Source organism: Mustelus asterias, chromosome 25 (assembly GCF_964213995.1).
Source record: "Mustelus asterias chromosome 25, sMusAst1.hap1.1, whole genome shotgun sequence".
NCBI classification, from domain to species: Eukaryota; Metazoa; Chordata; class Chondrichthyes; order Carcharhiniformes; family Triakidae; genus Mustelus; species Mustelus asterias.
Genome location: NC_135825.1, coordinates 13012826 through 13123289, shown reverse-complemented (window position 1 = coordinate 13123289; position 110464 = coordinate 13012826). Strand labels below are relative to the sequence as shown.

General features: G+C 43.8%; 1 protein-coding gene across 3 annotated transcripts; it reads left to right on the top strand.

Annotated features, from left to right (window-relative positions):
• The first annotated feature begins 4644 nt into the window (after positions 1 to 4644).
• On the top strand, positions 4645 to 108622 carry ahcyl1 (adenosylhomocysteinase-like 1). Of its 3 annotated transcripts, none has more exons than XM_078242140.1 (17): positions 4645 to 5032; positions 67909 to 68020; positions 71434 to 71577; positions 75223 to 75323; positions 78585 to 78687; positions 85085 to 85179; positions 88601 to 88707; positions 93968 to 94084; positions 95673 to 95736; positions 97470 to 97558; positions 100657 to 100727; positions 101709 to 101803; positions 102510 to 102608; positions 104334 to 104402; positions 105673 to 105751; positions 106323 to 106443; positions 108161 to 108622. In XM_078242140.1, exons 1-17 carry the CDS (start codon positions 4793 to 4795, stop codon positions 108165 to 108167), a joined length of 1713 nt encoding a protein of 570 aa, XP_078098266.1. In that variant the 5' UTR covers positions 4645 to 4792; the 3' UTR covers positions 108168 to 108622. The 3 variants fall into 3 exon arrangements, with proteins under 3 accessions (XP_078098266.1, XP_078098267.1, XP_078098268.1); XM_078242142.1 differs by lacking the exon at positions 4645 to 5032 and adding an exon at positions 51791 to 51957; XM_078242141.1 differs by lacking the exon at positions 108161 to 108622 and having other exon boundaries at positions 4677 to 5032; positions 106323 to 106447.
• The last annotated feature ends 1842 nt before the right edge of the window (positions 108623 to 110464 follow it).

The window sequence follows — 110464 nt, the reverse complement described above, 5'->3', positions numbered from 1 at the left end:
ACAGATCCGATATAATCCTCAACTCCACTTCCCTGCCCTTATCCCCATAACCCTTGATGCCCTGACTGATTAAAAACCTGTCTATCTCAGCCTTGAACATACTTAATGATATAGCCTTTTGCAGTAAAGAATTCCACAGATTCGTTATCCCTCCAAAACAAATCCTCATCTCTATCTTGAATGGGTTACTTCCATATTCTGGGATTATGCCCTCTGGCCCTAGACTCTCCCGCAAGGAGAAACAACATCTCAGCATCTACCCTCTCAAGTCTTCTGTCAATGTCTCAACAAGGTCAACTCTTGTTCTTCTAAACTCCAATGAGTACAGGCCCAACATACTCCATCTTTCTTCATAAGAAAATCCCTCCATTCCTGGGATCAACCTACTGATCCTTCTCTGGACTGCCTCCAATACCAGTATATCTTTCCTTAGATAAGGGAACCAAAACTGTTCACAGTATTCCAGGTGTGGTCTAACTCATGTCTGGTACAGTTTTAGCTAGACTTCCCTATTTTTATAATCCATTCCCCCTTTGAAATTAAGGCCAACATCTCTTTTGCCTTTCCAATTACCTGCTGAATTTGCAGGCTTCGTGTTTTGTGCATGAAGACCCCCCAAATCCCTCTGTGCTGCAGCTTTCTGCAGTCTTTCTCCATTTAAATAACATTCAGCTTCTTTATTCTTCCTACCAAAGTGCATTACTTCACATTTTCCTGCATTATATTCCATCTGTCAAGTGTTTGCTCACTCATCTAACAGATCCATCTCCCTCTCTAGCCTCTTTGGCTGGAGTTTTACTGCCCCGCCCACCATGAGAATTGGAGTGAGTGAGGGGTGGACCAGGGAAAGGTCCATTGACCTCGGGCGGGATTTTAGTTTTGGGACGAGCGAGGCCGTACAATTCTGCCCTTTGTGTCATCCTCACCACTTACCTTCCCACCTGTTTTCATGTCATCTCCAAACTTGGCAATCGTACCATCGCTTCCTTCGTCCAAGTCACTAATATATATTGTAAATGATTGTCATAGAATCATAGAATCCCTACAGTGCAGAAGGAGGCCATTCGGCCCATCGAGTCTGCACCGACCACAATCCCACCCAGGACCTACCCCCACATATTTTACCTGCTAATCCCTCTAACCTACGCATCTCAGGACTCTAAGGGGCAATTTTTAACCTGGCCAATCAACCTAACCCGCACATCTTTGGACTGTGGGAGGAAACCAGAGCTCCCGGAGGAAACCCACGCAGACACGAGGAGAATGTGCAAACTCCACACAGACAGTGACCCAAGCCGGGAATCGAACCCGGGACCCTGGAGCTGTGAAGCAGCAGTGCTAACCACTGTGCTACCGTGCCGCCCTCTGTGCTACCGTGCCGATTGTGGTCTTACATTTACATTCATCACTTCTAGATTCAGTTACTGCTGACTTTTATAAGCTGTGCCCTTCACAAATAGCAGCTTGTTTAAAACTGCACCATCCACATTCCTACTCTCAAAAGTTCCACTTCCCAGTAGACCATGACCTGAATCTATCCTTTGACACAATGATGTAAAAATCCTGCTGCTAACATAAAACCTTCCATTGTCTGGACCTCCCATCTCTACTTCTGCAGCTTCCTTCAGCCACGGGTTACAACAGCCTCCTGTCTTCTGACTCAGAACTCTCTTGTACCTCCCCCAACTGGAGTCCAACACCTGAGCTGATCCCAGTCCCTCAGGGGCCTTCTCAAAATGTGCCTCTGATCTCCTTTTGCCTTCTTCCAGTTTTGGATTGGTGAGGTGTCCATCTGTCGCAATGCTCTGGGGAGGTTTTGTTGACTATGTAAGCCCAAAACTGTCCTTATCAGAGCTCTCTAGTTTCCAAGCTAGAAGATCATGAGTCCAAGTCTTACTCTGGGATTTAAGTACAAATGTCCTGTGCGGTGCTGATTCCTGAAGCAACTGCTCTCCATGGACCTCAGTTGATCTGATTTATTATTGTCACATGTACTGGGGTACAGTGAAAAGTATTATTTCTTGCGCACTATACAGACAAAGCATACCGTTCATAGGGGAGAAGGAAAGGAGAGATGCAGAACATAGTGTTGCAGTCAAAGCAAGGGTGAAGAGAAAGATCAGCTTAATATGAGGTAGGTCCATTCAAAAGTCTGATGGCACCAGAGAAGAAGCTGTTCTTGAGTTGGTTGGTACATGAACTCAGACTCCTGTATCTTTTTCCCGACGGAAGCAGGTGGAAGAGAGTCTGTCCGGGTTGCATGGGATCCTTGATTATGCTGGCTGCTTTTCCGAGGCAGTGGGAAGTGCAGACAGAGTCAATTGGTGGGAACCTAGTTTGTGTGCTGGACTGGGCTACATTCACAACCCTTTGCAGTTTCTTGTGGTTTTGGTCATAGCAGGATCCATACCAAGCTGTGATACATCTGGAAAGGACTTTCTATGGTGCATCTGTAAAAATTGATGAGAGTCATAGTGGATATGCCAAATGTCCTTATCCTCCTGAGAAGATAAAAGTGTTGGTGGGCTTTCTTAACTATAACGTCAGTATGGAGGGATCAGGACAGGTTGTTGGTGATCTGGACACCTAGAAACTTGAAGCTGGCAGGATACCAGCGCAAAGGCTTTAGGGATCTCCCCAAAGTGCCCCTGAAGAGATCAGGCACCCCTCCCTACTAATAGATGGAAGACCGTGGCTTGTAACTGACTATAGATCATAGATCTATAATATAGACTATAATAGAGAAGTGTTGCACACAGAAAGACTTTGTCAGGAACGTTGCGGAGGCAATGTCATGGTGCACGCAAACCTCTGAATAACACACCTAACCAACCCGTAAAGCACCTCTGCATGTGGCCGGATCTGCAGATCACACATTGGATTTATCAGCCATCTCTGCACTCATCCAAGCAGAGCGGAAGCAAATCACCCCGGATCCTGAATGACTGCCTAAGAAGAGATAAAGGCTGAACTTTCCACAATACAACCCTTCAAGAGTATTTCATTGACTGTGAAGCAGGTTGGGAAAGCTTGTGTGGTGTTTGAGCTATATAAATGCAACTCCTACCATTGGGCTAAAAGTTAACCAAGAAGTAAGTGTGAGGTGATGCACTTTTGAAGAAGAAACAGGATGAGGGAGTATTTAATGAGTGGCAGGACACTGGGAAGCTCAGAGGAACAGAGGGATCTTGGGGTAATTATTCACAGATTCCTGAAGGTGGCAGAGCATCAGAATAGGATAGTTAAGAAGACATATGGAACACTTTTTTAAATCAGTCATGGTGTAGAGTATAAGTAAGAAGTTTCACAACACCAGGTAGAGTATAAGAGCAGGAAGGTAATGTTGGAGTTGTACAGAAAGTTGGTTCGGTCACAGCTGGAGTACTGTGTGCAGTTCTGGTCACCTCACTATAGGAAGGATGTGATAGCACTGGAGGGGGTACAGAGGAAGTTCACCAGGATATTGCCTGGGTTGGAACCTTTGAGCTATAAGGAGAGACAGGATAGACTTGGATTGTTTTCTTTAGAACAGGCTGAGGAGGTCCTGATTGACGTGTATAAGATTATGAGGGATATGGACAGGGTGAGTAGGGAGCAGCTGTTCCTCTTTGTTGAGGTGTCAATCATGAGGGGGCATTGTTTTAGAGTAAGGGGCAGGAGATTAAGAGGGGATTTGAGCAAACCCTTTTTCACTCAGGGGGTGTTGGGAATGTGGAATACATTGCCTGGGAAGGTAGTGATTCAAAGTTTATTTATTGGTGTCACAAGAAGGCTTACATTCACATTGCAATGAAGTTACTGTGAAAATCCCTAAGTCGCCACACTCCGGTGCCTGTTCGAGTACTCTGAGGGAGAATTTAGCATGGCCAACACACCTAACCAGCAAGTCTTTCGGACCGTGGGAGGGAACCGGAGCACTCGGAGGAAACCCAGGCAGACACTGGGAGAACGTGCAAACCCCACACAGACAGTGACCCAATCCGGGAATTGAACCCGGGACCCTGGCACTGTGAGGCTGGAAAACCTTACAGCTTTTAAAATATATTTGCACGAGTACTTGAAATATCAAGGGCGGCACGGTGGCACAGTGGTTAGCACTGCTGTCTCACAGTGCCAGGGACCTGGGTTCAATTTGGCCTCGGGTCACTGTCTGTGTGGAGTTTGCACATTCTCCCCGTGTCTGCGTGGGTTTGCTCCGGGTGCTCCGGTTTCCTCCCACAGCCCAAAGATGAGCGGGATTGGCCACGCTAAATTGATCCTGGTGTTAGGGGATGAGCAGGGTAAACGTGTGGGGTGACAGGATAAGAGCTTGGGTGGGATTGTGGCCAGTACAGACTTGATGGGCCGAATGGTCTCCTTCTGCACTGTAGGGATTCTGCGATTATATGAGCATAATATTCAAAGGGACAAGCGCAGGAAAATGGGATTAGGGCGCCTTTAATCATGGATTATGTTGGTGCAGACTTGATGGGCTGAAGGGCCTTTTCTGTGACTGAGAGAAATGGTCAACTTCTCCATATGACGTCACACGCAGATCACTGGTTAGGTTCTTGACGTCGAGGGGCGGGCCTACGCATGGGGGAAAGTGGACGGGGCACGCACCGGGGAAGGGGCGGGGCTACGCACGCGGGGGGGAAGGGGGCGAGGCACGCACGAGAGAAGGGGGCGGGGCCATTCCTCCAACGTCGACACTCCAGGCTCCGCCGTCGCCGCTGCGCCATCCCAGCACCTCCAGTCAAACGGTTGGCGGTCGATAGCGGAAGGTCGGCGAGCGCACTTGACAGGAAAGACGATGGCCGAGCTGCTGAAGAAAGGAGCCGCCGAGCCGGTGGAGACCAAGGACGTGCGAGAGGCGCTGAAAGCCAAGGAGGTGAAGGAGAACGCCAACGCCGAGAGGGCGCAGAGCAGCGAGAAGACCAGGGCTGACATGGAGAAATACGCGATGAACAAGACTGCGGCGCCCAAGGAGCCCTCCTTGGTCGTCTTCAACAACGACGGCGGCGCTGTCGCGTCGCACAAACCGGTGAAGAAGGTGAGGCGGCGGGCCGGGGGGGAAACAGGAGCATCGGCTCCACCGGGGCAGGCGGAGGCGTTGCATTGTGGGAGTTGTAGTCTCTGTGGCGGGCTGGCGGCTTGCTGGATCGAGCGGGAGAACTACAACCCCCAGGATGCCCTGCGCGATGGCGCATGCGCAGCCGTCTCTGCGTCCTTTACTCTTTCTATTCCCCCCTCAGGTCTGTGGGAGATAATTAACCCCCCCCCCCCCCCCCCCAAATAATCAATCATTGCTGAATGAGCTGACATTACACAAACCCCTCACCACATCCCTCCAGAAGTTTGGATTTTTTGAGGGATCCACATTCCATGGTAGACTTGACCAGCATTTTAAAAATTGTTTTATTCCTGTGTCCTCTGTGCGGGACTGAACCTTGTTAGTTCAATCACTGCCAATAGCACTGGACTTTCAATCCCTTTGCCTCTTTCACTGGTGGACCTTTGCATTTTCCATGCAGCACTGGCAAAATTCTTGCCAGACACGGCCCTCGAGGGTGTTTGCGTGTTAAAACTTTGAAGGACAGGTTTATTGTTGTCTATTTTGGCACAGGACAAACTAGTAGTTTTTTTTTCTAATGCCTGCTATTTGCGAGGTGATGGAGCTATTAACATTGCTGTCATGCATTGCAGAAAAGGTCCTTTGGGCCATCGAGTCTGCACCGACAATATCTACCACTAAAGTTGTGCTTTTCCTATTTCCCTGCACTTATCCCCTTTGCTTCATTATCATATTTCAAATGCACGTCCAAATATTTTTAAAAAGTTGATGTGTTTGATTTTAGACCAAGGTTCCACTTATTTCATTCCACATAAGTTTTTGTAAACTATCCTGAACAAAATTCATTTGTGTAGAGGTGGCACAGTGGTTAGCATTGCTGTCTCACAGCGCCAGGGACCCAGGTTTGATTCCCAGCTTGGGTCAATGTCTGTGTGGAGTTTGCACATTCTCCCCGTGTCTGCATGGGTTTCCTCTGGGTACTCCGGTTTCCCCTCACACTCCAAAGATGTGCGGGCCATGCTAAAGTTTTAGTGTCAGGGCCACTAGCTAGGGTAAATACGTGGGGTTATGGAGGTAGGGCCTGGGTGGGATTGTGGTCAGTGCAGACTCGATGGGCCGAACGGCCTCCTTCTGCACTGTAGGATTCTATTATTCTAACACAAACTAAATGTGCACAGGCCCATTTTTGTTTAATATTTTAGTCTAAGCTATTGCAAAGAAAGTGACCAGTGAGTTGTTAAAATTTATCAATGAGTTCTCTAGTCTATTGCGACCAAAGAAGGAACATGTAGATTTAAAATGCAGGTTTAAAATATTATTGGTATGACATGAATGCAAGTAAGCATAATCATGATCTGGGTCCCAGATGTTTGTCACTGTTGCAATGGGGTATTGAAAATTGGCATGATATCTGGCGATTTTCTTCAATCTTCTGGACTTGAATCAAACCTCAAAGCGTTTTTAATCATAATTGTGTGATAGCTGTTCACCCTTGCCCTAGCTTTGTCACTGAGCAAAGTTTTCAGCTACCAGTTGACTGATGAAATGACAGTGTCTCAGTCCTTTCCAAAGAGAGCTGGAGAACTTTGTTCGTTTCAGCTGAAAATTGAGTTCCTGAAACTTGCCAAGCTCTTCCATTTCACTTCATTATTACCAGTTCCTGTCACTAATTTTAATTTATTTTGTATTCTACCATGCTCACTTCAATTTTGATGATATCATGCATCTTGTACCTTGGTCTTTTGCTTGGCTTTATTCACAAGAAAGTGGCATTGTTGAATATAACTGAGAGAAATGGGGCAGCACGGTAGCACAGTGGTTAGCACCGCTGCCTCACAGCGCCAGGGACCCGGGTTCAATTCCTGGCTTGGGTCACTGTCTGTGTGGAGTTTGCACATTCTCCCCATGTCTGCGTGGGCTTCCTCCAGGTGAGTCGGTTTCCGCCCACATTCTGAAAGACATGCTGGTTAGGTGCATTGACCCGAACAGGCACTGGACTGTGACGACGAGGGGAATTTCACAGTAATGTTATACTTGTGACTAATAAATAAACTTTACATTGTTTTGGGACATTTTCTTTTGCCAGTTGAATTTGCCACATGCCTGTCCATCTGCACCAATGTGACAGAAATATATCTGTTTTGCTCGATAATTATTTTAGCTGATTTAGCCATCATCACGCCTGGTGGTATTCAGTCTTTGAAGTTCAATTCAGTGATCATGGAAAGAAAATACTTACGATTATTAACTATGAAGCAGTTTGGGAGTGTAGTCATTGTTACATTTTTTTTTTGTTCAATCATGGGATGTGGGTGTCGTTGGCTAGACCAACTTTTATTGCTCACTTCCCCCTGATTACCCTTGAGAAGATACTGATGAGTTTCTGGTGCCTTCTTGTTTCTGGTGAATATACTCCCTGGGAACTAACTATTTGGTGGAGTTGCAGGATTTTGACTCTGTTATGATGAAGAAACCTCAATATGTTCGGGCTGTTCCCCCTCCTTTTTGGGGAGCTGCCCCTTTTACTTTGTCCTGACTTAATCTGAGTTTGTTTATTTGGTTTGACCTAAAAAGAGGGCAAGTCAAGAAAGTGAGGGACTTGGCGGGACCTTGCAGGTGATGTATTCCCATGTGTCAGCTTTCCTTAATTTCCTGCATGTTGACGTCTAGGGTTTTGGATGTACAGTCACAGCATTGACAAGTTCCTGCATTGCATCTTGTAGATGGTACATGCTGCAGCCTTGGTTATCCAGTGGTAGAGGAGTGAATGTTTAAGGTTGTGGGTGGGATGCCAGTTTTTAAAAAAATGGTCCTGGGTTGTGGTGAGCTGCTTGTGTTGTGGAGCTGCACTCTACCAGGCAGAGTTTTTCATGTCGCCTTTGCCTTGTAAATGGGGAATAGGCTTTGGGGAGTCAGAAGGTGCGTTACTCCCTGCAGAATATCAAGCTGCTGACTGGCCCTTGCACCCACTGTATTTATGTGGTTGATCCAGTTAAGTACCTGGTCAGTGATGATCCACAGGATGCTGATGCCCGGGGATTCAGTGATTGTGGTGCTGTTGAATGTCAAGGCAACATGGTTAGATTTCCTCTTGTTGTAAATGGTCATTGCCTGGTCTTCCAAATGTTCCTGATGAGCTCAAGCCTGAATGTTCTCCAGGTCTTGCTGTTTGAGGGCATAGATAGTATAGTATCTGATGAATTGCAAATGGAACTGTTGCTGCTGTCAGCAAGCATCACCACTTCTGACCTTTACGATGGAGGGAAAGTCACTGAATCAGCTGAAGGTGGTTGGGTTTCTGACATTACCCTGAGGAACTCCTGAAGGACTGATTGACCTCTGACAGTAGCCATCTTCCTTTGTGCGAGGGATGAATTCAGCCATTTGGAGAGCTTTCCCCTGATTCTCAATGACTTCTGTTTTACGGGGGCTTTTTGATGTCGCATTCATTCGAATGCTGGTGTCAAGGACAGTCACTCTCATCTCACCTCTAAAATTTAGTGCTTTTGTCCATGTTTGAATCAAGACTTTCACAGACTTGGCAGAAATGGTCCTGGCAAAACTCCAGATTGGCATCGATGAGCTGATTATTGGTAAGTGCCGGTTGATAGCACTGTCGATTACCCCTTCCATTACTTTGCTGATTGGGGCAGAATTGGTCCGATTAGAATGTCCTTTCTGTGGTCAGGACATACCTGGGCAATTTTACATGTTGTCAGGTAGATGGCAGCGTTGTAGCTTACTGGAACACCTTGGCTTGGGGCGCAGCTCGTTCAGGAGCAGAAGTCTTCAGCACTACAACTAGGATATTGTTGGGGATCCATAGATATTGCTGTATTTAGTATGCTGTTCGGTTTCTTGGTATCATGTATAGTGAATTGACTTAGATCGGCTTTTGTGATGATCAGAACTCGAGGAGGCTATGCTTAAATGTCTGTTTTATATATAGCATATTTCATGACCACCCAATGTCTGTAAAACACTGAGACAATGAGGTACTTTTGAAGGGTTGTCACTGCTGTAATATAGGAAGCACAGCAAGCTACCTCACACAGCAATGTGATAACCAGGTAATCTGGTTTTGTTAAGTTGATTCAGGGGTAAATATTAGCCAGGATACTGGCGATATCTCTGCTGCTCTCTTTAAAATAAAATGGGATGTTTGATATCCATCTGCGAGAGCAGATCAAGCTTTTTCTAACACCTTGTCTGAAAGACGGCAACACCACGGGCAGGGCAACACTTCTTTCTTATTACAATAGTGCGTCGGCCTTAGTTTTTGTTCTTGGGTCCTGGAATGAGACTTGAACCCATTACCTTCTGACTCAAGAGGCAACAATGTTAAACACTGAGCCACGGATGGTGCACGAGTGGATCGCCACTTGGCGCTTTTGGCTAAAGCTGGTTGCAAAAGCTTTAGACTCACCTTTTGCATATACGTGCTGGACTCTGAGGATAAGGAGGTTTGTGGAACTGCCACCTGTTAATTGGTTTACCTCGAGTCACAACTGGATGTGACAGGACTGCAGAGTTTGCTTTGATCCGTTGGCTGTGGGATTGCTTGACTCTGTCCAGAGCGTGCTATTTCTGCTGTTCAGCATGCACCTAGTTCTCTATGGTAGTTGCAGCAGATTGGCATCTCTTTTTCAGATATGCCTAGTGTTTTTTCCCATGGCCAATCAACTTAGCCCGCACATCTTTGGACTGTGGGAGGAAACCGGAGCACCCGGAGGAAACCCACGCAGACACAAGGAGAAACTCCACACAGGCAGTGACCCGAGCCGGGAATCGAACCCAGGTCCCTGGAGCTGTGAAGCAGCAGGGCTAACCACTGTGCTACCGTGCCGTCCCATTTAGAACAGTGATATTGCCACACAACACAATGGAGGGTGCCCTCAGGACTGTGGAGTCAATGGGACATGAGTTGTTCCTACCAATACTGTCATGTACAGATGTATCCATGACATAGATTGGTAAGGACAGGATCAGCTAGATTTTTTTCTTGTATTGGTTCTGTCGGCTCTGTCTGGTGGTGCAGCGGATCCAGCCTGTCAGCTCTGTCTGGTGGTGCAGCGGATCCAGCCTGTCGGCTCTGCCTGGTGGGGGTGGAGCTGCGGCTCCAGCCTGTCGGCGGCTCTGTCTGGCGTTGCTGTGGCTCCAGCCTGTCGGCGGCTCTGTCTGGTGGTGCTGCGGCTCCAGCCTGTCGGCGGCTCTGTCTGGTGGTGCTGCGGCTCCAGCCTGTCGGCGGCTCTGTCTGGTGCTACGGCTCCAGCCTGTCGGTGGCTCTGTCTGGTGGTGCTGCGGCTCCAGCCTGTCGGCTCTGTCTGGTGGTGCTGCGGCTCCAGCCTGTCGGCTCTGTCTGGTGGTGCTGCGGCTCCAGCCTGTCGGCTCTGTCTGGTGGTGCTGCGGCTCCAGCCTGTCGGCTCTGTCTGGTGGTGCTGCGGCTCCAGCCTGTCGGCTCTGTCTGGTGGTGCTGCGGCTCCAGCCTGTCGGCTCTGTCTGGTGGTGCTGCGGCTCCAGCCTGTCGGCTCTGTCTGGTGGTGCTGCGGCTCCAGCCTGTCGGCTCTGTCTGGTGGTGCTGCGGCTCCAGCCTGTCGGCTCTGTCTGGTGGTGCTGCGGCTCCAGCCTGTCGGCTCTGTCTGGTGGTGCTGCGGCTCCAGCCTGTCGGCTCTGTCTGGTGGGGCTGCGGCTCCAGCCTGTCGGCTCTGTCTGGTGGGGCTGCGGCTCCAGCCTGTCGGCTCTGTCTGGTGGGGCTGCGGCTCCAGCCTGTCGGCTCTGTCTGGTGGGGCTGCGGCTCCAGCCTGTCAGCTCTGTCTGGTGGGGATGGAGCTGCGGCTCCAGCCTGTTGGCGGCTCTGTCTGGTGGGGCTGCGGCTCCAGCCTGTCGGCGGCTCTGTCTGGTGGTGCTGCGGCTCCAGCCTGTCGGCGGCTCTGTCTGGCGGGGCTGCGGCTCCAGCCTGTCTGCGGCTCTGTCTGGCGGGGCTGCGGCTCCAGCCTGTCGGCGGCTGTGTCTGGCGGGGCTGCGGCTCCAGCCTGTCGGCGGCTCTGTCTGGCGGGGCTGCGGCTCCAGCCTGTCGGCGGCTCTGTCTGGCGGGGCTGCGGCTCCAGCCTGTCGGCGGCTCTGTCTGGCGGGGCTGCGGCTCCAGCCTGTCGGCGGCTCTGTCTTACAGGACTCTGTCAGTAGTGGTGCTGCTGCTCTCCTGGTGAAGGATAGTGAAGCACCCTACTCCGAGTCAACTGTGTTCTTGCAGCCTGTCCTCATTTCTTCTCCCAGGTAGTGTTAAATATGGAGGAGTATTGATTCCTCAGCTGAGGGTGGATGATGGGTGGTAGTCAGCAGGAGGTTTCCTAGCTGATTGTAAGACTTCCAGGCAAGCAGAGTCAATTTTGAGGACCAAGCTCTCCTGATCAATGTGATGGCACTCGTGCCTCCACCTTTTAGTGGATCTGCCTTGCCAGAGGGACGGGCATACTCGGGGATAGTGTCAGGGTAATCAAGGACGTTGTCTGAAAGGTATCATAAACCATTAACAAGATGAGGAAAAAACTTTTTGAAGCATTGTGGTTAGGATCTAGAATGCACTGTCTGTGTGGTGGAGGCAAGTTCAACTGTTGCTTTCAAAGAATCATTGAATGATTATGTGAGGAGGAAGGTTACAGGGAAGTGACAAGGGAGGCCTGTCTTGAGTTTCTCTTGTAGAGAGCTGGTATGGTAATGACGGGCTGAATGGCCTCTCTCCATGCTGTGACCATTCTGTGGATGTTTCTATAAGATGAATCTTTTGAGGGTTTTCCTTTTCCAGTGTATACATTCTCTCTGCAGCCTCCTCTTTAATTTGGGTGTCCAGTCCCTGCCATCAGTTTGGTTGATCCTTGCTACACTCTTTCAAATGCCTGGCTGGTTTCTCACTTTTTTTATATTTTTATTTGTTGTTGAATCATTTTAAACTTTGAAAGGATGGGTGAGGGGATGGAAGGAGGATAAATCTTTATTACGCAGACTTTGTCAGTGGTGACGGCAACTGGTCGCAGCCGGGCAGGTTTGCTGATGTTTCATTCTCAGCAAGGAGCAACACTCGCAGGGAATAACGATTGAAGATACGACTATCAAGATTTGATTCTCAGCCCCTGAGATCAGTAAACTTACTCTAACATTCTGTGTGTTGGCCCCACCAGCACCTGTTGAAAATCCAAGTGAAGAAAAAGTCTCCTTTATTTTAGGATTTTCAATTCCAGTTTTAGCACATTGTACAATAATATTTTTTTGGAAGAAATTTTATTTTTCTCTTGATTATTTGCAGAGAAATTTAATTGTTAGAATCTGAGTTTTGTGTTGACATACTTGTGTTTGTGTAGTCGGAAATGTGGTAAGTTAACTAACATCTGCGGCATCCAGAATGATGGCTCGATTAGTCATCCTATCGTGTTCTGTTGGGGCTGGGGGTTTGAGGGAAGTGTTAAAGACTGAAACGTCTTTGTCTTGGCTTGCAGACAGAAAAAAATCATTTTAATATAAAAATAAGTCATTCCTTTGTAGAATGAGTGCCACAGCTGGAGAGGTGTATAATTGCCTACACTGCATTATCTTTTAGGTGTAGTCTTTTTCAGTCTTCAGAGTGAATGGGATTCATTACTTTTTAAATCCGTTTTGCACTTAATGTTATACCTAGTTCATAATTAACATTTATAAGAACATAAGAACATAAGAACATAAGAAATAGGAGCAGGAGTAGGCCATCTAGCCCCTCGAGCCTGCCCCGCCATTCAATAAGATCATGGCTGATCTGACGTGGATCAGTACCACTTACCCGCCTGATCCCCATAACCCTTAATTCCCTTACCGATCAGGAATCCATCCATCCGCGCTTTAAACATATTCAGCGAGGTAGCCTCCACCACCTCAGTGGGCAGAGAATTCCAGAGATTCACCACCCTCTGGGAGAAGAAGTTCCTCCTCAACTCTGTCTTAAACCGACCCCCCTTTATTTTGAGGCTGTGTCCTCTAGTTTTAACTTCCTTACTAAGTGGAAAGAATCTCTCCGCCTCCACCCTATCCAGCCCCCGCATTATCTTATAAGTCTCCATAAGATCCCCCCTCATCCTTCTAAACTCCAACGAGTACAAACCCAATCTCCTCAGCCTCTCCTCATAATCCAAACCCCTCATCTCCGGTATCAACCTGGTGAACCTTCTCTGCACTCCCTCCAATGCCAATATATCCTTCCTCATATAAGGGGACCAATACTGCACACAGTATTCCAGCTGCGGCCTCACCAATGCCCTGTACAGGTGCATCAAGACATCCCTGCTTTTATATTCTATCCCCTTCGCAATATAGGCCAACATCCCATTTGCCTTCTTGATCACCTGTTGTACCTGCAGACTGGGCTTTTGCGTCTCATGCACAAGGACCCCCAGGTCCCTTTGCACGGTAGCATGTTTTAATTTGTTTCCATTGAGATAGTAATCCCATTTGTTATTATTTCCTCCAAAGTGTATAACCTCGCATTTCTCAACGTTATACTCCATTTGCCATATCCTCGCCCACTCACTCAGCCTGTCCAAATCTCTCTGCAGATCTTCTCCGTCCTCCACACGATTCACTTTTCCACTTATCTTTGTGTCGTCTGCAAACTTCGTTACCCTACACTCCGTCCCCTCCTCCAGATCATCTATATAAATGGTAAATAGTTGCGGCCCGAGTACCGATCCCTGCGGCACGCCACTAGTTACCTTCCTCCAACCGGAAAAACACCCATTTATTCCGACTCTTTGCTTCCTGTCGGATAGCCAGTCCCCAATCCACTTTAACACACTACCCCCAACTCCGTGTGCCCTAATCTTCTTCAGTAGCCTTTTATGGGGCACCTTATCAAACGCCTTTTGGAAATCCAAAAACACCGCATCCACCGGTTCTCCTCCATCAACCGCCCTAGTCACATCTTCATAAAAATCCAACATGTTCGTCAAGCACGACTTTCCCCTCATGAATCCATGCTGCGTCTGATTGATCGAACCATTTCTATCCAGATGCCCTGCTATCTCCTCTTTAATAATGGATTCCAGCATTTTCCCTACTACAGACGTTAAGCTGACCGGCCTATAGTTACCCGCCTTTTGTCTCCTTCCTTTTTTAAACAGCGGCGTAACATTAGCCGTTTTCCAATCAACCGGCACTACCCCAGAATGCAACGAGTTTTGATAAATAATCACTAACGCATCCACTATTACCTCTGACATTTCTTTCAATACCCTGGGATGCATTCCATCCGGACCCGGGGACTTATCCACCTTCAGTCCCATTAGTCTACCCAGCACTGCCTCTCTGGTAACATTAATTGTATTAAGTATTTCTCCTGCTGCCAACCCTCTATCGTTAATATTTGGCAAACTATTTGTGTCCTCCACCGTGAAGACCGACACAAAAAACTTATTTAAAGACTCAGCCATATCCTCATTTCCCACTATTAACTCCCCCCTCTCGTCCTCCAAGGGTCCAACATTCACTCTAGCCACTCTATTCCTTTTTATATATTTATAAAAACTTTTACTATCATTTTTTATATTAATTGCTAGCCTAGCTTCATAGTCTATCCTTCCTTTCTTTATCGCTTTCTTAGTCTCTCTTTGTTGTTTCTTAAATTTTTCCCAATCACTTGTTTCTCCACTATTTTTGGCCACTCTGTACGCAGCTGTTTTTATTTTAATACTCTCCTTTATTTCCTTCGTTATCCACGGCTGGTTCTCCCTTTTCTTACAATCCTTGTTTTTTGCTGGAATATATTTTTGCTGAGAACTGAAAAGGATCTCCTTAAAAATCCTCCACTGTTCCTCAGCTATCCTACCTGCCAGCCTGCTCTCCCAGTCTACCTTAGCCAATTCATCCCTCATCCTATCATATTTCCCTCTGTTCAAACAGAGGACACTGGTTTGGGACCAAACTTTCTCCTCTTCCATCTGAATCAGAAATTCGACCATATTGTGGTCACTAGACCCAAGAGGGTCCTTCACAATAAGATCCTTAATTCTACCTACCTCGTTACACAATACCAGATCCAAAATAGCTCGTTCCCTCGTCGGTTCCGTAACATGCTGTTCAAGGAAACTATCCCGACAGCATTCTAAGAACTCTTCCTCCATTCCACCCTTACCGACTTGAGTCTGCCAGTCAATGTGCATGTTGAAGTCCCCCATGATTATTGCCGTTCCGTTTTTACACGCATCCCTTATCTGCTTGTTTATAGCCCTCCCTACCTCAACATTATTATTTGGGGGCCTATATACCACACCTACTAGTGTCTTTCTCCCTCTACTATTCCTCATCTCTACCCATAATGATTCCACGTTTTGTTCCTCAGAGCCTATGTCATCCCTCAGTACTACCCTGATATTATCTCTTATTAATAGCGCGACCCCACCACCTTTTCCTTCCTGTCTATTCTTCCTAAACGCCTGATACCCCTGGATATTCATCTCCCAGTCCTGGTCACCTTTCAGCCACGTTTCTGTAATGGCCACTAGATCGTACCCACTCGTGCTGATTTGCACCATCAACTCATTTACCTTGTTCCGAATGCTTCGTGCATTCAGGCAAAGTGTCCTTATTCCAGCTTTTATCTGGACCCGCTTTGATGAGTCGCGAACACCCTCTCCCTCTACTCCCTTATCTAAATTACCGCCTTCATTCACTTGCACCCTCTCCTCTACCATTAATTTTGTAATTCCCCTTACCCCTGCATCCTCCACCCCATCAATTAGTTCCTTGATCCTAGTCAACTCTTCTAGCTCCCCTCCCCCCAACCTATCTAGTTTAAATTCTCCCCAGTAACCTTAGCCAACCTACCGGCCAGGATATTGGTCCGCGTGTGATTCAAGTTCCACCCGTTTTTTGTATACAGATCACCCCTGCCCCTAAAGAGGTCCCAATGGTCCAGGAACCTGAATCCCTGCCCCCTGCACCAGTCCCTCAGCCACACATTCATCTTCCACCTCACTCCATTCCTGCCCTCACCTTCCCGTGGCACAGGCAGTAATCCTGAGATTACTACCTTTGCTTTCCTCTTTCTCAGCTGTCTCCCTAATTCCCTGTACTCCCTTTTCATGACCCCTTCTCCCTTCCTACCCACATCAGCGGTACCAATATGTACCGCTACCTCAGGCTCCTCTCCCTCCCACCTCAGGATTTCCGGGACGCGACTAGTGACATCCTGGATCCCGGCCCCAGGGAGGCAGACCACCATGCGAGAATCCCGCCTACCTCCACAGAAACGCCTGTCTGTCCCCTTCACCATCGAGTCCCCGATTAATACCGCCTTCCTCCTCTTTTCCTTAGCCCTCTGAGTTACAGGGCTGGACTCCACTGCGGAGACACGGCCACTGCTGCTTCCCCCAGGCGGGCTGTCCCCCCCAGCAGTACTCAAGCAGGAGTACTTGTTGTGCAGGGGCAAATCCACTGGGGTGCTCTCAACCACCCTAGCCTTACCCTTCCTGGCCATCACCCACTTGGCCTCCTCCCGTTGCCCTGGTGTGACCACCTGATGATAGCTCTTGTCTATCACCTCCTCATTCTCCCTCATCAGCCTAAGATCCTCGAGCTGCAGTTCCAGCTCCCTAACACGGTCCCTCAGGAACCGCAGCTCGACACACCCCTCACAGATGTGGATGTCCGGGAGGCCAGATGCCTCCAGGACCTCCCACATCCTACACTGGGAACAACACACTGGTTTCACACTCATACTGGACACTTTATGTCAAGTAAGACAGTGAAAAGTTAATAAGAGTGTAAGGAAACAAAAACTCACCCCTGCTCGTCCAAGCCCTGTGAGCCAAAGCCCTGACAGCTCACTCAACTTCCCACTCACTCTGCTGCCCGCTGTATACTTTGGTGCGCTTTTAAACCCTCCAAAAACTTCCCCAGGCCTCTCCTGGCCCGACTTCCGGTTTTGAAAAAAAACCTCCGATTTTAAACCCAAAATTAACTGAAAAAATAAATAATTAATTAAAGTCAGAAACCCCACTCTCTTACCCTTAGCCTGCTCCTGCGAACAAATCCCTGATATTAACAACTGATATTAAACCCAAACAACTGAGATTAAACCCAGAACAACTGATATTAAACCCAAACAACTGAGATTAAACCCAAACAACTGAGATTAAACCCAAACAACTGAGATTAAACCCAGAACAACTGATATTAAACCCAAACAACTGAGATTAAACCCAAAACAACTGAGATTAAACCTAAACAACTGAGATTAAACCTAAACAACTGAGATTAAACCCAGAACAACTGAGATTAAACCCAGAACAACTGAGATTAAACCCAAACAACTGAGATTAAACCCAAACAACTGAGATTAAACCCAAACAACTGAGATTAAACCCAAACAACTGAGTTTAAATCCAAACAACTGAGTTTAAATCCAAACAACTGAGATTAAATCCAAACAACTGATATTAAACCCAAACCACTGAGATTAAACCCAAATAACGGAGAGTAAACCCAAATAACGGAGAGTAAACCCAAACAACTGTGATTAAATCCAAACAACTGAGATTAAACCCACAACAACTGGGTTTAAACCCAAACAACTGAGATTAAATCCAAACAACTGAGATTAAACCCACAACAACTGGGATTAAACCCAAACAACTGAGATTCAATCCAAACAACTGAGATTAAACCCACAACAACTGAGATTAAATCCAAACAACTGAGATTAAATCCAAACAACTGATATTAAATTAATTAATAATGTTGTTTGTTTACAACTGATATTTTATCTTCCATAAAACTTGAGATTTGGGATATTAAAGTCTTGGGTGATCCAAACCAGAAAGGAGAACAGGCGTTGGAAGATTTCTGGTGGGACACCGAATTGGGGTTGGAACAAAGTTTTGTACCTGAGGTTTGGGTGGCAGTGCATTTTAATTCAATTAAATATTAATGCTCTTGTGCTTGTACCAGGACATAATACATATTTTCCCATGAGAAAATTGACCAAGGGATGAAAAAGTCAAGCTGTTCAGCTAACTAGTGTCTGATCCCTGTGGATTTACTTTGTCTGGAAAGATTAAGAAACTTCTTGTGAATAAATGAACCGTAAAGGTTACATTTGCTCATTTGTCTCATCCCTTGGATTTCTATCTACGGTGCCAAGTTGAGGTCAAGGTGTTTCTGTCCGGTTAACATTTTAATAACAGGGTGGCACAGTGGTTAACACTGCTGCCTCACAGCGCCAGAGACCCAGGTTCGATTCCCGACTTGGGTCACTGTCTGTGTGGAGTCTACACATTCTCCCTGTCCTGCGTGGGTTTCCTCCCGGGTGCGCCGGTTTCCTTCCACAGTCCAAAAGGCGTGCTGGCTAGGTGCATTGGTCATGTTAAATTCTGCATCAGTGTACCTGAACAGGTGCCCAGAGTGTGGCGACTAGGGGATTTTCAAAGAAACTTCACTGCAGTGTTAATGTAAGCCTACTTGTGACACTAATAAATATATTTTGAAAAACTTTTTAAAAACCTTTAATATGTAACTGCAAATCTGCTATTTGTTACTCGCATTTAAATGAGGAGTATGTGTTTTCTTTAAAATAGGAATAAAATTAATCTTCAGTGAAGACTAAAAGCTGACAGCAACTCTAGATGTGACTTAGCTTTTCCTTTGTTGTAATATTCACTGTGATTGTGCTGTATTTGATTCTGACAGTAACTTCCATTTACACCCCACACCGGTGCTTCGCATGGGCATTATTAATTAAAGTTTGACATGAGCTACATAAGGAGGCATTGGGTCAGATAACCAAAGCTTAGTTCATGAGGTTGGTGTTAAGGTCTTAGAGGAGAGGCAGAGGGATGAATAGGTTTGTGGAGGGAATTCCAAGGCTGAGGGCAGGGGTTCCCAAACTGTGCGGACCACCCCTGAAGGGGAAGCTGTCGCAGTGGTTACATTTTGAATCAAGAGCCTTCCCCTGTCGAGAGGGACTGCCTAGTCTGAAAGCTCTGGCTGAACATATCTGGACCCACAGGATTGATGCCACCAAACAGTTCAGGGTGGACAGCTGCCTTCAAAGCAACCACTGTTTGGGTGAGCCTGGGATGTTTGTGTGCTGACTTGGCAGAGGCAGGCAAGTGTGACTGTGTGTGTGGAGGGGGGGAAGAAACAGCACGGGTGAGCGGGGAAGTGGTGGCTTCAAACTTTACTGTGTCTATGCTCCTGCCTGCCTGTTGCACAGGACAGTGGCTCTGGCTTCTTGATGTGGAGATGCCGGCGTTGGACTGGGGTAAGATGTCTCAACACCAGGTTAAAGGACTTTAACCTGGTGTTGTGAGACTTCTGGCTTCTTGCACAGGACAGTGGCTCTGGCTTCATAGGCGCTTGTAATTAGATTATGAGGAGGGCAGGAGAGATGGGCATGTGGTGTGTTTGTGAGGGATCTTGGGAAGAGGGACTACTGAGTGAGTGACAGTGGGAAGGAGGAGGTGCGTGAAGTGAGGCTAGTTTGTATGAGGTAAGGTCGGAAAGATGGGTGGGCATGTGATTCAGGGTGGTGAGTTGGCGAGGAGGAGGGAGTGTTTTATGCAGGTGTGCATCTGATGAGGGAGCAGGGTTGATTGATGGTGGGGGCTAAGAGGGACTTCACTGAGTCTTTAGTTATCGGGCAATATGGAGAGCTTGACCAAAACCCACATGAGTGCATGAAATAAAAGCATTTAAACAAAGTACTTTGATGAACGTCTGTATGATGCATTGATTTATAATTTACAAACTTCAATACTTGGAACGCCACAATGCTGCTTTGTTCTTGTTTTTGTTGGTGTCTGGGGTCACGCTAATTTTCAAGTTAAAATGGGGTCACGTTCAAAAATAGTTTGGGAAGCACCTGCCCTAAGCACTGGAATTCCTCCCCTTAGTCCCTTTTAACACACTCTTTAAAACCCAGCTCTTTGTCTAAGGTTTTGGTTGTTTCCTTACGTGTCAGATTTTGTTTGCGAGCATTCCTGTCAGGCACCTTGGGATGCTTGACTACATTAAAGGCACTGGATAAGGACACATTGTTTTTGGGCAACTGAAAGCAAAGTTGTGAATGGTGATTAAAATGGGGAGGATTTGGAAGAGGTCAAAGTGTAGGAGCACAGAGATTTCAGGGAGGGGGTGGTTGTAGCGCTGTAGGAGGTTGCACAGTTGAGGAGGAGTGAGGCCATGGGGGGATTTAAAATTGAGGCGTTGCTGGGCCATGAGCCAGTGGAGGTTGTTGAGTACAGGAATGATGGGCGCATGAGGTTTAGATGCACTCATGTTTCTGGAGGGTGGAATATTCTTGCTGGTGAAAAACACAACTGCATCCCTTTTGTGATAATGGTGGTTGCAGGGACAATCTATACTCCTGTTTCATTTTGCTTTCCTTGGTTGGTTAGTGTTGCTGCTGTGCGCATTGTGTTTTTGCTATCACAGTGGTCTGCTCTGCACCTCTAACAGTAAACTGCACAAACAGAACCAACATCAGCTGGTGACCTACAGAATTATGTTGAAGTTGTGGTGCTCATAGTTGTACTCTTTGTGGAATTTCCTGAAACTTCACTGGAGATATTTTCTTGGTTAAGCTTTTAGTAGTAATGTCAAAAATATAAATCATCTGAAATGAATGTCATTATGTGTCAAGGATGAATTGTGAATTAACATTCATTGTGAAAGAATGATCAAAACTAAGTGGGTCAAAAATACATAGCATTGCATCTGGAAGGAAGTAGTTAGAAATCTCTAATCTTATCTTTATGTGCAAGTGGCTCTATAAAGAGCTCAAAGTTTAATCTGTGACATTGAGTTCTGAATAGTTAGATTACACCTTGCAATCACTCTCAGCTAATGCATTTTCCTCTGTTATCTTGTATAGTGTCATAACGCAGCATGGATTCTAATTAGAAGTTAGAATCCTGCAATGCAGAAGGAGGCCATTTGGCCCATTGAGTCTGCACCGATCACAATCCCACCCAGGCCCTATTCCCATAACCCCATACATTTGCCCTAGCTAGTCCCCCTTGCGCTAAGGGGCAATTTAGTATGGCCAATGCACCTAACCAGCACGTCTTTGGACCGTGGGAGGAAACCAGAGCACTCGGAGGAAACCCACGCAGACATGGGGAGAATGTGCAAACTCCACACAGACAAGCTGGGAATCGAACCCTGGTCCCTGGTGCTGTGAGGCAGCAGTGCTTGCCACTGTGCCACCGTATTGTATTAAAGATTGTATTAAAGTTTTCAGCCTTTTCATCTTCTGGGGGTGCATTACTACTTGCATGGGTTGAAAATTGTCTTTCTTTGCTGGCTTTAGGAGCTCGAATGTGAAATAAATCTGTTGAATAGAAACAGAGAATGCTGGAAGCACTCAGCTAGTCAGGGAAGGGTCTGTGGAGAGAGAAACACAGTTAAATGTTTCGGGTCCTTTCATCAGAACCTTTCATCAGAAGCGGGATAAGATAGAAATGTGCAATTGGCTTTAATCAGATAAGAAGGGAAAGTGGGTGGGGAGGGGAGTGGTGAGAAGCACAAAAGGGAAGATCTTTAATAGGATGGACAGGCGGAGTGATTAACCAAATCTGCGTTTGGTTCCCCAATGTGGTGGACATCGTTTTACGAACACTGGACAGAGTATACTAAATTGAAGGGCATATAAGTACTTTGTTGCTTCGCCCAGAAAGAGTTTTTGGGGCTCTGTTATTTCCAGTATAATCCTGCCACCAAATACATGGCTATGAAACTATTGTCATGAAAGCTCATCTGGTTCACTAATGTCCTTTAGGGAGGGAAATCTGCCATCTTTACCTGGTTTGGCCCGCATGTGACTCCAGACCACAGCAATGTGGTTGACTCTTAAATGGCCTAACAAGCCACTCAGTTCCAGGGCAACAAAGAATGGACTATAAATGCATGCCTAATTAAAAATGGCCGAAATCCCACAAAATAATTTTTTTTAAATGAAAGAAATTCTATGCTGGGCATTTCTGAAATTTTAATTTTAATTTTGAGTCTCCAGTGTCTGTGGTGTTTTGCTCGTGTATTAATTTGAGGTGTCTCAGTACAATTTTCCTTAGGCTTGAGGTCGCAGCAGTAATTTATCATTGCTTTAAAGGAGCCTTAAGGGACTTCTCCAGACATGGAAATCTCACAGTGGTGAATGAAGCAAAGGGCGCTCTTTGAGGTTGCGATAACAAGCATTGTTTCACTCTGCTGACTGTCTGGACTTTGATATAGAGAGTGCTGAATCTATATATACACACAATTGAATCAAGGTCTGCTTTTTAATGCAAACATCTCTCTTCCTTTGTTTTAAGTGAGTTTAGAATTCACTGTTGCAAATGAATGAGGCGGTTTAGAGATGTTGAATAATAAATCTAAGCACCATGACCATGCAGGTGGAAAACAGTGATACGAGATATGCTGACAGACAAGAATTATCAAGGAGAGATGAAAAAAATACAAGATAAAATCCAGTGAGGTTAATGCAACAGGAATCTCTGGCTCCCAAGGGCAATTAAGCAGAACCTCAGGAGATTAAACCTAGCCTTTATTACATTGTAAAAGATAAACCTTTTATAGACTCAAGGTAGATTTGACCAGAGTTAGATTGTCGACTGTTTGAGCCCAGTGACCTGATACATTCCACCTGATTTTAAAAAATATACATTTGTTCTTGAATGTCGCTGGCAAGGCCAGCATTTATTCATAGAAATCATAGAAACTCTACAGTGCAGAAGGAGGCCATTCGGCCCATTGAGACTGCACCGACGACAATCCCACAACCCCACACATTTACCCCACTAATCCCTCTAACATATACATCCCAGGACACCAAGGGGCAATTTAGCATGGCCAATCAACTTAACCCGCACATTTTTGGACTCTGGGAGAAAGCCGGAGCATCCGGAGGAAACCCAAGCAGACACGGAGAGGATGTGCAAACAGTGACCCAAGCCGGGAATCGAACCCAGGTCCTTGGAGCTGTGGGGCAGCGGTGCTAACCATTGTGCCACCATGCCGGCCATCACAACTGTCCATCTCTAATTGCCCTTGAAGGTGGTGGAGAGATATTTCTTGGACGGTTGCAGTCCACGTGGTGTAGCGATATCGTTGAGAGGCAGGGGCAAGTTGGAGGAACTCCACGTAGCTCTGCTTATGGGCTGGTTAATGCGGCCATTCACTGGCCCGGCCGAGATTGTAACTCAAACTGCCTGTTTCCCTTTGCGGGACTCTGTGTGCACCTTGGTGGCCCTGGAAATGAGCATGCGGTGCCCATTGATGGGTTTGAGACCTTCCACAACTGGTGGACACCTCAGGGACTAGATATACACAAAAGTTATTTCACTAAAGTTTTATTTTCATGATTTCTGTTTAGTTGTCTCCATTTAAACAGGGCACTACAGTTTGTTTGAGACATGGAACAGTCTGTTTCAGTGTAATTTCATGTGCAGTTTTCATTATATATACCAAAAATTATAATTGGTGAACAGAAAGCTGAAGATACAATTATAGCTGAAAAGCAGGCAGCGCCCTAATCCCCGTAATGTGTTATAGAGGGACCTCAATCAAACAACAGTATTAATAATTTTGATAGAGGAAACCGTGTGTGCTGTGCTGCACCAGGTGACTGGCGGCACGCAATGTTTCTCTTTCCTTCTTTGTACTTGGCATCTGCTTAGCTTTCTGCCTTTTGTAGCAGGGATAATTTCAATAACACATCTTTGTGCAACCATAGGCACAGAGACATTCAAAGTGTAAATCTTCAGGAGAATTTATGCTGAATAAGACAGACCCTTAGTTACAACAGCAAGGGCACACCGACTGAATTAGAATCACCATATAATTAAATGTTAGGATGTGTGGAAATTGCAGCCGCAGGCACTGCTTGCTGTATAAGGTGATAATCCTCTTGCCTAGATTACAAATTGAAAACATTTTAATTTGGATAGGAAAATGTTATTGCTAATAAACTTGAACGGCAGTATATGAAAAGCTCAACTGGTCGGGGATTTGTACCTTCTTAACATGGTCTGAAGCCCCTTGCCAATACTTGATTTGAGTAACTTGGCAGCAATGCAATGTATTTTATTCTTTTATTCAACTGCTTCACATGATTGTAAAATGTGTAGCACAACTGACTCGATAAACCATTTTGACTAACCTGTTTCTATGACATTGTAGAGGAAGAAATATTTTTACACAGGGTAAGCTGTGTTAGAGGCATAAGTTTGTTTTCTTATTCCTGAGTTATGCAGGGGACTGTCTTCTGAAGGGATTATGTTTTACTATTTATTTCTGGGCGGGATAAATTAGTTTTTAAATGTAACAAATGGATCTGAGCATTGACCTTTTGTCATTTCTGGTTCTATGCCATTATGGGCTTGGTGTACCACACAATGTTAAAATGCTGAGAATGTGAAATAATTTTGGAAAGGTGACATTTATAGTTAGGCCTGTTATTAGATTTGTACTATTGCAGCATATCTATAAGGTTAGTATTCATGCAAAGCCATTAGCATTTGCACCAATGTGAGTGTAAATGGGGTTGAAGGTTCAGATAAGTAGATTGAGTAAAGCAGTACAAGTCTCCAGGGAGTTCTGCTTTGCTTCATTCTGGTGTCAGATCAGGCTCCAACTCCGGATTCAAACAAACTATGCTGTAACTGCAATACTGGTACACAGCAAAGCCGTTGCAGTGTGAATGCAGTTTGAGAGAGCTTACAACATAGTGTTGTACTCCGGTGATGTGAGGTAAATCATGCTGTGGAAATTATCAAGGTATTTCCCTCCTGTTCAAAGCAGGGAAAATCCTGATGCGCATTTGCCTGAATTGTGTACTTCCCATGGCTGAGGAAATCCTCTGAGACACAGCGTGGCGTTAGACCTTCCAGAGGAACTTCTAACATGGTCTTTATTGCCAGACACATTCAAGAAAAATGTCGAGTGCAACACCATTGCATTCCTCAACCTGATCAGAGTATTTGACTCAGTAAATTGCGAGGCCGTGTGGATTGTGCTCCAGGTATTTATTTGCATGTCCAAAAAACCTCCTCTTGATGATTTGGCTGCAACTGTCTTGAGTGGGAGATCTGAAACAGACCCTTTCAAAATCTGGGCAGGTGTCAAGCAAGGCTTTAATAGCCCTCGCACTGTTAACATGCTATCTAATGGTGGCTATTCATCAAAGATCAACTGTCCTCTGGTCTAAGCACTAAATACTACCTAGATGGAATAAATACTCTTCAACCTCAGTAACCTTTGTGTTGAAACTGAATTAACCACTCTGTCATACATGATCTCCAGATTTGTACACCACTCTTGATTTCTTTCTTTCTACATCCAAGAGACTGGGTTGTCCTTGAATGTTGCCAAAACAGAACCCATATATCAGTCAAATGTTCCACCTCCCATGTATGTTGAAGGAGAGACTCTGGAATATGTTGAGCACTTCATGTGAGCACACAATATACTGGTATGGATTGTGAATTGGGTATCAGATAGAAAACCGAGAGAAGGAGTGAATGTGTCTTTCTCAGGATGGCAGGCTGTTATTAATGGGGTGCCGCAAGGATTGGTGATGGGGCCAGCCCTGTTCATAATTCACTAAAATAGTTTGAATGTGGGGACAAAATGTAATAATTCCAAATTTGCTGATGACACCAAACTAGGTGGGAATGTTAAGTTGTGAGGAGACTTCAAAGGGATTTGGTCAGGCTGAGTAGAAAGAACATGGCAGTTGGAATATCAAGGGATATGCCATTGGGGAAAAATGATGTGGGGATAGATGATCAGCCAGGATTTGCTTGAATGGTGAAGCAGGCTCAATAGACCAAATGGTCTAATACATTCCTATGTCTCTGTGTTCTACGTCTTAGCAACCATTGCTCTAAAAAGGTCTCCGTTGACAAAGATCAGGTTGACACAGTGGTGCAGTGGTTAGCACTGCTGCCTCTCAGCACCAGGGACCCGGGTTCAATTCCTAGCTTGGGTCACTGTCTGTGTGGAGTCTGCATGTTCTCCCCGTGTCTGTCTGGGTTTCCTCTGGGTGCTCCGATTTCCTCCCACAGTTGAAAGACTTGCTGGTTAGGTGGATTAACTATGCTAAATTCTCCCTCCGTGTACCTGAGCAGGCGCCGGAGTGTGGCGACTGGGAGATTTTCACAGTAACTTCATTACAGTATTAACGTAAGCTTTACTTGTGACACTAATTAATTGAAAAGAAAATTCAAAACCACATCAACTGCGCCTTCTACAAAGGCAACATAAACTCTGTTGTTGTATTTATAGAACATAGAAAAACTACAGCATAAACAGGCCCTTCGGCCCACAAGTTGCGCCGGTCGTGTCCCTAGCTACCTAGGCTTATAAATAGACTTGCCTATAACCCTCAATCCTATTAAGTCCCATGTACTCATCCAGAAGTCTCTTAAAAGACCCTTTCGAGTTTGCCTCCACCACCACTGACGGCAGCCGATTCCACTCACCCACCATCCTCTGAGTGAAAAACTTATCCCTGACATCTCCTCTGTACCTACTCCCCAGCACCTCTCATGTCCTCTCGTAGCAACCATTTCAGCCCTGGGAAAAAGCCTCTGAGAATCCACCCGATCTATACCTCTCAACATCTTGTAAAAAAGTGAGACTTGGACTGTGTTTCAGTGATGCTCGTCCCACCAGCAATGCCATTGTCCGGATTCAATGGGAGACCCTTTGAACAAATGCTAGTGTCCTTATTGAAGCCGGCTCTGCCAGCATTCGGGCAAAACTGCTGCAAAATCAAACACAATAGACTTGACACACTATCTGGATGACTGAAAAGCATCTCTCCCGCCAGATCCTATTTTCTCAACTCTCAAATGGTCCCCATTCTGGAGAGGACACAGAAATCACTTTAAGAACACTGAAACTCTCCTTGATGTCCAGTAGCATTGACGCTAATAACTGGGAGGAATTGGCTACTAAAGTTCAAAATGGCAAAAACTTCTCCATTGAGCTACTTGAAATCCAGAAGACTCAATGAGTGACAGGAAATGAAACAAATCCTGTACTCCAGAACCCACTTCTTCTTGGGACATCCTGCCTCATGTGCCCAAAGATCAGTGAGTCAAGAATCAGTCTATTCAGTTACGTGGAGACTCATAGCAGAAACCGATGGCACTGAGTGGACTACTCGAATCAAAAGGCAGCCAATGATTCCCCCCCCCGAATCATTTTATTTGGGTGCAGAGGCCGCGATTTAATCCCACTGCTGCCAGCCATGAAGAAATTGGAAGAAAATAAAAAGACTTGAACGAGAAAGCGTTGATGTACGGTTCAACTTTTTAAATTAGAGGTTGGAAGATTACGTTGATCACTCACTCACTCAGAAATCGAAAGGGTTGCTAAGTACAATTAGAAAGAAAGCCAAGCACAGGCATTGGAAAAGAAAACCTGAGAGCCTTGTCCTGGCAACAAGTGAAGGAGAAATTGAGGGTTAAAACAGAAGAGAATGAAGAAAACAAATGGATGGGCGGATAATGTTGAGAGGTGGACTGAGGGAGGCTTGAAGGGAGGCAAGTGCCACTTGGGCTATAGTGAAAACAAATGTCAATCTCATTGTACCACACACATTATATTAATATGTAAAGCAGCGTATTCACACAAGAGTGCTGCAGTGCAGGCATCCTCGTTATAATTAGACCAGTGTAAAACATCTTTTCATATACAGCCTACTGCAATGACTGCATCATTGATACGTAGGTGTGGAGGGGGAAAATTGCTTTGGTTGCTATGTGGAGGAATATAATAAGTGCAACAACGTGAATTATCTCTGATGTTGTATTTTGTATGCCCATTAAAGAAAAAAATAAATTTGTGCTTTTAATAAGAATACTGCCTGAAACGTTTAATATTGCTGCACGTAGTGGCCAGAAGAATTCTTCCCCTGTGGTTAGTTTTGAAAGAGATGTGCATTTTTATGCAGTGAAGTGCTTTATGGTCACAGTGACCTAGTCATAGCGGAAATATTCACCGAAGCTTGCATGTTATTAAATTTGGCACAACACCCTTAACAATTGCAGTGAAAGCTACATGGAAGTGCTCATGAGCTTGTGGTGCAGACTGCACAATTAGTGGTGACTCTGTATTTACCTTTCTTTGCAATACACTGAGATCGCCATTTGATCAGTGGCTGAACTCATGCACTCGCACCTTGAGTGCTTTATAATATACCCAGTGAAAGCAATAATGTTTATTACGTGAGTTAAAGAAGCAGATTCTTGAATTCTGTTTGCTGCAAGCTCGCTTCAAGTTATTTTTTTTTGTGAATGTGAGATCGTCAAGGTGAGTGATGCACTGGGAAATGTAACATTTCTCATGTTCGGAACCAGGTGATTGCATTGAGTACTCTTGAACCAATCCTGGAATAGATACAGGGTGAAGATCTTCTGTCCCACCATCTTTCTGAGCCCTGGGCTTTGAAGGACATTCTTTACTGCATCCTTGTGAAGTTTCTCTCCTCTCATCTGTTATCCTGTGGTGAGGTGCCAAATTAGGGGTAGTTTTATGCTGCAGGCCTTCTAGGAACTGCATTGCCAACCTTATCTCTTGCACTTTATTTTTTTTAAAACTGCTAAAACGGCACGGTGCTTAGCACTGCTGCCTCACAGTGCCAAGGACTCGGGCTTAACTCCGTCCTCTGGTGACTGTGTAGAGTTTGGACGTTCTCCCCGTGTCTGTGAGAGTTTCCTCCGAGTGCTCCAGTGTCCTCCCACAGTCCAGAGATGTGCAGGTTAGGTTGATTTGGCCATGCTAAATTGACCATAGTGTCAGGGGATTAGCAGGGTAAATATGTGGGGTTATGGGATAGGGCCTGGGTGGGATTGTGGTCGGTGTAGACGCAATGGGCCAAATGGCCTCCTTCTGCACTGTAGGGGTTCAATGGATTCTATGATTACTGAGACTAGTATCTCACTTGGCTATGGAGTTGGATCAAATGTTTTTGAGTATCTGCATGTTCGTGAACACAAACTTCAGTTTGGGCTTCTTTCATGTTGAGTAACCTCATCCAAGTGGCCATTTCATTTAATACTAATGCTTTTAAAAACTTTCCTTTGGAGTAATTTAAGTTCAAATGCAGATGTTAAGAAGAAAATTTGATGACGAAGAAAACCAAGAGATGCTTAATTATGAGTGTTTTTCCACTATGCTATTGAGACCATTTAGCCGATATTTTTGTCCAACAAATGCTGACCCCGAAATCTTGTTGCCGTTCATGCCGGTGGCAACTTATGGTCCCAACGATGGTGCACCCCCACCGTAGATTTCCAGGCGGCGAGGGATGCATTAACTGGCAAACATCGCTGACAGTGGTGTGACCATAAGATCCTGCGGGTGGCATGCCGCGGGGAGGGAGAAAAACTCTGCCCTTGGAATTTATTTCGTGCTTCCATCATTTCTGAATGTAATGTGTGTGCAGGAGAATTCTATATAAACAATCTGGCAGGTAGGTTTTCTGGAGTTCTCCAGAATGGTGCTACTGATTTATATTCTGTCGCATGCGTATTTTGTGGCAGGATGAATTTTTCAATTACTGGAGAGCAATGAATCAACAGCAGAGTCATTGAAAGTCCCATCTGTGAGTAATATCCAAGGTTAAACTGGATTTTGATGTTTTGAGCAGGCACATGGGAGCTTCCAGCCAAAATGTGTCTGTGAGCACTGACCAATTTTGCATCAGAACTCTTCTAGTGGAACACTTGGTGATCTGCAAGTTTATGTGAACAGTTTCCCTCTGCTGCCCCTCCTTTTCTTTCCCTAGAAGGCCTGCAGCATAAAACTACCCCTAATTTGGCCCCTCTAGAAACTGCATGTTTCTAGAGTGTGTGCTGCACTTTTTTTTAAATCACACCCAAGTGGATGCTTTTCATGTGGAAACTTAGATATTGAGTATCACTGGACTGTATGACTGTCATGGCATCACAGTGCTTGCCTTCAATGGGACATTGAGCGGAGACTGAATCAGTGACTTACTCCCTTACTAACCAGGAGGTGTTAGGCCCACTATAGTGTTTCCATTGCTTTTCCAGTGGATGGCAGGTGGCTTGAATGGAGGATAAAATGGCCTGCTTCCATGTTGTAATTTCTGCATGAGTATATTTATAAGTAGGTTTTATGAGGGTAGTAGTAGAATTTGAATAATAAAGCACTTCCATTTCACCTTTGAACTCCTGACATCTACTGCCTCAATGCATATAATCTTTAATGTAATTATAAATATTAGGATTCATAATTTTTTTAGACTGTCCTTTACTGTAAAACATTTTCAAGTTCAAAAATCTGACCAGACTGAAATCAGTTCCAAGTTTTTCTGGGAATAGCAACATGAACAATATTCTCCTCATGTCTGCGTGGGATTCCTCCGGGTGCACCAGTTTCCTCCCACAGTCCAAAGATGTGTGGTTAAGGTTGATTGGCCATGCTAAATTGGCCCTTACTGTCAGGGAGACTAGCAGGGTGAGTACGTGGGCCCTACGGGGATAGGGATGGATAGGATTGTGATCGGTGCAGACTCGATGGGTCGAATGGCCTCTTCTTCACTGTAGGGATTCTATGAACAGGGCCCTGTGTGTGAGATAAAGGACAAGTGATTGGTGAGACAGAGAAAATGTTTCTTTTTCCTTTCTTCTGCTTGGCATCTACACAGTTTTCTGCCTTTTGCAGCAGGGATAATTTCGACAGCAAACTATACATATGAAAATACAAATCTGCTGAATGAGACAGACCCTTCTACTTAAAATGGGGCTTATCAACTGAATTAAAGTCACCGTGTAATTAAATGTTAGATTGTGTGAAAATTGCAGCTGTAGGCGTCACTCCTGATACAAGGTGATTATCTGCTTGCCTAAATTACAGATTGCAGACTTTCCGATTTGACCAGAAAATTGTTGTTGCTAATAAACTTTGGACTGCAGCATATGAAAAGCTCAACTGGTAGGAGAGTATATCTCCTTAAAATGGTCTGATGCTCCTTGCCAACATTTGATTTGAGTAACTTAGCAGCAGAGCTATGCAATGTGTTTTATTAAACTGCTTCCCATGATGTGCAGTACAACTGGCCTAATAAACCATTTTGATTTGACTATGCTTTTTGTTTCCTCTTTTAACATTTCAAATCATTGTTTCTCATTGGGTTTGTTCCTAGACCTTTTTCTTCCAGTTGAAGGACACTACTACCGGTTCACAGGAACAGCTCTTAATTGTCCTGTTAATGGCGCTGTTGCAGTAAAGCAAACCAGCCACCAAGGTCGAAGAAGGTCTTGAAATGATTGACAGTTGTATTGTTTATGTGGGCACTGTTATCAGCATTAGGCAACGCCCTTTTAAGCAATTTCCAAATGGTGTTTAGTCCAAGGTTAGAAAAATATACAATAACATTGTGATGTGACATTCCAATCTAAACCTGTTAATCTCTGATTTGTTTGTACTTAATGGAACGACTGTGATTAAAATCCAAGGTAAATGTTTGGTAACTTTGTTTACATACGGACATACAAATCAGAGGCAGAAATGGGCCCCTCGGCCCCTGGAGCCTGCACTGCCATTCAATAAGATCATGGCTGATCTGATTGTAACCTCAACCACAAAACCTGCCTCTCCTCAATAACCTGTCACCTCCTTGTTAATCAAGACTCTATCTAGCTCTGCCTTGAAAATATTCAATATTCAAAGACTGTCTACTCAAAAAGGCAGTGGAAGTTCGAGACCCGCGACCCTCGGAGAAAAAAAATTCTCCTCCTCCTCTACCTTAAATGAGTGACCTCTTATTTTTAAAAAGTGACCCTTAGTTCTAGATTCTCTGACAAGAGGAAACATCCTCTTCACATCCACCCTGTCAGTAGCCCCCCAGGATCTTAAAGGTTTGATCAAGTTGCCCCTTCCTTTCGCATTCCAACCATTATCTTGTTATTGAGTTTGTGTCTATATATGCCCTGTTTGTGAACTGAACTCTTCACTCACCTGATGAAGGGGCAACGCTCCGAAAGCTCATGCTACCAAATAAATCTGTTGGACTTTTAACCTGGCGTCGTGAGACTACTTACTGTGCCCACCCCAGTTCAATGCCGGCAAGTCCACATCACTTCTAAACTCTGGTAGATACAAAACTCTAGTAGACACGAGCATCTTCAACCTTTCTTCTTAAGTATTAGTCTGGTAAACCCCCTCTGAATTGCTAATGCATTTACAGCTTTCCTGAAATAAGGAGACCAAGTACCGTACACAATACTCCAGATGTAGTCTCATCAATGCCCTGTACAACTGAAGCATAACTTCCCTTCTGTAAACTATTACCCTCATAAATGATATCATTTGATTAGCTTTTTTAATTACTTGCTATGCATGTATATTAGGCATTTATGAATCATGCTCTAGGACACTCCGATCCCTTTGTACCTCAGAGCTTAGCAATCTCTCACCATTTAGATAATTAGCTTTTTTATTCTTCCTGCCAAAATGGACAATTTCACATTTGCCCGCATTATATTCCCATTTGCCAGAGTTTTGCCCTTTCACTTGACCGATCTATGTCCCTTTGTAGCCTCCTTACGACCTCTTTACTTTCCTGTCTTTATGTTGTCAGCAAGTTTAGCAACCATACCATAAGATATCGAAGCAGAGTTAGGCTAACCGGCTCGTCGAATTTGTTCCACCATTCAGTCATGGCTGATAAGTTTCTCAACCTCATTCTCCTGCTTTTTCCCCGTTGCCCTTGATCCCTTTACCAATCAACAACCTATCTTTCTGACCATTAGTCAGTTCATCCAAGTCATTTATATAAACTGTAAAATGTTGAGGACCCTTGTGGCACACCACTCATCACATCCTGCCAACCAGAAAAATACCTATTTATGCCAGTTTTGTTTGCATTTTCTTTCCTCCTTCCCTCCCATTGTGTTTGGGTGATTTTATTTTCTGATGGAAGTGAGGGTATTAGTGAGGAACGGAATGATTTTCTGTTCTTTGCACCTAATGCAGAGCACATAGTGGTGTACAATAACTAGTTAGGGTTATGAGTCCCTTCTGTTATCCCAACAGTGTTGTCAACCCATAATGTCTCAAGTTGTCCCGACTGCACCAATGTGTGTTTTTCTCCTCTTCCCTTGGCCTATCTTTTACAGCATGTGAATGAAGCAGTCAGGTTATGGCAATCTTTACAGTAACATCAACTTGTGTTTATGTAATGACTTTAACACAAAACAATGTCCCATTGGAGTGTCAGAAAGCAATATCTATCAGAGCCACGTAAGATATTGGAGCAAATGACCAAACGCTTGGTCAAAGAGAGAGTTTTTAAGGAGTGTCTTAAAGGAAGAGAGAGAGAGCGCCAGAGAGATGTGGGGAGCAAATTCCAGAGCTTAGGCTTGGTGGCTGAAGGTAAGATCATCAGTTGTGGAGTGATTAAAATTGGGACGCTTAAGAGGACAGAATTAGAAAATGTACTCTTTATTTTCATTTTGGAGTGCCTGGGCTTACTCACCTGGTGCCTTGAAGTTACTTTGTGTAGTTGCACATGTCGTCACGTAAACAGGCCAACCTGTGTGCGGCCAGTACAGGGTTGCTGCCTGGCCATTCAGGTTAGAAGGAACATTGTTTGTGGGGCTGAAGGAGATTGAAGAGAAAGGGAGAGACGAGGCCGTGGAAGGTTTTGAAAGACACGTGAGAATTTCAATGTCAAATTGGAAACGTGTGAATGCGCAGTACATCTGGCTGAAATGTTTGCCACGTTGGTGCTTGTGGTTTAAATGCTGTGTAAAAATCCCAGAGCCTGCAAATGAAAATTGACTCTGTCAATATTGCTGTGACTCTCCTCCATTGGTCAGTCAGCATAATCCAAAATGCACGTTGGAGCCAGTTTGCATTTCCACCTGTTGCTGTAAATTTGAATTCTTTAGATGACGGTGAATATTTAGAACGTGCAACCAGTTTTAACTGGAAGTAAGCAATTGGATATTTCACTTCCTCAGTAACAAGTGTTGGCGATTACATGGTGCGTCATGTATTGCATGTGTGCTTGCACTTGTGATCTGAGTTTTGAGGAAGCTGTGGCACTCAGTTTATCTGGAATAGCCGCAATGCTATTATTTATTGTGTACTACTGCCCAATAATTCAGTGCAATAACAGCATGATTATTTCTGAATTCTCTGCACTTGCACAGTGGATGGATTTGTGTCTCGGAGTGATACCCTAGAGGTGGAAGGGTGTTATGTGAGCAAACTGAACCATCTAGTTGTACCCCTCTCTCCTTTGGCCCTGCACAGGGCAGCTTAGTCTTGTCCTTTTAGCTATCTTTCACATTATTTTCTTTGTGGGATATGGACATCATTGGCATGGCCATCATTTATTGCTCATCCTTAATTACCTTTTGAGAAGGTGATGGTGAGCCACCTTCTTGAACTGCTCCAGCTCATGTAGTGTAGATGCACCCACAATGCTGTTTGGGAGGGAGTTGCAAAATTCTGACCAACGACACTGAGGGATGTTGATGTATTTCAAAACCAGGATGGTGTGTATATTAGAGGTGGTGATGTTCTTGTGAGCCTGCTGTCCTTGTTCCTAGGTTATAGAGGCTGTGGATTTGGAAGGAACCTTGGTGAGTTGCTGTAGTGCATGTACACTGCTGTCACACCGTGTGTTCCGTGGTAGAGGGAGTGAATTTTTAAGGTGATGGATGGGGTGCCGATCAAGGGGGCTGCTTTATCCTGTATGGTGGTGAGGTTTTGAGTGTCCTTGGAGCTGCACTCATCCAGGCAAGTGGGGAATATTCACCACACACCTGACTTGTGCCTTATAGGCAAGCTTTGGGTAGTTGGGAATCACCACAGAATTTCAAGCCTCTGACCTGCTCTTGCTGTAAGAGTTTTAACAACACCAGGTTAAAGTCCAACAGGTTTATTTGGTAGCAAATGCCATTAGGTTTATTTGGTAGCGAATGCCATTGGCTTTCGGAGCGCTGCTCCTTCGTCAGATGGAGTAGATATCTGCTGTCAAACAGGGCATACAGAGACACAAAATCAAGTTACAGAATACTGATTAGAATGCGAATCTCTACAGCCAACCAGGTCTTAAAGATGCAGACAATGTGAGTGGAGGGAGCGACACACGACAGCGCAGAGTCGCTGAGCAGAAACTGATAGCCAAGTTCTGCACACATGAGGACGGCCTAAACTGGGATCTTGGGTTTATGTCACACTATCAGTAACCCCCACAGCTTGCCTCCTGGACTTGCAGAATCTCACTGGCTGTCCTGTCTGGAGACAATACACATCTCTTTAACCTGTGCTTAATGCTCCCTCCACTCACATTGTCTGTATCTTTAAGACCTGGTTGGTTGTAGAGATTCGCATTCTAATCAGTATTCTGTAACTTGATTTTGTGTCTCTGTATGCCCTGTTTGACAGCAGATATCCACTCCATCTGACGAAGGAGCAGTGCTCCGAAAGCTAATGGCATTTGCTACCAAATAAACCTGTTGGACTTTAACCTGGTGTTGTTAAAACTCTTACTGTGTTTACCCCAGTCCAATGCTGGCATCTCCACATCATGACTGCTCTTGCTGGCTAGAGTGTTTAAAATGCTGGAAAAACTCAGCAGGTCTAGCAACATCTGTGGACAGAGAACAAGGGAATTAACATTTCAAGTTTTTTTTTCATTCATGGGACATGGGCGTCACTGGCTGGCCAGCATTTATTGCCCATCCTTAGTTGCCCGAGGGCAGTTGAGAGTCAACCACACCCTTGGGGTTACCATTGACCAGAAATTCAACTGGACTCACCACATTAACACAGTGGCTACAAGAGCAGGTCAGAGGCTAGGAATACTGCGGCGAGTAACTCACCACCTGACTCCCCAAAGTCTATCCGCCATCATAAGGCACAAGTCAGGAGTGTGATGGAATACCCCGCACTTGCCTGGATGGGTGCAGCTCCAACAACCCTCAAGCTTGACATCATCCAGGACAAAGCAGCCCACTTGATTGGCACCTCATCCACAAACATCTACTCCCTCCATCACCGACGCTCAGTAGCAGCAGTGTGTACTATCTACAAGATGCACTGCAGCAATTCACCAAAGATCCTTCGACAGCACCCTCCAAACTCACGACCACTTCCATCTAGAAGGACAAGGGCAGCAGATACATGGGAACGCCACCACCTACCTGCAAGTTCCTTTCCAAGCCACTCACCATCCTGACTTGGAAGTGTATCACCATTCCTTCGCAGTCGCTGGGACAAAATTCTGGAATTCCCTCCCTAGCAGCATTGTGGGTCAACCCACAGCACGTGGACTGCAGAGATTCAAGAAGGCAGCTCACCATCACCTTCTCAAGGGCAACTAGGGATGGGCAATAAATGCTGGCCAACCAGTGACGCCCATGTCCCACGAATGAATTAAAAAAAACATTGCTGTGGATCTGGAGTCACGTGTAGGCCAGACCAGGTAAGGACGGCAGATTTCCTTCCCTAAAGGGCATTCTTAATTCCAGATACCTTTTATTGAATTCAAATTCCACCATCTGCCGTGGCGGGATTCAAACCCGGGTCCCCAGAACATTAGCAGAATTTCTGGATTAATACTCTAGCGATAATACCACTAGGCCATCGCCTCCCCAAAGTTCAATGTTGCTCTTCAGACCATATTGGACTCAACATTTACTGTTTCTCTTTCCACAGCTGCTATGGAAGCAGCTGTGGAAAGAGAGCTGCTCTCTTGCTCTCTGAGGCCTGCTGAGTCTCCAGCAATTCATGTTTCTATTTCAAATATCCAGCATTATTTTGCTTTTATTGCAGTGATTTAAATGATGGACAGGCTTTTGTGTGTGTGCGCGCGTGTGCGCGTGTGTGTGTGTACACTACAGAATTTCCAGTCCCTGACCTGCTTGCGAAGCCACAGTATGTAAATGGCTGGTTTAGTTCCTGTTTAGTGGTGACCCGTAGTAATGCTGTGCCTAGAAGTCTAGTGGAGTTCACATTCTATGCGCTTGTAACCCTTCAGGCGTTTCAGAGAAGTCTCCGTCATGTCGCTTGACTGTCGTGTGTCACTCAGATGCTGTTTCCTCTTTGCTCCGGTCTCACTTTGTTAGTTTAAAACTGCTGAGTTCTTCCCCTGCACCCGGCCATCTGCTTCCTCCCAAATTGAACCCCTTGGTCTTCATTGGCACTGTCCAAGGCACAGGACTTGACTGAAACGTCGGGATGTTCCAGGCAAAGTTGTCTGAAAATAGAGTTGTGCCTTGCACCCAAGGAGTAATGAGAGAGAATTTCTGCAGCAGGTAGGTGGTCAGAGTCTGGCGTCTGTTTCGAAGACTCCATAATATAATCTAAAGTGCGAGAGGGTGTAAGAGCGTACAGAGACAGCAAGATATAGAATATAATGGAAAAGGGCACATTTACTGAAAGATGGAGAAAATCCAGGAAAAACTGAGTTTTTGAGCCATTTAATGATACACTGAAGGCTAAAAGAGTTGGAGTAAAAAATGTTTGAACTCCACAGTTAGAGAAACAAGCTTTGTTTTTATTTGGATTGTGACTGATGCAGAAACTAACTAATCCTTGGCAGTAAAAACAGGTTGAGAATTGCTTCTGTGCAGCATTCTGAAAGAACACGTTTCTGAGGTTGCACGTAGTAACCAGAGGAATTCTTATGCACTCTCGTGCCTCTGCTTCAAGTGATTCATTGTGGCTGCTGGTCAGTGCGAAGCAAGTATGGTAGGCTGTGCAATGTGGTGTATTTGCCGATATGTCTGAAGGGCAAATACTGAACTAGGGTTTGAATGGCTTTGCTCATTAGAATTATAATGCAGAAGTCCAAGGACTTGCACTGGTGAGGGCTACTGGCAGCATTACGGATAACCTCCTCCCATTTTACCAGATCCAGAAACATAATCTTAGGGCCAAGTTAATGAGATTTGTGTTGTTGCATTTACATTATAGAACAACTTGAAACTTAAATTGTAGGGTAGATTCCAGTGCCCTGGAACAATAGACAAACTGTGCGTGTACAGCTTGAAAGTCCTGTTGGAACACTGCTGCATTCCAGAGGTATGTCTTTACACAGTTCAGTGCCTCTGAAGTCAGCTGCGTCTCACCGATTTCCTTCCAGCATTGCCAGAGCAGCAATCCTACAGGAAATGCAGCGTGAATCTCCTTGCTTGGCATCTTCAGACGTGATGACTTCAATGGGTGACTCAGGGCTGATGATTAACCTTTATGTGAACACTTCCAAATAGCTGATGAGTTTGTACTGGCGACCTTGTAAATTTGCATGTTTATTCCAATTAATTGTTTCAGTTAGTTACCTTAGAAGTTGCACCAACATGTGATGCACTTCAATAACACTTGGCTTTATTAGAGTTGAATCACGGATGGCCAGTTCACAAGCTGTTGGCTCGCAGTTTTACACAATTCATATGTAGCCATTGTCCATTTGCTCAACCACTTTTGCATCTCCACCTTTGTTACCATTTGCCCTCGGAAAGCGTTCCATCTTCTATTCTGTTTGTTCCCTGCATATACAACAACTTTCATTTGTATAGGACTTTTAAGCAATAAAACCTCTTAAAATACTTTACCAGAATATTATCAAATAAAATTTAACATCTACCACATGAGCTATTAGGAAAGATGATCAAATGCTTTTTGAAACAGTTAGGTTTTAAAGCAGGTCTTAAACCTCTCTGCTTCTCTCCTCCTTTAAGGAGTGAATTTCAGAGTCCAGGGTCCAAACACTTGAAAACACAGATGCTGAAGGTGGACCATTTTAATAATAGGTGCCTCACAAAAAGGCTGAACTTGAGGAACACAGAACACAGAAGTCAGACGAATGTTGGGGGGGATCTCGGAGACTTATAAAATTCTAACAGGACTAGACAGGGTAAATGCAGGGACGATGTTCCTGATGATGGGGGGAGTCCAGAACCAGAGGTAACTGTCTGAGGATTCAGGGTAGACCATTTGGGACCGAGATGAGACATTTCTTCACCCAAAAAGCGGTGAGCCTGTAGAATTCATTACCCCACTAAGTTGTTGATGCCAAAACATTGAATGTATTCAAGAGGCGGCTGGATATAGCACTTGGGGCGAATGGGATCAAAGGTTATGGGGAGAAAGCAGGATTAGGCTATTGAGTTGGATGATCAGCCATGATTGTGATGAATGCCGGAGCAGGCCTCCTCCTATCTTCTATATTTCTACGTAAAGTTGATCAGGCTGGAGGAAGTTGCAGAGATGGAGAGGGCCAAATCTATGGAGTCATTTGGAATTGAGAATGAGAATTTTAGCATCAAGGGGTTGCTGAACCAGGGGCCAATGTATGTTAGTGAAAACCAAGGTGGTGGTGGTGGTGGTTAATATATTGACTCACTCGCATCAAAGCTGCACGGACCTCAAGGATATCTAGTGCATTACAAGTTATGTCAACTGTCACCAGATGGAGTTTCATGCAGAGCTTTATTCTCCTTTGCTAATCTGCTTACTTGCTTCAGTGTATTTTCTCCGCCACCATTTTGGTATACCTTTAGCAGTCTAACCTCAAACTTTGGAATTCCCTCCTTAAACCTCTCCACTGCGCTCTCCCTCCTTTTGATACACTTTATTCACCAAGGTTTTTCTCTCCTAATATCGCCACCTTTCAATCAGCATCAGTTTTTAAATAAATATACATCTCTGAAGTATTTTGAGATGTTTTCCTATATTAAAGGCCTTGTAAGTTGTTAATCTATGGTTGAGGAATAAACATTGGGAAAACTGTCTGGTGCTGGGAAGAGCTGAGAGATCTTGTACGCATCTGGACGGGCAGATGATGCTTCAGTTTAGCACTTACTCCAAAAGATGGCACATCTAACAATACAGCACTACCTCAGTTCCGCACTAAAGCATCAGTCAAGCTCATACTGAGTTCTGGAATGAGTTTGAACCATAGCTTCACAATTGAGCAAAGAATTATGTTGATCTTGCTTTTCATCCTAGCAGACTTTCAATCATTCACACAATGACTGAGATTTGCGTGAGAAATTGTGATAACTGACTGCAGTTTATTCAACCAGGATGGGAAAACAGCAGGGTTACACCTGATTCTGTGCTTATCTTGATGTTCGCGGAATCCTGCTTTCCTGTAGAGGTTAACTCAAAAGTTGCAGTAGTGCTGGTGGTGCCCTCATTGTGGAGTTACGATGTTGTGCAGCGCTAGGCCGGAACAAAATAAATTCTTGCATTGTTTTGAGAATAGTTACACAAAGGTCAGTCATTAATGCGGGCCCAGCTTTTGTTGACTGCTACTCTGTAATGTCTGTGATGAACTGAGAGATATTTGAATTAATCACTTGCAACCAGCAAGTATTCCACTTCTGTGATGGTTCTGAACTGCAGGTTTTCCACTTTAGAAAATAGTTTGAGTTCCTGGTACTGTGTGTTTTTTTTTTTGAACTTGTGATTCTTCAGGACAAAAAGTACGATGATATCTCTGATCTCTTGTTTAGTGTCATCTTTTGATTTGATTTATTATTGTCATATGTATTGGTATACAGTGAAAAGTATTGTTTCTTGTGCACCATACAGGCAAAGCATACCGTACTTAGAGAAGGAAAGGAGAGTGCTGAATGTAGTGTTACAGTCATAGCTAGGGTTTAAAGTTTGTTTATTAGTGTCACAAGTAGGCTTACATTAACACTGCAATGAAGTTACTGTGAAAATCCCCTAATCGCCACGCTCTGGCGCCTGTTCAGTACACTGAGGGAAAATTTAGCATGGACAATGCACCTAACCAGCACGTCTTTCAGACTGTAGGAGGAAACCGGAGCACCGGGAGGAAACCTACGCAGACATGGGGAGACAGTGACCCAAGCCGGGAATCAAACCCGGCTCCTTGGCATTGTGAGGCAGCAGTGCTAACCACTGTGCCATCCTGACACCCAGGGAAAGATCAACTTAATACGAAGTAGGTCTGTTCAAAAGTCTGATGGCAGCAAGGAGGAAGCTGTTCTTGAGTCAGTTGGTACGTGTCCTCAGATTTTTGGATCTTTTTCCCAGTGGAAGAGAGTATGTTCAGGGTGCATGGGGTCCTTGATTATGCTGGCTGCTTTTCCGAGGCAGCAGGAAGTGTAGATCGAGTCAATGGATGGGAGGTTGGTTTGAGTGATGAACTGGATTTCGTTCACAACCCTTTGTAGTTTTTTGTGGTCTTGGACAGACCGGGAGCCATACCAAGCTGTGATACAACTAGAAAGAATGCTTTCTATGGTGCACGTGTAAAGGTTGGTGAGAGTCGTAGCTGACATGTCAAATTTCCTTCGTCATCTGAGAAAGTAGTGATGTTGCTGGCTTTCTTAACTATAGTGTCGGCATGGACGGACCAGGACAGGTTGTTAGTGATCTGGACACCTAAAAACCTGAAGCTTTCGACTGCTTCCACTTTGTACCTGTTGATGTAGACAGGGACATGTTGTCCACTACACTTCCTGAAGTTAATGACTATCTCCTTCATTTTGTTGACATTGAGGGAGAGATTATTGTTGGTTCACCAGATTCTCTATCTCTTTCCTGTACTCTGTCTCATCATTGTTTGTGATCCAACCCACTACGATGGTGCCATCAGCAAACTTGAAAATCGAATTGGAGGGGAATTTGGCCCCACAGTCATGGGTGTGTAAGGAGTATAATAAGGGGCTGAGGATGCAGCTTTATGTTGGTGTTGAGGATGATCGTGGAGAAGGTGTTGTCACCTATGTGTACTGATTGCGGCCTATTGGTTAGGAAGTTTAGGATCCAGTCACAGAGGGAGGAGCCGAGCCCCAGGCCACAGAGTTTGGAGATGTGTTTTGTAGGAACAATGGTGTTGAAGGCTGAGCTGTAATCAATAAATAAGTGTCATTGTTATCTAGGTGTTTCAGGGTTGAGTGTAGGGCCAGGGAGATGGTGTCTGGTGTGGACCTATTGCGGCGATAGGTGAACTGTAGTGGATCAAGGCAAACTGGGAGGCCGGAATTGATTTGTGCCATGACTAACCTTTCGAAGCACTTCATAATGGATGTCAGAGCTACCGGATGATAGTCATTAAGGCACGCTGCCTGGCTTTTCTTTGGTACCAGGTTGGTGGTCATCTTCTTGAAGCAGATAGGGACCTCAGATTGTCGTAAAGAGAGGTTGAAGATGTCTGCAAGTACCCCCACCAGCTGGTCCGCGCAGGATCTGAGTGCTCGTCTGGGTACCCCATCTGGGCCAGTCGCTTTCCGTGGGTTGACTTTTGAGAAGCCTGCTCTGATGTCTGCGGTGGTGACCTTGGATACAGGCTCGTCCATGCTCTCGCTGACCTCTTGCTCAAAACGAGCATAGAATGCGTTGAGCTCATTGGGGAGGGGTGCATTGGTGCCTCCTTGTAGCCTGTGATGTCTTGCAGACCTTGCTTCCAACATGTTAAAGCCAGGCTGATGCTTCACACGTATTGGGCGTGGGAGGAAGTCATAAAGGCAATTTCATGTTCCATTCTATAAATAGTGTTTTACTCCTGCATTCCCCATCAATCCTGCTTATAGATTTCTTGGCAACGGTAGCAGCAGTCCATCTTTATAGCTGTACAGTATTTGTAGATTGTAGCACAATGGTACATTTCATATCTAGTACAAAAGCAAATGAAGCAGGTCTGTTCCAAAGTCTTGATGTGCTTTCTGGGACACGGTTCATTTTAATCATGCTGCATAACCTTGTTCATTCCTTCTTGTGTGTGCTTCTTGTGCATTTAGTGCTGAGAGCCATTAAGGACACACGGTATTTACTATCAAGGTTGTATTACAGTTTTGTAACCTGCCTTTTTTTAAAATAAAAAGGCACGCACTCGAAAGCACATTTTTAAAGTTTTGGGCAGGGATTGAAGTTGAAACAATTGTTTGTTAAGAGACTGAACATTGATTTGTAATAGTGCAACCTTTCATTAAGTGCCAGTGCTAGGGATAATGTTACAGTTCCTTTCCTGATTTGTATATTTGAATTACTGACGCTTGGTCGCAAAGCCACGATCTTCAAAAACATGTTTGTGCTCATTGACAATGAGTCGCCAATCAATAATCTTTAACTCGCTGTATAACCCATTGAAAACAGTGCATGTTTAAGAGATTTCAGATTGATCTCATCGGAGTACAGTAGTGAGTCAACAATGCACATGACGGGGGTGGGGGCATTATTGGTGCTTATGATGTTGAAATAGTTACTGAGAAAATAGTCACTTTTCTTGCTTTCTGAAACAATAGTGGGTCCCACATTGCAGTCTTGTCTTGACCATACAGGCTTGCATCATACTTTAAACTGAGATGGATTTGGATTGGTGGAGGCTTGTGTGGAGCATAGATCAGTTCAGCCAAATGACATCTTTCTATGCTACAAAGTTTTATGTAGGTGCAGATGTGTCCCACATGTGATGTTCACCCATCTCCTAGGATTGGGACTGACACCTTTTTCAGTGAAGTTTCTCGTCTTAATTTTGAATTAACAGCAGAATAACCTGCGTGCGTTTGTCCACATGTAGGCAGGCCTGGATAATCTGAGAAAATGGACTGATAACTGGCAGATGTTGTTTAACCTTGAAGGATAATAAGCAGCAATATACACAGGACAGGACCCAGGGGGCAGATTTAAATGTACTGGTGAGATAGATTGCTGAACCAGTCAGTTAAATGTGCAGCACTGGTAAAAAAAACTAATAGGACAGTGGGTTTGTACATCAAGAATAGAGCTTAAATCTCAAGACTTGTTTAAGTATGTGCAGAATGTGAGGATGGATGTACTTAAAGAATGATTTTCAATTTTTTGATCAGCCCATTATGGATAAAAATGTCCAGTTATTGGAGCGATGGGGTTGATGTCGGTTAAGCTTGGGTTTAAACACCTCTGTAATGGGAGTGAAACACCTCTGTAATGGGAGTGAAACACCTCTGTAATGGGAGGGGCGGCACGGTAGCACAGTGGTTAGCACTGCTGCTTCACAGCTCCAGGGACCTGGGTTCGATTCCCGGCTCGGGTCACTGTCTGTGTGGAGTTTGCACATTCTCCTCGTGTCTGCGTGGGTTTTCTCCAGGCGCTCCGGTTTCCTCCCACAGTCCAAAGATGTGCGATTAGGTTGATTGGCCATGCTAAAATTGCCCCTTAGTGTCCTGAGATGCGTAGGTTAGAGGGATTAATGGGTAAAATATGTAGTGATATGGGGTAGGGCCTGGGTGAGATTTTAGTCGGTGCAGACGCGATGGGCCGAATGGCCTCTTTCTGCACTGTAGGGTTCTATGATTCTATGAATGCAGCAGCTTGCACTGGAGAAGACTGAAGATGACTTTATTAAAATTTTCACGGTTCTAAATGTTATGGGCAAGATAGCTATGCTTAATTTAGTTACGTTCTACGACAGGTGGGTTTTCATATTTTCAGGGTTTTTATACCAAGTGTTTTCTCTGCGGCCATTCCTATGAGAAAAACTTGCGCCTCCTACAATCCAGATTGTACCTTTTTTCTGTCCAATGTCTGTGTGGCGAGACTTGGGGATCCTGAAATACATGCTCCTTGCAGCAGCTACTGGAGTGCACCCGGTGTTTCCATCTGATTCTTTCTCCAAAATCACTGAAATTGCACTTACTCGTCAGCCTCGGTATAAACCAACATAAAGGCTGGAAATGCTCAGTCGATCTTGTAGCATCTTTGGAGAGGGAATGCTTTTTTTCTCTACAGATACCAGAGCTGTTGAATATTTTGGGCGGCACAGTGGTTAGCACTGCTGCCTCACCGCTCCAGGGACCCGGGTTCAATTCCAGCCTTGGGTGACTGTCAGTGTGGAGTTTGCATGTTCTCCCCATGTCTGCGTGGGTTTCCTCCAGGTGGCCCGGTTTCCTTCCACAGTCCAAAGATGGGCAGGTTAGGTGGATTAGCCATGATAAATTGCCCCTTAGTGTCCAAAGATGAGTAGACTAGATGGATTAGCTATGATACATGTGTAGAGTTACAGGGATTGGGTGAGGGAGAGGGCCTGGGTAAGATACTCTTGATGTGGAGATGGGGTAAATATAGTAAGAGTTTTAACAACACCAGGTTAAAGTGTGGAGATGCCGGCGTTGGACTGGGTATGGCAGGTGACTGCCCCCTCCACTCACATTGTCTGTATCTTTAAGACCTGGTTGGCTGTAGAGATTTGCATTCTAATCAGTATTCTGTAACTTGATTTTGTGTCTCTGTGCCCTGTTTGAGAGCACATTTCCACTCCATCTGACGAAGGAGCAGCGCTCCGAAAGCTAATGGCATTTGCTACCAAATATACGTGTTGGACTTTAACCTGGTGTTGTTAAACCTCTTACTAACATACTCTTGTCAGAGTCAGTGCAGACTCGATGGGTTGAATGGCCTCTTCTGCACTGTAGGGATTCTATATTATCCAGCATTTCTGTCGTCTTGTCAGATTTCCAACATCTGCGGTATTTTGCATTAGTATTAGTATGAACCAACAGATGGGTTTATTTAAATAAAACGGGTAATTGAAAAATGAATCATACACCTCATTATCCTCTCGGATTATATGAAATAATAAGTCCGCCACCCACTCACACTCTCTAAATATAGATTTCTGAACACCAGCTCGCTTCTCCTGCTCTGAAACAAGCTGCAGGGTCAGATTGACCTTGCACCCCTGCTGGACTGTCATAAATTCCGACAACTGGGAAGTTACAAATTGAGAATTCAATGGGCTTCCCAGAAATACAATCCACATCTCTTTAAATAATGCTGAGACAAAAAGCTGTAGACTTCCTACAATTATTTTTAGATCAAAAACTATTTACCAAAGGTTACTTTCTCTTGCATTAACCCGGTAGCCGATCTTTGATGCAAGCATGATTTTTACCTTTCATTTGATCTTTGTGATAACTGAAACAAGTTGGCTGCTCCATCCTGTCATTGAAGCAGGCACCATTCAACATTATTGCACTCGGCCAGGATTAACGTGTGAAAACACTGTTTGGTCCACAGTAAAAGCCACGGCATTGCATATTATTTGAATGTCACCTGCCGTACATAGTCTGCATTTGCTGTGTCTTGCAAAGAGCATCTCCCACCATAGTGTGACTAATCCTGTGTATAATGTTTCTGGTGATTGATTTGAGTCCATAATCCAACGCAGGCCAAAAAAATATTGCCTTTCTGTCACACGGGTACAAGCTCCAAGTGTAGGAAAGGGAGAGTGGAGAAAGATTAAAAAATATAGATAGGGGGCCGCACGGTGGTTAGCACTGCTGCCTCACAGGGACCCGGGTTCGTTTCCCGGCTTGGGTCACTGTCTATGTGGGGGTTTGCACATTCTCCCTGTATCTGTGCGGGTTTCTTACGGTTGCGCCGGTTTCCTGCCACAGTCCGAAAGAGGTGCTGGTTAGGTACATTGGCCATGTTAAATTCTCCCTCGGCGTACTTGAACAGATGCCGAAGTCTGGCGTCGAGGGGATTTTCACAGTAACTTCATTGCAGTGTTAATGTAAGCCTACTTGTGACTAATAAATAAACTTAACTCAAAGCCAGAGTCCAGGGCACAAACTTGGGTACCAGGTGGCAATCAAATTTGGAGAAGCTGTAAGAGTGTGGGGCATGGTGCCCTTTTCAGACAACGCAGAAGCTTGCACTACTGCACCAGACTGTGTGCTGTACCAGACTGGAGTTGCCAGTTGTCGATTTTCCTGTCCTCAAATGGTCTTTTAGTCTTTGTGGCGTTAACAGCACTCACTTGGACATTTATTTTAAAAGCAGTGGAAGTGAGGCGATTGCTGTCAAGACTTGTTGCATTATGGAAACATTATTTTCTTTACATACGGAATTAGTAACAAAAAAGTTTTTCACGTTTGCTTTCTCTCTCTCTGCGATAAAAGTGCAGACTCACGCTCTGATTCAGGTCTTGCCCCTGTTAACATGTAAGATGTTGAGCCATTGCTGGGTGGAGGAAATGTTTCTCAATAGCAGCGAGGTCTCACAATGATAGGACTGTAAAGTTAAGATGCCACTACAGATTCTGGGAAACTCGAGGATCTAATTATTTTTTCTGCAGTGTTGGTCCCTATCATTAAACAATTACATTGTCCCTTTTTCGTGACCTTGCCCTTTACCAGAATCTTCAGTTTGAATTACAAAAATAATTGATCAGATTTCCACAATTTCACAAATGGTCTTCAGGCCCTGACTTCTATTTATTTTCCCCTCTTGCTGCAGCAAATGGAAGTCAAGTGAGGAAAGTGTGCACACCCATGCATTACCTACCATATGTAGTTGCAATGTCCATGGCTTTACAAGCTGATGTAAATATCTGAAGGGAAGGAATTCTAAGGGGGATTTTTTAAACCTCTATTGTTTCTACGTGATGCACGTTTTTTGCACTTCAAAAAAAGTACTTTTTTTTTGCAGTGAGTAAATCAGGGTTGGCATCTTCTGTCTTGCCAGGATGAGGAGGAATAGATCTCACACTACCATCTCAATATTTCCTCTATTGCACATGTAAATATCCTGTTTGGTATCAATGCTTGTTCTGTGGCTTCCAGGATGACCGATCACAGAAGCCAAGTAAATCTCAGCTTGAAAAATGAATACAGTAAGATTTGAGAAGTGTCTGCTAAATGCAGGGTGGCGTAGAAGTCTGGATCATACAAAGCATGTTAATTTATATGGTGGTAGGAGTGGCAGCAAAGTAGTGACAGACTTGGGTGAGTGTTGCTGGTAATCCCATTCTGTGCCATTTTATACTGACCTCTTGCATGTTCCCCTGTTGGCTTATGCTGCAAAATTAAGTCATGATGTGGAGATGCCGGCGTTGGACTGGGGTAAACACAGTAAGAAGTTTAACAACACCAGGTTAAAGTCCAACAGGTTTATTTGGTAGCAAAAGCCACACAAGCTTTCGGAGCTCCAAGCCCCTTCTTCAGGTGAGTGGGAATTCTGTTCACAAACAGAGCATGTAAAAACACAAACTCAATTTACATGAATAATGGTTGGAATGCGAATACTTACAACTAATCAAGTCTTTAAGAAACAAAACAACGTGAGTGGAGAGAGCATCAAGACAGGCTAAAAAGATGTGTATTGTCTCCAGACAAGACAGCCAGTGAAACTCTGTGGGGGTTACAAATAGTGTGACGTGAACCCAATATCCCGGTTGAGGCCGTCCTCGTGTGTGCGGAACTTGGCTATCAGTTTCTGCTCAGCGACTCTGCGCCGTCGTGTGTCGCGAAGGCCGCCTTGGAGAACGCTTACCCGAATATCAGAGGCCGAATGCCCGTGACCGCTGAAGTGCTCCCCAACAGGAAGAGAACAGTCTTGCCTGGTGATTGTCGAGCGGTGTTCATTCATCCGTTGTCGCAGCGTCTGCATAGTTTCCCCAATGTACCATGCCTCGGGACATCCTTTCTTGCAGCGTATCAGGTAGACAACGTTGGCCGAATTGCAAGAGTATGTACCGTGTACCTGGTGGATGGTGTTCTCACGTGAGATGATGGCATCTGTGTCGATGATCCGGCACGTCTTGCAGAGGTTGCTGTGGCAGGGTTGTGTGGTGTTATGGTCACTGTTCTCCTGAAGGCTGGGTAGTTTGCTGCGGACAATGGTCTGTTTGAGGTTGTGTGGTTGTTTGAAGGCAAGAAGTGGGGGTGTGGGGATGGCCTTGGCGAGATGTTCGTCTTCATCAATGACATGTTGAAGGCTCCGGAGGAGATGCCGTAGCTTCTCCACTCCGGGGAAGTACTGGACGACGAAGGGTACTCTGTCCACTGTGTCCCGTGTTTGTCTTCCGAGGAGGTCGGTGCGGTTTTTCGCTGTGGCGCGTTGGAACTGTTGATCAATGAGTCGAGTGCCATATCCTCTTCTTATGAGGGCATCTTTCAGCATCTGGAGGTGTCTGTTGCGATCCTCCTCATCCGAGCAGATCCTGTGTATACGGAGGGCTTGTCCGTAGGGGATGGCTTCTTTAACGTGTTTAGGGTGGAAGCTGGAGAAGTGGAGCATCGTGAGGTTATCCGTGGGCTTGCGGTACAGTGAGGACCTCTGATATTCTCTGATATTCGGGTAAGCGTTCTCCAAGGCGGCCTTCGCGACACACGACGGCGCAGAGTCGCTGAGCAGAAACTGATAGCCAAGTTCCGCACACACGAGGACGGCCTCAGCCGGGATATTGGGTTCATGTCACACTATTTGTAACCCCCACAGAGTTTCACTGGCTGTCTTGTCTGGAGACAATGCACATCTTTTTAGCCTGTCTTGATGCTCTCTCCACTCACGTTGTTTTGTTTCTTAAAGACTTGATTAGTTGTAAGTATTCGCATTCCAACCATTATTCATGTAAATTGAGTTTGTGTCTTTATATGCTCTGTTTGTGAACAGAATTCCCACTCACCTGAAGAAGGGGCTTGGAGCTCCGAAAGCTTGTGTGGCTTTTGCTACCAAATAAACCTGTTGGACTTTAACCTTGTTAAACTTCTTACAAAATTAAGTGCCAGCGACCTGGGTTCAATTCCCGGCTTGGATCACTGTCTGTGCATAGTCTGCATGTTCTCCCCGTGTCTGTGTGGATTTCCTCTGGGTGCTCTGATTTCCTCCCACAATGCTGGTTAGGTGCATTGGCCGTGCTAAATTCTCCCTCGGTGTACCCGAACAGGCGCCGGAGTGTGGCGACGAGGGGATTGTCACAGTAACTTCATTGCAGTGTTAATGTAAGTCTACTTGTGACACACTTAAATGTAATGTATTCCTAGTGATTGCTTGCAAGTTGACTGCCTTGTGTATGTTTACATTCTGTAAACTTTCAATGTTGGGACTCGGTTCAATGCAGGTTTTTTATTTCTGTGCTCTGATATGCTGCTCACTCACTCTCATAAATCTTTGCTTTTTGTATAAGCTGAAATATTCAGTGCCACTTGTATTTTCTAAGGAGCCGTATCCTGCGTTGGTGAGAAGAGGATTGTTGGGGGGGTGGAGTCGTGACTGAGTAGTGACGTCAACTCTGTATAAAAGATCTTCTTTGTTCTTCGGTAAAGCTAAACATTAATACACTTCCTGGGAACTACAAGCCTATTTAAAAGTCAGCTTAAAGTGGTTAACTGTTTTTGATGGTCACTGAGCCTCCAGGGTTCAGCCACTCTGTGTAGGCACTACCAATCAATTCATTTCCTGTGATTGCATTCCTGGAAGATTTTTTACTCCATTCTTAAAGTTACAAGGCCAATGCTCACGGTAGACCGGGCAAACCCAAATCCATCTCCTTGCTTGCTCCAAAAAACAAAGTCTAAATCCAATTCATGGTCTCCTCAATAGAGACAAACAAGATCCAAGCTGACAAGATGAGACATTGCACCCCATCTTGGGTGCAATCTGACGCTTGATGTTGGCCAAAAGGCCAAGAGGCGATAAATTCCTGGAGGAATGGGACGGTGGAACTATCATGATTTGCTGGAATTGGCTTGTGGGGTTCCTTTAGTGGCTGAAAGGATTCAGCCCCTTGTCACGTTCAGTGAAATTTGGTACGGTATTTTGGTAGATTCATGGTTAACAAGTAATTCACTTTTCCAAACTGTAATTATTTCAGTGACGGTCTTCAAGGCTGATTTAAGAACTCTCTCATGGTGTTGGATAAAATTTGTTTTCTGAAAGTAGGAACTCTTCTTCTCTCCTCTCTCTCTCTCTCTCTCTCTCTTTCTCCCCAAGGGAATTCTCGAGTGTTCTCTGAGGGAGTAAATCAGCTGGCTGTCTTAGCAGTTCACTGTTACTGTTATTCTGCACTGCTGTATCAAATTGGAAAGGGATCACCGCCATGCATGACCGTAAATGCAAACTGCAAAAGTTGGCAGAAAAGAATGCTTTTGAAGTCAGCCGGAAGATTTGATTATTAATTGTATTGCACGTACTTCAATCCACCCCTGGGGACGAGTATGTTAAAAGTGAGCCGCAGCAGTGTCGAGTCTGAGCTGGGTAGATTGCTCCTTAAATAAAGGTGACCTTCAAAGTTTTTTTTTGGCCGGCTCAAATTTTTAAAACTGGCTCCATTTGACCTTTTTCTGTTTGCTCTGAACGCTTGTGAGTGGAACTGAGCGCCCGAATTTGCCGTTCAGGGCAGGCTTCCATAGTCTGATTAAGTACTGCATTGTGGCTTGAGGAGGATGACCACAGTTAAGATGGGGGAAAGAGCAGCAGTCATGCTGGAGACCCTATGGTGCTCGTGCTACGTTTTGACACAAATGATGCACTTGTGCTGCATGCGTTATTTAAAGATGATGTAACATATGCTTCACTTCAAAGTGAACTGGGACTTTTTCATTGTTACTACCAGGTTTTTAGGACATTGATGCCCTTTGATAGATACAGGAGTGCGATGCTGCCGCTGAAGTTGTGTGGATGTTTTTGCCTGTGACTAATATGCAACACAAACCATCAGCATCCAAAGAAATGTCCCTTTTTCCCTCCCCTCATGTATTTTTGTTTCGGAAGCTTGGGTGATCCTTAATAAAGGCAGCTGATAATTGCTTAATCGATACATTAAGATGAGAACCGTTGCTTTATAATGGATCATAAAATGGATATCAAAGGCTTAAGAATTTTGAATGTCAGTAGCTTTCAAGAAATTTCGCAATCAGTTAGGATGAAGGCTGTTGTGTGAACGCCTTTTTGGAAGGTTATGGGAAATCAGATCAGGTGACTAAGTATGTTTTAACAGTGAAGTTTACTCAAAGCTGTGGGTGGGGGTGAAACCAATTCTATCCATAGGAAATGAGTTGGCTGTGAAGCGCAAAATTATATTATTAAAAAAAAAGCTTTGAGGGCTTTTTCTCCAGGATACACAAGGAAGGAGAATGTCCCAGAAGAACATTAAGGTACAGTTCTAATTTTCTTTCAGATTTTTACTTGGCACTAAATGTTTAAGGCATCAGGGAGGTTCTTGAGCGAAGTCTTGTCACTTAATTTATGAGCTAACTGCATTCTCTTGACTTGAAAACCCACCAGAGAGGTTCACTTTACATCTGTTGCAGTTTAAAAAAAAAAATATATGCAGCTGCTGAGATCCAGGATGAAAAGATCCCGGTTCATGTCGAAGGGAAGCATATGTTACAGCATCTTTAAATGGTTTTAGATTGACATATTCAGCTTCATCATGCATGTTTTCAGATTAAAGGTTCAAACTGATTTGCTGCCTTAGATAGTGAAATCACTTGTCGCGTCGCATTGAGTTATCCAGATTAGGAAGGTCCCATGTTCAGTCTGTGGTGCAAGAGCTGAACTTGGCTTGACTGGCAGTAGTGGTGCTATTTGGCTGCGTTGACCTGGGGAGGGCAAAATCAGCCAAGCCTCTGCCATCTTGAAACTTGTGATAAATGCTGGGTAAAGACAGGGCAGGGTACAGTTGTCCCTATCATTGCCTCAACATGAAGTCTTGGGTGAGGTACTGTGGGAGGGCAGTTCTTGGGACTCTGATGTCCATAGATGAGGGGAGGAAAGATAGAACAGAAAAATGTGTTGTTCTTGTCATTTCTTTCATTTGGCTGTCCTCTCCTGATCAACTAAACGCAGATTAAGTGTATGGGTTTTAGGACTGGAGAAGCCTACAAACGTAGGCATCAGCAAAGCTTTAAAGTTTATTTTATTAGTGTCACAAGTAAGGATTACATTAACACTGCAATGAAGTTACTGTGAAATTCCCCTAGTCACCACACTCCGGTGCCTGTTCGGGTCAATGCACCCAACCAGCATGTTTTTCAGAATGTGGGAGGAAACTGGAGCACCCGAAGGAAACCCACGCAGACACGGGGGGGAAGGAACGTGCAAACTCCACACAGACAGTGACCCAAGCTGGGAATCGAACCCGGGTCCCTGGCCTTGTGAGGCAGCAGTGCTAACCACTGTGACACCGTGCTGCCCCAGCCCTGGCGGAGGAAAACAAGGATGAGAATTTGAAAATGGGGCTGGTGCTTAATTGTGACTCAAATGTTAGCAACTGCAGGTGTGATGAGTTGAGATACAAGCTGCAGAGTTTTGTTTAAGCTTGCGTTGGTGCTGGATGGGAGACTGGGCTAGGAGGTCATTGACTAGTAAAGTGTTGAGGTAACAAATGCATGGATGTGAGTTTCAGCAGCAGATGAGCTGAAGCAGTGGCAAAGCCTGGTGATTATGGGGTTAGATGTAGGCAGTCTTTGTGATGAAGTCGATATATGGTTAGAAGCTCATCTTTGGTCAAATATAATGCAAGTTGACTAGTTGAGCCTCTCACTATTGTCAGGAATTGGGGGTGGGGGGTGGTGGAGTCAGTTGCTAGGGGGCTGTAGGTTCAGTGTCACCTAATCGCTGATTGCAAATATTTGAGGTGTGAATAGTAGGATGTTCCTAACCATGAGAAACCCATGTTAATCTTTCATTCCCAAAACAAATGGATAAAATCGTTCTGACTCCTGTTACCAACTTACAATGTACAATGTCAGGACCAAATACTAATTTCTCTATTCAGTTGGAAATTCAATGTGGATAGATGATCTGGTCTCTTGATGGTGGATGAAGGCAGGATCTAGAGAATTTGATTTGATTTATTATTGTCACATGTATTAACATACAGTGAAAAGTATTGTTTCTTGCGCGCTATACAGGCAAAACATCTGTTCATAAAGAAGGAAACGAGAGTGTGCAGAATGTACTGTTACAGTTATAGCTAGAGTGTAGAGAAAGATCAACTTAATGCAAGGTAGGTCCATTCAAAAGTCTGACAGCAGCAGGGAAGAAGCTGTTCTTGAGTCAGTTGGTACGTGCCCTCAGACTTTAGTATCTTTTTCCCGAAGGAAGAAGGTGGAAGAGAGAATGTCCGAGTTGCATGGGGTCCTTAATTATGCTGGCTGCTTTGCTAAGGCAGCGGGAAGTGTAGGCCGAGTCAGTGGGTGGGAGGCTGGTTTGCGTGATGGATTGGGCTACATTCACGATCTTTTGTAGTTCCTTGCGGTCTTGGGCAGAGCAGGAGCCCATACCAAGCTGTGATTCAACCAGAAAGAATGCTTTCTATGGTGCATCTGTAAAAGTTGGTGAGAATCGTAGCTGACATGCCAAATTTCCTTAATCTTCTGAGAAAGTAGAGGCATTGGTGGGCTTTCTTAACTATAGTGTCAGCATGGGAGTACCAGGACAGGTTGTTGAAGCTCTCGACTCTTTCTACTTTGTCCCCATTGATGTAGACAGGGACATGTTCTCCTTTGTTCCCTGAAGTTGATGACAATCTCCTTCATGGAAGGTGGAGGACTAGTTAGACCTCAGCTGGAATATTGTGTATGGTTCTGGGTGCCACGCTATTGGAAGGATGTGAATACATTGGAGAGAGTGTAAAAGAGGTTTACAAGAATGGTTCCAAGAATGAGAAACTTCAGAAATGAGGATAGATTAGAGAGGTTGGGACTGTTCTCCTTGGAGAGATTTGATAGAGAAGTTCAAAATCATGAAAGGGCAGGGCAGAATAAATGGGGAGAAACTGTTCCCACTCCTAAAAGGATCGAGAATGAGAGGGCACAGATTTAAAGTGATTTGCAAAAGAAGAAAATGTGAACAGAAAAAATCTTTTTCATACAGTGAGTGGTTAGAGTCTGAAATGCAGTGCCTGGAAGTGGAGGCAGGTTCAATCAAGGCCTTCGAGAGGGCATTAGATGATTACTTTCATAGGTATTCAGGAGGGCATTAGATTGTTTCTATTCCAATAATCATCTATTCAAATAATGTGCAGGGGTGTGGAGAAAAGGCAGGAGAATGACACTGAGTCATGTTGCTCATTTGGAGAGTTGGTGCAGACACGATGGGCCAAATGGCCTCCTGTGGTGCCCTAACAATTCTGGAATTCTATGGAGCTACTGTAAATACGTTTATACTAAATGAGTAAAATAGTGACCAGTAGGAAAGTAACTTGACCAACCTGCTTCTTAGCACTGCTAAACCTGGTACGTGTATGCTGTTTCCTGCACATGAACACAGGATGGGTGGACTCAGAGTAGCCATGAGTCATGCTTTTGAGATTATAGCATTGGTTGCTTATATTATTATTTCAGTTTTCATACACTTTTAACAAAAAATATTGCAAGGAAGTATACACTGAGCAGTTTCTGGATCCTTTTCCTGGGAAAGATATCCCAAAATAAGAAACGATATCTGGGTTGGGCCAAAGTCTCACCCACCATCAAAGGTGAACAAGATTTTTTCAAAATTGTAATTTAGGATCCAGTAATGCACAACAGTGATTTTATGTTATGTGCTTTGTTGAAAACCCTCTCCCCAAGCAGAGTTCTGGGAAAGGAAATATCATGTTTGCACAATTTTTATGACTGATCTTGAGCGATGTGCAACCCTCGATGGTTACATAGGTACCTCGTATCATTCTTTCAAAAACAGTTGCTGAAAACCCTTGGGCTTTTTGTTTCCCATGTCATTGATGTTGGGGGAGTTGTAGCAGCAGCTTTAGGGAGTATCCAGACAGGATATGAGGAAATGTACTGCAGGTTTGTTGTGCGTGTAGAGTCATCTTGTTTGGCCGAGTTCCAGTGTGATATCTGTAGGGACGTGCTATTCGAAATGACCACGTTGAGATCAGAATAGTGCAACACAGGAGAGGGGAAGGCAAGGCAAAATCCCGTCTTCCCTCTCTTTTCCCCAATCCATGCAATATTTTTTCCAGTTGCCCTATGTTCAGTGACGTAAAAGTGCCAGTGTCATTATTTAAACAGGTGTGAATGTGTGCACATTTGATATACTGAGATAGTATGTGTGTGGCCTTTGAAAGTTCTGCGGCTTTTCTTTATTTGTTCTTAAGATGTAGGTATCACTGGCAAGGCCAGCATTTGGTATCCATTACTAATTGCTCCTGAGAAGGCAGTGGTGAACCAGCTTCTTGAACTGTTGCAGCCACAAGGTATAAGGGGTACTCCCATAGTACTGTTAGAAAGGGAGTTCCAGATTATTGATCCAGCGATAGTGGAGGAACAGCAATATAATTCCAAGTCAGGATGGTGAGTGACTTTAAAATTTAAGGTTTATTTATTATTGTCACAAGTAGGCTTTCATTAACACTGCAATGAAGTTACTGTGAAAATCTCCTCGTCTCCACACTCCAGTGCCTGATTGGGTACACTGAGGGAGAATTTAGCATGGCCAATGCACCAAACCACCAAGTTTTTGGGACTGTGGGAGGAAACTCTCTCAGACGTGGGGAGAACGTGCAGACTCCGCACAGACAGTGACCCAAGCTGGGAATCGAACTCGGGGGCCCCCGGTACTGAGGCAGCAGTGCTAACCACTGTGCTGCCAGAAGGGGTGACTTTAACTTGCAGGTGGTGGTGTTTCCATGAATTTGCTGTCCTCATTCTTCTAGATAGTAGAGTTTGCGGGTTTGGAAGGTGCTGTCGAAGAAGCTTTGGTGAGTTGCTGCAGTGCATCTTCTAGATGGTACAACAGGAGAACATGTTCTTTGTGACTTGCAAGTCCCTATGTGAAGCCTGCTAAATGCAAACTGTGCTGAGCCATACTGAGAGCTCATCAAGAGAAATGATATTTCAACAACATTCATCATAAAACTGCAATAAGTTGAATAATGAATGATAATTGGAATGTTTTGAATGATAAAGGGTGGAATATTGCGGTCCTGTGACGGGTTGGATATATACGTTCCATTTTAATCCAGTGTTGTGTGAATTCTGTGATGTTAGTTCGACAAAATCAGTCTGATGTTGTTGCTGTTCCTGCTGTTTGTCACTATTCCTACCAGAAGAATCTACTGTCGTGGTATGTCACACTCATCTGTCATGTTTCATCCGTGCACATCCCCTGTAGCTGGTTTGCAACCTCTCTGTGACATTGATCATCTAACCGCACCTAGCTGTACCATTCTTTCTCATGCCCTCCACTTTGCTCTCTCGAAGAGACCTCTGCAGCTTTTCAGCTGTGATCAAATGGCTGAATGCTGCTTTTTGTTTCTGGATGTGACTATTTAGATTTTTTGTTCTTGCAATTTCAAGTGGGTCTTCATTATTCTTATGGTCGATATATGACATTTTTAGCATATGTTTACAGCATCAATATGCTGCAAGCTTTTAAATTTTCTAAACCCAGTTTTGAAATACACTTTTGTATAATTTCCACACAAACTCCTGCATTGTGCTAGGTGGCAGGAAAAATAGAGTAACTCCCAAGTTGTTTGAGAACTGTATTCTTGTTTAGTGCCTTCTTTTCTGTTTAAGAAATCTACTCATCACCTATCTCGGAAGGTAGCTGAAAAGGGATGGGTCAGTACAGTAATTTCTTCTCCTTTTCACAAAGATATTTTTTTTAAAAACTCCCTTTTGTGGGTGCACTAATACCTTCAGCTGGATGTTTCCACTTTTGGTGCTAGAAGTGCTGACCTGGGTTCTAACAGTCCACAATGCAGTGAATTTAATGCATCATAGTTATGTTGTAGGACGCATTCTTAGTGGGTACACTAAGATAATTTATCCAGAAGGAATGTTAATTGAATTATTATCTAAATGGAAAGAAATTACAACATGCTGCTGTGCAGAGGGACCTGGGGGTCTTTGTGCATGAGACGCAAAAACCCAGTCTGCAGGTGCAACAGGTGATCAAGAAGGCAAATGGGATGTTGGCCTATATCGCAAGGAGGATAGAATATAAAAGCAGAGATGTCTTGCTGCATCTGTACAGGGCATTGGTGAGGCCGCAGCTGGAATACTGTGTGCAGTATTGGTCCCCTTATATGAGGAAGGATATATTGGCATTGGAGGGAGTGCAGAGAAGGTTCACCAGGTTGATACCGGAGATGAGGGGTTTGGATTATGAGGAGAGGCTGAGGAGATTGGGTTTGTACTCGTTGGAGTTTAGAAGGATGAGGGGGGATCTTATGGAGACTTATAAGATAATGCGGGGGCTGGATAGGGTGGAGGCGGAGAGATTCTTTCCACTTAGTAAGGAAGTTAAAACTAGAGGACACAGCCTCAAAATAAAGGGGGGTCGGTTTAAGACAGAGTTGAGGAGGAACTTCTTCTCCCAGAGGGTGGTGAATCTCTGGAATTCTCTGCCCACTGAGGTGGTGGAGGCTACCTCGCTGAATATGTTTAAAGCGCGGATGGATGGATTCCTGATCGGTAAGGGAATTAAGGGTTATGGGGATCAGGCGGGTAAGTGGTACTGATCCACGTCAGATCAGCCATGATCTTATTGAATGGCGGGGCAGGCTCGAGGGGCTAGATGGCCTACTCCTGCTCCTATTTCTTATGTTCTTATGTTCTTATGAAAGGAAACTAGAACTAGAGGGCACAGCCTCAAAATAAAGGGAGGTCAGTTTAGGACAGAGTTGAGGAGGAACTTCTTCTCTCAGAGGGTGGTGAATCTGTGGAATTCTCTGCCCACTGAAGTGCTGGAGGCTACCTCGTTGAATATGTTTAAATCATGGATAGATGGATTCCTGATCGGGAAGGGAATTAGGGGTTATAGGGATCAGGCGGGTAAGTGGAACTGATCCACTTCAGATCAGCCATGATCTTATTGAATGGCGGGGCAGGCTCGAGGGGCTAGATGGCCTCCTCCTCCTATTTCTTATGTTCTTATGAGTTCTGAAAAACTATTTAATTACTTTTTATCAAACATATTGAACAATTTCTGATTGAAAACATTTAAATACTTACTGATATTTCTGTCAACAACAGTCAAAAAATATCAATTCAATGCTGTAATTCCCCAGTAATTAAAAAAAAAAAAATCCCTACAGTGCAATAGGAGGCCCATCGAGCCTGCACCGACCACAATCCCACCCAGGCTCTATCCCCATAACCCCATACATTTACCCTAGCTAGCCCCCCTGACACTAAGGGGCAATTTAGCATGGCCAATCCACCTAACCCGCACATCTTTGGAGTCTCTTGAATCTTTGGAATCTCTTGAAATATCTTTTGGTTTGATTCCTTTACTGTCCCATTTCCACTTACTTGATGGAAGGGAATAAGACTTCAAATCTGTAAATATTTAAACAAGACATGTTTTAAAATCTGAATTTAAGCTAAGGAGGCAGTGATGTGAAGGAGCAGTACACGGATGTATGAACTTCTTGGGTGAGTTAACCAAATCAGGAAAGTGATAGATTTAAAGTAAGGGGCAGGAAATTTAGAGGGGATCTGAGCAAAAAATCTTTAGGTGCTTGATAACTGGCACGGGTAGCATGGGCTGAAGGGCCTCTCTTCATGCTCTAAAATTCTATGGCCAGAATTCTCCAGTCTCGTGCGCCCTGTTACTGTTGCTAGTGAGAACAGCGCATTTGACGCTCAGCCAAATCTCTGTTCACAGCAACAGCACCGGATAATTCCAGCCATGGGCGAGGTTGGAGAATTCTGGCCCCCTGACTCTTTGACATAGGCTTCCACCCGACAAACTTTTGAGGTGGAGCTGTCCTCTTAAAAATGATTATCGAGCAACTAGTGACACTGTAAATTTTGTGTCAGCTTGACATGGATTTTGCGTCGTCTTGCTCTTGATTGACACAAGGGCATTATAATAGCAAAACTTGCTTTTTAATTTAAAACGTACGCAGGTGGTCTGCCAGACTGTTTATACGGTTTAAAGATTAAAACACAACTGATTCTCCTTTTGGATTTCTTCTAAGATTTGAAAATGTTGGGACACTGTTGAGTAGTGTTGTACACCTGCTGGGTTCCACTCTCTCCCCGAGAATCGTCTTTTGAACAGTGAAATATAACTTGATACAAGAACAGAGGATGCTGGAAAAATAGAGAACAGAGTTAACGTTTCAGAATGACAAAAAGCCACATGAATCGTTAATCTGTTTTCTCTCTCTCCAGATGTTGCAGAGTTTTTCCAGCAAGCTCTGTTATTTCAGACTCCAGCATCCGCAGTATTTTACTCATTTAACTATAACTTGATGTTGGTTGAGACAACTTTGGTAGCAGGTACTCCCTTGTCAAACCAGTAGGAGAGCTTTATCTTTCATTGTGTAAGCTTATGCCACTTCATGTTTGCTTGTGACAGTAGTTGTGAAGCATACAGATGCACATGGGCATTCCTTTGAGTAGCCGTCTATATCTGTGTATGTGGGGCAGTATAGTTTTAACACAAAGCAAATTTCTCTTAGCAGATCAGTCATAAAACTTAAGGTTGTGAAAAGGTAGATAGAACTGTTTGCACAATAATTCCCAGTTTGCCTGACCAGCACTTAAACCATTGCTTAGAAAGCTCAATCTTCATAGAAATCATAGAAACCCTACAGTGCAGAAAGAGGCCATTCGGCCCATCGAGTCTGCACTGACCACAATCCCACCCAGGCCCTACCCCCATATCCCGACATATTTACCCACTAATCCCTCTAACCTACGCATCTCAGGACACTAAGGGGCAATTTTAGCATGGCCAATCAACCTAACCCGCACATCTTTGGACTGTGGGAGGAAACCGGAGCACCCGGAGGAAACCTACGCAGACATGAGGAGAATGTGAAAACTCCACACAGACAGTGACCTAAGCCGGGAATCGAACCCAGGTCCCTGGAGCTGTGAAGCAGCAGTGCTAACCACTGTGCTACCGTGCCGCCCCGTCTTGTGTTGACAGTTGGTCAGGAGGGTAAATGAACAGTGTTACTTTCCAATATGTTTTATGCACTCTAATCCAGCCTGTCTAACCCTCACCTTTGTGTTTTCCCCTTGTTTGCTTATCTTATTTCGAGTACCACCTGGGCCAGTTCCAGTTGTGACTGGTTGAAAGCTCTATAGAGCTTTAAAAGAAGCCTGTTGTCTGGGGAAAGTGCTCTCTCATTCTTGTGTAAGCGTTATGTAGCGACATAAACCATGTTCCTGCTAAAATAGCAAAAAGGGGAATTTTGGGCAAGGTTAAAACGGTGGGAAAAGATTTATGAAGGAGGCTGGTTAGAGGTCAGAATTGGGTCTGAAGTCTCCAAAATTCAGCCTCTGAGTTCGTAATCTGTGAATTCTACATGTCAAATCCACTCTAGCTTCAAGTGCACTTGTGGCATGTGCTGACAAGTATAATTGCTGTGAAGATTTATGGTTGGATGTGGCCTGGTAATGGCAGGGTGGAGAATGTTTGTGAACATGCCAGTTAAGAAGTAAGCATATGACTGTACTCTACTAAAATATAAAGTATAATTATTTTTATTCATGGGATATAGGTGTCACTGGCTGGGCCAGCATTTATTGCCCTTGAACTGAGTGGCTTGCGGGGCCGTTTCAGAGACCAGTTAAGAGTCAACCACATCGCTGTGGATCTGGAATCAGACCAGTTAAGGATGGCAGAATTTTTTCAATGAAGGGCATTAGTGAACTAAGAAGGGTTTTTACAACAATCAGCAATGGTTTCATGGTCATTATCAGACCTATAATTCCACGTTTTCTTTGATTCAAATTTCACTATCTGCCGAACCCAGGTCGCTGGATTACTAGTCCAGTGACCATGCCACCATCTCCCTGTGAGCTGTTTCATTATGTAAAAGGGACTGTACAAATGGAAGTTAGGAACAAGAGTAGGGCATTGAACCTGTTGAGCCTGCTATAGAATCATAGAAACCCGACAGTGCAGAAAGAGGCCATTTGGCCCATCGGGTCTGCACCGACCACAATCCCACCCAGGCCCTACCCCCATATTCCTACATATTTACCTGCTAATCCCTCTAACCTACGCATCTCAGGACTCCAAGGGGCAATTTAGCATGGCCAATCAACCTAACCTTTCACAATATACATCAATGATTTGGATGTGGGGACCAAATGTAATATGTCCAAGTTCACGGATGATGCAAAGCTAGAATGCTCTGCCATTTAATACGATCATGGCTTATTGGACACTTCAATGACTTTTACGCACATTATCCTCATTACCCTTTACATTATTGTTAATCAGAAATATATCAGTCGTTGCTTTAAGCATACTCAATGACTGAACTTCCACAGCCCTCTGTGGTAGAGAATGTCTAAAGATTCACAACCCTCTGTGTAAAGACATTTCTCCTCATCACAGTCCTAAGTGGCATCCCTTTTAGTTTGAAATTGTACCTCCTGGTTCTAGACTCCCCAACTAAGGGAAACATCTTACCTGCATTGACCATGTCTATTCCTTTAAGTATTAACTCTAGAGAATACAGGTCCGGCTTGCCCAATCTGACTTCATAAAACAGTCCCACCATCCCTGGGACAAATCTGGTAAAATTTCATTGCACTTCCTCTTTGGCAATAATATCCTTTCTGAGGTATGTTGACCAAAACTGCACATAGTACTCCAGGTGCAGTGTAACCAAGTTCCTATACAATTGACGCAATACCTCACCACTACTCTCAAATCCTCTTGCGATAGAGGCTAACATTCCATTAGCCTTCCTAATAGCTTGCTGCACCTGCATGCTGACCTTATGGACAAGGACACCCAAGTCCCTTTGTACATCTGCACCTTCTAATCTCTTACCGTTTAGGAAATACTCTGCACATCTGTTCCTTCTACCGAAATGGATTACCTCACGTTTTTCCACATTATATTTCATCTGCCATGTTCTTGCCCAACCACTAAGTCTGTCTGTCCAAATCCTCCTGTAACTGCTTTGCATCTTCCTCACAACACACATTCCCGCCTAGCTTTGTATTATCCGTGAACTTGGACATATTACATTTGGTCCCCACATCCAAATCGTTGATGTATATTGTGAACAGATGGGGGCCCAAGTACTGATCTTACAATACCCCACTAGTCACAGTCTGTCAACACAAGAATGACCCATTTATTCTTACTCTGTTTTCAGCAGTTCGCCAATCCTCAATCCATGATAGTATGTTGCCTCCTATCCCCTGTCCTTTTATTTTGCTAATTAATCTCCTGTGGAGGACTTTATCAAAAACCTTATGAAAATTCAAATATACTATGTTTATCAACTCTCCTTTATCAATTTTGTTAGTGACATCTTCAAAAAAACTTTCACCAAGTTCATCAAACATGACTTCCCATTCATAATTATATGCTGAACTATGTCCAATCAGATCATGATTGTCCAAGTGTCTATTTATCATGTCCATTACAATAGATTCCAGCATGTTTCCCTACCACTGATATACGGCTAACAGATCTGTAGTTCCATATTTTCTCTCTCCCTCCCTTCTTAAATAGTGAGGTGACAGTTGCTACCTTCCAATCTTCAGGAACCATTCCAGAGTCTATAGAATTTTGGAAGTAGTTATTTAAATGTGATGGGTCTACCCTGTGTATGAGCTTCTTGCAGGGTCGCATGTTGACTCTTGTCACTTGCAAGGCCGAAAATGAATAAAGCAGCATCACAATGAACATAACTAGATTCAAATCTAAACAATGCAGCTCCAATCTTCATGCATGCTTGGATTTGCACAGTGTGTTGCGTTAGCTGTGCACATTTAATCTTGACTATACATTGTAAACATAAAGAAGTGTCATCTTCGGGGAAGACATAAATACACTTCGTGGAAAATTACTACAACAGCTGTTTTTTTAAAAGTTTAAATTCGTCACCATTTCCCTGTTGTCAAAAAAACAGTAATTTTCTGATTTGTGTAACCTCTAGGTTCAGGGTTAATGCAAGTTGTCCAGGCCTGCAGCTGGCAATTATGCTGGTTTGTATTTCACAATTTTAGAATAACAAAATTGTTAAGTGCAGAAGGAGGCCATTCGGCCCATTGTGTCCACACTTCTCTCCAAATGAGCATCATGACTTGGTGCCATTCCCCTGTGCCCCAGTGCATTATTACTATTCAAGTAATCATCTAATTCCCTCTCGAATGCCTTGATTGAACCTGCCTCCATCACACTTCCAGGCAGTGCATTTCAGACTCCAACCACTCACCGTATGAAAAAGATTCTTTTCTGATCGCATTTTCTTCTTTTGCAAATCGCTTTAAATCCGTGCCCTCTCATCCTTGATCCTTTTGAGTGGGAACGGTTTCTCCCTATTTACTCTGCCTGGCCCCTTGGTGGTTTTGAACTTCTCTATCACATCTCCTCTTAGCCGCCTTTTCTCCATGGAGAATATAAAATATGAAGTGAGTTGTTTTTAAAGAAATTCAATCTTGTTAACATTGAAAATTATGTTTTGTACCTTGTCTGAGAAACTTTCCTTCATGGGAACGCAGAATTCAAGTGTTGAACTGACCATTATTTATTTCAATTTAAGTTGATTTGAAATCTTTTTAGCTGCTGTAACAGCCTTATGTAAATGGGTGGCTGTTAAGCTTCTTGAGAAGTTCGGTAATATTTTTAGCAGCCATTCAGTTATTAGGATTTTGCTAAATTCCGGCGTTAATTTAGATCAGATAATGGACATAGTGACCATTTTAATCCAGTGTTTGTGCATTTAATAGCTGATCTCCACAGTGGTCATAACCCTTTCCTGACCTCTGACATTATATATAATTTTTGTTCTATCTACTTTCCTCCTGCCCAGTAATATACCTCTTAACTACGTCTCGTCATTTCATAATATTGTGCCTACAGTGGTTTTGGATGTGTAATTGATGGGTATATAATAAGTAATGCAGCAATGTAGGTACACTGGAATTTCATTTCTTGTGACAAGAGATTGCTTGTCTTGATAAGGGCATTTGTACTACTAACTCCAGCATGTTTAGCAGCATACTGATACACAAACTAGATCCATGAGTCCACTACCCTAATGTGGAACTCAGTACAACTTTAGGAGGTCATGGGTGCCATTTTTTCCAGAACCCAAAGTAAAATGTTGGCACCACAAGGCTATTCTTCAATTCACAAGGATGCAAGGTCAGTGGAGCCTCCTGTATTTGTTATAAGGAAGGCATCCCACATCCTCCTGCTGATTGATGATGGAAAATGTTAATCAAAGATCTCCAACTTGTTCTTGTACATGTGTGCTGGTAGTGTTCTGGTCTTGGGAACGTACACACACAACAAAGTCAACATTTTGTAGATTGCTGCATCGGGAAAAGGAGAAAATGACAAATATCAAAAGAAATGTGCAATTTGTTGTCTCTCCAAAGGCTTGCTGTGCAAAATAAGTGGTACATCATAGCAGATAATAGTACAATGGTGGAGATTCCATTGTGATCATATTTTGAAGTTTCTTTGTCTTCATGATATGAATCTGGATCCACTGGGTGGGTGAAAGCTCAGGGTACATAACAAAATATTGGTAACCAAGGCAATATGACTCATTCGATGGGTGAGTAATTGATTCCAGGCCAGTTGTATGCACCCCCGTGTTTAGCATGCTCCTTGTGCATTAGTGTGCATGTGTACCGATCTTTTCTAATGCATTTCTTCTCTCAGCTTCAGCGTCTTATAGTGGAGCCATTTGCAGTCTTGGGTTTTGCCAAGTACAGATCTAGAATCAGAAGCTTGCTTGAATGATGCAGGGTATGAGTGCATATGATTCTGCTGCCTGTGGGACAACATTAATGACTGTCTGGCACCAATGTTTAAATTCTCATGATATCTGATTGAATTTTTTAAATATTCCTGAGAGTGGCAAGAAGGTCAATGCATTAGGGTCCACTGGACGCTATGATGGAGAGTGTTAGTGTCCCGAGTGGTGAGTTTCTGACCTGTACTTTGTGGGAAGGTGCCTAATTAAAGTCAGATGCTCTCCCATACAGAGGAGAAAATCGAGGAGATGGTTTTCTGATCCGTGCTCCAGTAGCAACTATTGTTGGTATTGGGAACGGGTGAGTTGGGTTGAGATGTGAGCTGGAGACAGGTCTCCTAATTGAAGTTTTCAAGGCTGAGATAATAGCCTTCAGCTTTGTGAGGGTGTCAAGATAAGGAGCAACGATGTGCTAAATGGATTTCCGTACATATCAGCAATAGTCTAATTAAATGGTGATCAGGTTCAAGGTGTTGAATGGCATATTCATGTTCCCAAGTTTCCTCCTGGCCTCAGGTTGTCCAAAGAGGAAACATTAAAGAAAATAATGCAGCTTGGACAAACGGTGACTAGGTTTAGTACCGTTTTAAAAGAAATATACAATATATTGTCCTGCTTTTAAGTTATCCATTATTGGGGAAAAATAATCACGGGGTGCTTTTATTGGTAACACAGCAAGTGACGTTTCCTTCAGGATCGAAATCTAATCTGTAGATGACTCAGCAGTGCTTTAGACTAGAGAACTTTTGATTTGATTGTATGCATCTTAAGAACTTGAGGCAGCGAGGTGGTACAGTGGTTAGCACTGCTGCCTCAGCGCCAGGGACCTGGGTTCAATTCCGGCCTCGGGTGACTATGTGGAGTTTGCCCCCCCACCATGTCTGCACGGGTTTCCTCCCACAGTCCAAAGATGTGTGGGTTGGCCATGCTAAATTGTCCCTTAGTGTCCCAAGGTTAAGGGGATTAGAAGGATAAATATCTGAGGTTACGGGGATAGGGTCTGGGTGAGATTGTCAGTGCAGGCTCGATGGGCTGAATGGCCGCCTCCTGCACTGTAGGGATTCTATGGAACTTCCTTAACATGCAAGGAGATTTGTGTGTTATACATGCGCTACGGTTGTTGAGCACTTGTCCTATGGCTCAATATCCAATGCAAACAGGCAAGAAAGATATTGAGCTGTAAACAGAAAACACCAGTGGGTGCTTTGGAGACAAGAGTGATTTAAATGCGTCATAAATAATACCCTGATACAACATGGCAGATAAGAACTGACATGTCCGATTACTACTGTTTTTTGTGTTTACTATTAGTTTTACACTTATGATATGAACATTTGATTTGAACATACTCTACATTTGAACAGTTGATTTGAATATACTCTAGTAATCTGCTGCTTGAACCTTGCATTTCGGTAAGATGTATGAATAAATATGCATACACACATTTTAAATGGGACATATTGTGTTAATTAAGCATTTATTAAATTGTAATTTTGACTGGCCAGCACATTGAGGTAAATTATTAAAGTTATTCCGTGAATTCCTGACGGATGTAAGCCTCACATCTTTTTGATGTTGCCCCGTGTTGAAGGAATGTTTTCTTTGATCGATTGCCATCAGGATTTTAAGTACCCTGGAACCCACTCGATTGCAATTGTTCGAGGTGTCCTTGGTGGTTAAGCTGCTAATTCCTATATGCAGCAAGTAACAAAATCAGTCTGGTCTGGGGCATAGCTTTAGCTTACTTAAATTTTGTACAACAACCTGCAGCATAACAGGATAGCACCTTTTTTTTCAAAAGGAAAATCTCTTAAATAACTATTATATAATGACCACTGAACCCAGTCAGGTTGACAAATGAAAACTTCATGTTGAAAGGTGATATACCCTCGAGAGTGAGATTTTTGCAAATCGCACACTTGCATACAATGGGAATTACAATAAATAGAATTATAATTTTTTGGGGGAAAAAACTGCATAGGGGGGTATAAAAAACAAGAATTAAACAATGGCTGTATTAAAACGGGAATGGCAAGCAAGTTGTCATGAGTGGGTATGACTGCATAATCCTTCGGTATCTTTTAGTAGTGCAGTAGGAGCTCTACATTCACAGTTGTAGGTTTGTTAGAAATTGGCATAGTGATGAAACAATTAGAAAAAGTTCCAGAGTGGATCTAATTCTGCTTGGTGTTTCATTTCCCAGCTGTATGGCACTTGTGCCCTTTTTGTTTTTTTTATTCGGGAGAGTGGCAAACTGGTGTTCAGTCTTGCCATGCAGGCTCATCAGGTTGCAACCTGAGGAAGGGTGGGTTATCTCCTTGCCCCATACACACTACTACACTCACCTACTTTGGTATATCTGTGTTAATCAAATTCTTTTCTGTTTTTGCAGCAAATCCAGTTTGCAGATGAGAAGCAGGAGTTTAGCAGATTTCCTACCAAGACTGGTCGAAGGTCTCTATCTCGCTCCATTTCGCAGTCTTCCACAGACAGCTACAGCTCAGGTAGTAACTCGAACCATACCTTTTGTTATCATTCTTGAATAACTTGATTTATTTTTTTCTTCCCCATATTCCTTCCTTCCTTCCTCTTTTTTCCCCCTCCCTCTCCTCCCACCATACTTGCCTAATAAATGTTGTTCTAGGTTACACTCTTCAGGACTTTGATTTGATTTATTATTGTCACATTTATTAGTATACAGTGAAAAGTATTGTTTCTTGCACGGTATACAGGCAAAGCATACTGTACATAGAGAAAGAAAGGACAGAATGCAGAATATAGTGTTACAGTCATAGCTAGGGTGTAGAGAAAAATCTACTTAATGCGTGGTAGGTCCATTCAAAAGTCTGGCAGCAGGGAAGAAGCTGTTCTTGAGTCGCTTGGTACGTGTCCTCAGACTTTTGTATCGTTTTCCCGATGGAAGAAGTGGAAGAGAGTATGTCAGGGGTGCATGGAGTCCTTAATTATGCTGGCTGCTTTTCCGAGGCAGCGGGAAGTGTAAACGGAGTCAGTGAGTGGGAGGCTGGTTTGTGTGGTGGACTGGGCTTCATTCACGACCCTTTGTAGTTTCTTGTGGTTTTGGACAGAGCAGAAGCCGTACCAAGCTGTGATACAACCAGAAAGAATGCTTTCTATGGTGCATTTGTAAAAGTTGATGAGAGTTGTAGCAGATATGCCAAATTTCCTTAGTCTTCTGAGAAAGTAGAGATATTGGTGGGCTCTCTTAACTATGGAGGGACCAGGACATGTTGGTGATCTGGACAGCTAAAAACCTGAAGCTCTCGACCCTTTCTACTTCATTTCCATTGATGTAGACGGGCATGTCCCCCACTATGCTTCCTGAAGTCAGTGACTATCCTTCATTTTGTTGATGTTGAGGGAGAGATTACTGTCATCTCACCAGTTCACCAGATTCTTTTTCTCATTCCTGTACTCTATCTCATCATTGTTTGAGATCCGCCGCACTATGGTGGTGTCATCAGCAAACTTGAAAATCGAGTTGAAGGGGAATTTGGCCATACAGTCATAGGAGCATAGCGGGGGGCTGAGGACACAGCCTTGTAGGGCACTGGTATTGAGGATGATCATTGAGGAGGTGTTGTTGCCTATCCTTACTGATTGCAGTTTGTGTGTTAGGAAGTTCAGGATCCAGTCACACAGGGAGGAGCTGAGCCCCAGGCCACGGAGTTTGAAGATGAGTTTTGTAGGATTAGTGGTGTTGAAGGCTGAGCTGTAGTCGATAAATAGGAATCTGACATATCTAGGTGTTCCAGGGTTGAGTGTAGGGCCAGGGAGATAGCATCTGGTAAATTCTTTGGACAGAGTTACTTTTGTGTGTGTAGTCTATGGTTACATTATTTCAAAAGTCCACTTCATATGTTCACTTGCCTGAGCTTTTAAAAACCTAACTCGCGGCTTGCCATTTTAAAAGAAAATGTTCAGTTTTAGTGGAAGTAATGCTTGTATATGTAATTTTGAAAATCTCTAACACAAAAAAGGAAAAGGCCTTGAGGCTTGGGACTTAAAATATGGTCAGAAAAACCTTACTGATGTTCAGCACTCTTGAGTATTAGACCAGGGGCTGAAATGGAGCGATGAGACCATCCTGAGACAATATTGTGTCCTGCCATCATGTGTTGCATTGGACCTGTTGGATTGAGCATGAAATTCCAGTTCCTCATTTCAAGTTTAGCTCACCCCATGCCAACTGGCTCAAGGCTGTCGTTTAGTGCCCCGATGTAGCATGATTCATACCCTGCTGAATTCAGTACTTTAAAGTAACTGTATTAGTGTCACTTTGCAGCTTGCCAGTCTCTTTTCAGTGAAAGTGCCTTCTGTTGTGGTGGTCCTCCACTGCGGAGGCATTCTGCTGACTGTAAAGACTTAATATTTATTGAACAGGGCAACATCACAATTACTACACTGCAAAATCAGCTAATTACTTGTTTGTTTTGAATCATTTTATTGTGAAAGGCGATAAATGTAAGTTATCAGTGTATACCATTCCATATATATTAAAGTACCCAATATATGCACTGAAATAGTTATATTTTTTCTCCCTTTGCTCTCACTCACCACCTACTAAACTAGGTGAAATAAAAGTATTTTGATCTTGTTTTTATCTTGTCATTTCTACTTTTCCTTTTTCTCACCCTTTTCTGTTTTCTCTCTTCTCATCCTTGTTTTCTCTCACTTTAGCTGGATAGCACAACTCGAGATCTAATGTGTCCTTTATAAATTGTCATGTTATTGCCATACTATGTGAATGCTGCTTATATTCTGTATCTGCCAATAGCCTTGAATAAACACACACACACACACACACACACACACACACACACACACACCGCCACAAGCACCATATTCGAGAAGCTCCACATCATCCTGGCAAAGCAGCTCTTGTGATTGGTACACCATCCACAAACTTCCACTCGCTCCACCACCGATGTATAAGGTGTACTGCAGAAACTTACCGAGGCTCCTTAGACAGCACCTTCCAAACTCATGATCACTATCGTCTTGAAGGACAAGGGCAACAGACACACGGGAACACCACCACCTGCAAGCTGCACTCCAATTCACCCACTGTCCTGAATTGGAAATATACCTTTATTCCTTCACTGTCACTGGATCAGAATCCTGGAACTCCCTCCCTAACGGCACTGTAGGTGTATCTCCACCACAGGGACTGAGCAGTTCAAAAAGGCGGCTCACCACCATCTTCTCGAGGGCAATTAGGGATGGGCAACAAATGCTGGCCTAGTCAGTAATGCACGCACGCTATGCTTGCTTCCTACTTTCCTTGTTGAGTTATCTTTACAGCTCCCTGATGGCATGGTGAAAATTGACATCCCTCTTGGGAAATACTAGGTTTGTACTTCCCTGCTGTTGTCCAACTCGGCCTTATGGGCTGAGCTACTTGCCAGCAGGAATTTCTTTCCGAGCAATTTTCTCATGAGAAAAATGAGAGACTTGTGAAAATACTTTGAGTTCACACATCCTCCTCATTTGTGTTGCTGTGTCTATTGCACTCGTCCAGCAGGGAGGATAGGACGCCACAGTATTTAATGAATAGGTGTAATCATTTGTTTTGGGAGTTGAATATAAATAACTCCTTTCTGCATCCTTCCCCACCCCCACAAAATGCCAGGGGTTTAAACTAACTGAATTCTTTGTACAGCTTGGGCGAGTCAGAACATTAGTAAAGGCTCAGTTGCGAGCACAGTTTTCCACAATGAGTAAATTCTCTAATATACAATACTTATGAGATGTTGCACTGCAATATATGGTGTATGTTAATTGGTAATGGTGTCTCTATTTCCTGTTTATATTGCGTTTTGTATTTACATTTACATTTGTATTTGTTGCATGAGTCTCACTGATGTTATCATTTGTGCAATGTCTTTCTCCTTTTTAGCTGCATCCTATACAGACAGCTCTGATGATGAGACCTCCCCAAGAGACAAGCAGCAAACCAACTCGAAGAACAGTAGTGACTTCTGTGTAAAAAATATCAAGCAGGCAGAGTTTGGACGCAGGGAGATTGAAATTGCTGAGCAAGGTACATTAGGGCAGAGATTATATTGTGTGCAGCATTAGTTTATCCTTTCAGAAATCTTAATTTGGAATGTAAAACGTAAACCAATTATATAGGTTTCGTGAAGTCCTTTGGTAGTAAGTGGTTGAATATGTTTCAGTGAAATATGAAAGCGGTATACAGGTTCAGAAGACGTGTATTATTTTCTCTCTGTCCTTTGTTGTTCTTTCAAAAACTCTGTCACCTTTGTAAGATGCAAAACACTATTGTTATTAAGTAATAATAGCCAATGGGCTGAACCTAACTGGTAATTTCTCTCTGATTTTGCACTTCGTCTGATGTCCTCAGTGCCTTGTTGCGGTAAAAGCAAAATGAGCATTCGTTTTGGACCACAGCTTCTGCCTTGTTACTGATCTGTATAAATTCGATTGGCTGTTGCTCAGGGCTCAAATGAAGTCAGGCGATGTGCTGGACAAGGTGACTGGCTGACACCCTATAGCATTCCCATCTCATGACAATATCTTCAATTGGCCTTTCTGGTTCGCAATAACTTGTAATAGGACAACTGTCGTAGTGGACTCCTCTGGGGTGTCTCATATTGCAACACGTCCAGTGATGTCAGGGATGCTGTTGGTGAGGAGAAATAATGCAAACGAAATATTAGCAAAAGTTGAGTGCTAGCAGTTTATAGATGTTCACTCATGATGCACTCTTAGAGGTACAGAGTGCCATCATTAGCACTAATTAATTGAAGGTTGTGAAGATAACACGCTAAATTTACTTCTCTCTCAAACTGTTTTTCTGCTAGAATTAATTGATGTGTGGAAAGATTGTGAACTTGCTAAAAGCGTTAATAGTTAAAGAGGCATTTAACCTTGGGCACAATTTTATTTTACTGTATTCCATAGTTGCTTCAGCCACGCTGACTTCAGTTAGAAAAGCACAGGCCATGGAAATCAGTATTTTAAATAGGAGTCAAGCAAGAGACAACTGTGGTGTTTCCATCCAAGTCGGTGTCAATCTTTGCTTAACATCAGGGAAAAGTAATTGGCCACTAACCTGTGGAATATTTTAAACATTAAACTTAATAGATGTTTTCATTTGCTAATTTAGGAAAGTGAAATAAATTGGAAATTAACTTAATGCTTGGATTTCCCTATAAACGTGATTCCTAAGTAAACTTTGTATGGAACCGAAACTGCAGTATCAGGGACTGTTTCTACAATGACATGATGATCTTTTGTATTCAGACAGAGTTTCATAACAACATCAACACACTTGCTGGCCTCTGTGTGACTCCAAAGGGCTTAAACATTTCAAATTTCACTGTGTTATTCATTTCCCACAGGATCTCACCAGTGTTTTGCGTTTTGGTGTTAGTGTTCAGATCACTTTTTCATTACTTATTTTACTGGGCAGTGATTTAATTATCTATCGGATCGGATCACTAAGTTGCTTACAGTGTGCCTTCTGAGTTAAAGTTCACAGGGTCAACCCAAACCGCAAAACCCATACATAATCTAGGGTGACACTTCAGCGCAACACAAGGCAATGCTGCATTTTCAGAGATGCTGGGGTTTTAATGAAATGGTGTAAATGGATGTGGTGCTAACAAGACCAGTTTGTTTTAAAGTCTAGTTGAGCGTGTAATTTTTGGTCTTTTTTAGCTGATTAGCACAATTGGATTTCGCCGACATGCTAATATAGACACTTTCTGAGTTTTGTACTCGTGCTGATTAGACACAATTTTTGTATATCGCCCTCTCTTCCAGTAAAAGTGTGAATGGAGTGAGCTGGCTGACATGGTGACACATTTCTGTGACACACTACTGGATGGGTCTGGTACTGAGTGGGCGCGCGCACAGGTTCCCGATGGCACTGTAGCTCCTGGTAGAGGGGGAGAGTTGGCCTGAACCTACAGAGAATGGGGCGATGAATCCATCCTGTTTTCCTTTCTCCTCTCTACTGCAGCAATCGCCTTATCTCATGTCCTTCTCCCATTCCTCCTAAGGAGGATCCCTGACACCCTGCTAATGATCAGGCATTCCCTTTCTCCCCGGTAACTCGTACAAAAGGTGTCCAGTAAGGTGGAGTAGCACATCACTCTATCTTTTAGGTGAAGCCTTCAGAGAATTTACAAACGTAAGAAATAGGAGCAGAGGTCAGCCATTTGTTCCCTGGAGCCTGCTCCACCATTCAGTACGATCATGCTGACCTGTTTGTGTTTTGACTTCCACATTCTACCCCGGTAAGCTTTGATTCAAATGTCCGATAATCTATCTACTTGTGCCTTAAAAATATTCAATGACCCTTGCCCCCCTTCTGTGGTAGACCCTGTTCCAAAGTGTCTCAGCCCTCTGAGGGAAAGAAATTCTCCCCATCTCTGTCCTAAAAGGGCGACCCCTAATTTCTGGAATAAATATCAATAGAATGTCAGGAGAAGTCATGATAACGTGCTGCAAAAAATCTCCCAAAGTGTTTCAAAGTCCTCTCCAAATTTCCTACTGCAAGTGAATAGTGAAAAGTGATTCACCTTTGAGTAGCACTCAAAGTCATCTGCAGTGATTAGTTTGCTCTCGGCCAGTCAGCTTTTGTTAGGAGTGGTCGTAAATTCAAGTGTTGACTGCTCAAAGACTGTGAAGAGCTCTCAATGGACGCTAGTGGTTAGATCAAGTGACAGTCAGTCACTGAATGGTCCTCTGGATGCCAAGATGATGTATCGTGCTAAATGAGGACAACCGCTGTCTCAGTTTAAGACTCCATTTTTGGCCATCCCTTAGTGTTAAAGTATTCAGGAGAAACCTAGAGGGATGTCAATTCAGGAGAGATTCTCCACTGTCGTTTGGATCAAAGTTTAAAATGAGTCTCTTTTTGGTGGTTCAGTTATTCCGTGGCACCGTTTGAAGAAAAGAAGATGGTTCTTGGTGTTTTGGATATATCTGCACCAACACAGCAAAGATAGGCTAGCTGGTTGTTTATCTCGCTTGCAACAAGTGAGAACTTGTTGAACAATTTGGCTGCTATGTTGTTCTGGGTGTATTTACAGAGACTGCATTCAAAAGTTATTTATTGTGCAAAACATTGGGACATCCTGATGCTATAAAAGACATCGGATGGGATTTTCCAGCCGTTCCCATTGGCAGGATCTTCCGGTTCCCCGCCACAGATTCTGTCAGCGACGGAGGGTGCGAACAATGGGAATCCCTGTTGACAGCAGTGGGACTGGAAAATCCCCCTCCCAAAAGGCAGGCCACCTCTGCAAAAAAAAAACTTTGCAGGGAGAGTAGAAAATCCTGCCCACTATTTAAATAAATGTTTCTGGTCTGCAACTTACACTTTAGCGACATGCAGACAACCCAGTTAAAAGCTCATCCGTCCAATCTTAAATCAGAGAAGTGGGAGCCTTCAACTTATCATTAAATAGCAATTGAATTAAAATGCATCAGCTCCTCCAGTTTTTGTTGCTCTCCTGGGTTCTTGGTTGAAAATGATTCTGGATCTCACTTTTTAACAGTGCCCTAGTGCATCAATGCATTGGGCCATGGTGATTACATTTGATTAAATAAACTATGCTCAGCAAATTATCTTCTTTCAACTGAAAGGATATTAGTGTGTGCGTGTGGATTCATTGATAATCTGTTGCTTTACCTTGTTACTTATTTCTTCTAGAAATGTCAGCTCTTGTTGCTCTTCGGAAACGAGCACAGGGAGAAAAGCCGCTGGCTGGAGCCAAAATTGTGGGCTGTACTCACATCACCGCCCAAACTGCGGTAAGCAACTGGTACAGTAAGTTCGGGTAGGTGAATTAAAATGGTCAGTTTATAAACACAATTTTTTTTCTAGGCTTCTCGTATTGTCTTTGTTTAGTGTAATATGAAAGCGCACTGACTTGGGGATCATCATTGACAGAAAGTGAAATGGATCAACCTCATAAGTAGGTCAGAGTAGGTCCAGGGCTGTGTATTCCACGGTGATGAAATCAGTATTCAGCTCTCCAAAACCTCTCGACCACCTACAAAGCACAAGTCAAATGTGAGGTAGTGCATCTTGGAAGGTCTAATACAGATAGGAAATATACAGTAAATGGCAGAACCCTTAAGAGTATTGATAGGCAAAGGGATCTGGTACACAGATCACAAAGTGGCAATGCAAGTGGAGAAGGTACAGCATGCTTGCCTTCATTGGCTGGGGCATTGAGTTTAAAAATTGGCAAGTCATGTTGCAGCTTTATAGAACCTTAGTTAAGCTGCACTTGGAATATAGTGTTCAATTCTGGTCACCACGCTACCAGGAGGATGTGGAGGCTTTGGAGAGGGTACAGAAAAGATTTATCAGGATGTTGCCAGGTATGGAGGGCATTAGCTATCTGGAGAAGTTGGAGAAACTTGGTTTGTTCTCACTGGAACGACGAAGGTTGAGGGGCGACCTGATAGAAGTCTACAAGATTATGAAAGGCATGGACAAAGTGGATAGTCAGAAGCTTTTTCCCCAGGGTGGAAGAGTCAATTACTAGGGGGCACAGGTTTAAGGTGCGAGGGGCAAGGTTAAAAGGAGAATACGAGGCAGATTTTTTACAGAGTAGTGGGTGCCTGGAACTTGTTGCCGGGAGAGGAAGTGGATACGGTAGTGACTTTTAAGGGGCGTCTTGACAAATACATGAATAGGATGGGAATAGAGGGATATGGTCCCCGGAAGGGTAGGGGGTTTTAGTTAAGTCGGGCAGCTTGGTCGGTGCAGGCTTGGAGGGCCGAAGGGCCTGTTCCTGTGCTGTAATTTTCTTTGTTCTCTGGATGGGTGAAGCTTTAAAAGCACTCAAGAAGCTCAACACTATCCAGGGCAAAGCAGTGCACCTCAACCACTGGCTTAAACATCTACTTCCTCCTCCCATCTGAACGCAACGAGTGTAATGAGGACTCGCCGCAGGCATTGTGGAAGCACCTTCACCACGTGGACTGATGATTAAAGAAGGTCCACCACCATTTCGAAGGCAAATAGAATAGGCAATACTGGGTTTGCCATCGACATGCACATCCCAATAATGAATTTTTAAAAAATAAACACGTTTCCAATTCATGAACTGTTGTTGACATCAGTGTTGAATGGCTAGTGCCCAGAATTCTATTCCTGACTGGTAAGCAGTTATGCATTAACCTATGGGGCACAGTGGTTAGCACTGCTGCCTCACAGCGCCAGGGACCCCAGGTTTGATTCCCGGCTTGGGAAACTGTCTATGTGGAGTTTGCACATGCTCCCCGTGTCTGCGTGGGTTTCCTCCGGGTGCTCCGGTTTCCTCCCACACTCCAAAGATGTACGGGTTAGGTGGATTGGCCATGCTAAATTGCCCTTTAGTGTCAGGGGGACTAGCTGGGGTAAATGTATGGGGTTATGGGAATAGGGCCGGATGGGATTGGTGCAGACTCGATGGGCCGAATGGCCTCCTGCAGTGTAGGATTCTATGTGCTGAAAAGTGAATGGTTGAACATTGATTGAACCTATCTTCAACCAAATACTCTTCCAATAAAGGGCGAGAAGAGTGGACTTGAGCCAAAAAATGGCAGAGCAAGAAGAAAGGGGGATATGTTCCCTCTTTGGCAGTCTCCAGACACCTAACTATATATGTGACACGCCCAACCTGCCCCCAACGGTGCAAAACAAACAAATACTCTTCTAGCAGTCAGGGTCTCGGTTCACATTGTATAGAATAGCAACTTAAGCAAGTTTCCAATGGAATTGCACCACTGGAGAGGTTGATGTAATCAATGTGCAAGGTGGAGTAAATTGAAAAATAAAATAACTTATTCCAGGAGGTTTATCTCTCTATCTCGTGTATCTTCAAGATCTGTTGTTGTGCGAGTCTGGTAGAGGAGGTTTGATGGCGGTGCCATCTAACTTGCTGAGCGACAAAAAAATACATTGCCTGAAGTGCATTTCTAACTAATGTCAGCAGTTGATTATCATCAGTGGGAACCCTTGCTGTTCTTCTCCACTTTCCTAGCTTAGGAGCCTCCAAGCCACTGCAATACTTCCCCCGGCTGGAGTTATCAACTGAACAATAGATAGAGTAGACCTGGAACTTTTCTCGCAGCGCTAAATGAATTAATTTCAAAACAAGATGAGAAGAGTTAGGTAGAACTCTATTCAAAGCAGTTAATGCAGTGTCAGATTAACTGTTTTCATTAGGAGACCAAGGGTGGGATTTTCCAGCTGTGCTCCCCCTTGAAACCGGAAAATCCCGCCCGGGCTCAGCAGGCCTTTCTATGGTCCACCCCTTGCTGCTATGATTCCCGTGGCAGGCAGAACAGGAAAAACTGCCCCCACCCCCCCCTCCCTGCCCCAAGTGTTGTGTTCAGACTCTCTTTGTAGATTATAAGACAAAGTGAAATTGTGGGTGATCAGAATCTAAATTCCTTTGCTACTGTAGAAATGGAGCATGTTGAAGATGTTTTCTGAAGGTTGTGATATTATTGGGTGTTGTAAAGTTTTGATGGGTTAGTTTCAACAAGTCAGGAAGAGATTTCACAGTTTAGTGACTATTCGTTTCCATCAGGCGATGAGTTCTCGGTAAGATATTTATACGCAAGCTGTGAAAGGACCGCATCCAATAGGCTAATGGATATAAATACCATAAAGAGGGCTCAAAGTGTCTCATACAGTTGGGTTAGTGTATCTTCAAACATAATTGAGTAGATCCTACAACTGTGTGGAAAAGTCAGTATCTGTGATTGTGAGGTACCACGTGGCACTTGTCTGAGCATTGCACTTTTTTAAGGGCTGCCTAATAACCTTCTTCACTCCAGTACACAATCCAGAAGGGCTCAGCCTAACTTCCCATTTATTTTTCAATGTAATAAGTGAAGTGGATGCTTTTGTGTTGCGTTTAGTGTGGGTCTCTAGATGTGGGCTCCTGTTTGGCCAGTGCTAACTTGTAACTAGACTGACTGGATTCAGTAAGTCATCCCATTATCAATCCAGAATAAAAGCAGTTTGTGTGGCATTTGTTAATGTGCTAAATTCTTTCTTCCTTGCTGCAGGTCCTCATAGAGACCCTGGGTGCTCTTGGAGCTCAGTGTCGCTGGGCAGCGTGTAATATTTACTCCACCCAGAATGAAGTTGCAGCTGCTCTCGCTGAGGCTGGTATGTTCATATTTTATTAACATATTGAGTCCACACCTTCATGTTTCTGCTCCTTTGCTGTCAGCCTGCCATTTGTCTCATTAGGCAAATATATTATAACGTGTCAGTTTTTTGCTCTCCCTTTCCCTTCAGGCATTACTAAGATGGGTGGCTGCTGATGCCATCTGTATATCAAATGTCCATTATTCACGTGATTCTTCACAATGCATTGTGATGGATTATTCAGGAGGACATCCTCACCAAACTTGTCGTCCAACAGAGTTCACACATTCCTATATTTATACAGTTAGGAATTCTTCGATCAGAATAGTTTTCTTCCTAATCAGGAGGGTTGAGGTAAACTCTAACATCTGGACTGTTGTATTGACTCAGATGAGTGAACATGGAACAAACTGGGGTTTGAAACTGCAATCTTGGTTTGTGTGGCTTAGTTCCTCAAAAGATAATCTTGCTGAACTGTCAATAGAGCCAATTCCAGTTTTTTTTAATGTATCTATAAGCCAAGTATTAATAACTTACAAGCTTTGGTAGTAAACAGTCTTCAGACTTTCTGTTTGCCCGATATGAGGGTCATATTAATTGTACATTTAATTATATTCAGGTAGTGGGTAATCATATAATCTCTACAGTGCAGGAGGAGGACATTCAGCCCATTGGGCCTCCACCAACCACAATCCCACCCCGGCCCTATCCCCATAACCCCACATATTTACCCTGCTAATCCCCCTGACACTAAGAGACAATTTAGCATGACCAATCAACCTAACCCGCACATTTTTGGAGTGCGCAGCACCCGGAGGAAACCCATGTAGACATGGGGAGAACTTGCAAACTCCACACAGATAGTCACCCGAGGCCGGAATTGAACCCGGGCCCATGGTGCTGAGAGGCAGCAATGCTAACCCCTGTGCCACCTTAATAATTGGAGTTCACCTTGTGCCCCACGTATAGGGACAGACCAGAATAGTGGTTATTGGGTTTGGAGGTAAATGTTTGTATTGTGTGTCTTTGTAAGTGTGTAAAGATTAGGTTCCAGTTCTGTCCTTTGCAGTGTATCCAACATAGAGCAAGGCATAGCCCACTTTCTTTAAGCTATGGTTTGCTATTGCCTTCCACTCTCAGGGGCAGTGTAAGAAGGCAGGCTCTTCCAGGAACCAAACCCGCATTGTTGGTGTTGTTCTGAACCACAAGCTAGCCACCTGAGATAACCAGTTCCCCCACTGCCGGAATTATCACCTCTAAAATCTCTCAGATTTGTAGATCAAGCAACAAGTTTTTATCCAAGCAAAGCATTCAAGTGGACTGTAAGAGTGGAAGATGTTGGTAGGAAGTTGCACAGAGGCAGATATAATGGAGCTTTTATCATTGTGGATTTGGTGACAACTGATCATCTGGCTCCTCTTACTCAGCAAGTTGAGCAGTAAATGTGAAAGATGAGGTTCAGGGTTGCAGCATTTCAGGTTCCAGTGCTTCAAGGTGAGAAAGTTTACAGTTGCATAAAACATATTTAAAGTTGCTGCAATATTTGCTTTTCCATGCTATAATTTTATTTTTGCTCTAAGGCACTCATGCATGGGTTATAGGGCAGGACAATACATGGGCTTCCAATGTGTCCCATTGATGATTTTGACCCAAATGACCTATTGTTCGTAAATAAAAGATGTGTATATTTGAAAAAAAAATCTTAACTTGCGTTTGTGTAGAGTATCTCCAGTTCTGCAGTTTTAATTGTGATAGATATTGATCCAAGTAACTGCATGAAACCAGCTTTTGAATAATGTTGAAAATAACTCTTTCAATTTAATCGCTCAAATGTCATTTCTCCCCCTCCATCCTCCCACTGCCATCAGTAACCCATTTTAAATCACTTCACTTTGAGCCTACATTTTGTGACAGTGAAACAAATCTGACTGTACGAATTTTACCAATAACCTGTCAAAATAAACCATTCAGTTCTTCTCTGTAAACTTTAGGTTATCCAAAATTCTGCTGCGCATGTCCTAACTTTCACCAAGTCCCTTCATCTATCACTCCTCTGCTCGCTTAATTGACACCTGGTCCTCGATTTTAAAATTTCCACCCTTGTTTTGGACAGTTATGGTCTCACCTCTCCTTATCTCTAATCTCCTGTTTTTCTCCCCCTACAAGCCTCTTGAGATGTCGGTACTCCTAATCTGGCCTCTTGACCATCTGCGATTTTTAATTGCTTTACTATTGGTGGTGAGATTATCAGATACCGGGCCCTAAGCTTTGGAATTATCTTGCTAAATCTCCTCCTTTTAACATGCTCCTTAAAATTCACCTCTTTGATCATGCCAATCTTCCCTGTTTTGTGTGGCTTAGTGTCACATTTTTGATACCCCTATGAAATGCTCAGAGGAATTTTACTAATTAAAAGTGCTATAAAATGTGCAATGTTATTGCAGAATAGGAACTGCATTAACATTAGAACGGAACCCAAAAGAAATGCACCAAGCTCATAACTGTTTGTGATAACTTGGCTTCCCACTGCTTTCTGATTCTTTAGCTTTTCCATGTCCGTTCTCTTCTCTTTCTCTTCCTTCCACCCACTCCCACCATGTTGGGGGTGCTGTGAAATGCCTTCAGTGTATGGATGTGGAGAAGAAAAAATGTTAATGTAGCTCGAGGTTATGGAATCTTGTTGGCACTGCTGTCTCACAGTGCCAGGGACTCGGGTTCAATTTTGGCCTTGGGTGACTCTGTGTGTGGAGTTTGCATGTTCTCCTCATGTCTGCATGGGTTTCCTTCGAGTGCTCCGGTTTCTTCCCACACTCCAAAGATGTGTGGGTTAGGTGGATTAGCCATAATAAATTGCCCCTTAGTGTCAAGAGGGATTAGCAGGGTAAATGCATGGGTTACGGGGGTAGGGCCTGATGGGAGTGTTGTTGGTGCAGGAATGATGGGTCAAAATGGACTCCTTCTATTCTGTAGGTATTCTATGAACATCTCCATGTGCCGTGTGAATCTTGACCGATGATTCCTATCAGTTGCAATGAAAATATATTCCCTAACTACAGTTAGCATCCAGCTTACACCAATATGCTCCTGCAAGCATGCCCAACCAACTGAGGTAAAAGTCAATGGATATCTTCAGCGCTGATACAACTAATGTTGGAAACGCATTTGCAACTCGAGGCTTGGCTTTAGCAATAGGATTTTAACCACTTTAATGGTGAATTTGTGTGTCCACTTTAGCTGCAATGCTTAAACGTGTGTGAAAACCTCATGTCAGATCATTGGTCTACTGATCAGAGCATTAAGGCTATGAAAATGAAATCTTCAGCAACTGGGGCGCTTGGATGCAAACTGCAGGTCCCTCAATGCAATGTGACCGGTCTGTAGTGAGTTCCAGAGTGTTTGGCTCAGTTTAAGCATCTTGATAAAATACTGATAGGTGGGATGACCCAGTTCACTCTTAGCAAGCTCCCACCCCATCAAAGTAAAAGTTGAATGTTCTTGGTAAAGTTAACTAGAAAGTAGTCAAGAAATGGCGTGCAACAGTAGTGTAAAAAATTACTGCCAGAATACAGGTGGGTTCCCTGGTGGCGAGGGGTGTGTTCAACGGGACACCCCGTTGACAATGGCAGGACTGTAGGATGCTGCTGCTAGCGCGTGTGCACCGCTCCCACTGCTACAAAATGCACCGTGGAGGGAGGGGGGAGGAAAATTCTGCCTGCAGGATATTTGGTTGAACCTGTTGATAAAGTATTGCCATCTCTGAGCTTTTAGGAAAACTAATACTGGCTTGGTTGTCAGCTGTGGTTGCTGAAAAACAAAGCTGCCTTTGCATCTTCCGTATGGGATTTTTACTCAGTTTGCTAAGACTGGTGTGTGGGAGAACCTGCATTGTTTTTTTAAAAAAAGAACCTGATCTTTCCAGTAGCTGTCCTTGATGAGGCAGGCAAATATATCTTGGGGTTGTGTGGCAAGATGTACAGACACCAGATGTTGCCGCACCCTTTTAAGGTCAATGTGAAAGTAGTTGTATACAATCTGATTTTGCACATTCCTCCTCCCCACCTGCTCTAATGACCTGTCAGCGTAGCATTCTTGTCAAATTCCTTCAGTGATAAAGCCTAACCTACTTCAGTGCATCTTACCAGCATCTGTCAGAAACTTGTGGGTATTTCATGTATTCACAATTCTGACAAAAAGTTTAAATTCCAGTACCATACACCTTTTGTGAAACTTGGCAGTTCATTTATGTATAATTATGTGCGTGACTTATATGCTTTAACATTACATTGTAATAGTAGTTAACAAGAATTTTTATACACAGTAAATCCTCATTTAAAGTTGTGGTTGCGTTCCTGGAAATTGTAATTTGAAGTGAAACTATTTTACATGAATAATGGGTTCCAGACGACTCAATGTTAAAGCCACAGTTAGGTTCCTTTGGACGTTGATTTATTTGGGCAAGAAATGTACAAGTTTAATTTACTGTACTGTACCCCGTGTAGCAATGTGCATTCCTAGCTGGAATAACTTGCAAAATAAAACAAATCACTGCATATGGCAAAAAAAAATTATATACATTGAAATTAGATTACGCTAAATCACCTAAATAAACCCTGAAGAACACAGCTTCTGTCTTTCACCCACAGCACTCCCTCACAGCTTCCCCTGGTCAGCCAGCACCCCCCCCCCCCCCCCCCCTCCTTTCTGTCAAATTGTTGGGGCTGAACCCCCGTCCCTTGGAGTGTCACAGAAGAAATAGGGGTGAGCTAGGGTCTGCGGAAGAAGCGGTCAAGTCGCTCCATTCCCCCACCCCGGGTTACTCTCGGTGAAATATGCGATTGGCAGCCAGCAGCTCCCTGACCCTGCCTTGCATTCCTGCTCCCTGGTCTCAGACCTAGTTTTCTCCCTATGGCCTGGGCCTCTGTGACTGCGGTGGCGGCTGGCCCGGTGTCCAGCAGAGGGTGGGCAGGGCCAGAGATTGGGCAACGTAAAATCAAATTTGGTGATGTAATTTGAAGAAGTTAAATGACTTTAAAGTGAGATGACGTTAAAGTGGGGCAACTACTAGTGAGGATTTTCTATATCAATATATTCAGATTAATAATTTTAGTTACTGACTTTCATAATGGTTATCCTGTGAACTCTGATTCTAATGCAATTCAGCACAGGACAACTTACTCTTGTGTCCACCCTGGGTACATTTGGTGGACCTTGTTTGAGCTGTTCATTTGGAAGTTTTATTCTTTCAGTAGCGAGTGATATATCCCCTCTTGGGGAGGAACAAGCCACTGTCTTATCCCAGCAACATTTAGGCATCAGCCAAATTCCTAAAGCAGTCTGGTGCCCAAACTGTGCTGCTGTCCTAGTTGAGGGGGAAAACGTTGTGGAAAATTACAAAGCTGCTCAGTTTCAATACAGTCCTGGAACACGGAATGATGGAATTCTGAGGCTGATCTTGAAAGAAAAAGCTTCATCTAACCAAAAATTTCGGTATAATTTTAACAAAAAAAGAGAAATGGGCAGGATTGTATAGCTGGTGCTGGATTATATATGTGCAGGTGCGTTAAAAGTTATGATCAAATCAAGCCTTTTGAGCAATAGCATGGTTAATAAGGCGTGCTTGCTTTAATGTTGAATTAATGCCACAATTTTAACGGGCAACTAGTCACATTGGAGAAATATTGCAACACAAATGCGTATGAATCAGCTAGTTCTATTGGGCTGAAACTCCTTTAACAGAAGTTAACAGATTCCAGAGTTCAGTTTCAGAGTGTTTTTATTTTAGTTAACGGCACTTGATAAAACTACTGGAACGTATGGCGTTCGCACGTTCTGGGAGGATGAGACCCAATAAACTGAGATGGCAGCCCTATTTTGTATGGATTAATCCAAACAATTCCTAAAGTACAGAAGATTTCCAAATAGAAAAAAATTGGCGTTGGCTGTCGATCTGTGCTTTTGTTTAAAATGCGTGATTGCGCTGTATTAATTATATTTTGACTGTTTGGTAAAACTTCTTTGCTCGCGTCACGCCATTTAAGTATAGTTAACGTGAATGCTTTGCGTTTCTAAAATGTCATCCAACTAATGTCGAGTAGAAAGTTTAATAATGCTAGTCTTTGTAAGCTTTAATAAAATGATGTGACCCATGAAATGTCATCAGCTGATCCTTCCCGATTCTCTCACTGCATATTGGAGAACCCGCTTTGTTGCTTTACCCATGTTGCTATTGCAGCTTATGTTTTGCAAATGTTAATCTGATAATTATGGAAAATCTGCTTGAAGTCATTGGAGCTCGCCCAGTTGAACTCTGTCCACTTTTGAATCCTTTTAAACTTGTTGCAGCTCAGTTTCAGATATTTGAACCTTTCCCTGTAATTATTGTACTTTTTTTTTTCCAAACCTGCCCACCCTTCAGGATTTGCAGTGTTTGCTTGGAAAGGGGAGTCTGAGGATGATTTCTGGTGGTGCATCGATTGCTGTGTGAACATGAACGGTTGGCAAGCAAATATGGTAAATGAGCTACTTATCTAACCAAGTTGAGGCCTCAAAGCTCTGATTATCGGGTACCCTTGCTCCAGAGCATTGCCTGCTCTGACAGTTTCTCCTAGCTTCTCTTTTCTGCTCAATCTTGAACAACCTTTAAGTAGATACTTCTTTATATTAACTCCCCAATCACAGGAAATGGTCTTTCCCTATTCACTCTATCGTAGAATCGGACAGTGGAGAAGAGGCCCATCGAGTCTGCACCGACGCATGGAAACACCTGGACTCCCACCTAATCCCATTTACCAGCCCTTGGCCCATAGCCTTGAATGTTATGATGTGCCAAGTGTTCATCCAGGTACTTTTTAAAGGATGTGAGGCAACCTGCCTCCACCACCCTACCCTCCCAGGCAGTGCATTCCAGACCATCGCCACCCTCTGGGTCAAAACATTTTTCCCCAATCCTCCTGCCCCTCACCTTGAACCTATGTCTCCTCGTGAGTGACCCTTCAACTAAGGGAACAACTGCCCTCTAACCACTCTGTCCATGCCCTTCATAATCTTGCGCACCTCAATCAGGTCGCCCTTCAGTCTTCTCTGCTCCAACGAAAACAATCCAAGCCTATCTAACCTCTCTTCATAACTTAAATGTTCCATCCCAGGCAGCATCCTGGTGAATCTCCTCTCTGCACCCCCTCCAGTGTGATCACATCCTTCCTATAATGTGGCGACCAGAACTGCACACAGTACTCTCGCTGTGGCCTCACCAAAGTTCGATACAAACTGTATAATTTTAAATACCCCAATTAATTATCCTCAAGCCCTCTCTCCTCCAGTAGAAATAGACTCAGCCTCTTCCTGCAACAATAGCTTCCGATCTGATCCACGACATGATGCCTTTAAAGACCTTATAATATTGTGCTGCTCAAAATGACACGCGCTATTCCCAACTGTGGCTTAGCCAATTTTATGTACAAATTTATCATTACTACTTTATTCCTGTAGTGCTCCCATTGAAAATATTTGTTAATTGCGGTATATTTAAGTTAGTTCGGTAAAATCTCCTTGCTCATGCCATATAAATTGCGCTTCTAAAATGTCATCCAACTGACATAGAGTAGAAATAAGTTTAATTATGTTGGTGTTTGGTAAGCTTAATAAAATGCTCTGAACCGTGATATGTCATCAACTGATTGTTTCAGATTCTCCCCTGTGCATGCCTTTCTTTAGGGAAAAAAAAACCGAATGGTGTCACTGCTGGGAAGTGAAATGTTTCTCAACTTTGGTCAATGCTTCCATTAACTCCTGGGCAGGGGTTGCGACATAATGAAGTTTGCTGTTTGTGGCTTCTCAGACCAAGGTTGCCAGTTTGCACCAAGTGCTGTTTGTGTGACATGCCTGCTGTATCTGCAAGGAAATGGGTGCAATTGGTTCGAGTGTGTATGAATTGGGATCTTCGCAGCACAAATTAGGGGCTGGTTTCAGATTCGGGTCCCAGTGTCTAGAGGGCTGTTCCCGACTTCAAGGGCAATGTACCTAAACCAAAGCTATGGAAGAGAGGTGCAGGTACTTAGTTCCTTGAAAGCGACATCGCAGGTCAACAGGGTGGTGAAGAAGGCGTTTGGCACACTTGCCTTCATCAGTTAGAGCATTGAGTACAGGAGTTGGGACATTATGTTATGACTGTACAAGACAATGGTAAGGCCACATTTGGAGTATTATGTACATTTCTGGTCTCCGTGCTTTAGGAAGGATGCTATTAAACTGCAAAAAAAATTTACAAGGATGTTACTGGAACTGGAAGGTTTGCATTATAACGAGAGGCTGGATAGACTGGTGCTTTTTTCCCTGAAGCGTAGGAGGATGAGGAGTGACCTTATAGAGGTTTATAAAATCATGAGGGGCATTGATCAGGTGAATAGCCGAGGTCTTTTCCCCAGGGTAGGGGAGTCCAAAACTAAAATGCATAGGTTTTAGGTGAGAGGGGAAAGATTTAAAAGGGAACTGAGGGGCAACTTTTTCTCTGAGGGTGGTGCGTGTATGGAATGAGCTGCCAGAGGAGGTGGTAGAGGCGGGTTAACATTTAAAGGTGTTTGGTCAGGTACATGGATAGGAAAGCTTTAGCGGGATAGGGGCCAAACAGAGGCAAATGGGACTAGTTTCAGTTTGGGAAACCTGGTTGGCATGGGCAAGTTGGGCCAAAGGGCCTGTTTCCATGTTCTTTATCTCCTGAGGTACGAAGCTTTCCAAGTCGACCTGGAGTTTTTCATGGGACTCTCTTGCCAGACGGCTGTAATCAAATGACTTTCAGCCTTAATGAGTACTAAATCCTTTTATTATCTCCATAATACCCTTTGTTCTTATCCTGCCCTCCAACTGCACTTTACCGTTCCCTAGCTGCCAGGAAATGTGGTGCGGGTAAAACCAACGTCCAGATTCTTTAGAACCTGAGCATAATGTGCTTCTGACACAACAAAGCTTTCCTTAATTGGATCAAGGAGATTAGATAACCTGAAAAAATATAACTAAAGGTTTTAGAAAAGATTTCGCAATGTAGTAATTATTGATTTAGGGAAGTTAAATTGCGTTGTGGAAAGATAGGGTAGTGACATTTCAATCTGTGATAGCCGTTTAGTTTAATTTCAAGTTTCTGTACTTGCGTGAACTGTAATTACTGATATTAATATATTTGACATTCATTCATATATTTTCATTAAAGAAAACGTGAACCCATTAAAAATGGTCATTCCAACGCAAAGGGCAGTATTTTAAATAGCTGTTAGTTAATGGTGCCCCCAGGAGGAGATGGTCTGCCAATGCATTGCATTTGTTGCATAATAAAATGTTCGCAGCACTGCATAGTAACTTATTACAGGTTGTATAGCCGTCAAGACTGTTAAAATCTAGCGTGGGTAGTGTGATTAAAGGGGAGGCGAATAGAGAGGAGTGACCTTGCAGCAGTTGCGATTAAATTATGTTCTTGGAGGATACCTTATCATGGAATTATTTTATAGGCTCCGGAACCCTGTTAATATTCACCGTGGAAATGTAAAACGTGGAAAATTTATCTATCGTTTTCGGCTCTGTTGTGTGACCTTGACTGAGATAATTGTGCCCATTGCACCGACTCCAGTGGCATTTGAGCAAAGTCTAGCAATGTCAAACGGGTTCGGTGAACCTTTTTTTGAAGTTATGGGCTTGTGTTGACAATTCTAGGTCATAAAATAAATGAAAATTTTTCCAAGCTCCTGTCTGGTTGATGTTGGACATATAACCGTAATGTAACCAGGACCTCAACTGAACAGAAAACTTAACAAAAAATTCACCTTGTCGCCTTTCCTTCTAACTAATCTATACCTAATTTCCATGATCTTGGTTTGCCAACTTTTGTTGAATTTGTAGAAGCTAGTGGCAATTTTTTTCTGTGTTTTGTTTTCTCCATCCCTAGATTCTGGATGATGGTGGAGATTTGACTCACTGGGTCTATAAGAAATATCCCAATGTCTTCAAGAAAATCCGAGGCATTGTAGAGGAAAGTGTGACTGGTGTTCACAGGTGAGAACGTTAAAAGGTTTCAGTTAAAAGAAAAAACTTGACAACTAGCAATCGGAGATCTTCAGTGAAAAGGAAAGTGGGGTCAGATAGTGGTTAAATAAACAGTGGTTCCATTCATAGTTAATAGAAGAACGAAATAGCTAAGATCACCACTGCTCCATTAGTCGTCAATGAAGATTTTCTAGTGTGCCAAAAATGGATGAATAGGTGACTTAGTTTATTTATTCATTCATGGATGTGGGCCTTGTTAGCTAGGCCAGCATTTATTACTCATCCCTAATTGCTTCTGAGAATGTGGTGAGCTGCCGCCTTGAGCTGCTGCAGCCCCTGAGGTACAGGTACATCCACAGTGCTGTTAGGGAGGGAGTTCCAGGATTTTGACCCAGCGACTGCGAAGGAGCGGTGATATATATTTCCAAGTTAGGATGGTGAGTGGCTTGGAGGGGAACTTTCAGGAGGTGGCTGCTCCCCTTGTCCTTCTATATGGTAGTGGTTCTGTGTTTGGAAGTTGCTGCCTAAGGAGCGTTAGTGAGTTCCTGCACTGCAGCTTGTAGATGATACACACTGCTGCCAGTGTGTCAGTGGTGGGGGGAGTGAATATTTGTGGATGGAGTACCAATCAAGCGGGATTGCTTTGTCCTGGATGATGTCAAGCTTTTTGATTATTGTTCAAACTGCACTCATCCAGGCAAGGGGGAATATTCCATCACACTCCTGACTTGTGCCTTGAAGATGGTTGACAGACTTTGGGGAGTCGGAAGGTGAGTTACTTGCTGCAGGACTCCTAGCCTCTGACCTGCTCATGTAGCCACAGTATTTATGTGGCTATTCCAGTTCAGTTTCTGGTTAACGGTGACCCCTGGATGTTGATGGTGGGAATTCAGTGATGGTAATGCCATTGAATGTCAAAGGGCAACAGTTAGATTCTCCCTTGTTGAAGATGGTCATTACCTGGCACTTGTGTGGTGCGAATGTTTTTTGCCACTTGCCAGCCCAGGCCTGGATATTGTCCAGGCCTTGCTGCATTTGGACATTGACTGCTTCATTATCTGAGAGTGGCGAATGATGCTGAACATTGTGCAATCGTCTGTGAACAGCCCCCACTTCTGACCTTATGATGAAAGGAAGGTCATTGATGAAGCAGCTGAAGGTTATTGGGCCAAAGGCGCTACCCTGAGGAGTTCCTAGTGATATTTGGAACTGAGATGATTGACCTCCAACAACCAGAACCATTTTCCCTTTGCGCCAGATATGACTCCAGCAGCAGAAAGTTCTCCCATTGACTCCAGTTTTTCTAGGTATTGTTGATGCCACACTCTGCTAAAGACTGCCCTGAGGTCAAGGACAGTCACTCTTCCCTCACCTATGGAGCTAAGCTCTTTTGTCCACATTTGAATCAAGACTCTAATGAGGTCAGGAGCTGAGTCACCCTGACAGAACCCAAACTGAATGCCAGAGAGCAGACTATTGCTAAACAACTGTCATTTGATAGCATTGTTGATGACTCCTTCCATCACTATTGATGGGTTGGTAAGTGGCCAGATTGGATTTGTCCTGCTTTTTGTGTAGAGGACATACTTGGGCAATTTTCCACATTGCTGGGTAGATGCCAGTGTTATAGCTGTACTGGAATAGCTTCTCTAGGGGAACGACAAATTCTCAAGCTCAAATCTTCAGTGCTATTGCTGGGTAGATGCCAGACCCATAGCCTTTGCAGTATCTGGTGCCTTCAGCTGTTTCTTGATATCACCTGGAGCTAATCGAATTAGCAGAAGACTGACATGGGTCATCAACTCAGCACCTTTTGCACTGATGTGCTGGGCTTCCCCATCATTGAGGATGGAGAAATTTATAGAGCCTTCTCCAGTGAGTTGTTTATTTGTCCACCTCGATGTCACATCTGGATGTGGCCTGACAGCAGAGCTTAGATCTGATTCATTGGTTGTAGAATCGCTTAGCCATGCAGCTTTTGCTGTTTGACATATAAATAGTCTTGTGTTATAGCTTCACCAGGCTGACACCATTTTTGGGTATGCTTGGTGCTGTTCCTGGCATGTCCTCCTGCACTCCCCGTTGAACCAGGGTTGATCCCCAGGCTTGGTGGTAATGGTAGAGTAGGGAATATGCCAAGCCTTGCGATGCAGATTGTGGTTGAGTACAATTCTGCTGCTGCTGATGACTGTCACTGCGTCATGGTTACTCAGTTTTGAATTGCTCGATCTGTTCGAAATCTATCCAATTAGCACGATGTTAGTGCCACACGACTCGATGGAGAGTATTCTCAGTGTGAAGATGGGACTTTGTCTCCACAAGGACTGTGCAGTGGTCATGTCTACTAATACTACCATGGACAGATGTGTCTGCAGCAGGCAGGTTGATAAGTATAAGTCCAAGTATGTGTTTCCCTCTTGGTTCCCTCACCACCTGCCGCAGATCCAGTCTCGCAGTTATGTCCTTTAGGACTTGGCCAGCACGGTCTGTGTTGGCCAAGTCCTCCACTCAGAGTACATTCTGCACCCTTGCCTCCTTCAAGTAGTGTATAACATGGATGAATACTGATTCACCAGCTGAGAGGCACGGATGGTACCTGGTAAATCAGCAGGAGGTTCTCTTGTCCATGTTTGATCTGAGGCCATGAGAATTCATGGGATCCAGAACTGATGTTGACAATTCCCAGGACAACTCCCTCCTGACTGTATAACACTGTGCTGCCACCTCTGCTGAGACTGCCCTGCTGGTGGGACAGGACATGCCAAGGGATGGTAATGGTGGTGTCTGGGACACTCTAAGGTATGGTTCCATGTGTTTGACTATGTCAGGCTTGATTAATCGGTGAGACAGCTCTCCCAGTTTTGGCACTATCCCCCAAATGTTCGTAAGTCGACGGGGCTGATTTTACCATTGTTGGCAAACTCCGTGAGTTGGGATAGAAGCTGATGCTGTTGTTTTCCACATGGGTGATCTTGATCTCAGCTTTCCTGCAATGTGGAAATGCTGAGAGAAGCTTAGGCACTATTCCTAAGGGACTGTGTTCTTGAGTGTAGACGATCTCTACTCAACATTTCTGAGCTGTGTATCTTGCCAAAGGCAACATTTATCATGGTATGCTAGTGCTACATTCCTAGATGAGCTATATATATTTCTCACTTATTTATTGGCACAGTAAGAAGTCTCACAACACCAGGTTAAAGTCCAACAGGTTTATTTGGTAGCACGAGCTTTCGGAGCGCTGCCCCTTCATCAGGTGAGTGGGGGGGGGCAGCACCCCGAAAGCTTGTGCTACCAAATAAACCTGTTGGACTTTAACCTGGTGTTGTGAGACTTCTTACTGTGCCCACCCCAGTCCAATGCCTGCCGACTCCGCAAAGTCCTCCTTACGAACATCTGGGATCCACATCATTAATTATTGGGCTTATGCCTTTCCTGTATCAAGGATGCGTTTTCAGTTGAAGCACAAATCAGTTTGGGTTTCACATCAAGGCAAGTGTTCCTCACTGAGAGTAGGCAGCCTCACTGACTTCCTGTTGGTATCTACATTATGACAACCATTGAAGCAAATAATTTCAAATCGTTCTCAGATACCTAAACTGAGTATCTGGGAGTTTTAACCTTTGACCCCTTGAGTGCCATTATTTTTCAGTTTTCTGCCAGGGATCCTCAAGGGCACAGTAATACTGGCTGCCCATTAAGTGAACCTTGGATCCCCTATACAGCATAATGTATCCAGGATCTAGATAAATGATGGCACAACCGGGAAATTGTAATGGAAAACTTCTACTCTTTAGACTGAAATTTGATTCTTGCCATTTGGTGAATCCTTGTATCCAAACTGAAAGTGTAACCAAAACGAGCCACACTTTCAACACACAACGTTTCAATTACATGATGAGCAGTATACAGTTTGCAATCACTTTTCCTTTACTCCCTAATTCGGGTGACAAAGTGGCACAGTGATTAGTATTGCTGCCTCACAGCGCCAGAGACCTGGGTTTGATTCCCGGCTTGGGTCACTGTGCGGATTCTGCGCGTTCTCCCTGTGTCTGCGTGGGTTTCCTCCGGGTGCTCCGGTTTCCTCCCACAGTCCAAACGATGTGTTGGTTAGGTGCATTGGCCATGCTAAATTCTCCCTCCATGTAGCCGAACAGGTGCCAGAGTGTGGCGACGAGGGGATTTTCACAGTAACTTCATTGCAGTGTTAATGTAAGCCTACTTATGACACTAATAAATAAATTTTATGGGAAGCGAAGAAAATGTTCATTCTCTTTAAAAAAAAAATAGACAGGACCTTCAGTAACTAAATTTTATGAAGCGAGGCTCATTCAGATTTTAAAAATTCAAACGGATTATTGGTGCTGTGAAACTTTCTTTATTTGTCCGTGAGAGAGCAAGCAAGAAAGGTCCTCTTAAATGTTCTCCCCGTGTCTGCGCAGGTTTCCTCCAGGTGCTCCGGTTTCCTCCCACAGTCCAAAGTTGTGCAGGTTAGGTGCATTGGCCATGGTGAGTTGCTCCTTTAGATTGCCCCAAGAGATGTAGCTTTGGGGGATTAACCATGGTAAATGTGTGTGTTTGGTTGGGGTAAAATGCTCTGTCGGAAAGTCAGCGCAGACTTGATGGACTGAATGGCCGCCTCCTGCAGTGTAGGGACTCTATGAACTGTGAAATATGCAAGATAAATTGTTCATCTAAACGAGCACTTGGTTGGACCAGTACCCTGAGGTTGAGAATTTGATTTGGGTGCATGGGGCATTCGTGGAACTACCTGAGCTAAGTGTACACAGCTGCCTCACTCATGAAATGATCCATGACTTTTCAGGTGTTAGAGGAAGCCTTTTCCTGCAGTAGGAAAATATGTTTGAGATTGTGCATTACAACCCTCTTTTTAAATGACCTAATGCTGCACATCGGTATTGTACACAGCCTGGTTTTAACATGCTAGCTTATTTTTTAAAAAAATGAATTCAGCACCAAAGAAATATTATACCTTTTCAAAAAAAAAACTTAAACCCCAGGCAAAATCCAGTATGCCACAGTTAGAAAGAGATAAATTCCATCGGCACTTTAACATTATATTGTGTTGCAATGTGTGGATGCACTCTTGTATGTACACAGGTTCCAGAAAGCAACTTTGACAGTCAGGATAAATCTGATGTATCAACCGCATATCACCAGCATCTGTTATAAAATATATCCCTGACATGTTTCAAAGATTAGAGAAAAAGGTTATGCATTAAGGTTTTGTGTTTACTTTGTTTTATTTTAGACTGTATCAGTTATCTAAAGCAGGCAAGCTCTGCGTCCCGGCGATGAATGTGAATGATTCTGTTACCAAACAAAAATTTGATAACCTCTACTGCTGCAGGGAGTCTATCTTGGACGGGTGAGGAATACAATATTTAGATTTTTTTTATTTGGAAAGTTTAAAAAAATACATAACTGGTGTGTGTAATTTGCGAATGTCACCCTTTCAATTCCAGCAGAAGCGTGTCTTCACGTTTCTAACCAAAACACAATTTCTTACAAATCTACAAGAAAAGTCTTGCAGAATGGATAAGCCTGTTTTACTCTGTTAATGTTGGCACTGCAGGTTGTGCGTCGTGATCACGGCTCATTTTGGGGATTCTGTGTTATGCATAAAATAACATGTATTTTCTTGCCCTTACTCGATGATTCTCAGTCTCCGATTGCTGCACATGCTCCTTGAGCTAGGCTTTATCTACCTACTGAAGGAAGTGTAGGTCGCGTGAATTGGCCATGCTAAATTGGCCCTTAACGTCCAAAGATGTAAGGCTAGGTGGATTAGCCATGGTAAATGCCTTGGTGGCGGGCCTGGCTGGGTAAGATGCTCTTTTGGAGATTGCAGGTAGTGTCTTGAGATGGATAGAAACCTGGTTAGCAGACAGGAAGCAAAGAGTTGGAATAAATGGGTCTTTTTCCATTTGACAGGCAGTGACTAGTAGGGTACCACAGGGATCTGTGCTAGGATCCCAGCTGTTCACATATATTAATGATTTGGAAAAGGGAACTAAATGTATTATCTCCAAGTTTGCAGATGATGCACAGTTGTTGGTGGGAGGGTGAGCTGTGAGGAGGTTGCAGAGATGCTTCAGCGTGATTTGGACAGGTTGAGTCAGTGGGTATATGAAAAATGCATTATTTATACTCCTTGGTCATGTTTTGGATGGTTCATCAACCACTTGAATCTGGAAGGTACCAGGGTCAACATGTAGTTTGATCAGCCAGGGCATCAAAACTTTATATATAGATATAAATATAAACTCTTTCATTACCAAAACAAAAGTTACTTAGCTTTTGAAGGAATTCTCCTTTCCTGTATGCAATATTTGCAAAAATATATGGGATGGTGACAGTAACGCTGCAATAAAGCAACTGTTAAAACTAACAAAGTATTGAAAAATTGCCAGGAAGGCCTGAACTCTTGTTAATTCAGGCTCTGAAATGAAACCGTGCTGTGACATGGCTCACTTTCTCCCTATGCCTAGCTATTGGCTTCTCTCTTGACCTGAAGATTCTCCGCTGGCGGATGTGTCTCTGCGGGTTTCAGTTGACCTTCCAAGCAGTTATATTTTTATGAGCGCTTGCGTTATGCTTATGGACAGGCTGGTTGGCATTGTGCTTGATCCCAAATGCAAGCGTCTCACTGGATAGGTATCAGAAGCAGGAACTGCTGCTTTGCTAGTTTTGTTGTCCTTCCCTAGCTCGGGGACATGGGCCATTTCGGCATCCATTCTGCTGCACCCCCCCTAATGTCAACGGCTCCTGCTGTCAGGGGAGCGAGTTCCCTTTTAGCTCCTTAACTAACACAAGCTGCCGGTGTGCCTAGAGGAATTTGTATTAAAAAAAAGTTGGATCTCAAATCGTTATTTTGCTTGAAGTTACAAATCAGCTGTTCTGACAAAGTTCATAAGCTATGAATCTCATCATCTGCTTCTGTCTTCTGTTGCCAGCTTAAAGAGAACAACGGATGTGATGTTCGGTGGCAAGCAAGTGGTAGTGTGTGGATACGGAGAGGTAATGTCCAAGCTATCCCCCAATACTTATGTAAATAAATGGACACTTAATTCACCTAATAGCTTTTTATATTTTGTTCTATAATCCCATTTACAGTCCAATTGAAATATTATTAAATTCCATTCATTTCAGATTACTGATCTTGATTTTTGTAATGTTTGCGTGGTCACTATGCAAGTTTAATTTGATTTATTATTGTCACATGTATCGGAATACAATGAAAAGTATTAGTTCTTGTGCGTTATGCAGGCAAAGCAGACCGTACGTAGGGGAGAAGGAAAAGATAGGGTGCAGGATATAGTGATGCAGTTACAGATAGGGTGAAGAGAAAGAGCTTTCTGTATAGCGCGCAAGAAACAATACTTTTCACTGTATGCTAATACATGTGACAGTAATAAATCAAAAAATGATAGGAAATATGGGATCATTGGCTATTTGATATGTAAGCTGTCTTGAGAGCATATTTGCATTGATTTGGATTGTGTTGCTGGTGCTGTGGCAGTTATTGCATGAAAATGAACAAGTGTTCTGACTTCTGAACAAGCTGTTATTGTGCAAGTATTGAGAGTGGGCTTCCTTCTGCCAGTAGATCATCCATCACAAGGAGATAGCAGAACGATTCATGTATCACATATATTCCTTGCAAATCCAAAACTGAAGTAACCAAAATTACGTTATTGGTGTGAGGGATGCACTTGAATGTTGAAGAACTTGCCCAGCCTCTTCCAAACGTTCCCATGTGTGCATGAAGGCTGTTGCTATCTCCTGTAGAGAAGCTGCTTGTTGCTTGAACAAACTGTAATGTATCTGGGGAATGAAACCAAAAGAGAAAATGCAGGGAAATCTCAGGTCTGGCTCTGAAGAGGGAAAAAGAGCTGATGTTTCGAGTCCAGGTGAGCCTTTGTCACCTGGATCAGTGCTCCGAAAGCTCGTGGTACCAAATAAGCCTGTTGGACTTCAACCTGGTGTTGTGAGGCTACTTACTGTGCCCCACCCCAGTCCAACGCCGGCACCTCCACATCGTACAGAAAGAATGAAATGCTGCTTGTCCCACTTTTGCTTATTTTCCATTTTGGGTAGAATGATGAATGCAAGTACATTGTACCTGTCAGTCCTACCTAGGGATCCAGACAAAGCTGCAGATGTGGAAGCTAACTACTGCACGGGGAATCGTCAGAATAGCAAGAATCTTGCTTTACTGGTTTTGAATTTAGGGGGGAAAGAACCCAGCATTAATAACGTTGTTCAGAATGTTGGTTCAAGAGAAATGGCTGTTTGAAAGTAATGAACAGATGCCGTCAGTAAATTGTTAAAGAAGAAGTATTGCAAAACCTGTCACAAATCCTGAAATGTTAGCCTGTCTTTCTCATTCCAATGTTCTTAAAGGGAAGGTGGGTAAACTATGAGAGTGAAGGGAGTAGAAAGGTTAGTGAAAAAGGGATGGCATGGACCAGTTGGGCTGAATGGCTTGTTTCTCTGCCGTGTGCTATATTTAATGGCTGTTGTTTGCTTATTTCCCGTATTTTCAATCTTCATTTCAAGTTTCTATCCTTCGTGATTTTTTAAAAATATGTTCTCTGCAGCAGCATAAAATTTTGTTTGAACTTTGCTTTTGAAATGGTTTGCAGCAAGCCAAACGGAATTCCATAGATCACATTTACTGTTCCTCGAGGAGAAAGATTGTAGAGGACAAAAAAACTCAATCATGCAAATCTTTTGATATATTTTTCTAGGTTGGGAAAGGTTGCTGTGCTGCTCTGAAGGCCCTGGGTGCTATTGTGTATGTGACGGAGATTGATCCCATTTGTGCTTTACAGGCTTGGTAAGATCATTTTCAAAGCTTATTGTAGCTCCATGCTCAAACTTCAGCTATCAAAGTAAAGTTTATTTATTAGTCACAAGTAAGGCTTACATTAACACCATAATGAAGTTACTGTGAAATTCCCCTAATCGCCACAGTCCGGCGCCTGTTCGGATCAATTCACTTCACCAGTAAGTCTTTCAGAAGGCGAAGGGAACTGAGCAGAACCCTTAAGATGAAGCTGAGCAAAATGTACTTACGAGAGAATATGTCGGATGTTTTATTTCTTTGCAACTGATATGGTGGCTGCTTAGTTAGGGATTAATTTCTGTCCTATTTAGCCAACTATCTTTTTGCGATGCTCTCCTCTGAGAAATATGATATCTGATTGTTTTTTAGTTTGGTTCATAATTGAACAATAGGTGGGGGGGTGTGTAGTGGGTTGGTGAGGTGTGTGGGGTGTGGTGGAGTGCGGGGCTGGGCTGGTGGGGGAAGAGGGTGGTTGGGAAGTCGAGCAGAAAATCCCGCCCTATGTAATTTTGCAGATATTGCACAAAGGAAAGAAGGATTCTTTCATGTATATATTTACTTCAATGCATCATTCATACTCCTTGGTGATTTTTTGACATTTTGTGGATGCTTCATCAACTATTTGAATCTGGAAGATTTGAGAGTCCTCATGTAGTTTGATCAGTCAGGACATCAAAACTGGAACCTTGCCTAAAATCAATGTCCTACTGGTTCTAGTCACCAGATATCAGTCCTGCTGCTTTCCTTTCTCCGTATGCCTGCATAGGTAGGTCAGTTTTAGTGTTCATACCGGGAGGCGCCAGCTAATTTCACAAACCGGTGATCAAACCTCGAATCTTCTGGTCTGTCATGCTGGATGGATGCACCAACAGCAGTGTTAAGTCAATCTTTTATAAATTACACGACCGTGAGTCTACAATAGAGAAGACCTTTTAAACACTTTGAAGCAAATAAAGTGGACCCAACACAAGGTTCTAACTTCGATTGAATAACTTGGCTTCGGCTCACTCCCTAGCCAGGAACTGGAGCAATCATTGCCATTGTATTTTGCTTTTGGGCATGGCATGAGAGGAGGGCGGGGAGAACTGATGTGTACACGCATGTAAAGTTAAAAGTTTATTTATTGGTCACTGATGAAGTTACTGTGAAAATCCCCTAGTCGCCACACTCCGGCACCTGTTCGGGTACACTGAGGGAGAATTTAGCATAGCCAATGCACCTAACCAGCACATCTTTCGGACTGTGGGAGGAAACCGGAGCATCCGGAGGAAACCCACGCAGACACTGGGAGAACGTACAGACTCCGCACAGACAGTGACCCAAGCCGGGAATCGAACCCGGGTTCCTGGCGTTGTGAGGCAGCAGTGCTGACCGCTGTGTCACCGTGCTGCCTCATGTGTAGAGGAAGGGAAACTGAACCTCATTTCCCCTCCACTCTACACCCACAAGGGACAAGTTAATCTCCTCCTGATTCAGTGAATTCTGCCTAGCCACAATTTTCCTCAGTTCAATTCCCCCTCCATGTTGTTTGCTGATCATCAGTCATGTGGCTCAAAACAATCATCGCTGGCTCTTGTTCCTAGTCACTATCCAGTGACTGCTGCTGTGAATGTGAGTTATGTCCAGCAGCGATCCCTCAGAATGGTCAGTTGAGATACTGCTGGAGGCAACTGACCAGTGGCGTTGCATCCCTCCAGCAATTAGTGGCTTCGGGAGGAAAAGAGAGAAACTTGGCAGGGAGAAAATAAGTTTTAAAAATAACAAAACAGCTCATCTGCGAATACTTTTAGTGACCTCCAAATTGTGCAGCAAATTGACTTAATCCTGTGGTGATATTGAACCAATCATTCAGCAGATGACAAAACAAATTATTATGAAGAGCTTACAATTCTGTGCACTTAACTGATAAATAATCCCTCGGGTATTAACGGTGTCGAATCAATCAAGTTACTCTGGTTCAAGAACTTTTACTTTTTGGTGATGTATGTGAATTGCAAAGTTAACCTCCAAGTACAACAAGCAAGTTAGGGAGGCAAATGCTATGTAGGCTTTATTGCAAGGGGTTTGGAGTGCGAGTATATGGAAGTCTTTCAAGCATTATATAGAACTTTTGGTGAGACTGAACTTGTAGAACTGTGTGCCTTTTTGTCTCCTTACCGGAGAAATGATATAGTTGCCTTTAAAAAGTCTGCAACAAAGGTTCGCTAAATTGATTCCTGGAATGAGAAATGGGGAGAGTTCAAGTCAAATTAGTCTGTATTCTTTGGAGTTTGCAAGATTAAGGTTTCACCTCATTGACCAGGTAAATGTTCGAGACAAAAACAGAAAATGCTGGAACATCTCAGTAGGTCTGACGGCGTCTGTGGGGGAGAGAAGAGAGCCAACGTTTCGAGTCTAGATGACCCTTCGTCAGAGCCGTCTCGACACGAAACGTTGGCTCTATCCTCTCCCCACCGACACTGTCAGACCTGCAGAGACTTTCCAGCATTTTCTGTTTTTCTTTCAGATTCCAGCATCTGCAGTATTTTGCTTTCATCTAAATGCTTGAGAGGCGGTTGGTTTCCCCCTGTCTGGAGAGGATAGAACGAGGGGGGTCATCGTCTCCGGATTAGAAGTTTGCCGTTTAGGGTAGAGGTGAAGAGAATTCTTTTCGCTGAAGGTTCTCTACCCAGGAGGGCAGTGAATGTTTGGGCAACAAAATATATTCAGGACTGAGATCGAGAGAGTTTTGCATACGAAAGGAATCCAGGAATATGGGGATGGGGTTGGAAAGTGGAGTTGATTGTAGAAGGGCAACCCTTATTGACTGTACTGCTCTTGTTTCTGTTACTTGTGTTTGTATGTTAATATTCAGCCCATTTAACCAAACTGAATAAAGAGGCAAACTGTCTGGATCTCCACCTCTTAAAGCCACTAGACCATGGGTTAACATTTAAATAAGATTTATCTCTTTGTCAGTGCCATCAGAATCTTCACGGTGATTTTTGATTAAACTGTAAGTAGCTTGACCCTTGTGTCAAAAGCAAAAAAAAACAAAGGTATTTACTGTCTTATTTTTATTGAGAACTTTTTTTTTCCCCCCCCTGTAGTATGGACGGATTTCGTGTGATGAAACTGAATGAAGTTGTACGACAGGGCGATCTGATCATTACCTGCACAGGTACTGGAAAGAGAGAGATAACAGATGTAGTTACAGCATGCACACCATCCTAATTATAGCAGCCCAATCTAGCTAGTGTGCTTGCCAGTATTGCTTTGAAATGAGTTATCGGGTGGGGGAACGCAAAAAACAGTGGCATACTGAAAAATATATTTAGGAAAAAATGAGACCGTGACAGAGGTGAATCAAATATTAGATTAATTTACTGCATGTACTGTTTAGATGTGAATTGAATACACTCCTATATCCGACTCTGGTAGAATCATAGAACCCTACAGTGCAGAAGGAGGCCATTCGGCCCATCGAGTCTACACCGATCATAATCCCACCCAGACCCGAACCCCATGCATTTACCCTAGCTAGTCCCCCCGACACTAAGGGGCAATTTAGCATGGCCGGCCAACTAACTTAACCCGTGCATCTTTGGTCTGTGGGAGGAAACCGGAGTACCCGGAGAGAATGTGGAAACTCCACACAGACAGTGACCCAAGCCGGGAATTGAACCCAGGCCCCTGGCGCTGTGAGGCAGCAGCGCTAACCACTGTGCCAACCTAACGCTGGTAGAATCAGGGTTCTGGCACTCTGTTTCAGTGAGTGTTTGAGAAGCACCGATAGCAAATGATTTAAAAAAAAATAAACTACAAATTGATTGAAATTTGTGTTTTTTGTTTTGTTTTCCCTTTTTAAATTAAAATTTTCTTCTGCTTTGTTACCAGAAGCAAGTGTCCAGTGCACTCTGGAGATTGATGCGTTGTGACATATGTCATGTTGTCAGATTGACTATTTTAGTGATTGTTATAATGATTGCAGAGCAGCTGATTCATGTTCCCCAGTAACCAGCTGTGAATGAACACTCTGGGTATTATTAGCAATGATGCATCTTGTGAATCACTTTCTAGTTTGTATTTGCGTTGTAGATGGCCACGACTGCTCTTCCATATTGTGTACTTCCTTTTAAAAATGAATCTGTCCTATTTTTAGGTAACAAAAATGTTGTGACTCGGGAACAGCTAGACCGGATGAAGAATGGCTGTATTGTCTGCAACATGGGGCATTCTAACACCGAAATTGATGTGGTAAGGAAATGTTATCACAAACTTGTACTGAGGCATTGAACTCCTGAAGAAAAATATTAAAGTCGCAGGGGATTGGGGTTAAAATAGATAGCACGCTTGTGGAACCTCCATGCCAATGGCCCCTTCTATTTTGAGGTTTAAAAAGAGTCATAGCATTAAAAAGCTGACCATTTGGCCCATTTAAGTCCAAGTCAGCTCCCTCTCCCTCCAGTCAGGCCAACTCCCCAACTCGATCCTTGCCAACCTGCAAGTTTATTTCCCTTTAAGAGCCCAAACGGCTGCGGGTGAAAGAGCTACTGGGTTCCCAACTCTGCAAGGACGAAGGAACATGGTGTGCTGCCTCTGCCTTTCCAGGCGGTGGGTGTTGTGGACCTGCGAGATGCTACTCAAGAGTCTAATGGATGCTGGCTCTGTTTGTAATCTGCATGTAGCACAGTGGTGATGCTACTTGACGTTATAATCCTGTGTAACCTTTGTTTAGCAAGTGTCCGATACTACTTGCATTCCAAAAATAATTAGCTTCAGAACTTGCCATGTTAAAAGCTTTCGCTAAATTAAGAATAGTTATTAGTTAAACTAAATATGAATTAATTTTGAATACAAGTAGCTGGACGCAAAAATTGAATTTTTTGTTTTTGCTTGTTTTTCCAATGGTTTTATTTTGTAATATTCCTATCTGCTTATCATTACAAAATCTCTATTGCAGGCCAGCCTACGTACTCCAGAACTGACATGGGAGCGTGTACGATCTCAAGTTGATCATGTGATTTGGCCTGATGGGAAGCGTGTTGTGCTTTTAGCAGAGGTTTGTACACTTCATTCTGCTCCCAGAGCAAGAATCTGGACAGGAATAAGTTCAAGACAGCTTAATGCCAGTATTGGGGATGATAATATTGCGAGTACAAAGCTGCTGGGAATGACGAGATGGATATTAACTTTTTGGGGCGGCACGGTGGCACAGTGGTTAGCTCTGCTGCCTCACAGCTCCAGGGACCCGGGTCCGATTCCCAGCTCGGGTCACTGTCTGTGTGGAGTCTGCACATTCTCCCCGTGTCCGTGTGGGTTTCCTCCGGGTGCTCCGGGTTTCCTCTCTCAGTCCAAAGATGTGCGGGTTAGGTTGATTGGCCATGCTAAATCGACCCTACTGTAAGGGGGATTAGCAGGGTAAATGTGTGGGGTTTTGGGAATAGGGCCCGAGTGGGATTGTGGTCGGTACAGACTCGATGGGCCAATTGGCCTCCTTCTGTACTGTAATGATTCTATGATTCTCCATTGCTGAAGGTGCTGAGTGTTTGGCTGTAGTCCTGTTGGTGTAGACAGCCCTCCAGTAGCTTATTCAAACAGCCTTTCGGTAAAACTAGAGGGCATAGGTTTAAGGTGAGAGGGGAGAGATCCAAAATGGTTGAGAGGGGCAATTTTTTCACAAAGAGGGTGGTGAGTGTCTGGAATAAGCTGCCAGAGGTAGTAGTAGAGGCGGGTACAATTTTGTCTTTTAAAAAGCATTTAGACAGTTACATGGGTACGATGGGTATAGAGGGATACAGGTCAAACGCAGGCAATTGGGGCTAGCTTAATGGTAAAACTGGGCAGCATGGACAAGTTGGGCCGAAGGGCCTGTTTCCATGCTGTAAACCTCTATGACTTTATGACTCTAAAATAAAAGGGAAAACAGCAACAACTGAGGGCAGAATCTTAGTAATTTAGGTTTTAAAGGCAGACTGTGTCCGGATTCTGACCCTGATGGTTCGCCCGCCTGTACAGTTGTCCAGGAGGTGGCTAATTAACAGATTGCTTCAGGAGCCCCAGCGATTAAGAACAGCGGGTGCAAGCAGCCAGATCAATGAGTGTGTCCTGCGGATGGCTAACCATCATCGGGAGAGGTGGATGAGTGACTGGGAATGTGCCTCAGGATTGAGGCACCCTTTTTTTTGTATGTTTTTTAAAAAAAATAGAAAGTGTGATCACAGCTGCCAGGCCTTCATTGTGGACAGGCACCCATCCATTGCAGGATTCGCAGAATATAAACCACGAGCTTAAAGCTCCAGATTTGTTCAATTGCCAAGTGAGTCTCCAAAGGGAGAGGTGGAAAGATCAATAAGTGGATCAGTTTGGACCACAAGCTTGCCTCCTAGCAACTTGATCGTAGGGTAGGATTAGATGAAGCTCGCAAAAAGGGTGAGGGCACTTCCTCTGGCCTGGATTCCGTTGCCAAATTTGGGACCGGGAAACAAGTGAAGTGAGAAGTGAAAGCACTGTAATTAAACTGACGACATTGTGGGGCTTGTATAGGATCGTTTTCAGGGATTGTCTGGAACTTGGAGTAAATTATTGCAAGGGAGGAGATGACTTGCTGCTGCCCACATAGAGGCTTTGTAACAGCAGCTCAGACCTTCTGTGCTTGTGTTTCTGTAGAATGCTGCTTGCCAGTAACTCACTCATCCACTCGAGCAGCTGAGGAATAGTGTTCAGTGAAAATCGGCGTACGGTTTAAAATGCCAGTTTAATAAATTATCTTTTTCCTTTGCTTAAGGGTCGCCTTCTAAACTTGAGCTGTTCAACTGTTCCCACTTTTGTGCTTTCAATCACAGCAACTACTCAGGTAAGTGGCTACATGGAGGACTCCAGTAAATAAATTGATTGCAGCACAGCAGAGACCTCTTGCAGTCTGATGTTGGTATTTCATTCCGAATGACCTGCGTCTCGTGTATCCTGTCTGTTACGTTGCAGCCAAGTGATAGCTTCACTCACCTCTTGGGGCAAAACGGGTTAGAAATAATAAACAAGTGTTTTCTATCTCTAAAACATTGTACAGCTGCCCAGTAATAACGGCCCTGTTAAGTGAGTTTGAAAGCAAGTTTTTAGGTCCCCCCCCCGCCCGACACTATAGTTAAGAAAGCCTCTACTTTCTCAGAAGACTAAGGAAATTTGGCATGTCAGCTATGACTCTCACCAACTTTTACAGATGCACCATAGAAAGCATTCTTTCTGGTTGTATCACAGCTTGGTATGGCTCCTGCTCTGCCCAAGACTGCAAGGAACTACAAAAGGTCGTGAATGTAGCCCAATCCATCACGCAAACCAGCCTCCCATCCATTGACTCTGTCTACACTTCCCGCTGCCTCGGCAAAGCAGCTAGCATAATTAAGGACCCCACACACCTCGGACATTCTCTCTTCCGTCGGAAAAGAGATACAAAAGTCTGAGGTCACGTACCAACCAACTCAAGAACAGCTTCTTCCCTGCTGCCATCAGACTTTTGAATGGACCTACCTCGCACTAAGTTAATCTTTCTCTACACCCTAGCTATGACTGTAACACTACATTTTGCGCACTCTCATTTCCTTCTCTATGAACAGTATGCTTTGTCTGTATAGCGCGTAAGAAACAATACTTTTCACTATGTTAATACATGTGACAATAAATCAAATCAGTCAGAACTAGCAGATCTCTGGTCTCCTTGCCACAAGAACCAGTGCTCTCATGTTGCAATGACCAAGGCGCGACATTTGTTAAATGGACAATGATGAAATAGAATCAGCAAAATTTAAATAAAAACGGAAAATGCTGAAAAAAATCTCAGCAGGTCTGACAGCATCTGTGAAGAGAGAATCGAGCCAACGTTTCGAGTCTGGATTACTCTTCATCAGAGCTCTGACGAAAGGTCGTCATAATTCGAAACGTTGGCTCTATTCTCTCTCCACAGGTCCTGTCAGAACTGCTGCGATTTTCCAGCATTTTCGGTTTCAGCATCTGCAGCATTTTTGCTTTTAAAATTTAAATGATGTTTTACAAAAGTGAAAATCCCAGGTGAGCTGGTTTTAATATCAATCCTGTTTATCACATACAAATCTGTTCTGATTTCTTTGCAGGCGCTGGCTCTGATTGAGCTCTACAATGCTCCTGAGGGGCGCTACAAACAGGATGTGTACCTTCTGCCTAAAAAGATGGGTACGTAGTATTGTGTTTGCCATTGTAGAGCTGCATCTTGGATAGAAAAGAAGTGGGAAGACTGCAATTCTAAAAAGTTAAAGTTTATTTATCAGTCACAAGTAAGGCTTACGTTAACGCTGCAATGAAGTTACTGTGAAATTCCCCCAGTCTCCACACTCTGGCGCCTGTTCGGGTCACTGCATCTAACCAGCACGTCTTTCAGACTGTGGGCGGAAACCGGAGCACCCGGAGGAAACCCACGCAGACACGGGGAGAACGTGCAGACTCCACACAGACAGTGACCCAACCTGGAGAATCGAACCCAGGTCCCTGGCACTGTGAGGCAGCAGTGCTAACCACTGTGCCACCATGCTGCCCCAATAATTACTAATAACTATGCATTGTATATACTGCTACTGTGGCACTAATGAGTTAAAATTCTGGTGAAAGTTTCACAGATTTATGTTTCCCTGATGAGTATTTCAGTCAACAATTAGGAAACACAATCGTCTGAGTCCCCAAAGTCACTTGAAGTCTTTTACTCAACACTTCCTGCATCTGCTTGTAAATATATCTTGTCTCCTCACAGATGAATACGTTGCCAGTTTGCATCTGCCAACCTTTGATGCCCACTTGACAGAATTGACGGATGATCAGGCAAAATATCTTGGCCTAAACAAAAATGGACCCTTCAAACCCAATTACTACAGGTAAACGTCTTTTATAATGGACCCTAACATCAGTGCATGTATCCAGTGGAATTCTTTAAGATTCACCATGCAGAGTTAGTCTTAATAGTATTAACTTGAAGAAGCTAAGTTTCCTCTGAGCCCAGAATTCTTGCATTGCAAGAGCATTGAACTATTCGTATCTTTGTGGGTGTGAATCTTTCATTGTTGCTGTGACTTGGATTTCCGATGTGGGGTGCTGCATAATTGGCAGAAATCCAGATAATCAGCCTCACATTTGCTGCCTTTACCAACTGAGCCACCAGAGGGAGCTCAACACACACACACTTAATGAATGAGACCCTTCCCTTCAAATACCCCCCGACTTTCACACTGTCAATGGCTGAATCCACAAAGAGAAAGGGATTCCAGCATCCGCAGTAATTTGTTTTTATATTGGCTAAATCCACAATTTAGGATCCGAAGCCATTGGTGTTAATCAGCAATCCTGAACCGGAAGAACTTTAACCGCCTGATTCGGTAACTCATACCAAGTCTACAATGAAACCTGATGCCCAGGTTCTCCTCATAACTCAACACCTCATCAAGTGGGAATCCTATTGCAGAGGGTGGCAAGTGTTAACGCAAATAAATAAACTGATGGAAACATGGAGTTACAATGTACAATCTGCCTTCTGTACAAAAATGAACACACAATGCAGGGCCATTCACTTTAACTTATTGTGAAATTATCTGTTGAAGAGCATTACATTTGAACAGAAGCAACTATCTTGATGCTGACGATCCCTCCGTGTTGTGTTTCAATTGCCCTATATTACTACATAGATTATTCATATACAAACACAGCCTGTGTATTTTATCATAGAATCCCTACAGTGCTGTCTGCACCGATTCACCGACAGAGGCCTTATCCCCATAACCCCACGTGTTTACCCGCCAATCCCCTTTAACCTACATATCTTGGGACGCTAAGGGGCAATTTAGCATGGCCAATCCACCTAACCTGCGTATCTTTGGAGTGTGGGAGGAGACCCGAGGAAACCCACACAGGTATGGGGAGAACATACACGGGGCAGCACGGTAGCACAGTGGTTAGCACTGCTGCTTCACAGCTCCAGGGACCTAGGTTTGATTCCCGGCTCGGGTCACTGTCTGTGTGGAGTTTGCACATTCTCCTCGTGTCTGCGTGGGTTTCCTCCGGGTGCTCCGGTTTCCTCCCACAGTCCAAAGATGTGCGGGTTAGGTTGATTGGCCATGCTAAAATTGCCCCTTAGTGTCCTGAGATGTGTAGGTTTGAGGGATTAGCGGGTAAAATATGTAGGGATATGGGGGTAGGGCCTGGGTGGGATTGTGGTCGGTGCAGACTCGATGGGCCAAATGGCCTCTTCCTGCGTTGTCGGGGTTTCTATGATTCTATTTCTATGCAAACTCCCCACAGTCATCCAAGGCCAGAATTGAACCGGGGTCCCTGCCGCTGTGAGGCAGCAGTGCTAACCACTGTGCCACCCTCATTAATAGTTTGATGGTCAATATTCCATTGATTGTAGTAAAAAAAAAATCATTGTTTAGATTAGTTAAGTGGAACAACCTTTTGCGTAAAGAGTAGGATAGTATGTACAATTATTTGTCCTTTGAGGCGGAAACTGTTCTTAAACTGTCAACGCAAACAGGTCTGACCATTAATGGAATAGTCAAGCAAGCTCTTCTTTACACGGAGCATTTTTTTCCCTCCCTGCAGGTATTAGCTGGAGCAGAACCAAAATGAATGAAAGAAGGACCAAGTTGTCTGAAACCTCTAGAAGAATGTATAGTAGAAGCCAGCCTAGCAGTTTAAATGCTCGCTAAATGTATTTGAAGAGCATTTCTGCACTCCTAGGCATCTTATTCCTTTTAACAGCCTGGTCTTTTGCTTGCATATTCTTTTTCTATACTCCAATTATAAATGAGTGTTTTGATTTTCTAATTTACTGCCGGGAGATGTAACTGTCACATTATTACTGTGGCTGCACAGTCTCTGTGAAATCACTTGAGCCTGTATATGATTGACGTGAAAACAAGTAGTACTGTAATAATTTAAAAGAAATGATCTTTATTTGTTCGCTTTGTTGTTTCCTGTTTTGTTTTAGTCCGAGGCCCGAGCTTTAAGCTCGGTTCAAAATGTTCCAAAGGATTTTCTTGTTTTAACTACATGTCTTTTTTTTTTAAAGAAAAAAGAGCCCTTCGTTGGTGGCAATCGAACCAGATTTGGTCGTTGCCAACACAGTTTTATTGATACCAGTGTCTTTTCAGGAATCAGCGCTGACTGTAATATGTGACGAGTATCAACTTTTAAACTAACCCGATTCAGTACTAAAACAGTTGTAAATATCACTGTGTAGCCAGAAACAAAAAAAAAAAATGTGAATGGCTTTGTTCGTGCAGAATTTGAGTTCTCCTCTCTTTTTCATGCAATGCTAGGCCTTACTTACGCGCTTCATAATACGTTGACGCCACTCGATGTTACACTTCAGGACGCAAACAAATCATTATCAATCAGGCGATTGAAATTTCGAAGCTGGTTTAACAGGGGAAAGTAATTTTAAGGTGTCAGTATTCTAATCCTAGACGGTTACGGTTTTGACAGAATCATATTAGAGACAGTTTGTCATAAGATTGTGCCAAATGGAGTTTGTGGTGATATGCACGAACCTCTGGTTGTGTCTCGGTGGCTTCATGTTTCCACAGACACTTGCTGTATACGAACGAAACATTTCCGTGATTATGTATTTTTTCTGTGATAAGGGCCTCTTGTTTTTGCAAATGCTTTTCGTGGACCATGAACAAGCACTGGATTCTTGCCGGCGACCTCTATTAATACTGTGGGTTCCATGCCATTTGAGCCTCCTGAGGTTGGTTGTACACTCACAACAGTGGGACCAGAAAATACTTCAACTCCAGTTAATGTGGAAAAAGATATATTTTAAAGAAAAACTAATAAAGAATTTAAAAATCATTGTAGAAACATGAAGGATTTTTCAATCGAACATTGCTTCTGTGTTGTCTTCTGGGAATTCACCTGGGTGATTTTTGTTCATTTTATAGAAGCATTAGAACTCTGAGTCCCTGGCACCTTGGGTGGAATTTCCCCAACCCGCCCGTCATGGGGATTGTAGCGGAGGGGAGGGAGGGGTGGGGGGGGGGGGGGGGGGGGGGGGGAGTTTCCGGTGTTGGGGTGAGTGCAGCCGGAAAATCCCACCCCTCATGTTCGTTTGTCTAAAGTTAGATTGCTAACTAGGAAAGAAGGGGAAATAAAAATCTCCCACACAATATTTTCAAAACTGCTGCTGCCTCAGTTCGGAGCAGTGCCGGCAAAAAACTAACTTGGTTTGGTTTGAGATGCAGACTTCATAGAATCATAGATCGTACTGGGGAGAGAGGCTACTCGGACCATCCTACCTGTACTAGCCCACTGGAAAGTTTTATCCAATTACTCCCACCGTCCCTCGCTCACACTCCCCACTGCCCTTCAAAAGTTGTCCTGTTAAGTATTTAGCAATTTGCTTTTGAAAGCTACTATCGAATCTGCTTTCATTTTGCGCAGCATGTTCTAGATCAAGAACAACTTGCTGCGTTTTAAAAAAAAACCCAATACTTCCAATTTCTCACACCAGGCTGGGCATTGATCCGGTCCCCTTTCTGAACGCATTTGAATAAATTTGCTTTGCCTTTCCTGAAAGGTTTGACCCAATCATTCCAATAAAGTGTTCTCACCATCCTGTAGTTTTCTGTAACTAATCTGTGTGTTTAGTTTTCCTAGATTTCCCTCCTTGCTGTGTGCGCACACGCACAGTGAATGTAGACATCACCACAAGAATAGACGGGTTGTTTGATGCTGTTCTGGAATGGTAGCCAAGCTAATTGCTAGATCAGGAATCTAGAGTTTGGAATCAATTATGCCTTTGTAGCAGTTGGATATCAATCTTGTGTATCTCCTCGGTGGGGAGAGGATTGTTGGATCTTGCTCGAGTTGCTAAGCAGTGCATTTTGTTTTTTGGGCGCTGCA

What these genes read in the sequence shown, in the direction of transcription:
- ahcyl1 (XM_078242140.1), top strand. Translation starts at nt 4,793, where the DNA reads ATGGCCGAGCTGCTGAAGAAAGGAGCCGCCGAGCCGGTGGAGACCAAG. An exon ending in TAGTGTGTGGATACGGAGAG is followed by an intron (nt 95,737 to 97,469) that starts GTAATGTCCAAG and finishes ATATTTTTCTAG; the next exon opens with GTTGGGAAAGGTTGCTGTGC. An exon ending in CCTTCTGCCTAAAAAGATGG is followed by an intron (nt 105,752 to 106,322) that starts GTACGTAGTATT and finishes GTCTCCTCACAG; the next exon opens with ATGAATACGTTGCCAGTTTG.